Source organism: Hibiscus syriacus, unplaced genomic scaffold (assembly GCF_006381635.1).
Source record: "Hibiscus syriacus cultivar Baekdansim isolate YM2019G1 unplaced genomic scaffold, ASM638163v2 tig00011079_pilon, whole genome shotgun sequence".
NCBI lineage: Eukaryota > Viridiplantae > Streptophyta > Magnoliopsida > Malvales > Malvaceae > Hibiscus > Hibiscus syriacus.
The window spans coordinates 93,162-236,787 of record NW_024062242.1 but is presented as its reverse complement, the minus strand read 5'-3'; the positions used below and the strand labels follow the sequence as shown (position 1 = coordinate 236,787).

Here is a 143,626-nt window from a genome sequence, read left to right as displayed (position 1 = left end):
AGCCATTGAAGATATGAAGATTGTTAATGCCCCTCACAAGGAGTTAAAGCTAGAGAACTCAGTTGGTCCCTGATTTGGTCATCCCACGTGAATTTAGGGTGCCTAATTTTGAGAAATATGATGGCACTAGTTGTCCCATAATTCATCTGAAGATGTTTTGTAGAAAGATGGAAGGGTACCTAAATAATGACAATATGTTGATTCATTACTTCCATGATAGTCTTGTTGGGCCAGCTATAGTATGGTATAACCGTTTGAACAAAGAACAGATCAAGACATGGGTCAACCTAGCTGATGCTTTTCTAGGACAATATCAATATGTTAAAGGTTTAGCCCCAAAACATCATGACCTTCAAAGGATAAGAATGAAAGCTACTGAGAGCTTTAAAGAATATGCCCTAAGATGGAGAGGAGTGGCAGCACAAGTTCAACCTCCTTTGTTAGAAGAAGAAATATCATATATGTTTCACGATTCTCTTCCAGCTCCTTTTTTTGAGTTAATGCTGGGAAATTCGACGAATAACTTCAAGGATCTTATGAAAGCATGGGAGTTAATTGAGGATGCAATCAGCAAAGAAACTTGAAAGACACTTCTAAAAACCCAATCGATCAAAAGGAACAAACTGATGAGGTGAATGAATGTTACGTCCAGAGCTCTCAAAGCCGTAAAAGAAAAGGGGCAGCGGGTTACTCGAGACGTACAAAGAAAGTCCCAAGATCAAAAAATGCTTTGAAAGTGTTCCAAACTCCTATCTCAGATCTGTATCCCCATTTTATTGAAGGTCAATACCTCACACCGAGGCCAGTGAAAGTGCAACCAGACCCTTCTGCTCATAGCTATGATTAAGATAGTGTCTGTGATTTCCACTTGGGGGCATTGGGACATTCTACTGGAAACTGTAGGTCGCTGTTAAAGGAGATAGAGATGCTTGTGACAAATGGGACGTTAACAGAGAAATTGGTGGAACAGTGGATGACGATATCGAGTGGGGCATTAAAGAGCAATATGTAACATCCGTTTGAGTTAAGTGCCACGACATTAGATGGGTAATGGGGCATCCTAGGTAGGAAGAGATCATTTCATTCTATCATGAAGCTTTATTCCATTTGCAACATCATGTTTGAACTTGTTTTTCATCATTTCTCAATTTTTTGTAATGATGTTTAAATAAATTCATGTTACTTTAAGGATGGTGAGCATTGAATCAAATTTGCAACTTGATATTCTTTGAATATCAACTGAATTAAAAAACTCTGTAAATGGTCAGAGTTATTGTTCTTTGACAAAGTGACATGATTGAAACCTGATAAAACAAGGACCTTGACCTTATCCCCAGAAGATACAATCGAACACTATACCATTTTCTTGCAGGGACCGGTATAGCCTTATTCTATCATAAGGATATGAACAAGAGGCTTGGTATTCAGGTATGTATAGGAGTGGACAACATGGGGCATCTTTTGTGTATGATGTTACAAAACCAACTAGATTTCACTTTTGTTGATGATGTTCAAGGATGATTATGATCTTTACATATGAAATAGTCGAGTAGGTGAATCTAGTTTAGGTCAGTTGCTTGGAAATTGAACTCTAACGATGAGATTTTCTGACTTTCAACAACACCTAGACTATGACAGGTTCTTCTTGACAAGCTTAAGAAATTGGATCCGTATACCCAGATTATAATATTATATGTATACAATAAAGCTTGAGCTGTCCCTCTAGAGCAATTGGTTAAACGCCTCGACTTTATGGACAGAATTCAGCTAGCCTAATAAAGGTGATTATATTATATATATACAATAAAGCTGAGCTATTCCGCTAAAGTAATTGGTTATAGAGGAAACTCGAAAGACCTGGCTTTATGAATATATTATATTCAAACCATAACCTTGATCGGGTACTTGGCAATTTGGTGTATGCTCCACTGTGATTGTCAAGTCAAAGACTTTGTGATGAGATGAACCCTTCAGCTAGCCCGATAAAGGCAAATTACAATAAAGCTGATTTCAGCTAGCCAGATAATGGCAAATTAAATTAATTTTATGAATAAGGAGTTTCGGTAAAAATGGACTAAGGGAGTTAATGAACACCTGTTATAGTCAATTTCACACGAGCACTCAGGAATTTCATTTTTAGAACGATATTTCTGCACTACCTTTGTTAGACTCCTCTACGAGGCTTGAACAAATGGAAGATTTCAGAGAACTGAAATAGACATGTTCTAGAAAGTCTAGTTATTGATTATGCAAGTTGCGTCATTTTGTCCATATCCGATCAAAATACCAAGTCGAGAAAGAGGTGCATGTTAAAATATTCACGATGATCGAGAGGGAAATGGAATATTGGTGGCTGAAACCTTATAAAATAAGAAGCCAACTCCTCAACTTTTGACACTTGTCAGAGAGCTATAACTTTGAAAACATTAAAGAATCTATTGATTATTTTTATATTCTGTGAACTCATGTTTATGATTTGATTCGATTGTGAGCTTGAATTAAGGGGAAATGTTTTATAAAATTCTTTCATTAGTTGATACCTATAATAAGAGAAAAGGGAAAACATTTTTAAACATGACAGTTTCAAGTGTGAAAGGTCCTTGAAGCTTGCGAGACTTATTTTGCCTCTGTTGTAGAAAAAATAAATGATGCCAGAATAATGAAGCATTTCACAGTATTGAAAGCAAGTGTTCTGTGAGATTAGAAGGAATGAAGAATAAAACTTGTGACATTTCCTTATGACGTTGTCAATAACCCACCAAGAAGAAGATGATCTCATTATTCAGAAGGGGCACATACTACAACTTGTATAAAATGCAAGACATTCTGTTAGAAGAATTGATCACTTCTTAAGTATTTGTGACAACATGAAGAGAATCCCTCAAGATACTTGGTAATACTACTGTGAAGTGACGCCATAATGAGAACATCCAAGTTAGGATATTTTGGGCACGAAGAGACCCAAGGGTATCCACTTTGGGGTATGACCAGAAACCCAGATCATGTTGGGATGACAAGATTCAGACCAAGAAGATATTGAGAATTGGTCTCACAACTTGAAGTGTCAGGGGAAGACCGTGAATTTGAGCATAGCTTACTTTGTAAAACAAACCATCCGAGTATCAATCAATGGCAAAGTTTAGGAAGAATAACTCAGAAAGCGTAATTGAGCCAAGGACGGGAATGGGGTAACACAGTCATATTTCTGACCATAGCAAGAAGTTGAGAGAGAAAACAATTTCTCCAAAATGAAGACATAAAAAAAAGATGACAAGAAGATAGAAGAAGATCAGATGGTTCGTCAAAAATACAATTTGGAAATTATGAGATTTTGCACAGGTATCTAAAGCAGAACCTGGAAAGGAATGATCAAATGGAAGAAGACCGAGCTCATTACTTTTGAGTCAAATGAAGATTGATTCAACATTTATGCATTCATGAGAACATCATTTGCATAAAAGAAAATGCATTACACTGATACATTTAATTGCATTCGTGTTTCATGCATAAACACATGATTTTGACGGATCCTTCAATGAAAAGAGAAGATGCAAGATGTTAAAATCCCGAAAATTGAAAGGTAGAAGTTAAACATCAAATACATGGAATTATGTTTAGAGAGACAGAACCTGAGGAACGCAAGGGTCAATCCACAGAGGAAACATTGCTTTGAAGCGCGGCACGTGGATCGACAATTAAGTCGTTTTATGAAGTGAAATGAGAAATATTTCTCATTAAAATATGAAATTTGAGATTTTGAAAAATAAGAAAGGTTTCTTACCTAGTAAACAATCTAAGTCCTTTGGGCCATCAGTAAGGCTTTCGAGCATGATGATTAAGTCTTTCAGGTAATTTGTAAGCCTTCATAGAAGAATAGTGAAGCAAACCCATCAGTAACTGTCATTAGTAAGTCTTTCAAGCATGATGATTAAATCTTTCGGGTAATTTGTAAGCCTTCACGGAAGAGTAGTGAAGCAAACCTATCAGTAAGTGCCATCAGTAAGTCTTTCGAGCATGATGATGAAATCCTTCGGGCCATCAGTAAGTCTTTTGATCATGATGATTAAATCCTTCGAGTAATTTGTAAGCCTTCACCGAAGAGTAGTGAAACAAATCCATCAGTAAGTCTTTCGAGCATGATGATGAAATCCTTTGGGCCATCAGTAAGTCTTTCGAGCATGATGATTAAATCCTTCGGGTAATTTGTAAGCCTTCACCGAAGAGTAGTGAAACAAATTCATCAGTAAGTCTTTCGAGCATGATGATGAAATCCTTCGGGTTATTTGTAAGTCTTTCGAGCGAGATGATAAGTCCTCCAGGTCATTTTAAGCCTTCTTGGAAGAGTGTTGGAGCAAGCATCAGATCATCAGATGTGGGAGGAAATTGAAGGTTCTCGAGTATAAAGAAGCGGATCAATTGATTAAAAAGAAATGCGCACGAGGAGTCATTAACCAATTCAAGGTCCCAGAAAGAGATAGGTTCAGATGGCAGTTGAGTCCAAGAAGATTCTTATATCTAGTTGTTGCGAGACAAGCTCCCACAAGAGAAATGGATTCTAAAAGATTCTCTTAAATTCTAATTTTTTTCGAGTATAATGTTTTTCAAATCTTCAAGCATAGATTAATGAGTGGAAACATTTAATTTTCAGGTTTAACCTTCGAAGTTGAGCCTTCATGGAAGAATAGTGAAGCAGAATCACACCAGAAGATTGTTCGATTTCTACTCCCTGAAGCAAGAGGGAGCGAACCCGTAGGTAGAAGATTGTTCGAGTTTTACTCCCTGAAGCAAGAGGGAGCGAACCCGTAGACAGAAGATTGTTCGAGTTTTACTCCCTGAAGCAAGAGGGAGTGAACCCGTAGGCAGAAGATAGTTTGAGTTCTACCCCCTGAAGCAAGAGGGAGCGAACCCGTAATCAGAAGATTATTCGAGTTCTACTCTCTGAAGCAATAGGGAGCGAACCCATTTTTAGAAGATTGTTCGAGTTCTTTAATCCCTAAACAAGAGGGAGCGAACACGTCATTCGAATTTTTCAAGTCTTATTTATCCTGAAATAACAGTGGAGTGGTTTAATCTTTTAAAGTTCTCATGACCGGACAAATTCGATCATCTTTTGATCTTTGCTCTATTCTCGTTACATGACAATGAGAAAAGAGGGGCATCTGTAGATACTCGATTTGTCCGGGGCTAAGTCGGAGCAGACCCAAAGCAATGGTAGACTGAGAGAGGAACTTTGAGGCCCAATTCAAGCCCAATGATCCAGCAGAGAAGCCTCCAACCCACGTGAATACTCCCTGGAAAACAAGAACAGTTATGGGGGGTTAACAAGTTATCAGAAGTTACCTAAAAGTAGGGTTCCATGAGGAGCAGAATTTAAAAAAAAAATGACTGAAAAGAGGGAGTTTTTTGGTTTTTTAGAGAAGATCACACACAGAAGGGGTCTCTTATTTTTTTTTTCATTGGACAAAAGCAAATTGTAAGGGGTTCTTCCTCATTCCTAAAATAACGAAATACCAAGCAAGAAAAGATGCCTTGTGTATGCATGTAAAAGCAGTGCTATTCGAAACGAAAAAATGAAATAGAAATGAGCATTCTTTATTTGAAAACTTGCGAATCAGCTGCAAATTAAAAACCGAGGTCAACAAGGTTTCAAGCAGTGTAAACAATAATTCCATATTAAAAAGATCAAGCGGTGTAACGACCATTTTCTTCGAAAGCAGTACAAATTTATTAAGGTATTTTTTATTTCAATTTATGATTTCCAGTGTCTTTGTGTGTGTGTTTAGGGGTGAAATACGAGTAAAGAAGAAAGGGTTTTGGGGTTGAGTTACCTGGTTATGCGAAATCCGGTAGAGTTTAGTTGACTCCTCATCGCCATTAAGGTTCCATTGTCATGAAATTCCAGAGCATTAGAGACAACTCTTTCTTTCTTTCTTTTTCATTTGTTTTGAGTCTTAGTCGGCTGCCAAGTGAAAATAGGTTATAAGAATCCTTAAAGTGAGTTATATATGGCATGTTCTGGGTTAATTGTCTGCTAAGGGCTTAATGTCTTATTTACCTTTTCCTTGTAATTCACTAAGCTTTAGGATAAAACTCGGTTTTAGGCCCTTTCCATATTTTCTGAATTTTATATTTACCTCTTTATTTTTGAGCCTTCTATTTTCGTCCCTAAGTGTAGTCATTTTGAGTTTTCCATTGTTTGTACACTCGAGATGCTATTTTCAAAATTTTAAATTTAGCCCCATGTGTATTTATGGTCTTACTTCGTTGCTAGTACCTAAAATATCAATATTTACGCTTCATGATATGATCTTTGACTAAGTTGAGCTTTTAATTCTGACTTTGCCTATCATTTCATTTTGGTCCTCATGTTGTTTTCTTTTTTCATGCACATTTATGTGTTTATTTATATTGCATTTTTTTATATGTGATTGGAGGACCGTTTACGGGAGTTTAACCCTTTGTTCATTTGTTTAAAGTCATGTGTGCTTAATATATGTATATCTTATGAGTCTTTATTATGCCATATGTCGTTTCTCCATGGTAATATGTGTATAAGTGTATGTATATATATATTTGTTGTTTGGTGGACACGAGTTACACATGTATAATATATCATAACACATATGTAAGGTAGTAACGTTCTTGCTAAGCATATGTGTTTTATTTTTCTATGGGTTTTATTTATTCTACATGGTAATAATTTTCCTTCGTACATTTTAACATTTTTTTAGTCTGATGATATCTTGTTCGAATACCTTTGCATAATATGTATGATATCCTCACGTGCATAATTTATGATTTTTCATTAAAATATACGTATATAATTTTTTTTGTATGTCACATTGTATATATTTTTAATTTTGTTTAATTAATTTTGGCATGACATTTTTTTGCACAATTCACATGATACCCTCATATGCATAACTCCACACTATTACATAATTGGATTAAGGGTAATACCCTTTTAATTTAAATTTATTTTAAGTGGGTTGTCTTAACTGATTAGAGATCCGCTTTGACGATTTTAAATTAAAAGTGTATCCCATTAGTGACACCTAAAAATTGATTCATCACTTTAAAATTTGAGAACAAAAGAAAAGGAAATGTTCGGTTATTTAAATTTATCGAGAAAATGTTGTTATAGCTTTTAAGATCTAGTCTCGATATTTGTAAATAATCGAACATTCTTTATCTTTCTAAAATGACTTGGTAATTTTAATTTAATTTAATTTATTTGAGTGCTTTTGAATGTTTTTAAATTTACATCTTTGTTTTATGGGATCAAAAGTCAAATTAAAGTCGAATTTGTAAATTTCATTGCAAAGACGTTAATTAATCGACTACGTACCGATTTAGGGCGTTGTGGGGGTGCTAATCCTTCTCCACACCTAACCGACTCCCGAACTCGGATTTTGGTAACGCAGACTTTAATTTGTTGTTTTAATTAAAATTAATTTTTATTTAAAATAACAAACATTTTTTGGGTGCCCAATCACACCCTAATCAAAGATTGGTGGCGACTCTTTGAATCGTATTTTTTCGATCGTAATGGAAATACAAAATTTTTCGAAACGAGAGGTTTTTAAATCGCATTTATTTTTAAATTAAAAACAGGATAATTAATAATTAATGTGGTTTTCAAAATCTCATTTTTTTCACCTTTAAGAAAAAAATCGTTTCGACAATTAACATGGTAGGTCATGACTAAAATATAAATATGGCAACATAAACAGGATTGAACACAACATTAACCCATTTTCATTTCATTACGAAGATAGAGAAGTTACAAGCATGTAGTACCTAAGGTGTTATTAACCCCTAAAAATTGGAAAAAAACACGAGTGAGGGAGAGTGAAACGATGCCGTTTACACGGGGTATTTAAACCCAATATCAAGGCTTAATTTCCAAAGCCTATCCATTTCACATTTTTTCAAAGAGAAAAGAGAGAGAGAGATGTTGTGATATTCTCTCAACTTCTTCTCGTCGGAGAAGATGACCACTGTCCACCTGTGACGTTTCACCGCCGGTAACGGTGGCTGGAGGGATGAAAACATCCCAAAACACTTATTTTTTCTTCCTTAACCCGAATCCTAACTCCCTTTGACCAAAAACTCAACCCACAAGCCTAAATCTACCATATACCTTATGAAATCTTTCAAAAACTGATGGCCTTTTGGCTCCCTGTGAGCTTCGAATGCAGTGAGTTCTCTCTTTTTCTTTCTTTTTTTTCTTTCTTTCTCCTTCTTTTTTCCTAATCGAACTATGCCTTTTTTTCTTTTTTTCGAATGATCCCTCTTCTATGTTATATTTTTCTTCCTTCGTGTGTTTGGTGAGTCTAGAACCGTGGGGAATGGTTGCTTCAACCTGAGCCTTAATCATCCTGGATTTTTCAGGATTTAATCCTTTTTTAATGGGTTTGGTTGGATCTTGGCTTTTTTATTTGATTTGACTGATATTTTCTCATTGTTGATGCGAGATGGAGTGGTTGGGGATGACTTCAGCAACAGTGGCACTGACGGTGGAGGCTCTGTCACTGACGTGACGTCGATGGGACTCTCGCTAGTGGCGACGGTTGCGCTTAGAGGCTAAACAATTAGAGTTTTAAAAAACCCTAAAATATTTTGGGTTAATTGGGCCAGGGTTTGTTGTAATTGGGCTTTGGTTTTGCACTGACTGGTCCCTTGAATTGTAATTCGGCATTCGAGTCATTGGGCCTGTAAAAAAAAAAATAATAATAATAATAATAACAAAAGATCCAGACGAAAACGAGTGTCTACAGTCTTTTTCGTTAAAAAGTTGACGACATCTGAGTTGGACGTTTATATGCTGACTGAGATATGCTAAAATATGATATCAAAATCTCAAATGACTAGCATATCTCAGTTAGCATGTTAATGTCCAGCTCATATGACCGTCAATTTTTTAACGGAAAATGACGAGTTTGGAACATATGAATAGTCAGTGATCATTTTATAACCTTTAATAGTCGAGGGACTCAACAAAGTAATGTCATATAGCCAAAGGATCATTTTGTTAGTTTTAATAGTTAATGACTAGACATAGCAACGTCCTATAGTTGAAGACCATTTATGTACTTTATCCTAATGTTAAATACTTAATAAGAGAATTTTGATGCGATTTGTGATCTTATCTAATGTAATATAATTTTTAAAAGATATATTTAATAAGATGTACAACTTCAAAGGGTGTTATTCTCCTTTAATCCATCAATTGAGGTACTCGACGTGAAATTGCGTAGTCATTACCATCTTCTCAAAATACATGTATGATCGATAAAATATTCTCCTTTAATGCAATTGGCAACGCATGTAAGAAAAAGTTATAATTATTTATACAAAAATGTATGTTATATATTTATATGAAAAGTAGAGTTGTGTGTTTAATTTGCAAACTCAAGAGGAAATACTTTAATGTGTAAAACGCAATAATAGGGAACTAAGGTGAAGTAGTAGATGAAAATAATGAATGCATGTGGTGTGCAATTAACTCAACAAATGTAATTAATAATTGCTGGTTAGGTTAGATTAGGTTATACTTAAAAGTTTTAAGGCAATGTTGGTGATGATGGGATTGTGGGGTATCTCCTCCCTATTTTGAATAAAATTATACAACTTTTTAACCAAAAAAGAGGGAATATAATTATAAAACTTGGCTTATATGTAACCCATGGAGAGCTGTGGTGAGGACTAGGGTTTTGAAAATTCATCATTGCAGCTGACCCACCATTTCCCTGGTGAAGATGGAGGTGGAGTCAGATCAGTTCCACAACTTTTGCCTCCATTCCACCTTAGATTTGTATATCATTTTTCATATAAATTATAATATATTTTTAATAATATGGAGTGATTATCTGATCTATTTAGAGAACATATCTATTAAAAAAATCATTGATAATGTGTATACATCTTGTAGACATAATTATTTAAATTCAAAAATTTTAACGAGAATAATACTCTATTTTATCACTAAAATTACTTAATAAATTTATAAATTACTCATAACTCTTAAATTATAAATAATTATATTTAAACGTATTTAAATATATTGTTTCTTACTCATTGCATCAATAACAATATCAATTAGATTATTATTTCCTTGGGAAAAAATCCATTCACTGCGTGGTTGTGTCATCTTTATTAGGGGTGTGTTGATTAACATGTAATTGTTAATTGATATAGTAGTTACATTTTACAGATTAATTAAACAAACTGTTAAAATTAAATGATAGTTAATGATTATGATTATGGATTTTGATAAATAGTTAACCAATAGTTAACCGTTATTAAATTATATATATTTAAATAGAAAATAGAAATATAATGAATTTTTAATGTTTGTTAAAGATTTGTCTATAAAAGTTTGATGGTATTTGACTATTGCTATATGTTAAACTTTGTAGTATGATTAATGATAATGTAATTTGTGTTGGAACTTTAAATTAATACAAACAATATTTAATATGTAGTTATACTAATTACTATGTAGTATTAGTATGTATTTTTCTCTTTTTTTGAATTAAATATTGACTATGTATTTAGAATCTATCTATTTAAATATTTCTTCCTGAAAATTTTAAAATAATATTTATTGAAGTAGTAATTTCATTATGCTTAAAAGTAGTGAACATGTGACAAAATATATATAATAGATTACAGGTTAACATATAACTAATTCGTTAATACGATTAACTATTTCTTAACAAATATATTATAATTAATAAAATTCAATAACCACTATAATGATCAATGTTTTTAAAATCGGACCGGACATTGAACCGGTGAAGGTACTGGTTCACTGGTTCAATCAGGTTCAACCGCGGTTGAATCGGATTTTATATAAAATAATATATATTTTAAATTTTACATAATATTCAAAGCAATATTAATATATATGTAACATTTTTTTTAAGTTTACAATATTAAAAGGCATAAAAATATCACAAGTCATAACATATATAAATTAAAAACCATAAAATCAAATGAAACAAAATGATTCAAATCAACTACAACATAATATTTAAGGTAAAACATATTAAATAATAAATATAATTATATAACTATAATCAAAAAAAATAAAATTGGGGCTTAAAAAAATCATAACAAATGATGTCATTTAGTTTAATTTTTTAAAAAAACAATCCCACATGGCTAAGAAACATAGAAGAGCATCCCAACTTACTTCTATAAATAATAGAGGTAATTTGACATTCAAAATCATGGAGTCTTTTGGTGAGCACAGAGCGAACTATTTTTTTGCTTCAATTGAGCTCAAATTTTAGGCTTCAATCGAACTTCTAAATTTTTTTTAAGTTCGAGCCTTTTCGAGTTCAAGTTTTAATATTATATTTCGAGTTCGAGTTGAACTTGATAATTTTTAGCTCGTGAGTTTTTGAGTCGAGTTGAGCTTACTTTTAAAGTTTTCGAGTTCGAGCTCAGCAATACTCGAATTTGACTTGGCTCGTTGAACAAACGACGTCGTTTGATTTAATTTTTTTAAAAAAGAAAAAAGTGAACCGGCAGTTCAAATCGTTTTTGCCGGTTTTCAGACGGTTCACCCCGGTTTTACCGGTTTTCAACCGGTTCATTGCCATATCTGTTTTGTGAGGTAACCAGACCGGACAGGCCACCAGTTCACAGTTCAACCGGTTGAACCGGCCGGTCGGGTCCGGTTTTGATAACCATGATAATAATTAATCAAACTGTCGAAGCGGTTTACCGGAAGGGGAAAAAAGAGATCTCGTATCGAAATAATTTTTGATGATCGGTTAATGATAAAAAGTGGTTCGAGGAGACACCATCAATATTTGATTAGAGTGTCATTGGGCACCCAAAAACATATTTGCCATTTTAATAAAATATTAATTTTAGTTAAAACAATAAACTTGCAGTATGCGTTACCATAATTCGAGTTCGAGAGTCGTTACATGTGAGGAATGATTAGCACCCCATAACGCCCTAAATCGGTACCTAGTTGATTAATTAGTTTTCTTTGCAATGAAATTTACGAGTTTGAGTCTAATTTAATTTAAGATCCCATACAAATAATATTCTTTGAATTTTTGGACGAACATAATAGTATTCATTTATTTCATATCGAGAAGAATCGATCTCTCATACCTTGAAGAAATCGATTCTTACTTCAATCAAAATAAAGAAATATTAAAATTTCATTCTAAAGTTCACTATTAATTCAAAATAACAACACCCAAAATAATTTTAAGAGTGGAAATGATAATATCTAATTATTTCTAATCGAGAATAAATGACCTATCATACCTTAAAACATTCATTTATTACTCCAATCGAAATGAATAGATATCATATTCCGTCTTAAAATTCAATATCGAATCGAGTGAAAACGATAATATCTAATGATTTCCAATAGAAAATAAATGACCTCTCATGCCTCAAAGTAGTCATTTATTGCTCAAATCAAAATGAAGAGATATCGCTATTCCATCTTAAAAATCAATATTAATTCGAGAGAGAATGATAATATCAAATTATTTTCAATCGAGAATAAATGATCTCTCATGCCTTAGAGCAGTCATTTATTACTCCAACCAAAATGAAAAGATATTACTATTTTCAATATCGATTCGAGTGTTATTATTTCGAAAACCCATGCAAAATAAAGCAAATTAAAAGCATTTCAAGAAAGTATAATTAATTATTTATTTTACCAATGTTTAATGAGAATAATGATGTTCAATTATTTAAATATATCGAGACGAGACCTTAGATTCGATCTAACAATCTTTTCTCAATGAATTTAATTAAAAGAACATGATCTTTTTTCCAATCCCCAAATTTTAAAATGAATTCGATTTAATTCGTGTCACTAAACGGGATATACTTTCGTTTTGAAATTATAGAAAATAACTTTCTTATACGTTAAGATAATCACTTTACAACAATATTAAAAATGAACGAATATTACCCTTTGTCAATTTATTTCGATTCGAGTCAAGAGATGCTTATGAGGGTATCATGCAAAATTAATTAAGGACTAAAATGAACTAAAATGCAAAAATTAAAATAAAATAAAAATAGGACTAAAACATAAACAATCAAACCACCATGTCAAAATTAAAATAAAATAAATCATATAAGTGACTAAAATGAGCATGCCTAATATTGGTGCTAAAATTACAAAGAATAAAAATAAATAAAACATGGAGAATAAATTAAAATAAAATTGCATGGACAAATTAAATTAAATAAATAGACAGATTCTGGTTTGAAATATAAACATGCAAAAACTACAGGGGTTATTTCCTAAATATTCCTTTTTTCTAGCCTAAAATATATATTCGAATAAAAAAGGGAAAATACTAAATCAATCTATAAGCATTCAAAAAAATTAAACAGTCACTACACATGACCAAAATGCAAAACGTGTATAAATATACAGGGACTAAATAGAAAATAACCCTAAAATATATAACATGCATAAAAGTGGGTAAATTACAAAAACAATCCTGTATGTGACTAACATGCAAAAACACAATAAAGTTAGGGGGACTAAACAATAATTAAACTAAAAATATATAATATGCATAAGAAACGTATAAATTATAAAATTGATACCTATAGATGACCATTTTGCAAAAACACGCAAAACATAGGAGGACCTAAGTGCAATTTCCCCCTAAAGTTTTCTATAAATACAACCTTTTCTATTTTTTTATTTTTAGAGAGAGAAACTCTCTTTTCTCTCTAGAAAGCTGACCCCCTCGTCGACCGTTTGGTTGCCGCCGCAGTCGCCGGTGGCTGTTGGCCACCAAATTTTACCCGAAGATCGCCTCGACCCCCTTGTCTTAGATATGGGACCCGATTTTCGTGAAGGGGGTTTCATCATCGTGAAAATGGCTGAGATCCTTCGGCTTTCACGTGCTCCGATCTCTGTCGTCCACCGTTGGATCGAGCTGATTTTCAAATATGTTGTTCCCCTCCTCCATATGCTTCTCCTCACCGTCCGGATTGATCAACGCAACCCCAATCACCGGTGAGAGATCCGACCGAGAGGTACTTTCCTCATCTCCTCTTCTTTTTTTTACTCTATTATTGCAAAAAAAATGTATATCGAATGAAAATAAGAAGAATAAAGAATATGTAATTTTTGTTGTTTTTTTATTTCCGTTCCAAAAAACTGAGGGAACGTCTTCTTTATATTTGTTCGAGTTTATATAACCCAATTTTTATAGATTTTTCATCATTTAAGGTAAATGATTACATCCTTGCGTGTGGTGTTGCTTGATGCAGAGTTGGAGTGTTGTGGTGTGGTTGATTGGTGCATGGTTGATTGGTGCATGGTTGATTGTATGTTAAGCATGGCTGCACAGGGCATGGGACTATAGTGGAGCAGTATAGGCGGTAGATTTAATTAGCTCATGTGGCAACGGCGGCTAAGATGAAATCCCTAACGGGTTTGGGCTTTAATCTGGGTTAGGCTTGCTTGTAATTGGACTGGTTTAGGTCTTGTTGGTTTGTATTTCGGGTATGGATGTAACTGGGTCGATTGAGCTTGTAAAGCCTGAAAAACAAATAATAATAATAACAATGATAATAATAACAGGATAAAAACGAGTGTCGACACAAACCATTTAGATTATACAATACGATCAACCGATCATGAACATCCCTAATATTTCTTGTAAGTGTATATATATCCTCTATTAAAGATAAAAATTAATTCAGAATCAACTGTAATTAACAACAAAAGTACTTTTCTTTGTTATTCTCCCGATTCTCTAATACTTTGCGTTGGTTAATACATATTGACTCATGTCACACACTTGATTTTGGTGAGTGAGTGTCACAGCAGAGATTTTCTGTATACATAAGATCTCTAACTTAAAAGCTACTTAAACGATATTAAATTATTTACCTTTGAACTAACCCGTTGATAATGACATAATTACTTAATTACATGGAATGGAAGAAGATAATCATTTAAGTATAAATTTAAATGCAATTCCACCGATAGAGATATGAGTGGGAAGCACAAGTATAAGATAGGAAACCACAGTTCCTTCATCACTTCCCTAACTATATATTTTAATCAAATTATATTTCATATTTATTTACGTAGATTTTAAATATAATTTTTAGGTAAATTAAAATGATTTAATTATTTATTTTATAAAAACAATTTTAAATATTAAAATTATTATAAATAAAAATTATAATTCTATCAATAAATTTTATAATTAAATTATTAACAATATTAATAATATAAAAATTATAAAGACGTGCTCGTTTACTTTCACACCATCATAAATGAAGCATAATATATATAAAGTTGAAAGAGGGGTATACATATAGATTTTCCAATGTCTTCTTGGTTTATTTTATATGAAAAAAACAACAAAAAAGCTTGATTTATTCTACTAAAAAATCAATATCAATTTGGAATATACTTGACATCACTTCACCAAAGAAATTATATAATAATTATACCATGAAGTACAGAAAAGGGGGTATTATGTTAAATTAAAATCATATACCATATGGTGGGGTTAATGAGGTGTCGATCCTTGAAACAAGATGAAAAGGCAATTAATTTTTTTTTTATTTAAAAGGGGAGGGGGGGGGGCAGATGAATATGAAAGTAGGTAAAAGATTAAAGCTAATGGGGTAATGGTAATGGACATATGACTTGCAAGCACAGAATGTAGCAGTGGAGGCAAATCATAATGGTGATTAGCTAGCGTAATTACTCGTTAATTTGAGATAAAAAATTTACCGGGGTAAAAGAATAGTTTAATTATACCCACGTCCAAAATCGACGTTTTCCCCGAAAAATCACCGGTGACCAGTATATTTATCGATCTAACACCGGTCAGATTATATTTCCCGATCTAACACCCGTAGTAGTAAAGCGCGCTCCCTGCCCTGTGTTATATGCTGATTTGGCATCACGTGGGGTATAGCGCGTCCCCTGTACCGCGCTATATGTTGGCATGGCTTACACGTGGATATAACGTCTCATGTACCGCGATATATTTGAAAAAAATATTATACTAATTATTTTTCCATTAATTTTTGTGTTTGTAAAATTGAAAAGCATGAGTATACGTTAAAATAGTTTTGCGGTACAGGTAATAATATAAAATTATATTATTTAAATTATTTACGTTGATGTGTAAAAAATTTATTGTGTTATATTTTCGTTCATATATAATTTATTTAATCAGGTTTGTTTCAGTTATTTTTTTTTTACAGATATAACATTTTTAAACTCAAAAATGACACGACTTTCAGCTATTGTTTATTATGATGGTGAAATTCGAGAAGATGAAACCGAAGTTGTTTTCGTATGAAATGAGCGTGTTAACATATCATTCAAGAGAAACATAACTCTTGAGGAGCTGATAACGAAGATTTCGAGGAAGATTCATGTTGGAAGTAGTAGAAGAATGTCGTCGTTGCAGTACAGATTTCCAACATCATTATTGCCATTAGCTTATACAGCGTTCGAACTTTCAAACAATGATGATGTTCAAATGATGGTTGAAGCTCAAATTAATTATTCAGATGCCGCTATTGAGATGTATGCACATTTTGTTCAAGTGCGTGCTGTTTGGGGTCAATCATTAAGCTCCCACTATGGGCTGGCTGAACAAGTTGATCAAGTTGACAGCCCAGCTACAGTAATGTGTAATGATTTTAATTCCATAATGGGGAGACATTCATCCGCAACTCCTTACGATATGTACCGAGGTGGGTCTATGAACAATCCGTATGGCAACACCGCGTCCAGTTCAAGGGGAAGGTATTCATCTGCAAATTTCTTTGACCATATAGAGATGTCATCGACACAACCATCTGTGCAGTTTTCATTTGACACGATGGCTTCAAGCTCCAGGGTGAGGCATTCAACTACGAGCTTTTTCGATCTCAATGTCGATATGCCTTCCAGTTCAAGGGGAAGACGTGCAAGTAGTAGGTTCTTCGACCTAAATATGGAGAGCATGGAGGAACCATAATCTCCACCAGAAGAACCGTTTCGTGAGCCTGGTGCTGATGGTGCTGAGACTGGACTATTCATTACCCAGAATCACTGCAATTCAACTCCGATGATGATGAAGTTCCAGGAAATGTGGCACAAACTGACCCTCATACACACATGTATGAAGCTGATTATGGTGCAATGTACAGGCCAGAATTTGCGGATATGCCTAATCTCGGTGACTATGGATATTACTCATCAATAAATAATGGTGAGTTATAATTAGGCATGGAGTTTACAAGCAAAGAAGAAGCGGTGATGGCAATAAAAAATTACAATATACGTAATTCTGTTCAGTCCAGAGTCAATCGATCGACGACAGAAAAATATATATGTTATTGTGTTCGACACAAAAATGGATGCAATTTGATGGTTCGCGTATCAAAAATGAAGAGGAAAAACAACATATGGGAATTAACAGTATACAATGGTCCTCACACATGTTGTGCTGGAGGGGTCAACCAAGATCATCCCAACTTGGACTCTGAAATGATATGCCAAGCCATCATGCCCATGGTAAAAACAAGCTCTCATATAGCTGTTGCAGTGTTGATTTTAGCTATACAATCGCAGTATGGGTACACTATCTCATATAAAAAAGCTTGGTTGGCAAAATAAAATGCCATTGTCAAACTTCATGGTGAATGGGATACATCTTACAACGAACTTCCAGGTTGGTTTAGGCTGGTGCGAACTTTGAATCCTGGGACAATTGTGGATTTCGAAACCTCCTATGCATACCATAATGATCGAGTTCTTCACGATCGAAGTCAATTCTACCAGGTTTTTTGGAGTTACCCACAGTGCGTTAATATGCCAAATAATGCAAGCCTATGGTCCAGATCGATGGGACTTTCTTGTATGAAAAATACAAACAAGTTTTATTATTGGCAGTTGTCCAAGATGGCAATCGCAACATTCTTTCAGTTGCTTTTTCTCTTATCGAAAGAGAAGATACAGATTCTTGGGCTTTTTTCCTCTGAAATTTACGTGCACATGTTATCACGAGGGAAAACATCTGTGTCATTTCAGATCGCGGAGCTGGGATCAAAGCAGCTATGGAGTATTTGGGTCCAATGTGGCAACCACCCTTTGTCCAACATAGGTATTGTTTCTGACACATTGCTGCGAACTATCATGGAAGGTACAAGAAGAATGATGAGCGTCAATTAATTTTGCGCATGGATAAGTGAAACTGATGTAGTTTGTTTTCTTTTAATCGTTTTAATTTTGCAAAGAAAGCAAGTTAGTAAGTTATACATTTTTTGATCAGGTTACAAACTACTTCCTCGAACGTTTGAATCAATACTTCAAGATTTGCGGGCGAAGAACGAGGAAGGATACGATTACATCAGCCTCATCGATAAAGAAATATGGACGAAAGTATATGATGGTGGATATCAACATGGACACCTGACGACCAACTTGGCTGAGGCAATCAATTCAACCTTAAAGGGTGCACGTCACTTACCTGTAGCGGCTTTGGTAAAAACTACATATTTTCGTTTGGGGGCGCTTTTTGCGAAGCTCGGGGGACAAGCTCAAACCTGGATTCAAGGCGGTCATGTCTATCACCCTAGATTAGTTGCAGATCTACAGAAAAAAAATTGATGCATCAAATGGAATGTCTGTAACAAGCTTCTCTAGAAGGCATGAAATGTTTCGTGTCACAGAGTTGATGCGACCTCTTCAAGGGATTGAAGTTGTGTCGTTAAGAGTAAATCTAAGGGACAGAACGTGCGACTGCAGGTTTTTTCAAGCTCTGAAGTATCCATGCTCTCATGTGATAGCAGCTTGCTCGTATACACGTCAATACTATAACCATTTTGTGGATCTCGTATACCTATTATATGAAGTTTTTAAGGTATACGAATTTGAGTTTCCCCCAATAGGTAATGACAAAGACCCTGATGAGGTTCAAGATTGGCTTCCGATTGTACCAAATCCGAGTTTATTGAGGGAGCGTGGTTGGCCAAATTTCAATCGAATTTATTAAGATATATATATTCGAGAAAGATTTAGACAAGACAAAAGATGTGGGCATTGTAGAAACCCATTACACACTAGAAAAACATGTCCACTTCTGTTGTCATCAAGTAACAATTGATGAAGAAATGATGTATTTGTTTATCAAATAATAATTCTTGTACTTTAATTTGCATTTACTTCAAGTTAATGTCATTCGATAATCACTGATGAAGATTAAAAAAACGAACACAATCATTAAATTTTATCAAACTAATAACAATTTGGTATTTGAATATAATTTTAAATACAATAAACTTACAATAAGAATTAAATGGTAAATAATAACCAAATTACAATAACTAATATTAAATGGTAATAAAAACATTAACTGAAATACATTTAAAAAGTCCAACAAATTTAACAAAATAAAGTAAGTATTAAATGAGAAATAATAAAAAATTACAATTTAACAAAATAAAGTAAATACAAATATAATAAAAAAATCTATCGATGCCTGCGACGCGAATGTGTTTCGCAGGGCGGTGGTTGTCGGTCTCGAGGAGGATTTCTTCATATCACTGGTTCTTACTCCTCACTGTCATCACCATCGTCGTCGTCGTTTTCGTCCTGAGAAGGTATATTAGGTTGATGAGGAGCTGATGACGATGAAGCACCTCCATAGAATAAGGACCCTGGAGGTGTATGACTGACTATCCCACCGGCCTGCGAAAACTGGGAAAACTCATAAAACCCAGACATCGCTAAGTGTGAAAACTGTACAGGAGGTGTTTGTGTTGCGGCCATGGGTGATGAGGTTGAACCCGCCAGATATCCAGCATATGAATCCCAAGTCGGATCTGCAAACATAGACCCATAATAGCCTCCAGGAGGGGTCATCTATAACGGTGGCGGCAGCGGGGTCATAAAACCAGGTAAAGGCGGCGGCGGCATCTGGTAATGGAAAGGTGACGGCATCATATATGGTTGCGACATCATAAATGGTTGTGGTGGCTGCTGTGAAGGTCCTGCTGGTGCAGCTAAGGATGAACCAGAAACACCTACTCTCCGTCCACGAGTCGGGGGACGATGGTGCTGTATCGGTGAACGTCTCTATCGATGTCGTGGAAAGGTGTGCCCTCGTGCATCCTCGGAAAGCATAAACGTTTTCTTGTTACTGTTGAACCACTCATAATAACCGTCAGCAACCATCAAGAGGTCATCAAAAATGGGCTCCCTAAGGGGAAGGCACCGATGTCGATCCTCCCACAACACGACCCACTCATGATGCCTCGCCAGCCAATCTGCATCTGTCTTGTCGCGTCTATTTAAGTTATGCAACTCGTCCATATTGCGAGGTGCTTCCGGAATTGGTTGAAAACAACCAAATTGTCGGAGCACGCGATCAGTAGAGTGCCACTCGACGGTCGCATAACATATCAGAGGGACCATCGCCATCCAAACATCTAATGGGCCCCTCAACTCAGGTGGGATCACCGCTCTCACATCATCAGTACAATATGGTACCTATTCAAACTAAAACAAATATTATATAATTTTTTTATCAAAATAATAATCTAATTATATAACTATAATCTAAAATCGATTTTTAAACATTAAAATTCATACATGTGTGACAGCCTTCTGATCGATTAGCACCCTAATTTTTTCTAAATCATCAGGTAGCTCCTGATGATTTTTCCTATCAGTAGACCACCTATCCAAGGAAAAAAATTATTATACGCTCTATAAAATTATTAATATACAAAATCAGTTTTATAATTACCTCAGAAGTAGTGGAATACAAATGAGTTCTTCACAACGGCACATAAAAAGGGTAATCGATACCATGCCCAAGACTGTAGTAGCAGGAGACATCCGTCGATAGCATTACGCCTGTAGTCAGTGGCTCCACACATCTCCCTGTACAGCAAAGCCAAAACTGTCGAGCCCCAACTGAATGATCCGGCCATACGAAAGTCGATAAGATGTCGCAACCACATGCAGTGAACTAGGTTGCGCGATTTTTCCGGCATCAGCAACCCTCCTATCAACTGCAGTATGCATGCCCGTGCATACATCTTAACTTCATCCTCAGATGCGTCTGCGCTCAACTCCCGAAAATTGGCATCTAACCAATTTAACGTTATCCTACCTCCGATAAAACTTTCGGGACACGTCCTAGATTATCCGGGCACAAAGTAGTCTAGGAACCCTGCGAGATCCCTGATATCACATCTCCATCCACCTGAAGCCCTAGGTGCATAGCAACATCCTCAAGTGTAATCGTGCACTCTCCGCACGGAAGATGGAATGTGTGGGTCTCCGGCCTCCACCTCTCTACTAAGGTAGAAATAAGGTCTGGTTTTATCTTACAGTGACCCTGATATCTACCTATGTAACCAAATCCAGCCTCTACTAAATACGACAAGACACAGCTAGGTATCACTAACTTAAGATTCCTAATAAAAAGATTTAATACACTGTCCTTCTCCTAAAATTAAATAATTACACAAATTAATTCTTAATCTAATAATCATGCATTAAATAAATCAACAAATTATTACAAATAATTTAAATTAAAACGTTAAAATGTTACAGTATCAGCAAAGTGTCGAGATATATGATTTCCATCCAAGCGAAGTAAACCGCCTTCCATTATATATCTGCAAAAAAAATTATATTAGTAAAATATTAAATAAAGTAAAATGCTTAAATAAATTAAATACATAATATTAAAAATATTATAAAATATACCTTAAATAGAGATAGAGTATTTGAGAGAATTTGAGAGAATATGGTGTGATGAAAGTAATAGAGGATGGGGTATTTATAGGGAGGATTGGGGGGTAATTAAAGGTATAGCGCTCCCCCTGTACCGCGTTATACCCCACGTGTCAGATAAATAGCTATAGCGCAGATCAAGGGCCGCACTATACCCACGTGTAAGCCATGTAAGCGTATAGCGCGGTACAGGGGGCACATTATACCTCACGTAGCGCCAAATCAACATATAACGCGGGACAGGAAGCACGCTTTACTGCTACATGTGTTAGATCGAGAAATATAATATAACCGATGTTAGATCGATAAATATATCGATCACCGATGATTTTTCGAAAAAAAATGCCTCCAAAATCAACACCTACTTTCACAGCTATATAAAAGTTGAAATGGTAGGCAGATTAAGCTGATCTCGAGCTTGATTGTTTATATATAAAATTTTCATTAAAAAATTGTATTATTATTTTTGGTATAATTATCAAAATTTGATGATGAAATAATAAAATTATTTTTACTTTTACCAAATAGGTACGTAATGTGAATGGTGTTCGAGTACGTAGCAAGTGATGGAACGTGGCCACTAGCACCTTCTCTTGTCTGTACTCAGTCAACTCGTTTTCTAAAATCTGTCATTAATCACTCAATTAATTAATTAAGCAGTGTTTAAATATACAAATGCAAAGAGTTCAATATAATAATAGTTGGTTAAAATGGAGAATCAATTTAGGATTATCCGCTGTTGGTTTATGTGCATGCTCGCCAATAATTTAATTTTATTCATGGAACTCTTACTAATCGCCATTTAGCCAAATTATTATTATTAATTACTTCAACATGAATATATTATAGGCTAAACTACATATTTAGTCACTTACATATTCTCGTAGTTTCGTTTTAGTCACTCAACTATTTCTTTTTCAAAATCATATATAACATTATGTTTGATTTTATTTTGATCATTATAAGGTAATGTCACATCTCAATAAAAAAATAAAAGAAATATCGTGTCATCAGTTCTGTTTAATTTTTAATAGAGAGTGAGTAAAACATAATCAAAACGTAATGTTAAATATTTTCTTTTAAAAATAAATTAATAAATAAAACAATACCATAGAATTAAATGAATAACTAAATACATAATTTATCATCCTCTCATCACCATAGTGCAATGTGTAGGTCATGTCTTTTTCCTTCAATTTGAGTATTTTTTTCACCTGTAATCTATCCAATCCCCATGAGATTTTAAACATTAAGGATCAAAACAATTGAGTCATTGTCACTTTCAACAGCGAGGTTATTTATTTATTTACATTTTAAGAAATTCCACTCCCTAATAGTTTGGGTTGGAAGAATCAAAGCTAAATAATAATTAATTCTAAACCTTGGGTAACTTCAATCATGGGGAGCCCTATTCATTTTTCTTTTTGATTTAAATATAAAATATACATAGTAACAAAGAAATATCCCGGATGTTTGATTAAATAGTTATTTTAATTTTTTTTAAAATTTTATCTCTATCATTTCATTTTGAGACAAAAAAAAAGTCTCTCTGTAAATGGAAACGGTTGGTCAACAAAAGACCAATACTCAAAATATGAGTTTTTGCTCTAAATGAAATGTTGGAGGTCAAATGCTTCAAAAAAGAATAAAAACTAAAGTGATTATTTAGTCAAACGGTAAATGTATTTTTGCCATAAAATAAAATAATAGGGGTTAAAATGACTATTTAGTCAAACATCAAGAGTATTTTTTAACATTCGAGTTGACTTGAAACTTTTTCGAGTCTAGTCAAGTCGAGTCAAATTTTTTAGTTTCTATTTAAATTTAATTGTAAATATTTACAATATTATGACATCATTTAATTCTTATTTAAATGATATTTTATAATCATATACAATACATATATATTTGTTTTTTATATTTTTTTCATATGTGATTTACGTATACCATACAAAGTCGAGGGACTTAACTCAAACTTAAACTCAAACATGAAAATTAATCTACTAATTACTAAAAAATTTGAGTTATTCAAGTTGTATTTTATAATTCGATTTGAACTTGAAATTTTTTCGAGTCGAGTTTTGTTCACCCCTGCCACGAGGGTTGAACGAAGCTTCCTAGTCATCCTAAATCATTAAATAAAAGGTATGATTTTTATGTTACTCCGACGAATCGACAGATGATTTTGTTCATCGACTAAATCACCATTTCCTCCATACTTTATTATATGTCCATCTTATTCTGTTTTCGACACTCGTGTAATACCTTAAATTTTTCGGATATTAAATTCTGATAAGATTTAACGTTAAACTATTAATTTAATATTAGGAATTAAATTTTGCAATTCTTAAGTTGGCGATATTGGATTATCTGAAGTACAGTACTTTGATCTTAACAAGTAAAGGTTAAATGTTATAAAAATGATTAAATTGTAAATATATCAAATTATGAGATGTAAAATAGTAATTTTACAAATTTAAGGTTACTCACAAATTTTTATGATTTAGGTTCAGAGGTGATTATTAGAGATGATTCTTATAAGATTTGAAGTGTTATGGATTTTAAAGGATAAATTGCAAGAAAGAAAAAAAATTAAGGATGAAATTGTAAAATTCCAAAAAAAAACTAAGTTTTGGGTGATGGAAATTTTAGTTGATTTATAATTTCAAGTTAAGGAGTTCCATAAAAATTGAACTAGAAATGAGGCCTAAAATAAGTATATATTATTTTTTGTTTGTTATAAAAAAAAAGAGAAAGAACCAACGGTTGGTTCAAAGGGTAAATAATTTGGTATCGCTTAAATAGATATCAAGTTCAATGTTTTGTGTATGTAGAAAATCTCTACTGACAAACTCACATACTTAAACTAAGTGTACGATACGAATCAATCAAAATTAGTCATAATAAAACTCTGTAGAACCAAAAGTGTAAAAAAAACATGAAATGGAAATGGAAGTTAATCCAAGTGGCTTATTTTTATAAAACATGAAAGAGATTTAACTATTCCAAGTGGCTTATTTTCATAAAACATGGAAAGAGATTTAACTCTTCTTCCTCTAGTTTCTTCAAACGTATGAAACAATAACCAAAGAGTGAAAAATTGAGGTTAGTCAATGTATTGATCTTTTGGAGGAAAGAAAATATGATTTTGGATTAAGTTTTTCAAAGAATCTATTAGAGATAATGATGCTCTACTCAATTGGTAGATTAAACCCTTCAATTTTAATTGTCAAAAAATTGAAACATGAAAAGAATATAAGGTATGAGAACGAAGGAGTTGAAGATGACTTGATAAATCATGCATACTTGTAGTTACTCCACATTCACATATGTTTATAAATGAATTATGACAATAAATTCTTTTGATTATGTTTTTTCATAATTATTTTATTAATAATTGAGAAAAGCACTTCATATTGATGATAAAGTCTCAAATAAAAAAATTAATCCACACATAATAACAAAATTTTGATACAAATACCTATTGACCCTAAGTATAAACAAAAGAAATAACACTCAACGCCCACAAGTAACCATTCAACCCACAACTCCAACAAATAATCACATAACCAAACACAAACAACGTCGGAAGAATACATATTACTAGTTGAATAAATACTCAAAAAATGAAGCGCCTCCACCATGAAATTATGCATAATACAAGGTAATCCGATATCAAAACCAAAAGCAAAATTAAATATTACTCTAAATCAGTAACTATCAGCTACGACAAAAATACTTCACAACATCTAGAGTAACCAAGAAGCACCACTCATCAAGATATTATAAGCTCCAAGATTGTAGATTTTTTACCCCGAAAACACTTGAATAAGACTATCAAAAAACAAATGTTATATTTCCAATTGAGACAAACATTAAACCCCAAAACTTTGAACTCAACCTCTAAATAGAAAATAAAACATTAGTTTCAGCTTAAAAACACATAATTTGAACATCTCAAAACTCCTTATACAAAATGTGATTATCGATTATCAATTAATAGACTGGAAATTAAAAACATCGTCACCCCACACAAAAATTGATTAGAACCAACTCTATTTAAAAACCATCCAATTTTGTAAACTCGTCAATAATATCTTGTTTGTTACCTTCAATTAATGCTGTTAATGTGTAAAGCCTCCAAAGAGAGTGTTGAAAAAAGAACAAAGAAAGGAAAGGAAGGCTTAGAAAGAAATCATTTTGGTTGTTAAATAATTAGTATAAAGCTAGATACTTAACTAAGCTTTGAGTGTTGTTTTCTATTATTTGAATTACCAAGTAAGCGACATACATATGAAAATGGTGTCTTGAGCAAAATATGTTTTTGAATTATAATTTGTATACTACAATTTTTTACAATTTATGAATTATAAGTAACATGTAATGAACATATATTTGTGATCTATGATTACAATGATAAAATTTATGAAACATGATTTATGATACGAAGTAATAAAGATATATGAATGATCTTAGGTTATCACTCAAATAATACATGTTATAAATTCATGAGAAAATACTATGATGTGGAATTATGTACAATTCGCTAGTCGAGTTACTTGCACATCATGTTTCAAATTTAAATTCAAATTCAAGATAGTACCTTCTGTGCTTAAATCCAAGCTAACCACTTTATATGCTTCAAAATAACACTTTATGTGTTCAAGTTGAGCTTATGTCTTTCAACTTACTCTTGTAATTGTCTAGAGATCTATTAAGACTACAGTGGCCTAAATCAAGTTATGAATCATGAAAATGAACGAAAGATCGAGTAGTTGATTATCCAGATTAGACTATATGTATATATGTTTATATTTATGTTGAATTGATCTTAATGATATTTCGTATCATGTTATTGTTAGTGCTATTCATGTATCAATAGCTTAGTGTTTGGCTGTGTTTTTCAAATTATGTTATTGTTGGTGTTATTTTTCAGCCTGTCGTTAGTCATAAGATGCAATCACGTTTCATTGAAGATGATCCTACGCTAATAATTATTTTTATATTCTCTTCTTCTTATTCTTTCAAAAGACATGATTTTTATATTAAGAATTAAAAACACGTTCATAAATTGATTTCCACTATTGCGTCCATACTTTTTTTTCATGAAAAAGGACACTTTGTATATGTTGGAATTGAATTCAAAGTACTCCATCCAAAGGCCTCATTAAAAAAACCTCCCTAAATACACCTTGAAGTGGGATAGAATCGAACTTCATAAGGAAAAACAAATGAAAATAACTAATACACCGAGCAAGGAGCACACCAACCCCACCCCATGACCCCTACAACACTCCACCTGTAAACACCAAGCTATACCCTACATTTCGAAGCACAATGGAGATGCACAGCTGAAACAAGATCAGAACATCAGCAACGAAGGGGAATGAACAATCTCCTAACTCCAACTGAAAAACTTGAGCCAACAAAATCTACCCAGGCAACCACCAGAAACACTACATGGAAAATCTACTTGATCCAAGAACCACCTTCATCTAACACCAAAGATAACGAATTTAGGGCATCTAACAAAATCTTGAACAGATGGAATCAACATCGGCCATAAACTATTAGCCCAAACCCCTAATCTTAAACAAGGCTATATCAAACATTTTTTCCACCGACAATAAACACCCATTAAACGTGGCATTATTTCTGCAAATCCAAATATTCCAAATAAACACCGACAATCTTTGATGGACAGCCTTCCACACAAAGGCAACAACTTTAGGAGGAGCATATTTTGACATACCATTTTTCAGAGAGGGTCCTCCACCATTCCAGCAAAATCTACCTACAAAAAATAAATTTTGGGCTTGTAAACCCCATCAAAAGCGCCAATACATTTTAGTCTATCCATATCCGGACAAAACTAACAACTCTATTTAACACATGAAGAAAATCATTCCATAAAACCACATCCCAATAAAAAAGAGCTCTCCTTAACTCAATCTTCCATTCCCATACTCCGAAATTCCAATGACCGAATTCTCTAACCTTGCCATATTTTTAATAACAATCCCAAAAATTTTAGGAAATGAGTCTTTTAAAGAGATCATTTCAGTCCAATGATCAAACCAGAATTCTATTTTGTTACCGTTGCCCATCATGCATCTCAATTTTGAAGCAAACTCAACCACATTTGAAGACGACGGAGCAATGATATTACGCCATACCCAAGAGGAGTTTCGAGCGTTGACTACATTTTGGAGAATTGAATCCGGATCGTAATCATACTTTCCAACCACTACCTTTTTCCATAAGCTATCATCTTCCTCATTATATCGCCAAATCCATGTATTTAACATAGCTCGATTCCTGATTTTAACATCGAATATACCCAAACACCCATGCGACTTTGGCCCGCAAATATTATCCCACTTAATCCAACGAATGACTCTGTCCGACTTAGCTCCCCAGACAAAGTTCGCTATACACTTGTTTAGCTTATCGGCTACCGAAACTGAAATAGGAAATAATGAGATAAAGTAAACTAGTAAGTTGACCAATATCGATCTAATGGAAGAAATTATGCCCCCAAAGGATAGAAGTTTTCCTTTCCAACTGTCTAATCGAGTCCTAACTTTATCCAGAATTGGTTGCCTTAATGCCTTGGAATATTGTTTGTGACCTAACGGGAGACCCAAATATATCGTAGGGAGCATTGCCCAACCACAGTGAATGACATCAACCCACCTTTTAATTCTATTTTCTTTCACATTGACACCAAAAAGCTTGGTCTTCTTAACATTTAGCTTCAATTCGGCAGCAACTTCGAAGATTTTAAGAATTCGTTTCAGATTTTTAATCATTGTAAGATTTGCTTCCGAAAAAATAAGCAAGTAGTCTGTAAATTGGATATGAGCCTCTTTTGATGATCTGTTTTATAATAAAGCCCCTTTGTTAGATATGTTTTATAATTTAGTCATTAAAGTGATGATTTGATGAATATATGTTCGATTAATTGTTCTATATAGTTTTGTTTTGTTATAACTGAGTCTGATTGAGGGTGTTATAACTATTTTTGATTCGATGAATCACTTTGTAGTTCTCCTAAAGTCTTCAGAGAACTAAGAAGTTTTTTTTATAAAAAAAAATCGAAACTTTGATGCATGGTAAACAACAGTCAACGGTAGAGCCATCAATGTCGAGGATGAGAGAGAGAGTCGATGAGGAGGGTGGTGTAAATGGCATGGTCGACGATGAAGATGAATCTAGACATGAACTTCGAAACTTTCTTTCATCGAATCGATATCGTCCACCGTCAGATCAGCATGGTTCTATCGTTGAATGTTTATTATGTTTTGTTGTTGATAATAAGATTGAAGTTCACCCTAAATTCAATTGAAAACATTAAAAAAAACAATAGTATGAAACCAGAAGCAACAGGGACTAAAACACCAGCACCATACCAAGAGAACCACTCGGCAGCATCATGCTCAGCTGCTGCCAACGGGACCACATTACAACAGCGTTGAGACCCCCTTATCGCCAAACCCAGAAGAGTAATGCAATGGCATCAAACCAGAGCAAACTGAACCCCAATCATCAAAGACACCAAAGTATAGCAGATATCATCGATGGCATACTTAGAAATATTTTTTAGGGTGGACACATATATTAATAACATAAATTTTTCTTATGAGGTGGTCACAAATAACATTTCAAGGTGGGCATCGTCAATAAAATAAATAACTAACATAAAAAAAAATTGAATTTCACAGTGGACATCTGTCCACCCTGAACAACACTAACAATCATCCAGGTGTATGAACATCCATCAGAAAAAAAAAGGGAGCAAAACACATTAAGAAGGTCCCCTGATAAAGATATGTCGTGATCCTTGCCAGTTGATCAACATTGACATTACACGCTCTTGGTATATGGCGAACTAACCAGCACCCATTGCTAAACGATGATAGGGAAAAGACACCAAATTGGCAAAACTAGACCAATCAACCGCAATCTTACACTCAGATTCAACAATAAGTCGAAACTTAGAACACCACCTAGAAAGGAAAATGAGCACCACTTCTTTGATTGCAGTGGCCTCAACAAGAAAAAGGAACGGTCAGAGTATCGAAACGGTTCTTAAACTTAATTATGAGGATCGTTGATGGAAATAAGTTTGTTGCATATGTTGTTGACGATTTATTCATTCTTATTTGGATGGAGAATATTTGTCAGTGTACAATCGTCTGTGAGCCAGTAGATTTCCGTGAGAATTTAGAGGATGAAATCTATGTGAGAGAGAGAGGGTCAATGACCTAGGTTCAAGATGGGAGAGAGAGAGACCATCTTTTAATCTTTCCTCATGGTATAAATATCTCGGTAATAGGGCAATTGATGCCAGACCTATGATGATAATAGTCGTCTATAAACTGATCATTTAAATAAGATGATTATATTTATTGCAGGTTTTTCTCTAACTCTCTGGTAAATTATGTGAGACTGTCATAGGGTCATTGTAAGTTTGTCGCCATTATAGGACTCTTGATAGATCATGGGAAGAGGTGCTAATGTTTCTGGAGGTATAACAAGGACTAATATAGAATAAAGGTCATAGTTTGAAGATGAACTTGAAATGTTCAAAAGTTTGATGATCAATTTAAAATAAAATCATAATTTAGAGATGAAATTAAAATGTTAAAAAATTTAAGGATTAAGTTAAAACGAGAGGTATAATTTAAAGAGATATAATATAATTAAATCATATATATTATTTTTATAAAAAAATATTTTTTATTTAGAAGGAGAAAAAAATTACTCTTAATAAATATTGAATTCATATATAATCTTTTATTTGTGGATATCTATGTTAATGAGATTAGGTTAATGGATATGGTGATTCGCGAACATTAAGCTCAACGCATCCCACTCATCAACCCAAGCTTTGAAGCAAAGATTAAATTATTAACTGCATGATTTTTTATGTAAATAATCCACATTATTTACAATTACAAATGGAATTATCAAGGATGGGCCGAGGGGCGGGTAGTGACAATTGTCCTTGAAAAGTTTAAATTATTATATATTTTATTTTTCTATTGAAAATTATTTTTGATCTCCTAAAATTTTATAAATTCACCCTTCTAAAATTTTAGAAGTTTACTCTCCTGACATAAGATTTTGCGCTCGTCCTTGAGAATCATCGTCTTCTTCTCCATGTTCCTCTTTGGCTTTTGATACATGGTGATGCCTCCCCACCCATGCCTGTTCATCAGCAAATGTAAGGCGTGATACGTCATAGGGCTCAAAATTTAAAGGTCTGCATTTAAAAAATATCTTGATTTTGCTTTTAAGTGCGTTCGAATAATGACACATTTTAAATAAAATATCACGATTATATAATTGTTTTGTAACATTTTCTTAGTTTCATAAGTTTGTATTTTTATTTTATTTTGTAAGAAACAATCGTAATATGATAAATTTTGATATTTTATAATTTTATCTTATTATAAAATATTTAGGACTTATTTTAAAATGTAGCACAAGACTTCCAAATCTATTGGACGGGCATGTCCCACCTACACAAATCAATCTACTTCTAATCAAGCTTTTCAAATAAAACTAACCCTCGATATCATATTAAGGTTAAGTAAAAAGATCACCTAAATTAACCACTCCAAATCGCGTTTGTTGGCCTATTTCCACCCATGAATTTACTTAATTCCCACACTATTCACCAAAGGACTATACCTTTTCATTTTGCTGAAAAATACACACAACACTTATTTTGAGGATATTGCTCTTTATTTCCTAAATTTAAATTGTTTTTGAGAGCTAGTTAAAGTATTATCATGGTTGAACTGAGTAATTTTTCTTGAAACTCCGAAGTAAATTATAAATTTTAAAGAATCAAAATAGAAATTTATTATTATTATAATTTATCAATTTTAGAAAATTAAATTTAGATTTTATCATTTATGAGAGATTAAAAATATATTTTATTATTATCTTAATTTAAAACTTTATATTATAAAGAGACTTTTTTTTTAAATGATGTTATGTGTAGCTTTGGTTCAAACATATACAAAACACGACAAACATTATGGACCTCGTTAAAAAAAACATTTCTAAACTTAAATAGAGGAAAAATAGTGCACCATAATGATGTCCGTACAAAGATCGCAATAACATGGACCGGACTCAAATCAATTACCTGAGAAAACAATCAAAACTCGAAACTTTTATATTAATAGCTGCTTTCAACCACCTCAGATATAATCACGCTTGAGTTGCGATAAAATTATTTGTCACATTAATAATGTTAATAGTGTTTATCTTTCACTATCGACATTGTTATTTGTTTATATCTTTTATTTTTTTTCATATTGTTTAGTTGATATTTTAAACTCTTTCATTATATACTATGTTTTATTCTACCTTAACTTCTGTAAAAGAATTGCGGATAATGTGAAATTTTGTTTATATTATTTTTATTTAATTAATAAATTTTATTATTATTATTATTTAAAAATATTTATAGTATAGAATTTAATAACTTTAACTTTTTTCTTATTTGGTTATATTAATATTATTATTTCTATCATATGATGTATCTTAAAAGCAAAGTTTCTATCTACAATATAATGTTCGGCGTATATTTTAAGACAAATAGGAAACCGTTGATGGAGTGGGGAAACCCTAAACCGAAAGTATTTTAGAAAGGGGATGAGCACTCAACAATTACACCATCATTTATGAATCAAACCCAATTGATTTATTTTAAAAAAATTATAGTCGACACGAACCAAACAATATCATTGGTTAATGTATCGTTATTATTCTTAAAAGTTTCGAGTTTAGTAAATTGTCTGTAGGGATATTTGAGCGTTTATTATAAAATTATTGAGTCTTTTGAATATATATTACATTATAATTACCTTAGATTAATAAAAAAACGTAATTAGCATTAATCAAGCAACTTCATTGGTTAAGGGATGATTATTATCTTTAAAGGTTTTAACTTCAAGTACATCGTCTGCAGGGATATTTAAACTTTTATTATCAAAATTTGAAAAGTATTTCGAACATATTCTACTTTATAATCACTCTAAATTTAAAAAACAAACATGTAATTGCTTGTTTATAATTACTATTAGCAACAAACTTTTAACATATTTGTTGGAGTGGCAGTTAGTTGCGAGCATCCGACAAAATAGAGTTGAATTAAATTTAATTTTGAGCTAAAAATATTTGAATTAATCAAAGTGTTAAATTTTGTTTTGTTACTTAAATTTAATTTAAACTTTTATAGAAATTTAATTTAATTCAATTTTATTAATTCAATTTTGAGTTAAGTGTCTAATTACATCATTAAAAAATTAAATATCTAATTTCACAATTACAAAATAATTAAATATCTAATTGTATACAAAAAATTAAATATCATATTGCATATAAATACTAAAGTTAGGTACCAAAATTATATTTACCTATATGAAAGTATGCATTTAATCATGGTTTAATATATGAACAAGCCACCTCGATATTTAAGGGACTTGTTATCCCTTCAAGTTTTGAATTTGAGCACCTCGCATGCATATGTATATTATCAAATGGTTGAGTCTTTAAAAAGATAATATCTTGTATTTATATGATATTTTCAAAAAAAACCGAAATTGTTTAATCCTATTTTGATTTAGTCCCTAGAGTATCTTATTCAAAAAAAAATTATTAATATAAAATAATTATAAGATAATATTGTTTGAAAGAATTTCAATCATTCGATAATAAACGTTCAACACCCCAACATATGACATATTTGAACCCGTCATATCTAGAGATAATAAATATCTATTAATCACTAAGGTCGCTTGGTTCATACCAAATTCTTAAATAATTTTAAAAACTAATAGGCTGTCCCCAACACCAGATTAAAAACAACTTTTGTAGAAGACCTCCGAATTATGAAATACCTTCGTAAGACTCGATCCCACGACCTCAAAGTTAAGAACATTGTGCTCTACCAACTGAGCTGGATAACCATCTCTTAATTCAAAGCTGAAATTAAAGATTTCAACTGAGTCAACTTGCCTTTCACACTACTAAACACTTAAAACCTCTGTTCGGAGTCCAAGCACGCGTCTTTCTTGACAACTTAAGAATAGTAGATACACAAGTGAAAAAATTGGAGTAGTTTTTCAAAAATTAAAAAAGAATATTCCTTTACAACATTATATATTACCTGGTATAGTACCCTCTGCAATATTTCAAAAATGTTTTTAAATATTCTTTAACAAAATTTTATCAATTACTTTATGAATAAAAAATATAAGATCCGCAAAATCGTGCGGGAATGCATACTATGATTCATTCCATCAAATGATTCATTTTCCTTTATAAATACTGAAATTAGGGAGAGAGCGAGAGAGAGCCAGCAAAAATGATGAAACTATGATGAACTCAATGCAGTTTCAAACATTGAAATAGATTTTGATTATTTTTCTTCCAGTTCTCTCTCTCTCTCTCTCTTTTATAACAGGAGAAGTGGTTCAGGATTTGTTTGTTCATTTCTTTTGGCGAAGAAATGCCGTTGACGAGGTACCAGATTAAGAACGAGTTCAGCTTGGCCGATCCGGAGCTCTATAGAGCTGCCGACAAGGATGATCCCGAGGCTTTACTTGAAGGCGTTGCCATGTCTGGCCTTGTTGGCGTTTTGCGCCAGCTCGGTGACCTCGCGGAGTCAGTTTCATTCTCTCCCTCTCTCGCTTACACTAATCAGATTGGTTGAATTTATTTGTTTGTTTAATTTGCTTAATTCTCTGTTTTGCGCCAGCTCGGTGACCTTGCCGAGTCAGTCTCTCGCTTACACTTATCAGATTGTTTGGATTTTGTTTGTTTGTTAGTTTGCTTAATTCTCTGTTTTGCGCCAGCTCTGTGACGTCGCCGAGTTACTCTCTCTCTCTCTCTTACACTTATCGGATTGGTTGAATTTAATTTGTTTGTTAGTTTGCTTAATTCTCTGTTTCCTTGCTTTAAGCTCGAGGTTATAGAAACGAACCAGAATCTTTAACTGATTTACTCAAGTGTACACAATTTTAATTTTAGATCCTGCCATTTGAATCTGAGACACTTAGAATTACCTTACCTATCGTGTTATCAATTTCGCTATTCAATCGGTGAGTTTCTTTTGGAACTATCCGTTTATTCAAATTATTCTGTATCAATTTTGATTTTTTCCTTAATTGCATTAATTGAAACTACATAGCGGAAAATTTCTCTATGGACTTGGAATCATGGTATATGACTGCCACGTTTACTATGGATTTCTATTGGAGTTGTAGCACTCTGGTGGCAATTTTGATGTGTTATTTTTGCTTTCTACCTTCTCCCTGGTTTTTAAATTGCTTTTACTTGGTGATTTACAAAAGGTTTGCTGCTGATATATTCCACCATTTGCATGAAGAGGTAATGGCTACTTCTGCGAGAGGCCATGTTCTGATGGTCCGAGTTAAACAACTTGAGGCAGAGTTCCCGTCCGATGAGAAGGCATTTGTATCACAAACCAGTCATTCATTACTCTTTAGCAATGCAGGTTAGGTCCAAATTTTTACCAACACATTTTTGCGGAAACTATTCATGATTTTTATGTTTACTTTTTGACTCCTACTCTTGGTTCTGGATCATTTCTCATAATGGTGCACTTTCACGTATGTGCTGGTTTCAGATGTTGTATATTTTTGTACTTGATTGTAATATCAGAAACTAGATGTATTCCTTTTGAAACAACTATCGTAGATTCCAGGGGTTGAGTGCCTGGTCCCTGGTGTCTGCAATATGGGTATTACATTTCCCCATGTACTATCAGCACCTACAGGGAAAAAAAAGTTTGTTTACCTAACCAAAAGATGCATCTTTTAATCACTTTTTCCCGGTGGAAATTGTCATGGGATCAGTATGCACATATTCATTTACAGTGGCATGCAATAATGGAATGAATAGGAAATGTGATAATGGCATACAATGAGTCAACTTTAAGTGATGGAGCTAATTGATTCTATTTATTTATGGTTTTGAAACAGAATATTGGAGTTTACATGCACAAAGACATTATCTGCTAAACTGGTCAAAAAATGTATTATCCTTTCTCAGGTGTTGACTGGCGTCCTAATCTGCACACTGAACATAATCTAATCACTCGTGGTGACTTACCTCGCTGTGTGCTGGATTCTTATGAGGAATGCAGGGATCCCCCACGGTTGTTCCTTTTGGACAAGTGAGATGATTTTACTGGTCTTAAGTTCAATAATTTTGTTGCAAGTTCTTTTCTTACCGATAACGAATATTTTAATAACTTTCAACTTGCACCAGATTTGATGTTGCAGGTGCTGGGGCATGTTTAAAGCGTTACACTGATCCATCGTTTTTTAAAGCAGAATCCGCTTTCCCTGGAATTGCACCATTGGAAGTTCCGAGAGAAAATAAAGCACATAAAGTGAAGGTACTAACATCAAGTAGATAAAAGAAAACGGAAAATATCTGCTTAGATTTTTTTTTGCATGTTATTTTAGCAATTTGCAGTTTTGTCTCATTTATAAGAGAGATTGGGAGATAGGTCTCCAGAATGACCCTGATTTTCTACCACTTAACAAATAAACTTGAACTCGATCTTTAGAATGGCCCTAAAACCTATCAATAGTCTTATTGGACTGATTTATTTAATTTCACTGGGGAAAAGTGTTTCATCATCATTTCATGACGGGCATCCATGAGTTTCTGTGAGCAGATCATAGCAAGCTTGGTGACTAGCTCCACTATCATACTTAAAAATATATGGTTGAGGTGTGCTTTCATGTGAACAGCAAGCTTTATATATTAGGCCCTGCTCTTTTGTGGTGCCATTTTTGCGTTTGGGGTGATTTAAACCAGTTATATCAAAGTACTAATTAAGATGCTTCTCACCTGCCTGAAGGATTCTATTTCCTTTTATATACCACAAAATAAAATTATTAGTTAAGGGCTGGCACCGAATGGTAACTTTTTGGCACATCATGGTTTTAGTAATTAGCAGTTTTTTCTTTTTTTGTTTGTGTGGCTAGTTGTGGTATATGGTATTTCTGCCAGTATGGCTGTATCCCTATTGTCTAATCTTTTATTTCTGGCAGAAGAAAGGATCACGCTGGAAGAATGGGGAGACTACAGAATTTCCACCAACATCACATGCCAAGTAAGTCCTTCAATTCTTCATCTGTGCCTTTCATCTTTCTTCTAGTTGTTTAACTGCACGTATTAAAGTTTTAATATGGTATCTTGGTAATTGAATGGGTTTCTAATGGTGCAGATTGAATCAACAGTTTTTGGAGGAGCATATTGAGAATGCTTACAATGACCCTGCCCGTCTTGTAAAACTGAAAAGAAGGCAATTAAATGAATCTCCACTTGACTCAAAATCTGGGAGAAGTTACATGGAGAAATTCGTGGAGACCCCTGCACAAAATAAAGCTGTTTACGATAACTCTGGTACTCCGCCTCTGTGGTTGACATTGGATAATTCTAGTGGGCCGGGGACTGAAACACTTGATATTAGTACTGTGAATCCTGTAAATGTATCTTCACAAGGAAAGGAAACCTTAAGTTCACCTACTGTACATGAAATTGTCTTGAAACCATCCATTGAAGAGTTGAATGAAGAAGTCATTGATAGAGACCTTATGAAGGTGCCTGAACCAACAGTTGATTTCAAGGATCGAAATCGAAACCCCCTTTTCCTTCACAAAGTAACAACCGAAGAGGAGATAATAGTAGATGGAGAAGGCATAGAAGAATACAATATACATGGGGACCATTCCGATGACATGACCAGTGAGGCTGACCACATTGATGCAATTACTACCATGGAGTCTGAAATGGATACGGACAATGGGTATAAATTGAAGGACGGTATTGACTTCAAGAATATCGGGAAGTATCAAACAGGTTCTCATGCAAACGAGGAAAAGCTTGGGGCCCAAGCCCATTCATCAGATTCTCAATCGGATAGGATCTCCTCTGCGTCTGATGATAAAAACTGCTCTATCAAGAAAGGAAGATCTGATTTTACCAACTCTGATACTGCACACAATCTGTCTAAAGATATGGCGTCAGATGGTGAAACAGCAGCAGAAGTGTTCTCTTCAAATAGAAACTGTGTTACTGAGATTGTTGAGACATGTCCCATCCAGCTTCCTATGGAGATGCATTGTCCCAGTTCTGATCAGGTTTTGTTACAAAAAGATATTTCTTTTGGTGAACATTGCCTTCCTGATCTTGGAGAGGCATCCTATAGTTCATGTCTGAAAGATTTGAACTCCACGCATATATTGTTGGATGATGTAAGTCCAGTGGCAATTCCTTTGATGGAACCACAACATGAAGAAGTAGCCTCTGATGGTAAACCTAACTCTAATTTGTCAGACAGTGATGGTGGAAAATGTTTAAATGATTCTTCAGAAGTCATTTTCTCTTATTCTTCTGAGAAACAGATTAACATGATCACTTTTTCCGCTGGAAGTCATCCAGTAGATGAGTTGGGCTGTGGAGACTCAAATGTCTCTTCTGATGCTTTGCCACATTTGTTGAATGTTTTACAGGTTGCTCCGTTAAAAGGAATCGACAATGATCATTTAGATGAAGTTCTCAAAACAGATTTTTCTGGGGAAATATTTGCTGAAAATTCAGTCAACCAAACAATTGGTTCACCAAACTGCATTATGTCATCAACAGAGGAGCAGTGCCTTTGTTCAACCTTCGCTGAAGGAGAGGAGCGTATAACTTCTGTGGTGGATGCTTCACAGATTTGTGGCTTTAATGAAAAGCAATTTTCGGACATATTACATGATGATCCAAAAGTTGAGGCTGACCTAACAGAGAGAGAAGCTTTATATTCTGAACAGAAACAAAATGTTGTTGAACTTTTTGATGCTACAGGGGGAGAAGAAACTACGGAATTTACTTGCGGTGCGAATGTGGTGGAAGAAGATGCTATTCGTTGTGATCTTCCATATGATTGTGCTGATAATTTGAACCTCAAGATTCACTTGGATTTAGATGATCTGGCAACCGAAAATGTTCATGCTGAAAGTATTGCAGTATCTTCTGCTGCTTGTGATTCTGCCAACTTCGGTGATGATGTTGATAATACTACATTTCACTCTTCAAACTTGATTTGCTCTCCATCCGGAAAACTAATGAATTTGGAAGAGTTTCTTGCTGGTGATAGAGATATATGTCATGAAGCATTGGAATCCAATGAGGTCGTTTCTCAAGAATGTCTTGCAGAGTCAGAGACGGAAGAAGCAACAAGTCAAGTGGTAGGTACTCCAGCAGATATAGATTCCACTTCATGCAAGTCGGTCTCTTATAACAATTCCAATTTAGAAGATAAAGTCCACTATTCGACTCCGGCTGAACCAACCAAAGATGGCTTGAATTTTGTTGATATAGCCACTGCACTAGCTTCTTCAGAATTCAGTGATAAAGAGAGAGAATTGGAATATTCGAGTCATCCAAAGGAAAGTAAGGAAGACGCGGTGCCTTCAACTACCCATTACCAATCAGAAAAAGAAAATGCTTTAGTGCTGCCATTAGACATCCATGCTAATCAACATGATGTGGAAAAGCTGCACATAGATGAAGATGGTTCAAGACAGATACAATCCCCGGATCCCATGGATCAGGAAAAAAGCTTGCAAACTTCTTTTGAACATTCCAAAGAAGGCTCTTCAACGCAAGCTTCATCTGATTTTTCAGAACAATCAGGTAGGCAGGATAAACAAGATAGTTATCCATCTGATCTCATTCATCGTGCCTTTGGCCTGCACCCTGAAGCAATTAAAGCTATCAGGGAGGAAATGCCACCATTGCCACCTCTTCCTCCAATGCAGTGGAGGATGGGGAGAGTTCAACATGGTGAGAAAGCTCAATTTGGTTTACCAGCATCGGAGCAGAGCTTCAAACAGCCCAGAAACCCATTTCTACCCCTTGTGGATGGTGAAGAGAGGTCTGGTAATTCTGATCAATTGGCGGCCGATTTCATGCAGCCTAGTCCTTTCTCTATTAATCCAGCAACTATGGCTAGCAACAGTAATAGCCAATACAGTGGTTTATGTTTGGATAGAACACACTCAAACCCATTCTTAACATTACCCACAACATCTAATGAAAACCTTGAATATGGTTCCCTTGCTATGAAGGTTGATATGGTAGAATCAAGTTACTCATTGCCGATGCCACTTACTGATGCAACTTGTAGACACATTCCTATATCTTTGCATGAGGAAACAGCAAACTGTCCAAACCAGTTTGTACTGGATGCAAGTTTAGAAGGTGGGACATTTCAGGACCCTAAACAAAGTCTTGATAGAGAACATGGGAATCCTCTTGATGTATCTGTGCACCTACCAACAAAGAGAGAGGAGCAAATTCCAGCCGAGGTAGCAGAGGATCTTCCAACCAAGGTAGACGAGCAGCCTCGGCCTGGTTTTGCAGCTTCCAAGGCAGAAAAGGTGCAGACGCCAAATGTCATTGTTCAACATGGCTTGGCAGCTCCAGAGGGAGAAACTGCACGAGTAATAAAAACAACTCTAGAGCATGATTTGTCGACTTCAGAGGGAGAGGAGGCAGCATGGCCCTCAAATATGCATGCTTTATTACAAGTTGCTGAAGAAGGAAACTCAAATGGGAATTCACCGGTTAAACTTCCTCGACCTCGCAGTCCTCTCATCGATGCTGTTGCTGCTCATGACAAAAGCAAGGTGAATATGGCCTTGCTTCTCAATATAATTTTTTTCCTCTTCCTGTCTGCCTGTTTGTTGTGAAGTGACAGTTTAAATTTTCTGCAGATGAGAAAGGTAACCGAGCAGAATCGACCTCCAATCATTCCCAAGGTAGATGAAAGAGATTCATTGCTGGAACAGATACGAACAAAGGTAAGATCCATTTGTTCCCTTCTTTTAGAATAGAGAAATTATTTTATTGGTGGGGAATGCATGGATTTGTTTTGTTTTCTACAGTCCTTCAACTTGAAGCCTGCAGCGGTGGTGACCAGACCCCGCGTTCAGGGTCCTAAAACGAGCATAAGAGTTGCAGCAATCTTGGAGAAAGCAAACGCAATTCGCCTGGTTCGTATTCGCAGCCTGTTATGTCACAGCCATGTTAGCAGTGTTCAATTCTTGTTTTTTTATAAATCATCTCTCTTAAAATAGGCATTGGCCCGAAGCGATGAAGACGAAGATGAAGATGGTTGGAGTGATTCTTGAAGGGACTTAATGATGACGCACTCTACTTGGTTAAAAATGTTTGGATCAAATAGTGGATGGTATACTCTGTGCCTCAAAATTGTCATTCTGTTGGGGTATGATAATTCTTTCTCCTCATTCCCCTGTATATTTCACTTACACAGTGCGTATATACAAATATAAAATGCTTATACAAGGAAGAGATTGACATCCATGGCTGAGCCTGTGGCCAAAGTATTTCTGTTTCTTTTACACACACACACACATATATATATTACATGCCCAAAACTTGTCGAGAAATATTAAAATGAAGGTCTTATTCTTTTGTTAGATTTGGAGAGATTTACATTCATATGTTCATTTTTTTTCTTCCTTCATAGTACATTAATGATTAGTTTCCCAACCAAACATGTTGAGAAAATATTGTCCAAGGAGACGCTACCAAAACCTTGAAAAATATCAACAACAAAAAAATTCATAAAAATTATAATAATCGTAAAAGTACCTTAGAATTCTTTAAATTCTAAAATATTACAAATTCTGAAATTTTCAACTTATATTTTCCTTTAAAAAATTAATCTAATTCATGAAATGTAACATTAGTTTTAGAATGAGATTATCACAATTTAAGATTATTTAATATATTATTAAAAATATTATATTATCTTATTTGGTTTAGATGATCATAATATAAAATTATTGTGTTTGATTGATAAAATGTATTCTAAAAACATTTTATATTAACTTATCCTCGAAATATTTTTTTAATAAGGTTAACATTTATTATTAAAATTTAAAATACCAATATTATGTCTATATTTTATATTTTATTAATTTAATTAACATATTAGATAATATTTTAAAACTAATTTACAAATTATTTAATAAAATTTTACACATTTTCGAGTTAACATTGTTTTATCAGTATATAAATTAATTTAATTATGTTATTAATAATATATATTTATATTAAATTACGATTTAATCAAATTAATTCAATATTCGATCCGATACTTAAAAGACACTAGACTAAGATTAGAGTTTACATAATATTAATTTTGTTTTAATTGAAGTCCATTAATTAGAATTTTGTTTAGAAAAAAATAGGAAAAAGCATGAAAACGTACATCCTTGTATTCCCTCCATTTTCTCTACGCCAAACCTCAAATCTATCATTTGTTCTCTAATATCCCCACACCCTCGTAAACTTCACCAAAAAAAATATCATTTCCCTCCATTATCCAAATCAATCCATCCAATTCCCCCGCCATGTCCTCCTCCGCTCCTCCCGTCCTCCCTGTCTCCACCGTCCAATCCGCCGATTCCCAACCCCCAGTCGTCGCCGTCTCCTCATTCCGTGCATTCTTCACCCACATTAACGATTACCTCCGCAATGGCCTCTCCCAGCGTCGTCCCTGGGCTGAACTCGCCGACCGTTCCGCCTTCACCAAGCCCGAGTCTTTCTCCGAAGCCACCCTCCGTCTCCGCAAGAATTACTCCTACTTCCGAATCAATTATCTCTTCGTCGTCGGTCTCATTCTCGCCTTCTCGCTTCTTTCCCATCCCTTTTCGCTCCTCCTCCTCCTCGCCCTCCTCTTCTCGTGGATCTTCCTCTACCTCTTCCGCCCCGTCGATCAGCCTCTCGTGATTTTCGGCCGCACGTACTCCGATCGCGAGACACTCGGAGGCCTCATCGTCTTTAGCGTCTTCGTCATCTTCCTCACCTCCGTTGGATCTCTTATCATTTCCGCTATCATGGTTGGTTGCGGTCTCGTCTGCGCTCACGGTGCCTTCAGGACCCCTGAGGATCTCTTCTTGGACGAGCAAGAACCAGCCGCCCCTGGTTTCTTGTCATTCCTCGGTGGTGCTGCCTCCAATGCTGCCGCTGCCGCTGCCCCTGGCATTGCCACTCGCCTCTGAACCTTATCCATGGATCTTTCTTTCTGAATCTCGTTCGCGAGGGTGATAAAATATCGCTTCATTTATGATTGATTCAGTATTGAATTTTTTTTTCTTGTAGACAATAAATTTACCCAATTTTGTTCCTTTTCACCTCCATTTACTTGCTACTAACTATTGTATTAAAATCAGTGAAATGCATATGGATCTGGTTTATTAGATCACTTTATACTGGTGAATCCATTTACTTGATGTAAATTCCAGTACAAGATGTTATAACATCTTAATGGACCAATGTTTAATCTTTAATCATTGAATGTAAATTGGTATAGGGCCTGAGATGTTCAATACTACAAACTGAGTTTCTTTTTCATGCTCCTCGTATGGTGCCTCGTTCTTATTTTCTTATGGGAACTGGATGTAACTAGGTCCAAAGTTTAGTGCTGAGTTTCTTGTTTTAGCACACATCGTTTGCTGATTTTTCTTAATCTTCACTGTATCCTTGATGCAAAATGTTAATTTTTGTTGAAAGTAACTTCCAACTAAAAAACAGAGGCATGATATTATGTTTGATGATGAACTTATAATATTTTAAAAGATGAAAATAAATTATATACATATAATATATGAAAACTTAATTTTTTTTTAAAGAAAACACTCTCGCCAGCCCATATTGTCCAATCTGATTTCAATACTAAACTAGTAAATTTATGGTTTGGATCGTAAGAGGAGCTAGAATAATGGGCTTGCGTTCAATCATGGATTCCATTAGATTGTAGGGTTAATATAAAAAAAATCTAAATTATACTCTCTTTTTTATTTAAGTGTCTAAATTTTTTTCAGTCAATATAAAAGTTTAATGTATTTTTAATGACGAGATAGAAACTTAAAATAGTAACTCGAAAACGTTAAGCACTTGCATTGATTAGAAAAAAAGTTCATGTACCTAAATGATAAAAGAGAGAGAATTTAAACACATACTCTTAAACATTGACACTGGCCGAATTATCTGTGGGTGGACTGGATGGAGTAAAGCAAACGAGGGTTTTAATAGCGACGAGTCCCTGTTAAATGGGTTGGCAGTTGGATCAGTTTCAATTCTGTCACATTATGTTGATCCTTCAAGTTTATCAGTCTTGGTAAGATTCTAAACTGCTTTCGATATTTGGGAGAAGCTTCAGCAAATGTTCTCAATCTCATCAATAACAAGGTTATGCACTTACACTGTTCGTTAAAAAGCCTGAAAAAGAGGGAGAAACCATGCGAGAGCATGTTGTGATAATCTCGTCATCTGTGGTCACCCCTTATCAAAAACTATGCACATATGGACAATTTTATCTGAATTACCGTCGGAATACGAACTTATGGTGGTAGTTTGTAGCCTCTAGTCAACAACCCTAAACCCTAACATGCAATCACTAATTGAATTGATTCCCTTTCTCTTGATTTAAGCAATCAATTTTGTAACTTAAGTTAGGGGTAAAGCAGAAGTAAAATTTTAGAGACGAGCGGCACAGACTGCGGAAGAATTGGAGAGATAAAATTATTCCTATTTGATTACATAGCTGTTGACCTGGGTATGAGCCTGTAGAGTTCATTTATTTATTTTAACAAGAGTCAGAGAAATATTGGTGGGATTAAATTTTGAGGGTTAAATTGGAAAATATTATTGTTAAAGTATATAAAATTTGTGTTCTTCAGATTTTATTTAGAGGGTTGAGATAGTTTTTATAATGATCGATTAAGTTATCGCGAACTGATGATGATTTTAGCAGTTATTGATAATTTTATTGTATTTTTTATAATTTAAAAATTAACTTTTAGATTAAACCGTGAGTTTAAAAAAATTAATTATTTTATTGTTTGGACCTTTAAGCGGAACTATGATAGTTCAAAAGGTTTTGATATTTTTCACTAAAAGGATTAATTTCTAAAAAAAAATCAGTGAAAATGAGAATTTTTGGAAATTAAACTATTATAAATTATTGGGTCGAGTTTATTTAATTTTATAACAATTGAGATCAGATACATATGATATTTAGAATATGTAAGTGTTCATCATTAAAATTAAATTTCTTTTGGTTAATTAGTCATTTTATCGGTTGTATCCACCTCACATACAAAAATTTTGTATTATTAATATATGTGTGTACGATCTCAAAAATATTTTTAGATCCGTTATAATAAGAATATAAATATCTGATATTTTGTAATTTGTAAATAGAAAATATTATTTTTTACAAATGTACATAAAATGTAATAAATATTTGTGGAAATTTTGTTCAGTCAAAAGGATTGATAATAATCTCTGCATTGATGGGGGTGGTCCCAACTCCAAGCCATGAAATATAGCCGTTTAGCCACTACATCAGGAACGTTGTCTTTTTTACTTTCAGTTGAAAACAAAGACATGTTTACTTCCCAATCCCCAACGGTTTTATATCTAAGACTAGCCGTTATTTCATTTTTTTTAATCGGAAGAAGACCCCATCCCTACTTTGTTTGTCCTCCCTCCAATACCACAACTATTAAAGCCATTTCCCCTTTTTCTTTCTCTCTTATTTCTCGACCTTCTTCCTCCCTCTGCTTCTTCTTCTACTCTCTCTCTCTCTGTTCTGCAACGGAAAAGGGAACATTTTTCATGGAAATAACTTCTTCTTCTTCTCATCTCTTCCATGCAAATACTTCCTTTCTCTTGGCCTACTTGTTTCTCTTTCTGCTACCCTTTTCATCCCTTTCAGCCTCAGATGGTGTCACTGTTACCCCAGCTGACTATCGAGCTCTTCGAGCTTTCCAGCACGAACTCGTCGACTCCAAAGGCTTCCTACGCACCTGGAATGACACCGGACATGGAGCTTGCTCCGGTGCTTGGGCAGGAATCAAGTGCGTTAATGGACAAGTCATCTCTATCCAGCTTCCATGGCGTGGCCTAGGCGGTCGCATTTCAGAAAAAATCGGTCAGCTTAAAGCTCTTAAAAAGCTTAGCCTCCATGATAATGTTCTCGGAGGTCCACTCCCTCGGTCCATCGGGTTTCTGCCTTATCTCCGAGGGGTCTATCTCTTCAACAACCGTTTTTCCGGTTCGATCCCTCCGACGATCGGTAACTGTCACTCTCTTCAAACTCTTGATCTTAGCAACAACTCACTCACTGGTAATATTCCTCCGAGCCTTGTGAACTCAAGTAGGTTGTTTAGGCTTAATTTGAGCTATAATTCTTTGTTGGGTTCCATCCCAGTTGGTTTGACTCGTTTGCCTTCACTCACCATTCTTGCTTTGCAACACAACAATCTTTCTGGTTCTGTCCCTGATACTTGGGTTGGAACAGGAACCAAACCTTACCAACTTCAGGTCTTGTCACTTGATTATAATTTCCTTACTGGAACAATCCCAGTTTCTTTGAGTAAGTTGAGTTTATTACAACAGGTTTCTTTGAGCCATAACCAGATTTCAGGGACCATTCCTGATCAAATAGGGACACTGTCAAAGCTCCAGTTACTAGATTTATCAAACAATTCCATCAATGGGAGCTTTCCTTTTAGCTTTTCCAATCTATCCTCTCTTGTTTCTTTGAACCTCGGAGATAATAGATTAAGCGGCAAGATCCCGTCAAGTATTGGCAACATGTCTGGCATTAACCAATTGGATTTATCCCGGAATAAGTTTTCCGGTGAAATACCGGATTCGCTTGCCGGATTAACCAATCTTAGTGATTTCAGTGTTTCTGACAACAATCTATCTGGTGCTGTCCCTTCTCTCCTAGCTAAAAAATTCAATTCAAGCTCTTTTGTGGGTAATCTTGAGCTATGTGGCTATAGCACATCGACCATGTGTCCTTCTCCGGCCCCATCAACGCTTTCGCCGGCACCGGCAGAGGTACCTAAGCATCATCGTCATCACAGGAAACTTAGTATCAAGGACTTCATCCTCATAGCAGTCGGTGGTCTTCTAGCAATTCTATTGATATTATGCTTAATCTTACTCTGCTGCTTATTGAAGAAAAAGGCTAGTTTGAAGCAAAAGAGTGGTAATATGGGGGCCGTCATGGGGAAAACTGAGAAGGGGGTTCCGGCGGCCGGCACAGAGGTCGAAGCAGGTGGTGAAATGGGTGGGAAAATAGTCCACTTTGATGGTCCGTTTGTGTTTACAGCTGATGATCTATTGTGTGCCACGGCTGAGATTATGGGGAAGAGCACTTACGGTACGGCGTATAAGGCAACTTTAGAAGATGGAAATGAAGTTTCTGTGAAGAGATTGAGGGAGAAGACTACAAAGGGACTGCGGGAGTTCGAGACGGAGGCAGCGGCGCTCGGAAAGATCCGACATCCGAATCTCCTTGCTCTTAGGGCTTATTACTTGGGACCCAAGGGAGAGAAGCTTCTTGTATTTGATTACATGCCTAAAGGGAGTCTTGCATCTTTTCTCCATGGTAAGTAGATTCAACTACCTTGAAAATTATTATGTTCACTACACACGTCTTTTGCCATGACTAACAATGTCGAATTTCTTCGGCAGCTCGAGGGCCTGAAATCGTCATCGATTGGCCGACGAGGATGAAAATAGCAATTGGGGTTACAAGAGGATTGAACCACCTACATACACAAGAGAATATGATCCATGGAAACCTCACATCAAGCAACATACTACTCGACGAGCAAAACAACGCCCACATTGCAGATTTCGGACTTTCAAGGCTAATGACAGCTGCTGCCAGCACAAACGTGATCGCCACAGCAGGAACACTCGGCTACAGAGCACCGGAGCTCTCGAAGCTAAAGAATGCCAGCACAAAGACCGACGTGTACAGTCTCGGGGTGATCATACTGGAGCTTCTCACGGGGAAATCCCCGGGTGAGCCGATGAATGGAATGGACTTGCCGCAGTGGGTGGCATCAATAGTAAAAGAGGAATGGACTAATGAAGTCTTTGATTTGGAGCTGATGAGAGATACACCAACCATAAATGATGAGTTGCTTAACACATTGAAACTGGCTCTTCATTGTGTTGATCCCTCGCCTGCAGCACGTCCCGAAGCTCAACAGGTTCTGCAGCAATTGGAGGAGATTAAGCCCGAGGTGGCCGCTGCTGGTGGTGGTCAAGGCGATGATGGTGCTAAAGTTGCAGAAACAAATTAATAGAGTTTCCTTGTTCATTTTACAGTATTTTGGGGTGCAGATACATAATTTAAACATGGAATTGTATTACTTAGTGAAACATATTCTTTTATTAAACATATTCTTTTATTCTTAATTACAATTTGTCGTCTGTTATGTGTGGCTTTTGTAAATGTTAAAAGGAAAATAGTTATTATTAAAATGATGTTTATTTCCATATTCAGAACAAGTGGCCAGGTTTACTTGTACATGATGATGTTAGACTTAATTATACATTACAGATGATTGTATATCAAAAGCCTAAACACACCAAGGCCCTGTCCTCTGTTCCTACGACTCGGCCGAGTTGACACGTCCCGCCTCACTCTCACTAACCTTAACCAGAAACCCTCATCGGCTAGTTCTTCTTCCACCGGAAAACCCCTCTCCGCCTCTCCATGCGAGAACCCTGCGTATCCAATCTGTGTCTCCGGTCCAAAACGCCAGAATCAATTCCCTTTTTGCTCCTTCAATTTTCCTCCTCCATAAGACCAATTAATCGAAACCAAACAATACCGTGCGTTCCAATTGCAATCATCGAAGCAATGTAGAAATGAGGAAAATTTAATTCGAATGTAACGAACAACAAAGGATCAATTGGAGATGATGGTTTTATGTGAGAAAATGCTTTCGAAAATCGAAAGCTTGGCCAGGGACGCCAGCACTGCTAAGGTTCTTGAACAGGTGAGCTTATTATTGCCCATTGCTCTTCCCTTGTGCTTTTCATGATATATTGTTCTAAATCGAGCAGCATCTTTATTACTTGTTGATGACTTATACATACTTATTAACGCCTTCCTCTCATGTTCGTCTCGGGAATTACTATGGAAGAAAGGTACTATAAGAAGGGCATATGATGAAGATTCTCAATATGTAGGTGTAAAACACCAGAACTTGCTGAAGATGATAAGAGGTGTGGTTTTGAGAATAATGTAGAGCTGCATGACATGAGGCTTGTGTATTCACATCCATTCTAGATTCTCTATCTCTGTCACAGTAATGAGATCCTCATTTCCCCTCAATGGATAAGCAAAATTGTGAGGGTCAAAAGAAAGACCTTACTGTACATCCAATCTGGATGGACTGAAAAGATGTCATAATTTGACTCTTGGAAATTTTAAATCTTCTCATAATTTAAATATTTTCTGATCTAATTTCTAATCTTTTGAAAGTTTATATACTTAATTTTCTAATTAATCCGCACTCCCTCAATCCGGTATAAAGAGGATAAAGATGAAGGATATCAATAGTGAGGATTTCATGGACAATGACGTTATGTGATGATATATCTTTGACATGACAAGCCAAGACACAACAGCCCACCTTTCAGGAAAGGAAAAGTTTGCACTGCACCAACGCCAACAAGATCAAAGCGAAACTACAGACGTAATATTGTGTGTAATATTATAAAAAACAAGGATAAGTCAAATGATATTTATGTGTTATTTTATTGATTACCATAATTATTAAAATTTATAAAATAATCTTTTGATTATAAGATATTAATTTATTAAGTCTTCTGAATATTAAAAATTATAAAATAGTCACTTGATTATTCATGTTTTTAAATTTTTTTTATTAAAAATTTGATGATTGTCTCAACTGAATATTAATCTATTGACTAAAATCTGATCTAAAAATCGTTTTATTTGTATTTTTTGAATTTACTCTTCATTACATTATATCATCAAACTAGTGTTTAAAAGTAATGACGATACCAACATCATTAAAATATAATTTTATTATATCTCATTTAAGTGATTAGCATCCAATTCACATCGAAGATAATTTTTAACAGAAAAAGACGAATTGAGAACATATGAATAATCAAATAATAATTTTGTAATTTTTAATAATCAAGAGATTCAATAAAATAATATTTTATATTCAAAATATTATTTTATAATTTTTAATAATTAAAGAATACAATAAAATAATATAATGTAATAAAACATTATTTATATATATTACGCGTAAATAAATACAACATAACATAGAAAAGCAGCCGCCGCAATGTCCACGCTGAAAAATGATAATCAAAGACAAGTCTTCCACGGCAAAGATAATGATGGGGTGGGAACTCAACTACGTTGTATAGGTTTCAGCCACGACTTATATTCCCTACATTTAATCCCGTATAGAACATGCCACGTCTCCCTCTTTATCCATTTTGGGAATACCAAAAAGACAAAAAAATGTTTCCGATGCTGCTTACTGATGCTTTTTTCCTTCCTTCCCAAGAAACCCCAACTAACCCCTTACCAAAAATAGATTACAACGTCAACATCTCCATTTCTCATGCTCTTTCCAAACCCAAAGTTATATATATACACACACACACACACACATACTTGTGATTTCCTCTGTTTGTTCACTTTGTTATTGAGGTTCTCAATGAAAGTAAAGCGCACTTCTTCTGATATGGAGGATAGTTCTAGAGGTAGGAATAAGAAGCCAAGAGCAAGAAGGAATGGACGTGAATCAGTAGAGGACACCATTGAGAAGTGGAGAAGGTACAACAACAACAGCCAAGTTCGGTTCAGTGAAGAAGATAATGGCCTCCAAAGGGTTTCTGAGGTTCCTGCCAAAGGTTCCAAAAAAGGGTGTATGAGAGGGAAAGGAGGGCCTGAGAATTCTGGATGCAAGTATAGAGGTGTAAGGCAAAGGATATGGGGGAAGTGGGTGGCTGAAATCCGACAACCCATCAACGGTGGTCATCATCTTGTGAGTAAAGGTAACAACAGGCTCTGGCTAGGAACTTTCTCTAATGCCATTGATGCAGCTCTTGCTTATGATGAGGCAGCAAAGGCTATGTATGGTCCTTACGCTCGCCTCAATTTTCCCCATCACCATTCCAAGGGATCGGTTGATAACTCCAGCAACAAAGCGTCTGCTTTATCCACCATCGAGATATGTTCAATCGAGTCTAGTTCGACATCCGATTTCAATGATGACAGAGCCAAAAAGGAATCAAGTACTACTTATGAGTCCCCTGCAGTACAACCTGTTGAAGAATCAAAGATATTCCTAGAAGGTAATTCGACACCAAATGGCTCCAATTCTAGATGTAATTACCTATATAATGAAGACCAAGATTCGGGCATTTCGATTTCTGAGTTGGAGCCTTGGAAGGATGTTAAAGCATATATGCCGGTAAGCATCGAGTCCGATGCCGGTTATAATTGTTTCTTCGGTGAAGATGATAACTTGAAAACTGAGCATACAGATTCAGATATCTATTGTAAGCCTTCAAGTGAAATGAAAGCAGAAGTGGAGGTTGATGATTTTTATAACTACAACAGTTTGGGTAACTTTTATGATGAGCCCCCAGATTTGAGCTGCCAGCAACAACTTAATACTCCATCTGTTGGTGATAGCTTTAACGACTTCAAGAACAAATCAGAGTGTATGGATGGTTTGTTAGCCGATGCGAAGCCTTTTGCCTTAATTAAGGAAGAAAAATATTATAATTCTGATCGAGTTGATTCTTCTTCTTCGAGCTACATTCAAAGACATGGGAATGACTTGCCCTTCAACCATGATGATGAGATAGGCTTTGGTTTAGATTACACTATGGACTTTTTGACACCCGAGGCTAATTTGGGCTTCCTAGAAGCCATGAAATTCACTGGTTTATAGTTTTGACTACTCCATTTCCCCCCCTAAAAACATCGCTTTATCATTATATTGATTTTCGAAACCTCGAGTATATCCGTCTATTTTCGACACTAGCAGTGTAACTTTTTCCCTTTATTTTCTTACTCATAAGTCATTCTTGAATCCAGTTTTGGATCCGATTGTTGTAAGAATTGTAAATTTATACTTTTTCTGTTCCTTAGGATCTCCGAAAGTCTCAGAAACATCTCCAAAACTCCAGTTTCTTTTGCATCTCATAACCTATGGAAAACTTAAAATGATCATCTTCGAACATAGATCTCTGGAGCTTTACACCTTGGGAAATTACGATCTTTATCATGTCTACGTGACATATAAGAATTAAATATAATATCAACTAATCATATTCACTTGGTCCTGTTAATTTACCTCCTCATGGAGACAGAAAATGTAAATTCGTTAAGTGAATGTTCAATCATGAATTGCAATTCTTCTTCCAAATCAAAAAAAGATAAACTATTAACAACCGACCGACATAACCCACTTATTTCTATCAACTTTCTATCCAAATCTTGTCATTTAGTTTTTGCCAAACGTATAGTATTTACTAATGTGGAGAAGCAATTAGCCAAAAATAACTAGCAAGGTACCACTGCCACTGCTAAGTTATAGGTTCAGCCTTTACAAGAAATCCGAGACAAACTTAGGCCCTATACCCTTTGATACTTTGCTCAATTCCAGATACAAACAACAAACACGGACCATCGTAACAGAGGCATAACCATATATGATTGCTTACAACTATTGATGCACATGCTGCAAAATGGAAACAAAAAGAAGAATGATAACAATAATAATATATCTTCTGGACTTGGAAACATTTTACTTGACCTGGGCGCCCTATGCTGCTGCTGACGTCTTCACTTTTGCTTGAATGATCTGATCACCTGGAAATCAAATGAGATTGAAAAGAGAAATCAGTTTTATGGATGTTGCATACATGTTTAAGCATGGAAAGCAACAAAAACTTGGTATTTTTTCCTCCTAAAGATTGGTAGAGCCTTTTAGAACAGAGGAAAATGCAGCACCACGTACTTGCATGAGATTTTTGTTGTTCGATTCGACGGAGCAAGCAACGTGAGAGCAAGAAGAACCCATGGAACTCAGGATGGATAGCACTAGCGAGGATCAGATTTACATATTAGAAAAACTTGAAGATCATGTGCGGCGCTATCCCTCCTGAGCTTAACAGATTCTTCTATACTTAAATTTCTGAAACAAAACGAACACCACTAAGCAGGTTTGCTAAATAAACCAACTGAAAAAGAGAAGGAAAATCCTCTGAGAATGTTGGTGTGGGAGTTGAAAGAAGAGAAGCTCGTATGTATTTATGGAGGCTGAGGAGAGCACTTGCGAGAACAGCTCTTCCTGGAGCTTGACCGACTTAAATCTTCATGGATTTGATAATGTAAATATGTATTCTTGTTTTTGTTCCTATCTATTCTTTTTATGCTACCTAGTGGAAATTGTAAACCATGATTCTTTGCCTCTCACGAATAAATGGACCCTATTTTTGCAATAATTTCCTTTATATATATATATATATATATTGATATTGTTTTTGTTTTTCAGTCCATAATTATAAATACTATTTATGATAATAGAGAAAAATATTTGTGATTGTAATGCAATATTATGGTGTGGGCATCTGTGTACTCCACTTGCCAATTTTATCACTAAAGAGACTATTACCTAAAAGCTTGATGTTTGCAGGACACAATATCAAATTTCGGTAAGTTGTGTTGGTAATGCTCAATCCCACATAGTGTTGGAAACACTATTGGGAATGGTATTTAAGGCTTGACATTCCACTTCCTTGTTGAGTGATAGAGAACAAGGGGGGCTCTCGCGCACCGCCGCCGCCGTCCGTCTCGTCTCGTCTCGTCTCGTCTCGTCTCGTCTCGTCTCGTCTCGTCTCGGCTCGGCTCGGCTCGGCTCGGCTCGGCTCGGCTCGGCTCGGCTCGGCTCGGCTCGGCTCGGCTCGGCTCGGCTCGTGGTCGTGGTCGTGGTCGTGGTCGTGGTCGTGATAATACGTGTCTTCGACACGTCCGCGCGGATACTATCTTTTTAGAGAAAATTCTTGAGGAATTTCTCTTTGAAAGAAACAAATGGAAAATGTGAAAGATATCAACTGATATTTATAGGCTGCTGAGGACTGTTTGAATTTCAAATAATAACAGCTGAATTATTTGTTATCAGAAATTAAACAGTTTATCCCTAAATTAAATCAGAAACGTTAAGATGTACCTGGACTGATTTACATCTTTGTACAGAGGAAACAAGCTGTTAATATCAGGAGTTATTTGATTTAATTCCAGGGGTTACATGATATAATTTCGGGAGTTAAAACAGCTGAATAATGATACAATGAACCTGGACTATTTCTGAGTCAGGTTCATCTAGACGTTTCAGCTGTTACAAATAAGAGATTTAATCCTGAAATTTTATAGACGATTTCTGAGTGCTTTCCGATCAGAAGTACAATACCACCAACAGTCCACTCTGGTTTCGGGTGTACGGAATTCGGAGCGACCGTGTTAACCTCGGGGGACAGTCCACCTACTGCAGCGATTACACACATCGGGGCGAATTCGTTTCTAAGGCAGTGGTTCTTACCACGACACGATTTAAGAATTTGTTCTTCTTAATTACTGTTTATATTTCCAGTCAGTGCTAACGGTGTAGTTTTGCAGTTCATACATCCAATAATTTAGAAACGAATTCCATAAACTGCAATCATGTCGACACTTTTGAGCAAACTCATTCCCGATCTTTCCAAGCTCGATGCACTTGATGGAAAGAACTATAGAAGGTGGTCCCAAAGAATTCTGATATTCTTCGAGCAACTTGATCTTGACTACGTGTTGCTCAAGCCACCACCTACCATGCCGTCAACCCCAGCTGCCGGTAATGATGCGGATGCGGTCCTCAATGATGATGCCTTAGCAACTGCCGCCGCCGCTCTCGCTACCTACGAGAAATACGAGAAGGACAACAAGACGGTGCGAGGACATCTGCTCAGCCACATGTCAAATAAACTATTTGATATGTTCCTTACAGAAAGGAGTGCCAAGTCAATATGGGACACTCTCGACAAGAAGTATGGTGCGGATGATGCGGGGATCAAGAAGTACGTTTTCGGCGAATGGCTCGAATTCCAGATGACAGACGACAAGCCAATAATGGATCAAGTCCATGACCATGAGAACTTAGTCGCTGACATCATCGCTGAAGGGATGCAAATGTGTGAGGTGCTGCAAGCCAATGTACTCATTGAGAAGCTGCCCAAGTCCTGGTCTGACTACCGCAACTCTCTTAAGCATAAGAAGAGAGACATGAACTTGTGGGCCATATGAAGATTGAAGAAGCCAACCGTTTAAAAGATAAGCTTACTAATTCTATGAGTAATTTATCTTTTAGAGCTAACTTGGTTGAGTCTAAATTTAAGATCATGAAACGTCGGAATCAAGACAAGAAGACAACCACAGAAGGCTACCAACTTCAAGAAGTCAGGAAAGGCCAAACCGGAAGGAAAGACGTTCAAGTGTTATGTTTGCGGTTTACCCGGCCGCAAAGCTTACCAATGCCAACACCGCTCAGACCGCCAGAATGACAACAAGCCACAGATGCATGTTGTAGAAGAAACTAAGGCCAGATGGTTCGATTCAGCGATACAAGGCAAGGTTAGTCGTCAAAGGGTTCACTCAAAGGTTTGGTTTAGACTACTTTGATACATACTCTCCCGTTACAAAAATCTCAACGATTCATGCATTATTTGCACTAGCCTCTATTCATAAGTTGCAGGTACATCAAATGGATGTTAAGACTGCTTTCTTGAATGGGGATCTAGATGAGGAGATTTACATGGAGCAGCCACTAGGTTTTGAGGCACCTGGTATGGAAGGCAAAGTCTGTAGACTCAAAAAGTCACTCTATGGACTTAAGCAGGCTCCTAAACAGTGGTATGAGAAATTTCATAAAACTATTCTTAGTTTTGGTTTTGTTGTGAATGGTTCGGATGCTTGTGTGTATTCGAAGATGTTTGAAACTGAATGTGTTATCATAAGCCTTTATGTTGATGACATGTTGATTTTCAGTTCTAACATTGAGTCCATTAACAAAGTTAAAAATTTCTTGTCTACTAAGTTTGAGATGACAGATTTGGGAGAAGTAGATGTAATCTTAGGAGTCAAAGTTACCAAAACTGAGAAGGGATTTTCTTTATGTCAAGCACATTATATAGAGAAAGTGCTAAAGAAATTTGACAGTTTTGATGTCGTCCCTGTTCGAACTCCTTATGACCCTAGCATACATCTAGTTAAGAATAAAGGAAGTAGTGTTTCCCAAACTGAATATGCTAAATTAATCGGAAGCTTAATGTTCTTAATGAACTATACTCGGCCTGATATTGCTTATGCTGTGAGTAGACTAAGTAGATATACTCATAATCCGAGTGGTGAGCACTGGATTGCACTTAAACGCTTACTGAAGTATCTTAAGGGTACTGTGGATTGGAAACTTGAGTTTGTTGGCTTTCCTGCGGTACTGGAAGGATATTGTGATGCCAACTGGGTTTCTGATAATGATGAGGTAAGATCTACGAGCGAGTATGTTTTTACTTTGGGTGGAGCAGCAATCTCGTGGAAATCATCAAAGCAGACTTGTATTGCTCGTTCTACCATGGAGTCAGTTTATAGCTCTTGACCTAGCTGGGCAAGAAGCCGAGTGGCTCAGAAACTTGTTAGCAGATATTCCGTTGTGGGGAAGACCGACTCCTCCAGTTTCATTGTTGTGTGATTCACAAGCTGCGATATGTGTGGCTAAGAACCAAGCTTACAATGGTAAGAAAAGACATATTCGCATAAGACATGAATCAGTTAGACACTTGATAAAGAATGGAGTGCTCTCTTTAGAGTATGTGAAGTCGGAAAGGAACCTAGCAGATCCACTTACCAAAGGGTTAAGTCGGAAGCTGGTCCTAGATTCGTCGAGAAGGATGGGTCTAAAGCCCATTGGTTGAGGAATTCATGGTGGATACCCAACTTAGTTATCTAAGTTCTATGTGGTCAAACGAAACCATAGAAAGACTCATAGTGCACATTCCTACTGCCTATCCCTATGATGAATAATGTGCATGCCCAGGATGAGCTTAATTGCTCTTAATAAATTCATAGCCCAGGCTTTGGGTGGTCTTAGTGAGAAAGACTTGATGAATTTACCGATTTTGGCTGAATATCTATTCTTAATAAGTTCATAACCCAGAGTGAGTGGGTAGGAAATGATGAACTTACCGATAAAAAGGTTGAGTTTGTTAAACTCTTAATAAATTCAAATCCAAGTATTTAGATGGTTCTAGTGAGAAGGACTTATTGAATTTACCGATAAATGAGGTTGAATATTTATTCTTAATGACTTCTTAGCCCAGAGTTTAGGTGGTTCATTTATAATGAACTTGAAAAAAGTCACCATACCCTTTGTGAGGTTGAGCTATTATAAAAGCTCTTAGTTATTTCATATCCCTTTTTAAAGGGTGGTTTATGTGGAGATAAACTTGATGAAATAACCTATGTAAGTGAGAAGGGTTAGCCGCCTTCTATGAAAAATGTTAGGCCATTTTTCTAGCACACTTACTAGAATCCTGAGGTAAGATGGCCAATATATACTTTTGTATATATATCTTACACATCGAGGACTCAGGTGGATGAAGAGGTTAGTTGTGTGTTATGAGTTTACCCTGATCTTAGAAAGTTCCAGACTAGTTTCACTTATCTAAGAGAAGGATTGCTCATCATCACTATGTACTAGTTCCAGATATGTTCACTAGTGCTTAAGCAACTAATCTCGCTATTGCTCTTCTGGAAAGCTTGTTTTCGAGTTTCAGAAGATTTCTTTCGCATTAGTGGGGGAATGTTGGTAATGCTCAATCCCACATAGTGTTGGAAACACTATTGGGAATGGTATTTAAGGCTTGACATTCCACTTCCTTGTTGAGTGATAGAGAACAAGGGGGCTCTCGCGCACCGTCGCCGCCGTCCGTCCGTCTCGGCTCGGCTCGGCTCGGCTCGGCTCGTGGTCGTGGTCGTGGTCGAGGTTGTGGTCGTGGTATCCCGCGCGGATACTATCTTTTTAGAGAAAATTCTTGAGGAATTTCTCTTTGAAAGAAACAAATGGAAATTGTGAAAGATATCAACTGATATTTATAGGCTGCTGAGGACTGTTTGAATTTCAAATAATAACAGCTGAATTATTTGTTATCAGAAATTAAACAGTTTATTCCTAAATTAAATCAGAAACGTTAAGATGTACCTGGACTGATTTACAGCTTTGTACAGAGGAAACAAGCTGTTAATATCAGGAGTTATTTGATTTAATTCCAGGGGTTACATGATATAATTTCGGGAGTTATAACAACTGAATAATGATACAATGAACCTGGACTATTTCTGAGTCAGGTTCATCTAGACGTTTCAGCTGTTACAAATAAGAGATTTAATCCTGAAATTTTATAGACGATTTTAACCCTATTTCTAGCCTATAAATAGAGAGTTATATTCAGCTTCTCAACTCATTCAAAAACATTCACAATTCACTTACAAAGTGTTTTCTAAAGTTCTCTCTGTGAGTTCTCTCTGAGTGCTTTCCGATCAGAAGTACAATACCACCAGCAGTCCACTCCGGTTTCGGGTGTACGAAATTCGGAGCGACCGTGTTAACCTCGGGGGACAGTCCGCCTACTGCAGCGATTACACACATCGGGGCGAATTCGTTTCTAAGGCATTGGTTCTTACCACGACACGGTTTAAGAATTTGTTCTTCTTAATTACTGTTTATATTTCCAGTCAGTGCTAACGGTGTAGTTTTGCAGTTCATATATCCTATAAGTTGTTGATATATGAAATGAAGCAGATCCAACATGCTTTTGCCAAATCTTTTTGGCTGTTAGTTCTGGGTTTGTTGATGGGAATAATTTAGTTGTGTCGTTTATGAGCGGTTCACCTCTTCTAATTTGGACATAGTCGTAGCCGATGATAAAGCGGTTGTTGGCTAGTGTTATGGTTTTTTGTATAAAGATAGTTGAAGAAAAGGGGTTACATCCTTTCTCTCAGTGTAGATCAAGAGGACTTATAGTGACCCTTAAAGCTGGTGATACGAGAAGGGTCATTATGACTACGCCTGGATGAATAAATGGGGATATGATCAACTGACAGTAGATTTAGCTTCAGTAGATCATGTCGAGATTATAGCTTCCCGAGGAGTGTCAGATCTTGATGTCTTCCTCCGGAGATGTTCCTTCGAGGTGGCTCTCCGAAGGCCATGGGTTGCGAAGATCTACCTTGTAGAGATGGTTAGGAAGGGGTACAACATGATTTCTCTTTCTTTTAGGGCTGATCATTATTACTAGTTTCCTCTATAGTCTATGGTCCTCAAATTTTACACACACAAGGAAGACGTTAATTCTTATAAGCAATCATTTCACTCAACTATCCAAGTCTTAAAGAGTTGTCATTCGCATTCCATTTCCAAAATGGCAAAGAATTCACAATTAAACCCTTTCCTCCCCTCCGTTGCTATATACAAAGACACTAAAAGAATCTCAATTGTTCACTCACTTTTACAGAAAATTGAATATCAATATGTTCCACACATCAGGCACACCAGGTAAGCACCAATGTATGCAATCCGAGTAGCTTGCAGGGTTAGCCAATTGCGGGGGGTCAGTGTCTCCCAAACTTTTCTATAAATAGAAGGGTGAGGTCTTTTCGATATTCCGAGAGCTGAGTAATATTGATAACAGATACCTTTGAACCCAAACTGGAAAGCACTTTATCCACCATGCCATGGTCAGCAAGTCGGAACCATTTCCTTAGTAGCCCTATGCAGTGATAGGCCTCATTTGGTTATAGCAATTTACTCTGCTTCCGGGTTCTAACTCTTGACTCTTGGTTAATGGAAAAATGTTAGCAAATATAAGTAGTTCTTACCTCTTCCCTCTCAACTTCTCCCACATTTCATAAACATTCCACCTACACATCGGAAAAAATAGAGGACAGTTGACAGAAAGTTCCATTATCTAAGGCCAAAACATTAACACAGTTTCACTACTCATAATAATCACATTCCATGCTTCACATGGTATTAGTTGCGATCGTAATACATCGGATTCATATCACATCAATAAGTGTTCTTGAATTACTACACCTCCTCATATTTGAATCTATATACTATGCTACCATCATAAAACCTTGAAGCCTATATAATAAGCAAATATGAGAAATAGATTGACAGAAAGTTCCATTATCTAAGGTCAAAACATTAACCCACAGTTTCACTACTCAGAAGAATCACATTCCATTATTCACATGGTATTAGTTGCAATGCCAGTACATCTAATTCATACCATACCAATAAAGTACTCTTAAATTAGCTACATCTTGTATTCAAATCTATCTCTAGATACTCTACTTATAAGCAAATCCAAAACATGGCTCTTATGAGTAAACGATTAAATGAAATGGGAAATTTACCTCTTCAAATTGCAGTTGTGAAGCTGTCATGTCCAGGGTTTTAAATTACGGTCGCGGTCGCGTTTTCGGTCATGTCGAAAGTTGGAGCAAAGGTCATTAAATACTTAATGAGCAGATTCAGCCAGCTGATTATGGCTGTGTTTATGAGTTTGATTGGTGATTGAAGAGTGGGAAGGGGAGTATTCTACCTGTGCTTCTCACACCTTTCCATTTTCGCGAACAAAGCCAACCAATGATTTTGAAATAACCGAATTAAATCACAGAAAATTGGGGGGGGGGATTGTACACTTTTTTCTGTCACATAAACCAGACCAACAAAAAAACATAGAAAATGGTTGTGACAGATCTTAAAAATAACCATGAACTAGCAGGAAATGATTAGAATATAAGAGGGGTCTATATTGCTCATCAGAATAGCATAAAACATAAGGAAAATAAGGTGTTCAAGTGAACGCACATTTCATTGTTGCACTTAAAATATAGCAAGACTAACATGGAAGATTCGATTGTTCTTTCGAAAACTTCAACACCTATGATTAATGGTTGACAGACATCTTAAGCAACAGCTTCGCCAAACAGTAAAGACAATCTGGAGTCCGTAATTATTCCTTCCAACAAACCAACTAATCTAAACTCCGAGTTCAATCAACCTCTCTTGTCAATAAACAACCATGTTACCTATGACAGAAAAGAATATCGATAAAGAAAATAGTTCTAACATATCTTGTATGATTTGGCTGTCTTAAGCTTTCCCCCTGCAGCAAGGTTCAGTTTTTCATTATAGAGTTTTAGCAGCTCAGAAGCCTTCTCTTCTTCATAACAATACACAAATCTCTCAAGGAAAAACTCCTCCGAAATCAGAAACATCTTCAACCCCAATTTCTTCTCTAGTAAACCCTTCGACATAAGATCTTTAAGGAAAAAACCCCTTGGAACAATTCTCTTCTCCATGCTCATTCCTAGCAAATTGGGACGTTTAGCAATAAGTAAAGCCTGGAACCCCATGGCATTCACAAGGAAATCCATCACTGATTTAATTTTATCCTCAGAAAATGCCATTAACAAGGGATAACCCTTAAAAGCTTCTAAAATCTCTTTCTCAGACCAACCACACTTCCTATAAACATCAAACTTTCTCTCCCAGGTGGATTTGCTTATTGAACCCAATACATCGAGAGCAACAACAAAAGTAAACTTCGCAGGATTGAACCCCAATTTCTTTACTTTCTCAACATTGTCTTTCAACACAACTGGAGCAACAAAGAATGTCTTAGGGACCCGACGAAGTCCCTTAACTATGTTAAGTTCAGGCACTCCATTTTGCCTCAGAATATTGTGATTAGGCAAAATGTAAGAATCAAAATCATATAAATAAATACGGGGCTGTAGATTTAGAACACCAAAGGCAGCATTATCCGATTGAAATAGATTGCTAAGGAAGTTAAAAGAAGGGATAATTTTCTTCTCTAAGCTAACTCTAAGAATATGTGGATTTTTAGCAAAGAGTTTGGTAAGATCAGAGCTTGAAATGCCTTTAGAGTTAAAAAACGTAATTTTGGGCAAAAGGGTTTTCTCAACATTAGATGAAAGTATACATGGCATCTTCCCGATGATGGTTGCGATTTGGGTTTCCGAGAATCCATGGTTCTTTAAGAAGGCGACGACAGAGTCGGGTTGATTTCGGGTTTCAAAGTTGACACGTTTGGAGACTGATAAAGCAGATTCTGGGGACAACCCACAAGTTTTCATGAGGTAAGAGACTGTAAATGATTGTTGATTTAAAGATGTTGAGAATGAAAGTGATGGGCTGTTTTGAAGGATGTATAAATGATTTTTGCATTTGAAAGCTTCGATCTTGATGAGTCTCCTGCCATGGAGAATTGTTTTAGAGAGAAAACTCAACATGGGGAAATGGAAATTATGGTGACAATAGTGAATTAGAGGATGGAGTCACCTGCTGTGGAGAGAAACTGTGTTCTATACCGAAGAGAAACACTTGAATTCCAACAGAAGAAATCAACCTAGCTTCTTGGTGTGCCGCCGATTAGAACACTAGAAAAAAAACACGGAGAAGAAGAAGAATATCGGAAATAAGGAGGAAAAGAAACTTCAATTCATTACTTTCCCAATTCTGAAACAAGGATTTTATCGCTAGCAAGAAACGACATCGTTTGAAATCTTTTCAACATAAAACCAAGGATAAACTACTTATTTGGTCATTCACCTATAATTAGTTTATGTTTTGGTCACTCAACTATTATTTTTTTAAAATCATAATTAATATTACGTTTTTGTTTTATTTTGTCACTCACCTTTAAAAATTAATAGTAAAGTTGACGTGTCACCATAAGATAATATCACGTCAGTATTGAGAGATAATTTTAAAAAATCACGTGAGTATCGCCATTAATATTTAACAATTAGTGACTAAAATAAAATAAAAACATAATGTTAGTTATGATTTTTAAAAAATACTAATATTTATATAATTATAACATAAACTAAGTAATAGATGGATGATCAAATAGGTATTTTACCCTACAAACAAAATTGCATTAAAATAGTTATAGGATAAACTATATAAATAGAATGGTAAGTGATGTTTGAGTAAGTTTTTACTTTTTCGAATGAAGTTTCAAAAGTAACATGTTGATCATTGATTTGATCGATTTATAAATATCGGTCACACATTATTAACACATGTTATTGGAATAATAAAATATTGATGTGACATATTAAATCGATTGATGTGATGTCATTTGGTCACGTGAGACAACCACATTGATCGACTGTTTGACTCCCATCTTTTTTACGAACATTTGAAGTGTTTGTTTATGGAAAATCATACAGAAGTAATTCGATCCACCAAATTACTTGAAAAAAAACATACACTTTAGTCTAACCAATCATAGTAGTGTGTGGATGAGTTGTCGGATGGGTTGAAAACCATTACCAAAGATCGGTTCGGGTTCAATACACCCATCGTTGATCCTATATCTATCATGGGATCCTTTAGTGCCTTAACTCGGATCGTAGGGAGAAGGAAACAATTTGCAAGAAAAAACAGTACCTAGTTGCGTGAAACACCATTATCACTTGTGTTCTTTCCTATTTTCTTTTCAGTCCTCTCATGTTTGTCGTCTGAGTTTGTTGGACTTATCGATGAGTTTCAAATTTATGTCTTTAACAAACACTGATGGATAAATACGATTTTGTGACTTTTTTCACGATCTTTTAAATTGTGTGGATCGCCTAAAAAGAATCTTAAAATCTTTTAAAGATTAGGAGACAAAACCTTAAATTAAAATTATATATATTCTATAAATATAATATTAATTATTGAAAATTCTAAATAACTATTCCATGCTTCTAGAAAAAAATAATCTCTGGACAACGGCATAAAGTTACGAGTCTGTCATTTATTATCATATGGTACTTTAAAATAAATTAATTAATTTCATAAACGTCAGCTCACACATAGAACCCGAATCCGACGAGTTTCGACTCGACGGATCGAATCGGTCGGATTTTTTAAAAAATCGGGTTCGGGTCGGATTTTTAAATGTGATGTTCGTGTCAGGTCGGGTTTGGGTTTAGTGTGAAAATATCCGACCTGACCCGACCCAAAAAATATATAATTTTACCTTATGTATTTAGGAATAATTATAATAATACTCCTCTATATATATATTTTTTCAATTAAGTCATTATTTTTTATTGAATAAAAATAATATTTTATTATTATTTCGGATCGAGTCGAATTTTTAAGTTATATATCGGGTCGGATGAAATATTATTTTGGTCGGGTCACGTTGGATCTCGGGTGGAAGATTCCTTGCTCTTAGATCAACTCGGATGGACAATTCGACTCAATTCGACCCATGTTTAAATAATAATTTTCAACAATAATACTAACTGCAAATGGATCCCCCCCAACACTATTCTGAATAGGTCATATCGGGAATATGACTTTCATTGTATACATGCATGTATGTGGTGAGTGGTGATTAATTTTCTCTTTCTCGATATTGTGTTTTATAATGCAAATGAGTGGCTTCGGAGGATTGATTTAAAATCAGAAAAGCATTGGTTTTCTAACTTCTTATATAATTATAATTTATTAACAAATAATATATTTTTAAATTTAAGTTTAACTATTAATATTTGATATATTAATCAATTATTTTTCATTTTATTAAATTAACTGATTGTTGATAGTAATTATATAAATTTTAAATTTTTATTAGAGAATGAAATTTTAGAAAGTCTAGATTCGAGCATATACGTCTACAAAATGATGTGCACTGACAGCATTGTCAATTGGCTATGTAGAATGTGTTTTATCGATTTCAATGATCAAAAAAAATTCTAAACGGATATTATTTTATAATTATCTTAAACTATTAAAAAATTTAATCAATCAATGAATTGGATATTTTATACTAAAAATATATGAATGCATGGCACATAAATAGTTTGGTTTTGATGCGTAAAAGTTTTAGGGCTATTCTCCTTTTTTTTCGCACTCATCAAATTAAGTTGTTCATGTTATTGATTAATTTTTGTCTTGCATTTTTTATATATTTTATATTTTTTTTACAATTTACAAATTATTTAATGTTGCCCTTGGACTAATGTCTTGTATAAAATTCAAATATATATCAATTAACCTTTTTATAACTAGTACAATGAAAATAATAAAAAGAAGAGTGGGCATGGAAATTATGGAAGCTAAGCGGTGATGGGAGTGAGCGAAGTTGCAGAGAAATCGAAACTCTTGTATGTCATGTGTGATGCAGAGAGAGAGATGAGTGGCGTGAACTTGTTCAAAAGCAGACAATAGTACACGCCATCTAACACCAAGATAATGCAAAAATAATACTAGTAATTCCCACTTGCATCCCCCAACTTGCAAACAGCCCCGTCTCATTCAAAACTCTCAACTTGCACTCCTTTTTTCGCAACTTGCTCCCAATCTTTTCTTCCCAACAGCTTTTCTATGTGAAGTTGTGGCAGAAAAAGGATTCCTTTTCACGTGTTTACCGACTACTATTTCAATTCAACATGCATTTCCCCATCCGGCAGCTTCTAGGTTACTCCCCACCCAACCCTTTTTCCCCCACCAACTTCTTCATTGCAATCAAGATTATGGAATTCATATTCAGCAATTTAAATTACGATTGTTATGTATGTTCATGAGTACCTCAGTCACATGGAAACTTAAGAAACACTCGAAACTCGGCTGCTTTTATTAATACTACTTTGCCCAAGTTGCTCCATGACTCAATTCATCGCTTTCAATAATAAATCTCTATCTTCTTTTTGATTCTGTCTAATTTTATAAAGTTATATAGAAACTGGAGAAAACAATTGGCAGCAATGAAGACGACAGAAAATAGTGGAGGCTAAAAGATATGTACTTTAACAATGGGGTGTGCGTATTTATTTTTACTATTTCACAGATTAAACAAAAGAGAGTAAAAAGACAAGAGAAGTTGTACACATACACAGGTGAAACGATAAACATGAACTTTGGTAGTGATGAGATGTTCCATCGGCAACCCAATTATCGGATACTCACAAAAGCGACGGCGTATCACTAAAGACTTTCCCTTTTTTAAAGAAAAAAATAAGAACATGCATTAGAGAGCGAGCGAGATAGGAATTTAATCTATTTTGATAGATGATTTTGAATCTACTCACGAAAATTACTTGTTCTACTTTGATTTGCTATTTGCGCCTGGTTAGATTCTCAGCGACCTGAGCCAGTGACTGCAGGTTGCACCGAACAATAGTGTCGACGAACCCACAGGTGTCGTCTTTGGTGTTCCCCGGCGGCACGTCAACCACGTACGATTCCACCACCACCGTCCCGTTCCCCGTAGCCGAAGCGTGGAGGGTCGTCACTGACCTGTAGTTAGCCAGCCTATGGTCTCCACCGACGACGCTGAAGCTGAGAACGTGACGCTCGTCGTCGAGGATCTCGAGGCGCTCAGTACTTCTCGCCGCGGGGAGTCCCGAGATGACGTTGACTTCACGAAGGGTACCGGCTTCACCGTCCCCCACGATGACGTGACAGCTCTTGACGAAGTGCTTGTAAGCCTGGGGATTACCGAAGCGGCGAACGACGGACCATACGGTGGAGACTGGGGCGGGGATCTGCTGAACGACAGCAGAGCAGCACTGGTTGGGACCGATGAGGTGGGTGTGATGGCGAGCGACGGTTTCGGGGACGGGCACAGTGAAGGCTAAAGGATACCGTTTCTGGCAAAGCATGAAGGAATCATCATCGGCAGAAGGTATTGCCGGGGCGGTGGAGTTATGTGTTGCCGCTGCGGTGTTGCTGTTGATTCTGTGAAGCAAGAGAGATGATTTTGGAGTATCCGCAGTCATTTTTTATTCTGCTGTTTCGTTAGCGCAAAGATAACAAATAGAGAGAGAGAGTCTGTGTGTGTGTGTGTGTATAAATATATATAGATATATATATATATATATATATATATATATATATATATATATATATATATATGAATGGAGAAATGAGGAAGGTGATGGGTTAGTCCCTTTCCAACTGGGAAGAGATGGTTTTTGCAGAGGATGACGATGTTAAATATGAGAGAGAGAGGTTGGTGGTGGATTATTAGGTTTTATTTTTGTATAACCGATGATAGTACAATGGGCGATTTTTCGATATATCACCGGCTTCCGATATTATTATCGATTTAATATCGGTCATATTATATTTCATAATATAATATCTATAGTAGTAAAGCGCGTTCCCTACATCGCGTTATACGCTGATGTGGTAACACGTGGGGTATAGCGCGCCCCTGCACTGCGTTATACGGTGAGTTGACATTACGTGGGTATAGCGCGGCCCATGTAGCGCGCTATACGCCACGTAAGGGTATAGCGCAGATTAGGTACCACACTATACATCCTACATAATTTTATATAACGCGAGTCAGGTACCGCGACATACCTTTACTGACATAATTTTATATAGTATGGGGCATGTACCGCGTTTTATATAACTTTTCTCGCTATAAATATCATTCTCCGTCTGTTAATTTCTCACATCTCTCCTCTTAACTTATAAATTAATACAACAATTCCGTCAACGAGTCAATAATTCTGACAATCTTCTCATATTTTATTTAGAAGTTCGTGCGATTTTTCGTTATAAGGTAATTTTGTTATAATTTTTTTATATTTATTGTTCATTATGATTATTTGGAAAAAAAATATTATACTAATTATTTTTAATTAATTTTTGTATTTGTAAAATTAAGCGGGAGCATACGTCGAAATATTTTTATAAATTAATATTATTACCTGCACCGCAAAACTATTTCGACGTATGCTCCCGCTTTCTAATTTTACAAACACAAAAATTAATTGAAAATAATTAGTATAATATTTTTTTCAAATAATCATAATAAACAATAAATATAAAAAAAATTATAACAAAATTATCTTATAACGAAAAATCGCACGAACTTCTAAATAAAATATGAGAAGATTGTCAGAATTATTGACTCGTTGACGGAATTGTTGTATTAATTTATAAGTTGAGAGGAGAGATGTGAGAAATTAACCGGCGGAGAATGATATTTATTAATTTTAGTTGTTTTATTAATTTGGATCCAAATTTAATTAAAATTTTACTATGGTCCCTGAATTTAATTAAAATATCAATTTAATCTTTGTAATTTTACTATTGCTAGAGTTATGGTTCAAGTTAATTAGGCAAATAATGAGAACAAAGATGAAAGTAATCCATTTCCCATAACCCATAGACAATGACGGTCCAAGGTTGGCTAAAAGATGGCATTATGCAAATATGAGTGGTCCTAAGCCATTCATGCACCTTTATATTTGTATTATTGTATATACATTTAAAATAAATCTATGTATTAATCACTAAATCATATCAAATTAATTAATATAAATTCTATTTCCATATTATCATAACATTAAACTATAATAAATGGATCGGACTAAAAACTAGATTAATTGAATCGAGAATCGACAGCTGAACCAATTGATTCTGAAAACCTTGATTTGTATCACAAAATATTTTGAGGAGTGAACTACAAGAAAAAAAAAACAGCTGATTGTTCATCGGCCGAAGGGCATGAATGTCAATTCAGAGGGTGTCAAAATTTCGTAAATATGTAGGGGAGAGAGGGTCAAAAGCTAAAGTCATTTTAGAAAAATAGAGAGGGTGGTCAAATAGACGATCAAGTTGCTGGAATAGTAAGCTGAAGGACAGGATGGTCATTTAATTAACCCGACTCCAAATAAAAGTAATAATAGTAATCCATTTATCTGAGAAATATAAGGCTAAATTGTAACTCATAGGTCCTGACTAAACCTAGACGGTTAAATATTATATTTATAAATTATTTTTATATTTAAAACAATAGTAAAATTTATATAATAATATAATACGAAATTAACTACAAGAAAGATTTATATGATATATATATATATACATATATTAAAAAATTGTATAAAAACATATATATAACAAAATATCAGTAATATAAATATACCAAGAAGTAGCAAAAATATATGTCACAAAAGTATAACTAAAGTTATATAAAGATATACAATGATACAAAAACAAGAGTAGATGATCTTCCTTATGATAAGTCCGTTAGTCTATGGTCTGCTATTATCTGAAAATGTTAAAATTTACATAATGAGCAAAAAAAACCCAGTATGATCCTTACAGTGTATAAAAACATACAAATAAAATACTTTAGTAAAAAAATAGTTCATCAAACATATTTTTAAAATATGAACAATATCCCCAACCGATCACCATAGTGTGTAGATTCCCCAGAACCATACACCCACTTGTACACTCGGTAAGAGCCTCATACATATAGCATAAGGAGTTGCTGTAAGGACTTATTTTGTGCACAAAGCAGAGGAGTCTGAGGTAAGGTCTTACAAGTTATAGACTATGCCTTATATACTTCCTCCAATAATACCCCAAGTAGTAATAAACATGTATGTATTCAAGTGAAAATATTCAAAAAATAGTAATGTAACACTATCAAGAAACACACTTGTATCAGTCTTAGTAGTCTGATAGGGAAACCTACTACTGAGTATGTCGATCACGATTAACGACAACACTAGATCTTAAGAATCGAAAAATCTATATCGGAATCTTAATATGAATAATAATATCTATTTAAACAATTTACAAAAATATACGAGTAACTCTCGAAGAACTCAGATTGAGCGGATCTGACGGACGGGAAGCATCGGATCTAGTCGACCTTTGGTTGGGGGAAACATGATTACCAAGCTCGGTTCATAGCGGTGAACGGTGGAGAGCTCGATTTCGTAACATCAAAAGCTTGATCTTTCTCACCCCCTCACACGCCGACGACAACAGAGACAAGATGAATACCAGTAAACTCAGGACGACGTAAGAAACACGATGGTATGAGAGATGTCGAAAACGAAACAACGATCGACGACGAAACATCGATTAAATATTTCCTACTAAAAGAGGAAATGTTGAAGAGAGAGAGGAGAAGGGTTTAAACTTTTTGAAATGGAAAATTTCTTATTTTTGGGCTTTTAAACCAATATTTGAAGAAAATGGTATAATTACACTATTAGGTACTCCAATTTTAGTTGTTTTATTAATTTGGATCCAAATTTAATTAAAATTTTACTATGGTCCCTGAATTTAATTAAAATATCAATTTAATCTTTGTAATTTTACTATTGCTAGAGTTATGGTTCAAGTTAATTAGGCAAATAATGAGAACAAAGATGAAAGTAATCCATTTCCCATAACCCATAGACAATGACGGTCCAAGGTTGGCTAAAAGATGGCATTATGCAAATATGAGTGGTCCTAAGCCATTCATGCACCTTTATATTTGTATTATTGTATATACATTTAAAATAAATCTATGTATTAATCACTAAATCATATCAAATTAATTAATATAAATTCTATTTCCATATTATCATAACATTAAACTATAATAAATGGATCGGACTAAAAACTAGATTAATTGAATCGAGAATCGACAGCTGAACCAATTGATTCTGAAAACCTTGATTTGTATCACAAAATATTTTGAGGAGTGAACTACAAGAAAAAAAAAACAGCTGATTGTTCATCGGCCGAAGGGCATGAATGTCAATTCAGAGGGTGTCAAAATTTCGTAAATATGTAGGGGAGAGAGGGTCAAAAGCTAAAGTCATTTTAGAAAAATAGAGAGGGTGGTCAAATAGACGATCAAGTTGCTGAATAGTAAGCTGAAGGACAGGATGGTCATTTAATTAACCCGACTCCAAATAAAAGTAATAATAGTAATCCATTTATCTGAGAAATATAAGGCTAAATTGTAACTCATAGGTCCTGACTAAACCTAGACGGTTAAATATTATATTTATAAATTATTTTTATATTTAAAACAATAGTAAAATTTATATAATAATATAATACGAAATTAACTACAAGAAAGATTTATATGATATATATATATATACATATATTAAAAAATTGTATAAAAACATATATATAACAAAATATCAGTAATATAAATACCAAGAAGTAGCAAAAATATATGTCACAAAAGTATAACTAAAGTTATAAAGATATACAATGATACAAAAACAGAGTAGATGATCTTCCTTATGATAAGTCCGTTAGTCTATGGTCTGCTATTATCTGAAAATGTTAAAATTTACATAATGAGCAAAAAAAACCCAGTATGATCCTTACAGTGTATAAAAACATACAAATAAAATACTTTAGTAAAAAAATAGTTCATCAAACATATTTTTAAAATATGAACAATATCCCCAACCGATCACCATAGTGTGTAGATTCCCCAGAACCATACACCCACTTGTACACTCGGTAAGAGCCTCATACATATAGCATAAGGAGTGCTGTAAGGACTTATTTTGTGCACAAAGCAGAGGAGTCTGAGGTAAGGTCTTACAAGTTATAGACTATGCCTTATATACTTCCTCCAATAATACCCCAAGTAGTAATAAACATGTATGTATTCAAGTGAAAATATTCAAAAAATAGTAATGTAACACTATCAAGAAACACACTTGTATCAGTCTTAGTAGTCTGATAGGGAAACCTACTACTGAGTATGTCGATCACGATTAACGACAACACTAGATCTTAAGAATCGAAAAATCTATATCGGAATCTTAATATGAATAATAATATCTATTTAAACAATTTACAAAATATACGAGTAACTCTCGAAGAACTCAGATTGAGCGGATCTGACGGACGGGAAGCATCGGATCTAGTCGACCTTTGGTTGGGGGAAACATGATTACCAAGCTCGGTTCATAGCGGTGAACGGTGGAGAGCTCGATTTCGTAACATCAAAAGCTTGATCTTTCTCACCCCCTCACACGCCGACGACAACAGAGACAAGATGAATACCAGTAAACTCAGGACGACGTAAGAAACACGATGGTATGAGAGATGTCGAAAACGAAACAACGATCGACGACGAAACATCGATTAAATATTTCCTACTAAAAGAGGAAATGTTGAAGAGAGAGAGGAGAAGGGTTTAAACTTTTTGAAATGGAAAATTTCTTATTTTTGGGCTTTTAAACCAATATTTGAAGAAAATGGTATAATTACACTATTAGGTACTCCAATTTTAGTTGTTTTATTAATTTGGATCCAAATTTAATTAAAATTTTACTATGGTCCCTGAATTTAATTAAAATATCAATTTAATCTTTGTAATTTTACTATTGCTAGAGTTATGGTTCAAGTTAATTAGGCAAATAATGAGAACAAAGATGAAAGTAATCCATTTCCCATAACCCATAGACAATGACGGTCCAAGGTTGGCTAAAAGATGGCATTATGCAAATATGAGTGGTCCTAAGCCATTCATGCACCTTTATATTTGTATTATTGTATATACATTTAAAATAAATCTATGTATTAATCACTAAATCATATCAAATTAATTAATATAAATTCTATTTCCATATTATCATAACATTAAACTATAATAAATGGATCGGACTAAAAACTAGATTAATTGAATCGAGAATCGACAGCTGAACCAATTGATTCTGAAAACCTTGATTTGTATCACAAAATATTTTGAGGAGTGAACTACAAGAAAAAAAAAACAGCTGATTGATCATCGGCCGAAGGGCATGAATGTCAATTCAGTGGGTGCCAAAATTTCGTAAATATTTAGGGGAGAGAGGGTCAAAAGCTAAAGTCATTTTAGAAAAACAGAATAGAGGGTGGTCAAATAGACGATCAAGTTGCTGGAATAGTAAGCCGAAGGACAGGATAATCATTTAATTAACCTGACTTGACTGCAAATAATAATAATCCATTTATCTGAAAAATATAAGGGTAAATTGTTCAGACAATCCCTCAATTATAATATATTTATAATTAAACACCCGATTATAACAAATATAAAAAAACCATTGACTAATCCAAGGTCATAAAATGATTCATTATTAAAAATTAATAGAAGTATGCCTTGAATGTTAACATATTGACTTCAAAATTTTATAATAATTACTAAATTGCACACAATATTCATGTGATATTAAGAAATAAATAATTTTAAAATTATTAGAAAGTTAAAACTATGACATTAGATCCCTAAAAAATAAACCTTAAAAATAAAAAGGAAAAAGAATTTCGTTTAAGTAAAATTTCGTAGATTAAACTCCGACAATTTTCTAACCAATTTTAATGGCGGAGACATTGATTGGAAAGGGAAGCAGTACATTACCAGAATCACATCGGTCTGATGGCGAATGTCGTAGATCTAACCAATTTTAATGGTGGAAACATTGATTGAAAAAGCGGAGCAGATGTTCTCAAGATTATTGACTGTCGAAGCTGACAGTTAGCGTGGTGGTCGTCACAATGATCCACTAATTTAATCTGTCGGTTTTTCATATTTGTATGAAGAATACACAAAGAAAGATATGCTAGATATAGAAAGAAAACCATACAAATAAATGAAATGAAGCTTAAGTCTTTTATATCCGTCCAAAACGACGTCGTTTTGATGTAAGATGTAGAATATGTATTGATTTAATTTGTAGACTGGACGTTCAACTTTTAACGGAAATAAAACATTATGTAACTTTTAATTAATCAAATGATTATTTTATAAATTTTTTAAAAATTGAAAGATGCAACTAAAAAGTACACTATAATTGATGGGCTATATAAATGTAGAATGCATGGTGTTTCTAAGTTGATATATCTTTTTAGCGTTTAGTTAAAGGAAATATGGTGGAGTTTCACTTCAAATATATATACGAAATTCAACCCGCTTTAAAAAAATAAAAAAATATAAACACAAGTAGAATATAGTAGCAGAGAAAAACAGAGGAGGGGGATAGATTCATAAAACTAAAAATAGGGATAATCGAGATTTGAGATTCCACAGCCAAAATTTTTCAGAAATGGATCAGATTTTGAACAAGGTGGGCTCCTATTGGCTGGGCCAGAAGGCCAACAAGGAGATCGATTCCGTCGGCGATGACCTCAACGTATGCTTTTCCTTCACTTCCTCTTCAATTTCTCAGTTCAATTTTCTTTACTAATAGAATCAATTTTGATCTATGCGGATTACTTGATTATTACACAGTTTCTTCTGCTTTGTTACCTGAAATTTTAACATACGAGTGATTGAAAATCTTTTTTTTTGGTCTGTTTGGCTTCCAATTCTGTGCTAAATTTCATATTTTTATATAGTATTTAACGCGATTTATTAGAAAATTGGGAGAAACGCAGTCTTTTGTAATGTTAAAAACAATATAGTTCATCTAAGAATTCTTTGGTCATTATGAAGAAGAATGTTATAGTATCGTTTTATGTTTTCTCCAAATGCTGCAAATCTGGTATGTGGATGAATACCCTTGAGTTCTACATGTCTATCTTTTCTTATTCACATTCTTCAATCTAACATCATCTTCCCTCTGTTCTAATCAGTCATTATCCACCAGTATTGAAGGAGGAGCCAAATGGTTGGTTAATAAAATCAAAGGTTTGACATTCTATTGCAGAGCCCTTTTCTTCTATTTTCTTTTGTTAGTGTTTAACGTGGTATAAATAACTATTCTATGCTATTCAGAAGGATAAAATGTGTATTCAGTTCATTGCTTGTGCTTTATACAACTGACATATAATATTAGCTGCTGAATGTAAACCTGTAAGGAACATATGCTAACCATTAGTCTCTAATCTGTTTTGGGATACTTAGTGGCCGCTGCAAAAAAAAAAATCTTTAACGTTTCATTAAATAGTTATTGTGGCCTCTATCCTTTTTTCGAGCATCTTGGCTCCGAACGTTTCAATTTGGGACAAAAAGACTCCTTTGCTGATAGAACTCGTTAGTCAACAAATGGTTAATGCCCTAATCAAACGTTAGGGGCATTTTTACCCTAAAATGAAGCGTTAGGCGTAAAATGCTCCAAAAGAAAAAAAAATAGAGGTCAAAGTGACTATTTAGTCGAACGTTAGGAGTGTTTTTTGACATTATGCCATTTGATAATACCTGAGCCCTGCTTGGGACGAAGGGTGGAAATTAGTGAGGATAGAAATTTTTTTAATCCAATGGTTAAACTACAAAGTAAGAAAGGGGTTATGAATCCTAACCAATTGATTAACAAATTTTCCGTCCATACCAAGCAAAGCCAATAGAAAGCTTATAGCATTTTCCCATGGTTAACCCTAATTTCAATAGATATTGATTGTAAAAAATGAACACATTGGTCCTTATAATAACTTTAACATCACTACCTAACGTTCAATTTCAAACATTCCCATGAAGACTTCTGTATGTGGGTTGGGGTATTAATGGTGTTAACTTGGAGTATGTGGACTTATTATCGACACTTTATTTGATACAAGAGTATGCTGTAGTTCCTAGTGACTTCCCTCCCCCCCCCCAAAAAAAAAAAAATCATCATCGGTACTAATATTTGGTTTTTACAGGAAAAATGCAAAAGCCGTTGCCTGAGCTGTTAAAAGAGTATAACCTGCCGATAGGAATCTTCCCTCGTGATGCGACAAACTATGAATTCAATGAAGAGACTGGGAAGCTCACTGTTTTTATTCCAGCTATATGTGAAGTGGGATATAAGGACTCATCTGTTCTGCGCTTCTTCACCACCGTGACCGGGTATCTGGAGAAAGGAAAACTGGCTGATATAGAGGGAATGAAGACGAAGGTGATTGTATGGGTAAAAGTAACCAGCGTCATATGTGAAGGATCAAAGCTCCGTGTCACAGCTGGAATGAAGAAAAGCCGGAGTAGAGAGGCGTACGAGGTTTCGAGGGATGGAGTAAGTGTAGATAAGTTTTGAAGTGATTAGAATCTTCATACATTTGTATCCATAATAATAAGTTTTAGTATTCAAAATCAAGTGCAAAGACTGGTTGTCTAGGTCTTTATGGTTTTGATATTGTGGTAAGACTTTATTATGTTGCCAATGCAGCGAACCTGGTGTATAAAGATCTTTTATATGGTTAGTATATATGAATTCACAACTTGAGAAACTGAAGGATTTATTGAGGGAAAGTGTTCAAATTGTGCATATTCTTAGAGACAAGTCCACTGAATTTTCCATGTGTGAAATGTTATTGGTTTGATTTGAGGCGATGAAGCTGAGAAATCTCTACACTTGGTTTCTTTAGCCAACTTAGTATTATAGCCGGTGTTTAGCCGTTGGAAAAAGGACTTTGATGCTTCGTAAGTAGACCAACAGATTGCAGCAGCCGGCGCATGGAAGAGCGTCCTCGGAATCCATCCCTCATTAGCCCCCTGTATCCATCCTTCTTCATTATCGTTTCAATAACATTCCCGATTGAACTGCTTGAAAATTTATCGCAGCCGCAAACTCCCTGGTTGTTCAACATCAACCCATTGACAGAACCAGTATATCAATATTTCCAAGTTGGGTAAAAGGGTGGAAAAAGGAGTAATTATCATTAAACAAGTGTTTACCTGACACTGCAACTGGGTTTTAACAACATCAAGCGGGGTTGTAACGGCAGCAGCTAGGGCTCCTGCACCGGCACCGGCGGTGGCATGAACTATCAACCTCTCATTATTGACTGTATCGGGCGACATGTCCATCAACTCCCTCTTTGCTGCCTCGTATGTGGCGAAGTGAACCGCAGTGAACGGTGCGTTCATAATGACGGTAGTTCTATACGAAGCGTAGAAGGCTCCGATCCCCTCTTCCGTCACGACCCTCCGCATACAATCCGCCACACCTTTGTATGGACTACTCTTCAGCTGGAGTCTCTGCTTCACCATATCCATAGGAGTGAACACCGCGTCACTCGTTACGGTGGCTACCACGCCGGAAGCGGCATGAGCCATCGAGTTATTAGGGTTGCCACGGGACAAAACTTGCTTAGATAGCTCGTAAACGGAGAAGTATACTGCATGTGCGGGTCCTGCGCCGAGCCCCATTGCTGCTATGCCACGGTAAAGTATGGAAGGACCTTCGAGCTTTAAGATGGAACCGAGGGTTTGACAAACACCGAAGGGTTGGATCGAGCATGGAGCACCGAGAGCTTGCATGCGTGTCTTGAGTGTGTCGAGAGGAAACATGGCCATGTGCTCGACGGTGCCGGCTATGGAGCCAGCGATCATGAACTGCCAAAAGTGGAGGCCATCATGGGTTGGCGATTGGGAAAGTGAGACTTCGGGGTGGAAGTCTGGAGGAGGTGCTGCCCGGTACGGAGGAGAAGCCTCGGTGGCCATTGTTGAAGACAATGGTGACAAACAAGAGCTGCTTGGGTACGAATATATAATCAAAGTGCGGGCAGGGAATTTGAGATCGCTTTCGGGTTGAATGAAGTAGTTGTGCTGGGAATTATTTACTTTCTAATATCTTTGTTTGAAAATTAAAAAGAAAAAAAAGGAAGGAATATATAAATGAAAATTTAGAAGATTTTTATTTATTGGAGGTAGCTATCCAAGGGGAGAGAATCGAATTGGAGATATAGAGAAATTTGGAGCTTTCATGCACGTTTTACCATCATTATTCTATACTAGTATAAATAACTTCATTGATATAGTTATTATCATCAGATATAATAAGCTGTGAATTCAAATATATTTATTAGTAAAAATTTAATTATAATTAAAATTTTGGTATAAACTAATATTCCCTGTAATTCTATTGAATTTTTAATTAATTATTTATGAAGTTGGACGATGGTATGATAGGGAGGGAAGATAATCAACTTCATCCACTAGAGAGTATGGACAGAGAGTATATATGCTCAACTTTTTTGGGTCATTTAGTTGAAAATAATAACTTTGTTCTGCCACCACTTTCTTCATGACAAGACTTGAAGAACCCTTTTATGTTAATCCCATGTACCATCATTTATGTACATGGGTGTCATACTCATTGTATGTAGGGAGGTTCTGGTGTGAAGCTGATTAATATACGATTAAAAAATAATATAACTGGTATTAATGATACTAACTGAACCAGTACTCAATTGAATAGCACTATATATTTTGGAAGTATAATAAATATACTATTAACAAACAGGTACATATTTTACAAGCGAAAATTTTAATCATCGGTTCACAGCTTATAGTGACGGACGTATGTGTTGTTCAGAGTGGAAACGTGTTCATCTTAAAATGTGAATTTTCTTTATATTAATTGTATGTTTTTATTGATAGTGACCACTCAAAAATTTTATTTTTGTTGATCTCATATGAATTTTTTTTGCTATTAATATAAATGATAAATTACATAAATGATCCCCCTACCACAAGACATTACTTTATTTAGTCTTTGACTATTAAAAGTTATAAAATGGTCCCCCGACTATTCATATATTCTAAACTCATCATTTTCTGTTAAAAAATTGGCAACCGTTTGAGATGGACTTTAAGCTGTTGACTGATAAATGATAAAATATGATCCCAAAATCATTTTAGCTATATTTTGTGGATTGAATCTCTATTTACATTATGTCATCAAGTCAGTGTTTAAAAATTATGCTGGTGAGCCAGTGCTTGAAAGCAACGATGATACCAATAAACATCATTAAAATACGATTTTATCGTATCTCAGTCAACAAGTTAACACCTAACTCAGACGAACATCAATTTTTTAACGGAAAAGGATGATTTTGGAACATATGAATAGTAAAATGACCATTTTATAATTTTTAATAATCGATAGACTAAACAAAATAACTTCTTATAGTGACCATTTTGTAATTTTTAATAGTTAAGGGACTTAATAAAAAAACACCTTATAATTGAGAAAGAATTTGTATATTTTATCATACTTTAAATGTGTTTACTGTTAAAAATAATTTTGGATCTGTCACTTAAAAATATTATTAGTTTATTGTGCTGATGATAGTAGAGAAGCCATGCGCTATCCACAAGCCTGCCCTGCCCTGCACTCTAATTCTAATTCTAATTCTATTCTACAGGAAATGAAATTATAAAAATTTAAAAAATAAGAATTTTTAAAAGAAACAACCGTATCTCGAGTTATAGTCGCGTGGTGTCCATAAGCCGGTCCCTAAAAGTTAGCCAAAAGCTTAAATGGAGATGCTCTGCATTTGTCTTCGTCTGCCTCTTGAGCTCCAAGTGTAATATGCAATGTTCTCTGCTTTGTGTGACTGCTTGATTCTTTGCGTGACTGATCACTGGACATTTTTGGTCATTCAATGTTGATCAATTCAATTCAAGTAGTCAATGCATATCACCTCAACGTTTATCCATGAATAATATATCTCATCAATACTTAAGCACACAATATATTTATATCTCATCAATACTTAAGCACACAATATATTAACTATAATTTTTTTTATAAATATTTTTATAAAAGAACTTTAAATATTATTATATTTATAAAAAAAATCCCTAATTTCTTTAAAATTGTATTAAAAAAACTCAAATCCCTAAAAATCCCTAAAAGCAACCCTAAACCCTAATCTTAACATTACCGACGCAATTGTCGGCCACGACTGTCGTTGCCTCCGTCACTCTTGTCATCTCCTTTGTTAGTCGTTGTCTCCCTTTCCGTTGCAAGCATCGTTGGGTCGCTTGGGTATCGTGATTTCGTCGTTTGGAGTTCGGCTCGTCATTCTCTTCATTGGTTGTTCTTCGTGGTTTATGGGTTTTCGTGTTTAGTTGTTCATTAGGTGGAGGTCTGGTCTAAGATGACGGCGGCGATAGGCGTGGATATAGGGATTGGAATTAGGTTTTTAAAATTTTGGAGATCTTTTAAAATTTTTGAAATTTTAGGTTTTTTTAAAATATAATTTTAAAATTTTCAAAATTACCTAAATACGACACATGCCACTTAACACAATATTTTAACGACCATCTAAAGTGGTAACATTTGTAACGTTAGACACCTGTATTGATTAAAAAAAAAGTTTAAGTACCACTTTGAGAAAAACAATATAGTTTGAGCACTTTTTACGTTAAACCTTTAATATAAACATATCACGTCAGAAATAAACATCGTTAATTAAATAAATAATAATTTTAATTTAAAATAATTGTCTTGATGTCTATTATCTTTTAAATATACAATTTGTTCGGCCCAATACATCAGGCCCCCCAAAAACTCAACTTAGCCCTCATTGGATTAGCCTATACCCAAAGTAAAACAAACTGGATAGGCTCAAGTATACCCATTCGATCAATAACAAAAATCACTTTTTAAAATCTCTTAATCAATCTTATCTCCAATGATGACGGATAAAGTTTGGATCATTTCAACTCTGGTTGATAATTTGATTGCAGATTTGATAAGATCAAAGAGGATTATGAAACAAAATATTCCAAATAATTTTATTAAAAAAGACATGAATTTAAACTAAAGTAACAAAATAATAAAAAGAAGTAAAATTAAAATAATAAGAAAAATAAGACAGATATGACAATTCCCCTTCTAAGATCTCATCTTAAAGAGGACGTGTGCTTGGATTTAAAACACCTAATCCTCTAAGTATCTCGTCCTTGTATCAACACAACATCTATACCAATATCCACAATTTATTATAAATTATTAAGATGAAAATTTAATATATATATTAAGAATAATAAATATATAATTTGATGACATGCTAAAGATGGGAGAGAATCTTCTGGGCTAAAATTTCCACAAAAAGACTATTCAATCGGATAGACCATGAGTTTGCCACACGCCTGCTTACGTGTGTCGACAATAAAACCCTAAATTTTAAATCCATAAATTCATAGACTTTTAGAAAACCCTCGATTCATAAACTTTGACGAGTTGGTGAGAATTCGATAAATTCATAGACTTCTAGAAAAATCCACTTGGCTTTAATAATACATATCATATTTTGAATGTTTGATTTTTTTTTAAATGTTTGTTACAAAAATGATCTTAAAAAAATAATTTTTAAAGTATGAAATATATACTTTGATAAAAAAAAATTAAACACCTAAAGTTAATGTAAAAATATTATTGAAACATTTATTTTTAATTAAATCAACAATAAATAAATATTTTTTTGTTGACCTTTCGACTCTAAGGTTTCGCCTTGACTAATCCGGACCGACCCGCGCACACACATGGTTTTGGTGAGTGACTCTCCCAACTGGAATTTTCTGCATACATAAGAACCCGAACTCAAAATCTTACTTAAACGATATCAAATTAGGGTCTGTTTGTTTGCCTGTAATTAGTTTTCCGGAAAATGAATTACTGGAATTTGAATTACTGGAAAATGAATTACTGGAATTTGAATTCTGGAAAATGAATTACATTTCTAGAAAACATCTGGAAAACGTTTTATGATGTTTGGAAGATGTTATTTAAACATTTTTTTCCACTAGTTGAAGAGTTTTTTAAAAATTATTTATTACAAATATTAAATATAATAAATAATATTATTTCTCATAAAACTTAATATTATTATTTTAAAATATTAAAATAATTTATTTATTATTAAATATTTTTTATAATTTTATTAATAAAAATATTAATATTGGTATATTTTAGTGAAATAAAATATTATAAATTATATTAATTATTTATTAAAGTAATAGTGTTATATTATAATTTAAAAATATTAATTAGAATATTTTAAATATCTTTACTAGTATATGTTTTAAATATATAAATAATATTATTCATTATTAAATATATAAAAAAATTTATTATATATTATTAAAATAAAAAATATAATATCTTATATTATTATAATATAATTGATTATATTATTAAACTAAAAATATAATATTATATTATTATAAATATTAATAAATATATTTTAAATATTTTAATAATTAATATTTTGATGAAAATGATATTAAAATATTTTATTAATATTAAATTCATAAAATAAAATTATTTTGAGTATTTTTGTTTTGAAGTGAAAAGTTCGGAAAATGAATCCGTAAGTCATCTTACAGAAAACACAAAGGAAATTCTGTTACTAGAAAAATGAATTACGTTCCGGAAAACGAATTACGTGAAATAAAAACGAAAAAACATTTTCCGAAAAATGAATTACATTAAACAAATACGAAATTTCGAGGAAAACCAATTCTGTAATTAATTTTACGGCAAACAAAGACACCCTTACTTACTATTAGAAATAAACCCTTGTTAATAACAATAAATAAATATTTAATATACTCATAGCTAGGGATGGCAATGGGTCGGGTCGGGTCGGGTTTTTGGGCCACCCGACCCGACCCGAGAAGAAAGGGTTCTCCACCCGTGACCGACCCGACCCGACCCGACCCGAATATATGACTTAGAAACCCGACCCGACCCGACCCGACCCGAAATAAAAAAAAAAATTAATTCAATGAAAACAGTGACTTAATTGAAAAAAATTATATATGGAGGGATATTATTGTAATTATCCCTAAATATATAAGATAAAATTATATATATTTTTCGGGTCGGGTCGGGTCGAATTTTTTTTACCCTAAACCCGACCCGACCCGACCCAAACAGTGCATTTTAAAAAAAACCCGATCAGACCCGACCCGAACCCGATTTTTTTTAAAAAAAATCCGACCCGATCGAGTTGGATCGGATCGGAACCCGTCGAATTCGGGTTGAGTTGCCATCCCTACTCATAGCATATAATTTTTAAAAAAGATAACAAGGATGGCAATGTGGAAAGAATCTACGGGAGATAAAAATTCCGCAAAAGCATATTCCATTGGATAGACCACGGGTTCTCCACACGCCTGCTTACGTGTGTCAACCTCGATCGTCCACCTGATTTCCAATCCCACGGTCCACAACGAACCCCGTTCATTCCAGACTCTTGTAACAGTGACAGCTCCCCTCCCGATCTTTCTTCTATATATCCCATCCCTTTCCCTGCAATCGCAACTCACCCGCCATCTTTCTTCATTTCTTAGATTGCTCCTCAAAGTATTTCACTTCTTTCAATTCAATCCTTGAAAAGCAATGCTTCTGAGATCAGTTTCATCCCTGTATGCCCAACCCAAGAATGGGGATAATCTAATTTGTTCCCTTCGGGGTTCCTCTGTTTTTCCTTCTTCATCCACCCTGAGTTTTCCTTTTGAAAAACGTGCAAGGGCTTTGGGTGTTTATGCATCCATAGGAAGCGATAATTCTGCACTTACAGGGGTACTATTCCAGCCCTTTGAAGAGGTGAAGAAGGAGGAACTCGATATTCCCATCGCCCCTGATCGTTCACTTGCTCGACAGAAATACGCCGACGACTGTGAATCCGCCATCAACGAGCAAATCAAGTGAGTTTTTGTTCTTTGTTTTACCTTTTTAATCCATCTTGTTGTAGTGTTTCATTTTGTTAACGGGTTTTTGTTTATCTTGTTTTACAGTGTGGAATACAATGTTTCCTACGTGTACCACTCGATGTACGCTTACTTCGACAGAGACAACGTTGCTCTCAAAGGCTTAGCCAAGTAAGAACGAACATCCCTAAATTTTCATTTTTTGTAGAACTGTAGGCGATGATGGATCTTTGATATGGTTGCAATCAGATTTTTCAAGGAATCCAGTGAAGAAGAAAGAGAGCATGCGGAGAAGCTGATGGAATATCAGGTTTTCTTTTGATTTCTAGTTAGTTTAGGTTAGTATCACCTTCATTTGAGAGCAGCTGATACAAATTTTCAACTGTTTGATTAGAACATACGAGGAGGAAGAGTAAAACTACACTCTATTCTGACACCGCCATCAGAGTTTGAACATTATGAGAAGGGAGATGCACTATATGGTCAGTCACTGTTCCCTTTTCTGCCATTTCTTAATCGATTCATGGTTGAAAATATCTCATACTTCCTGCTATTTCTTAATGAGTTCAGCTATGGAACTAGCATTGTCGTTGGAGAAGCTGACAAACGAGAAGCTTTTGAACCTGCACAATGTAATACTACTTGTTCCCAAACTTACAGCCATACCATAGCCGTAGATGAAGTGTTTGAATCCACAACTAATCTGTTGGTCTTACTTCATTGATGAATAACAGGTGGCCCAGCAAAACAATGACGCTCAGATGGCAGATTTCGTCGAAAGCGAGTTTTTAACCGAGCAGGTCAGCTCAACCCTTAGCTTTCATTCATATCTGAAACGAAAAAGATCTTTCGAACGACCCCGGTTTCTAAGTTTATGAAGTTTATAGGTTGAAGCCATTAAGAAGATATCGGAATATGTTTCTCAACTGAGGCGGGTCGGAAAAGGACATGGTAAGCTGTGAAAGCTATATGTTTCATCTTGTTATGTCATCAGCATTCCGTCCATAATATCTTTGGGTCAATGGTTGAACTATTAGTTATAACCGAGTGCAATTGGTTTTCAGGTGTCTGGCACTTCGATCAAATGCTCCTCAATGAGGGGGCGTGATGCTGTATGATCGACATCTAAATGCTGGGTCTTTTCGTTGCTCAAGTGCTTCAGAGATGTTCTACCATATATATGAGGAAATAAAGTGTTGTTGAAGGATATCTATATCTACATCATTGTAATACTTCTTAGATTTGGAATGTAAGAGGAAATAAAAAGCTTTATTTTTGGTTAACTTCATTTTACTGTGTAACTTATTAAGTGGAGGAAAAATGTTTAGTGATGCATGTAAGGCTCATTTGAAACTTGGCGTTTTAGAAACCATTTGCATTCCCCACAGAGATTGTACGTTGACATACATATATTAATCATATAAAATTTATATATATATAAATAAAATTTCAGGATGAGTTCATACCTGCCCTAAATGTAACGTACATCGGCCGCGGGGTATTGTCTAGAGGGAGATTTTCCTTCGTTGGGAGCGAGAAATCTCATCGTGGAAGCTGATGCAAAGTGGGTGATCGAAACTCTAAAGAAGAGGGTGGACGACATCCAAAAGGAGATGAATTTCAAGGACTGTAAAGAGTTAAGAAAAGAGGGATAGATAATTGAAATCAAACATATCTGGAGAAAAGAGAGTCGATATGTTGGTCGTCTCTCTAACATGGCGTTCGAGAAAGAGGAGGGGGGTGGGGGGGTTATACATTCTGACCAACCCACCGAAGGAATTATGGCTCTGCTACAGAAGATATTGAAGGCGAAGGAGTTGTAAGATGGTAGGCTGCAAAACGTAGCCGTTTCTATTGTACCGAAAGAAAGAAAGGAACAACTTGTAGACTGGAAAAAACGAGCTATTTGTTTCTTGCTAATGACGAGTAACGGTGTCCAAAATGTCAAATCTTGCAGGCTTACTTCATGATAATTAGTAGCTTTTGGCCTAATAAATCACATATTATGAGAACGTGAGTAAATATAAATATAATATGGTTTAAGAGATAACTAGTAGGAAGCAAGACAACAAAGTCTAAGATGATGTGTGGAAGAGTGGAGCAAAGAAAATTTAGTCTGGCATTCACACGTGACAACTATTTTGATTACATTTCAATGAAGTGGCCAAAGATAAGATACCACAAAAAGCTTGTTGAATTGGATAAGCCACGAGCTCGCCACACTCCTGCTCAACCATGTTCGACCACCTAATTTCATATCCCACGGTCCAAAACGATCCCCACCATCTCCCCAACTCTATAAATCACTTTTCAACGATAAGTGATAGAATTATGAAGGGATTACATAAAGTTTACAGGTTGAAGCCATTAAGAAGATATCAAAACATGTTTCTTAACTGAGGCGAGTCGGAAAAGGACATGGTATGAAGCTCCTCGTATCACCTTCATCTTTCGGTTTCCTATGTCATCTGGTATTCCATTCATAAAATCATTGTAATTACTTATAATAACCGAGTGTTATTTTGCTTCAAATATGAGTGAATACTCGGTTGAGTCAAGTCAGAAACTTTCTAATTAAGTAAATTAGTCTTATTTCACAACTCAAATTTTATTCGAATCGATTTAGGTTATTCAAATTTCTATTTAAATTTAATTGTAAATATTTATAATATTATAGTACAAATTAATTTCAATTTAAACGGTTTTCTATAATCATATATATTATACATACATACATATATATATATATCATTCAAAATTGAAAAACTCAACTCGAACTTGAAAATCTATATACTAATTACTAAAAATTCAAAATTACTCACATCATCTGAATTCTATTTTATAACTCAAATTTTATTTAAATTTTTTTCTGAATCAAATCTAGTTTATAAAATTATGAATCAAATCAAGAGGACTCAATTTGACCAAATGCTCATCCACGAGGGGGAGTGATGCTGTATGATCCACATCTAAAAGTTGTAACTTTTTGTTGTTTTAGTGCTTCAGAGATGTACTACATATATACGCTCAACAAATATGTAACGATAAATTACTGTTATAGGAATCTATCTACCTATATGTCATTGTAGCATCCTTTTAGCTTTGCCAATAAATACATGTTTTTAGTTACCCAAAAACTAAGGGGAGCGTCATTTCATTATGCGGCTCAACATCCGGAGGAAAAATGAACAACATAAACTGCAAGAAAAAAGTCCTGAAAATTTTACTCATAACAGAAAACAAGCAATCTATCAACTCCAGAATAAACTACAGCAGCAAAACATATCTGGATATCTTAATGCTAATGCTTAAGCAGCATTTTGGCCTGAAAGCCTCTTCCTAGCTTCCTCAATGATGGATAGCTTGATACCCTTGCCCTTGGGAAGGGTTACCCATGGCTTTGTTCCTTTTCCAATGGTGAAGACGTTGCCCAAACGAGTTGCAAACTCGTGCCCAGCAGCATCTTGAACATGGATAGTCTCAAAGCTACCCTTGTGCTTCTCCCTGTTCTTAATCACTCCAACACGGCCTCTGTTCCTTCCTCCAGTCACCATGACAACATTTCCAACATCAAACTTGATGAAATCAACAATTTTGTTGCTCTCAAGGTCCAGCTTGATGGTGTCATTAGCCTTGATAAGAGGATCTGGGTAGCGGATAGTACGCCCATCATATGTATTGAGGTATGGAATACCTTTCTGGCCAAATTGGACAGATCGAACCTTGCACAGCTTAAACTGCAGAACAGAAAAAATGAACAATATTGTTATACGTACAGGGTGAAGAAGGTAGGAATGCTTGACCGTTATATATTCCAAATGCTTGACTGCTATAGATCAAACCTTGGTTTCATCACCCGTGATGGCATGAAGACGGAAACGTCCTTTGGTGTCATAAAGGAGACGGAAGTCCTCATTAGTTTTAGGAATGGACACAACATCTGGAAGTAGGTGATCAACTATGTTACACAAGACTTCAACAGAATAATCTCAGAAAGGCAGAGAGAAAGGAGGCATATCCTAAAATGTGGAGCACTTAAAGCTAATCCAGGAACAATCCAAGAGCTCAAGATCACATGCCAATGAATATTGCCCAACGCATCATGTACTTTCATAAATTATAATAAAAGAGTTAAGTCAACGAGACTAGTGAAGACGAAGAATGGATTTTAGGATCCTAAAGCCATAGAAATCGGAGTAACCAAACCAAATACATACCGTTCAATTAAAGACTGTGTATCAACAGAACCAACTCAATCTAAGAATATCGAGAGAGGGCACATACCCATGAAACCAGCAGGATAGGTCTTATCTGTCCGAACCTTCCCATCCACCATAACATGCCTCTGCATGAGAATAGCAATAACTTCTCTGTATGTGAGAGCATACTTCAATCTGTTTCGCAGAATGAGAATTAGTGGCAAGCATTCCCTGGATTTGTGTGGTCCAGATGATGGCTTTGGAGCCTGCATAATAGGATTATAAGAAAAGAAAATTTAAAGTGGAATAGATGTATCGAGGAGGAGATAAGAAAAGATGAAACTGCAGTAAAATGGTATGGAAGAAAAAGTATCAAGGCAAAAACATACAAAGGCACCACCCAGCTTGTCAAGCATCCAATGCCTAGGGGCATTGAGCCTCTTCAAATGTTTCTTCAACCCTCTAGCCTGTACCACCAAGGAAAATAAAACGCGTTAACGAAGCTCAAATGTTCTACTCTTTCAACGCAGAATTTTTTTAAAGCAATTCCAAATCAACAACGGCAAGACCGCAAATTAACAGATTAGAAAGTTAAACTAATATAATAAGATTTAAACAATCTAGCAATTTAGAAAATGCTACACAGTGAAACAAGACGATAGAATTTATCTAAGATTCCATTACAAAAGCTGATAATTATATATCAATTATCACTTAAGAGAGGCGTAGATACCAGATCTGATTATGGACAATGCAAATCACAGAAGAACAATGAACCAAATTTTTCATAGACATGGCAGGACTACTTCATTTGTTCAGAACTTAAAAAAAAGCCGAAGAATAATCAAATGGAAGAAGATAAAAAGAGTGAATGTGCATCATAACTCGTCAAAATACCAAAGATAAAGGGAAAGAAGAAGCTAACCATCCTGATGAAATGCTGTTGATTTAGCTCTTGAAAGAAGATGGTGCGAGGGGCTAGCAGAAAACCCTAGAGACTTAATGCTTCACATTCTTTATACTGACGAGGATTGGGCTCTTTATAAAATTATGTTTTTGGCCCATACAATTGGGCTCCTCCCAAAATGCTCGATTACTTTTGTGCGTGTTTATAATTTAATAATAGGATAATTATTTGGTACATTTATGTGGATGATTTTTTAGATATAAAAACACGTAATTAATATATTCAAATATTCTTTATACGAGAGTTATTTTTGTTTTTTATGGTTAAATTGGATATCGTTATGACCAACTAAGGTGGTATTTATTTGTTATTATATTGATCTTTCCTGTTTTAAACCTTTCGATTGGATTTTTAATTGTGATTAGCATTAGTAGATAATTTTTCACGTCGCTTGCTTTTGATTTTCGGTTTGTCGATGGTTTTTCAACAACTTGATCTCTTATTGTACTTCGTTTGCTAATGCGGTCAGATCTCTTCGTATATATCTTTTGTTCGGATTTATTTATTTAAGTTCCTTGTATGATCCTTGTTTGATATTAAGTGATTAATTTTCTTGTATTAATGATTATAGGAAAATATCCTTATTATGTATTTAGTTTACGGTTCTGATTGTAATCTTATATTGTAATTTGAGCATTTTTTATTTTTTAATAAAATTAACCACTTCTGTAAAAAAAAATATTCTTATATATATTCAATTTACCAAAAAATATGTCTATATATTTTTTGGGTGAACATTCAATTGAATCAAGTCGAGTGAAAAATTTTAAGATAATCGGATTTACGAGTGCTATTTTATCAGTCAAGTTCTATTAATTGAGGTTAATTCAAGTCGAATATATTTGTTTGAATTCATGTCCAAATTTAAATATAATTATTTGTAATATTATGATATTGATTGATATTTTTTCACGTTATTTTTCACGCTTGTAAGTAGGATTTGTAATGTTATTTAAATAAATCAAATATCATCTAAAATTATATGATATATTTATAATGTTATTTTTTAAAGAATAGATTTTGAGAATAAAGTATTGATGGGAGTATAGAGTAATTAGGAATTGATGGAAAAATGAATTTATAAAGAATTACAATTGAAGGATCAAATTAAATAAAATATAATATTAGTAGTCTAAATTGAAAAGGAAGAATTTTATTATCAAAAATAAGAATTGAAGTTACGTATGTATTATATAGAGGATCACGTGGTTCAAATTTGACCAAATGGACTTAAAATGAAGAAAGAATTAAAGAAACAAAGAAATCATATAAATTTGAGGGACAAAATTGAAAAAGATGTTAAAATTAGAAATTGAAGTAAAATAGGTATTCTATAATGATCGAGGAACATGAGGTTCAAAATTGGTAAGAAATTTGACTTAAAACGAAGGAGGAACAAGAAAAAAAATCAAGGACAAAATCACAAAACATTCAAATTTTATTAGTCAAAGACCAAAATAATATTATTTTAATTTTTTATTTTCCAAACTTTACAAATTTGAACTCAAAACTTAAGCTTATATTTGGAACTGATTCAAATAACATAAAATAAAAAATAATATTTTTTAATATTAAATCGAAATTTGCTTCATCTATACACAAATGTAAAAAATTGTAGACTTTATTGCTTAAAAAATGAAAAGCCAGACCTAATTTTTGGTTACATGGATAACTTGGATGTGAGTACTAAATAAGAATATTCATGATAAAAGCCATGTGCTGCACAACTCTGCAGCAACCAAATATTCCAATTACATAATGACTACTTATTAGCATATAATCATATCTTTACTCAAATATTTTCATGAAAATACTAAACCCCAGACATTTAAATATACAATGCTTAATTAACTATGGATTATATTTCACAAATTCTATCATTTATCTCTACATCAAAAGCAGTAAAACAGAAAAGAAAGGAAGGTATCTGCAAAAGGAATGCAGAGAGAAGAAGCTGAAACAGGAAAAAAAAAATTGTACATGAACACAAAATCTAATCTAAAACTAGCATTCGGCTCTGGTGTCGAAACCAGCTCTTTGAATCCCGGTTTTCGTTCATGCTCGAGAGTTCGTACTTGCTACAATGTACAGACATTCTGGTTTTTATAGAATTTCAACACAAAAAATCCTATAGTTCTGTGTACATGAAGTTTAGCATTAATTTCTCCAAGAGGAGACTCTGACTAGTGTAATGCCTCTCCACTCTAAGGCTAACTCGTTATCAGAATCCCCTCCAATGGTCACCTCGTATAAATTATCCCCGTCTCTCACTATTTCTTGAGCTTCGAGTAACCTCTCCGAGCCTACCCTGAAGCCCTTGATTGCGTTGCCTGCATCGAAATGCTGAGTTTCGTTCATCTCCTTCCACTGTTGCAGCCACGCTTGACCACATATATTAGGTCCTACAAACAGACACTCCATTGCCATTCTTGCTTGCAGCAGGTGCTTTGCGAAGCCGGATTCCATTGATTCTAAAACAGCTTGGTAGTGCGTCAATTGGTCATCGAAGAATGTGGCGAATTCCGAGCAGTCTTTCGGTTTTTCATAAGCGTATCCATCACCAAATGTTATAATCCCCTTGTGTCTTGAAACGTAGTCTTTAGCTATGTTTAGAAACTCGTTTACGATCGTCCTGCTCCGGCGTTTTCCGATCCCTACTGTGCAATTAAAGGCCAACCATTCTCGATTGCCGCCTCGTTTCTTAATCTTCAGCTCATTCACCAAATCATGGATTCCCATTTCTTCCACTTTCAAGTTTACACCAAAAGACCTGGCATGGTCGCAAAGTTGCCTCATTCTGTCCTCAAATCTGCACGGAAACCGATCGATGTCTTCGTCTCCGCAACATATCGATGTCAGTCTCATCGACTTGTGTTTCGATGCCATTGCCTCGATGACCGGAGGCCACTGAATTCCCTCACTGATGTCGAAATCGACAATGTGAAGCATGTCTGCATCATTCGGCATGGCTTCAAGGATTGCCGAATTGGAAGCAAAATGTGCAAATCTCCAATATGGAAACATCTGATAGAACACCCTGAGAGCCGCCTCAAAGTTCTTGCTAGACTCTTGAATAAGGTAATCACTTCCATATTGTTGAACGTCTCGACATAAACCGAATGCAACCCTTTCCCAAGTTTCACCGACCGGACTCGCTCTCTCGCAGACGGACCTTAGGATCACCTCGGCCAGCTCCGACTGGTTTTTCTCTATAGCTTCTGCATACGCCTTGAGAAGATGAAACACGCTCAATTGAGTATCGATCTGCATGGCATCACCGGGCAGAGTAAGCGTCGATCCTTCACTCGATCTCATCGATGCACTGGGGCTGTCAAATTCTCGACTTGGAGACGACAATGCTTCACTCTCATCCAAACAATTGTATATATCGTCGATCCCATCGATCAGCATGGACTCAAGCCCCTCCAACGGGTCCTGGAACTGATCATTACATGGGAAAATTGAAGAGAAATGGGAAATTTCAGAGGACTGATCAAAATGGAAACCCATATTAAGGCCAGCGTAGGACTGATCAATGGTTGAATTCAAGAAGCTCTCGAATGTCCATGAAAGTGGAAAATTATCTGATTGCATCATCTTTGGATGATGGAAGATGCTGTTTCAGGTTGAGATTTGACTGCCAGTTCATAGTTTTTGAGTATATATAAAGTGAAGAAACAGCATGAAAAAGAAGATAAGAAAAGGACATTTTAATAAAATAATGAACTTCCAATCATTATAGAGTTTTATTCTTCCAAGGTTCCATGTTGGATCGTCTTCCTTGCTTGGCATCTTCCATTGCATTATTATTATTGAATTAATATCTGATATATTGACGTTATATATTCCTATCTTATTATTATTTTAATATAATCCATCATATTTATAATTTTTTATTTGATGAGGAGTAATCGGAGAGGAAAGTAACCTTCATTAAAAAATAAAGCGATGACAATGGCTTATGGGTAGATATAATAAAATCCTTGAAGATATCAACATATTTTATTCGAATTTAAGGAAGAAGAAGCAATTAAATTACCAGGTTGCAGGAAGTGTTGAAAAATTCTTGAGAATGTCTCTTTCACTTAAATTACTTATTATGAAGGTTACATTACTTGGGTTCTTTCCGTGTCTCATTTATTTATATATATACTATGGTAATGTAGCTTTAGCATCCAATCTCATGTGAATATATTTAGTTAATAAGAAATTTTGATAGTTAGTTATTTAGTTATTTTTATTTAAAAAAATATTATTTTGATTTAAAATAAAACACTAATGATTAAAGTATTTAAAAAATTAAATAAAAATGACTATTTGATCAAATGATTTTAAAAATACATTAGTTAAATTTAAGGACAAAGTTACATAAAAAAATAAAAGGTTTTTAGTCTCTTTAAAATTTTTGATCTAATAACATTTTAGATTTATATTAGTTTAAAGTTAATTAAATTAAATTTTATCTCTCTGTTTTTTAAGACTAAATATATAATAAATTCATTTTTTATCAATAGGAGGTAATTATAAGATAATATTTATTTAAAAGGTTCTCAATCATTTGAGAATAAACACTCATATGTCCCTATGGATATATTTTATACTCGAACTTAAAATCTCCATTATGATATTTGATTTTTTTTTTAATTAAATTCTGATAATTTCATCTTGAGTTAACTTCTAATTAATTGCCTTAATTTAAGGAACCACCTGGAAAAAAAACTTTCAACCCATTCCAAGACTTTGATGAATATTTATTTAATTTTATTCCTTTTCTCAGATTCTTTAAGGAAATAGGGCCGGTGGCATGGTGACAAAATGTGGATGATTTATCTTTTAAGTTCGTGATGGTTAAAGTTTTGAATTTTAGTCGGTGTTTCAATCATGCAATGTTTATTTTATTTTAATATTTTAACTATAATATTAAAAATATGGTAATTGCCGGCTTAGCTTCAAGTTTTGTTTTTGTTTTCTTTAGGCATGTAAATGAATTGAACGTTCAGCGAACCGTTCATGAACCGTGCGACGGGAAGTTCGTTTATGTTCGTTTATTTATTAAATGAACGAACATGAACAAGATTTTGCGTTTATTTAATTAAATGAACGAACACGAGCAAATGGTTAGTTCGTTCATTTACGTTCGTGAACGTTCGATTATAAGTTCGTTTATGTTCGTTCATTTATGTTCGAACAGATGTCAAGTTGAATATGTTACCAATATTATTGAAGTTGTTTGGATTTCAAGAAGATTGTTTTGTTGAACAAATTAACTTTAAGACTTTATTACGTTCATATAACTTATTTATGATTTACGTATGTTTTTGTCGTATTCGAATAAATTAACTCTAAAGTTGCAGGTTATATTAAAGAATTTTAAGTTTTTTATTCTTGTTGTTTACTTTTTTTTTACATTCATTTGTTGTGTTCGAATAAGTTTGTTTTGTGTGTTTGTGTTGTTCGTTTACGTTTATTTATTATGTTCGTTCGTTTTTGTTCGTTTACGTTCGTTTATCATTTAAATGAATGAACATGAACAAGTTATATACCTTAATGAACGAACATGAACAAAAAAAAAATTGTTCATTTATGTTCGTGTTCGTTTATGTTTGTTTATTTATTAAATGAACGAACATTAACATTCCTCCGATCATGTGCGTTTGGTTCGTTTACAAGACTAGTTTTCTTACGTATTTCCTTCACTTCTTTTTAGCGAAGAATGAAGGTTAAAACACACTCTAATAATACCTTATACTACTCTTTACCCTTTCGGATACTAATCCTCTTACTTTTTGTTTTTTAAAATGTAGTGCCTCAATCTTTTAGAAATTTGAAGTCTAATTGTTATCTTTACTAAAATTATTATGTTGAATCAGTTGATTTTTTAAATAATAATAATAATAATTTGATAGTTCTATAATAGAAAAACTATATTGTACTAAATTTAACAAAAGCTAACATTTAACAATTTGGATTTGAATTTTTAATCCAAAAAATAAAAGACTCGTTTAAAAAAATAAAAAAGAAAGGATTAAATTCCAAATGTTCAAAAAATGTACAAGATGATGCATAATAGGTAAAAGAAAAATTCAAACCTTTGGAACTTGTAACATGTAGTATCAAATTTGTTATTAAACTTTTACGGGTGTAGTGTAAGTAAATAGAACGTTCGGTGAATTGTTCGTAAATCGTTCGTATAACGTAAGTTTATGTTCGTTTGTTAAGTTAAATAAAAGAGTATAAACAAATTTTTTATGTTCATTTAATAAACGAACGAATACATACAAATGTGTGTTCGGTTCGTTTATGTTCACGAACAAGTTCATTTATGAGCTCATTTATCTACTCGTTCGTTTATGTTCATGAGCAAACTCGTTTAATGGCTCTTCTAGAAACTCGTTTACTTTTTATTTTTTACATTTTAAATATTAGTGAATGTATGGACTAAATTGAACACATTATGAAACTTGGAGTTTAAACTATGAAGCTTAAAGATTTTAAACATTAGTGATGTAATGTTACCATATTTTAGCTCTGAACATGTTCACAAATGCTAAATAAACATGTTTGTGAAGATATAAACGAATATTAAACGAACGTATAAACTAATACCAAATGAACATGTTTGTGAACGTTAAACAAACGAACACGAAAATTTTCAAAAGTATATAAATGAACACAATAGTAAAATATTAAGGCCTAATATAAAAATAAGTGCCCAAGCTATACCATTTTTCTCATTTAGGTGTCTAAAATATTTTTCAGTCAATCTAAATGGTGAACATTACAAAATTATCATTTTAAGTGTCTCGATCGTAACGGCCTTTAAATTTTTTTTCATTAAGCGACACATGTCACATTTATATAATTTTAAAAATTTCATTTAAAATAAAAAGCTTAAAATTACAATTTAAAAAACCCTCAAATTTTTCTCAAATTTCAAAAAATACCCTAAAACATTAAAACTTTATTCCCAAACCCCAAACACCACCGCCACCAACCATCACCACCGTCGTTACCCTGATTGCAGCCACCCCAATGACCTGCCGTTGTCGTTGTCCCTTGCATTCCTAAACTTAAATCCTTAAAATACTAAATATTTAAATCCCTAAAAATCCCATAAATCTTTTTCGCCAGTCGTTTGTAACAATGAGAATAGTGACAGTCGACTGTTTGGCCACCTGCAATCTGCTGTCGGCAATGGCTGCATCTGCTATGGTTTGGTAAAAGTGTTGGGGGAGGGAGGGAGGGAGTGTGATGTGTGGTTTACTAATTTGGGAAAATTTATTTTGTGGTGTCAAATTTAGAAGTTGTATGAAGATTTCTTTTTAAGTGAATGAAAATGAATAATAACTTTCAATTTATGTTTAGGGTGTGAATATTCTTTTAAAAATATATTAATTTTATTAATTTTTAAATATTTTTATATAAAATTTAGATTAAAAGAATTTTTCTAAAAATTTTGGGGGGTGTCATAGTATAGTCTGGCTCCGCCGGTGGGAGGGGGCGATAAATACCGACCAAGCTGTTGCAGAACATTTTAACTTCTCTAGAGACCCCTCAAGGAGCCCTATGCCGACATTCGCGAAGTGGCTATCGCCTATCGGTCGATCAAGAAGGCGGTAGCTCTACAAGTTCAGGCATCTCAGATGGATCTAATTCCGGTTCGAGTTCAAACATCCAGGACCATTTTCATGAATGCATATTTGGGATCATCCGGCAATGATCTTCGCGATGGACTAAGCAATGCATCAATGAATGAAATGTTTATGTTACAGTTCGAGTTCGGAATAGGAAACAAATTCGTTGGACTAATATCAGGGAATGACATAAACAGTTATTTCCATATGAACGGTGTAAATTGTTAAATTTAATCATATACAAATATATAGATATATTTAAACAAAATTTTGTACTCAAATTTTAAACTAAATTGAATTTAAACATATACAAAAATATTAAGGGTAATTGAAGATACTATTTTTTATCCATATTATTATTATTATTATTATTAATAATATTATTATTATCATTATTAATATTATTATTATTATTTTTATTATTAAATATATTAAATACATATAAATTACAAACCAATTACAATTCAACCGGCCCAGTTACAAACCAACTGAAACCGGTCCAAAACTAACTAGAAACCCTAAATGTTTGGGTTTCCAGTTAGGGTTTCCTAACCCTAATCATCCTCAGCCGCCTCATCACAGCCGTTGGATCTGGCACGATCCAACGGTCCACATGGCTCCAGAGAGGAACCCTAGGGTTTGATACCCTAGGGCCACGCGGCGCCGCCCCAGCTTCCACGCGGCTGCCGACAGTCTTCTCGCCGCCTCCGCCGCTGCCACGTCCCGAATGAAGGCTCCAAAAGACAGAATACCAGCCGTCCACGCCATGGCTACTCGGTGAGTCACCACTGGTAGTCCGGTGACTCACCGAAGCCCCTCTTCGGACCGGTCCGAGACGAACACCGGTGGTGGCTATAAAAGCCACCACCCCACCTGCGAAAAGGAAAAAAAAGGGGAGACAGAGACAGAAACAGAACCGGAGAGAAAAAAAAAAACAGAGAAAAGAAAAAAAAAAACAACAAACTATACCAACGATCTCAGCAGCAAAGAACCAGAAGAAAAAAGAAAGAAAAAGGAAGAAGAGACTTACCGAGGAAGCGTCGACCACCGGATCTCGTCAGAACCTTCGAAACATCGAAGGTATTATTTTAGATTTGCTCCGATTGGGAGCAGTTTAACGGGAAAAAACGTCGGAACCGTCATTAGGACGGTCCGATCTACGTTTAGATAAAAGAAAAAAAATTTCCGGCCACCGAAGACGGTGGCCGGCGGCGGTGGTTGACGGCGGATGAACGCCGGTTAACGACGGCCGGCCGGCTGGGCTTCTCTCTGTGTTAGAGAGAAGCGAGAGAAATTTCTCTCTCAGAGAAGAGAGAGAGAAGGAAGAAATGAAATGAAATGGCTGGCCCTTCGGGCCAGCCGATTTGGACTTTTATAGTCCTTCCCGAACGACGCCGTTTTGGGAAGGACTATACGCGTAATTTTGAAATAATTAAACCCTGTCCGCAGTCCCTTGTATTTGTAAATTTTACATTTTGGTCACTAAACTGAATTTATAATATTTTTAATTTAGTCTTTGAATTTTAATTTTATTCATTTTAGTCCTTTTTATTAAAATAATATATTTAGGATAAATGACAGATTCAATCCCTTAATTTTAATAAATAATTTTTTAATCCCTAGTTCATATTTTTAATTTATTCTATTATAAAATTTGAATTTTAAATAATTTCATTTTGGTCACTAAATTATTAAATTAGAAAATAAAATATTTAAACCCTATAATTTCAATTAATTAGTAATTAGTAATTAGTTTTATTTTTATAATTTAGTTATTCATTTTATATGTCTTCATTTATTTTATTGTTTTAAATATATTGTTTTAGTAATATTTATTTTATTATATTGTTAAACATTTTTTATATATTCATAAATATACATATAATAAATAGTATTTTTTAAATATTTATTTTTAATATCGAAGAAAAGGACAGTCTTAATACAACTGGATGTCCTATTCTGATATTTTAAAATTAAAAAGTAAACAATATTATTTAAATTAATATTTATCAATATCAAAGAAAAGAGCTGTCTTAAGGCACCTAGAAGTTCTTTTCGGATATTTTTAAATAAATAAATATTTTTTATAATTTTGAAATAATAGGATTATAAATTAAATATATTTTTGAATTTTTAAATTTTAATAATAGAGACAATTTATAATTAAAAAGTACCAATTTTGGGCGTTGTAAGGGTGCTAATCCTTTCCTAAACGTAACCGACCACGAATCCCTTTTTATTATTAAAAAGAACGGATTTTTGGTTATAAAACGCAGATCAGTTCAATTTTTTTATTGATGTTTTCTTAAAACTCTTTTAAAAAAAAATAATTTTTAGGTATTCGACCTACCTGATCCAAAAGGCCGATGGCGACTCACAAATTATTTTCAAAATTATTTATTAATATTAATTTCCCCGCCAAATTTTAATATTTCGTGCCCGGACGAAAACCGGTTACGACAGCTTGGCGACTCCGCTGGGGATCCTGGTCAAACTTTTAAAAATCAATTATAAATTGTCTCTATTAATTAAAAATTAAAATTTATATATTTAATTTTTAATTTTTTCTTTTCAAATTATTTATTATTTTTATAATATTTATATGTTTTATTTGCAAGTATTTTATTTCAGTATTTATTTTTTTTCTGTCTAAGGTTTGAACATTTCTCCTCACACACAACACTTGCATTGCATTACATAAAACTCTATAATTGAGTTGTCTCTTTTAAGTGGGGGTGAAAGCGACGTCTTCGTGAGAATTTATTCTCCGTGTCAGACCTAGCAAGTAACTTCCGGGGTTCATATGCTCTATGTCTTCGTGAGAATTTATTCTCCGTGTCAGATATAGAGAAATGTATCCCCTCGAATTGAACTCGATCCACTTTAGTCTGTAATGGACTAGGATTGAGGGTTAGCAACCCAAGGGGGCACTAACAAGGACAATTCGGGTACCTTTTACTTCTAGATCTGAAACCCTGCATATAAAAAAACCTTAGAAACTCTTCCAATCCGAAGTCATGCCAAAATTTTTGTCCAAAATAGGTGTACACACAGGAGAAATGAATTCTGTCTTTCCTGCTAATTTATTTATTGTTTAAATTACATGTTTAAATTTAGAAAAGCATGTTTAAATTAAATAAATGTTAGTATTGAATTTTTTATGTAAACTAATTTATTTTCTTTTTTGTGTGTTCTTTATTTTTCTGTTTGCATTGCATCATACAGGATAAAAGACATTGATCCTTGTGTTAATTGTCTCATTGGAAAGCCTTCATCTATGGATAAAAAGTGTTCAAGTCAAATAATTCTAAACTCAGAAGTAAGACAGTGGGCTGAGGATTTACAAAGACAAGAAGGAGACAGTCTGCAGGATGATTATGTATCTGACTTGGCCAGTTATGCTCCAGTTTCACTAAAAAGAAATGATATGCAAGATTTGCGAAGCATTTGGGAAAGTTGGGATTCAAACAAAAAATTGCAGTTTTATCAGACTTACGGAGACATCCCATATCTGCTCTATGTAGAAGTTGATGATGAATTACTCCGAGCCTTAGTTCAATTCTGGAATCCAGGGTACAATTGCTTCACTTTCAATAAGGAGGACTTGGTCCCTACTATTGAAGAATACACAACTTTGTTACATATCGAAGGGGCTTTGGAGAATCGAATCTATTCAAAGTCAATTAAAACTCAACCCTTCCGAGTTAAATTAGCAAAAATTGCCGGAGTACGAGAAGAATGGGTAGCATCCCGTACAAAACAAAAAGGAGAAAGCGAAGGCATTGCTTGGACCAACATCAGAGAACTTATTCAGAGCCATCCAGACATTAAAGTACGATTCGATCTATTTGCTCTGGGTATATATGGTATGGTCATCTTCCCAAAAGTATTGGGATATATTGAAGCTGCAGTGGTAGACTTGTTTGAACAGCTACCGAAGAAGATTAATCCTGTTTCTGCAATCCTAACAGAAACCTTCAGATCGTTAAATGCTTGCAGAAGGCTAGGAGGTGGACGATTCTCAGGGTGTACTCAGTTGTTATATGTGTGGATCCGTAGTCATTTCTGGAAGACAGAAAAGGTTTCATACCGACGCTTTAATACGGATTACTCACCATTAAAAGAATTTCTGGAGCAGGAATGGCCGAAGGAAATTAAGAAAGATATGTGGATTAATGCCTTTCGAAATCTGCAAAGCAATGACATTGTTTGGCGAGCCCCGTGGCAAATACAAAAGGAATTCATTTACAAATGTGGTGATTATAACTGGATAATGTTGCTCGGATTATGGGGAGGAATTGGATATGCACCACTTCTGGTTATAAGACAATATGAAGGTCGTCAATTTGTACCTGTCACTGCTGGAATACAGTCATCTGAGTTTGCATTTCACAGCAAAAATTATAAAAGAAACATCATGGAAGCCGTTACAGCTTGGAAAACAACTTTTTGCATCCGAGCTAAAGTAGCAAAAGAAATGTTAACTCCTGATTATGAAGAATGGAGATATGTCAGGAAAAATGAAAATATTCCTCTACCAGATCAAAATGAGGATATTTCTATGGAAGATCGCATCAAGGTGGTTCCATCAGAGATTGAAATCCTGAGAGCTGAGTTTGAAGCAGAAAGAGATGGTTGGTCGAAAGAATTAGAGCAAATGAGACAAGATAAAGCTATGTTGGGGGTTGACATTGACTTTCATTCATCACAATGTGCAATGTTGAGAAAAGATAAAGAAAAAGGTGAGGATGAGTACAGAGCCTTACAGAAAGATTATCAGGAGTTATATAAATCCCGAAAAGCATCAGGACCTAGCCAATCGACGGTACAGATGACTAAAGAGTTGAACATCGAGAAAAGACGAGTTGAAGATCTGAAAGGAAAGAATAGCCGTCTAATCAAAAGCCTGGAAAAAGGAAAGCAAAAAATGGAAGATTTTGAGGTCGACAGACGAGAGCGAATTATAAAGCACAAGGCTGAGCATCGCGAGATCACGAATGAAATGCAAAGAGAAAAAGATCGAGCCAAAGATTTAGAAGAAATGAAGAATGAGGTTGTTGATAAATTTGAAGGTGAGAAAAATAGCATGTTCAAGGGATTTGAATCTGAAATGAACCAGTTGATTGCTGAACTTGAAGTCAGAGGCCAAAAGATGGAAGAATCCAATATTGAAAAGGAAAAATGGGAGCTGGAAAGGAAAAATTTTAATACCAGACTGGAGGTAGAGCATGAAGTGGCTAGCAATTGGATGCAAAGATGCAGAAACAAAGATGTTCAAATCCAGAAGCTTAATCAAAGAACGCAAGAAGCACAAACAAAACTGGAAGAAGATCTGGATCAGTCTAGAAACAAAAACTCAGAGTTTAATGCTTACATTTTGCAACTTGAAGAATCATTGTTTCAAGAAAAGGTTCGTCTAGGACCTAATGATCTCAAGGAAAGTAATGAGGAAAATGCTTCACTACGAAGACGCATTAGAGATCTTGAAAAAATTCTGCACAATTGCCAAGTCAGAATCACTGAGTTAGAGCAAACTCTTGAAGGAACGAATGAGCAATGGCAAAAGTCAATTGAGTTTTATGTTGAAAGAAGTGAAGAAAGAAGTAATATGGTGTTCGAGGCCATGGTACAAATGAGCGAAGTTGCCAGATATGTTGGGGAACTAGCTGTTGAAGCCAAAATAATTGAGCATCATGTTGATCCAGTTTCTAAGTGCGGAAAGAAGGTTTCATGGTTAATGAAAGAAATTATAGAGCTTAATAGGAAAGCTATGCCTTATCTGTAGTTTTGAAATATTATAAAGAAACTTTTGTATGCCGATGGAAGTTGTTCTATGACAGTTAACTTTTTGGGATCAATGTGTTTTCATACATGCATTTTGCATATATTCATCATTCATTTCATAATTTTCGCTATAAATTATTATTTTATTTATTAAGTTAAAATTCATTAATTAAAATTTGAAAAAATAATATTAAAAGATGTTTCAATCGAAGTTACTCTGGCCAAAAGAGAAATACTACATCACTACGGTACTAGACAAGCCACTAAGAGAATTATGGAGGATAAAATACAGCGTATTGAGGAACAGCATCATAAAGAACAAGAAGAAATGAGAATGAAGCTGGAAAAAATTGAAGCCAGTATTGCAAATTCACAAGACAATATGATGAAGAAAATAGAGGATATGTTTAAAAGGCAGGCTATTATTGGAAAAATGCCTGAAAATCCTGTATCTTTTGACCAAGAACCCATATATCCTCTAGGTTTTCCACCAGAACCAATTTATCACTCTGGTACTACACCCATACAAATCAATGCTCGTACATCTGCATTACAAGAAGTCAAATCACATGAAGATCAACAAGTGGATCCCGCATCTTCAAGCAAAAATCCGCTTATATCAGATGTGAAAGTAGGGGATCTTAATACTGATCAGTTGATCCCAGATTTGAATGAGCTAAATGAGAAACAAAAAATAAATGAAGAACTGACCAGACAGATCAAGAGCTTAGAAGAACGAATGAAATCTGTGGAAATAACGGAATCGTTCTATGGATTTGATGCTAGTGAGTTGAGTCTGGTTCCAGACTTAATCCTCCCTATCAAGTTTAAAGCTCCCGAATTTGATAAATATAACGGTACTACATGCCCTTCATCCCACATTACTATGTTTTGTCGCAGAATGGCAGGATATGTGAAGGACGAGAAATTGTTAATTCACTGCTTTCAGGATAGTTTAACAGGACCGGCTTTAAAATGGTATACTCAATTGACCAAAGCCAACATTAGATCCTGGAAAGATTTGGCTAAAGCATTTTTAGAGCAGTACCGCCATGTGACAGACATGGTCCCTGATAGATGGACTCTCCAAAACTTGGAGAAAAAGAATAATGAAACATTCAGACAGTATGCCCAGAGATGGCGTGACACTGCGGCTCAAGTTCAACCACCTTTGTCAGAAAAAGAGGCCACAGTAATGTTTGTCCATACATTGAAGGCTCCTTATTTAAACCATCTAATGGGGAATGCAACCAGAAATTTTGCAGATCTGGTCATTTCTGGAGAATTAATTGAAAATGTCTTGAAAAGTGGCAAGATTGAATCAAATGATGGGTCTGGTTCCAAAAGACCTACGTACCGGAAAAAGGAGAATGAGGTCAACAATGCCAATTCTTACAACAAAGATTCATCGAAAAGTGTTACAATAACCCAGCCAAGGGTTAAGAAAGAGGAAACAAACACTAATCGAGCAGATACCAGAGGATCTCGAAAAGAAAATGAAAGGTTGTCTTTTACACCTTTACCAGTACCATATGCTGAGATTTATGATTCACTGTTGAAAGCAGATGTCATACGGCCTTATCCATTGGTTCCCATGCAACCACCATTCCCTCCTTGGTATGATACAAAGGCACACTGTGTTTACCATGAAGGAATTACAGGTCATTCTATTGAAAACTGTCTAGCATTCAAAAGGGTGGTTCAAAATTTGATCAACACTGGGAAGTTGGAATTCAATACACCATCCGCATCAAGTCATCCATTGCCAAATCATGGAGATAAAAACGTGAATGCAATTCAGGAAGAGAATAGAAAGAAAGCAAAGACTGACATTTCTGAAATTAAATCTCCTTTTGTTTGGGTATTCCAACAACTCTCTGTAGCCGGTATAATTCCACAACGATTCAGGCCAAAGCAGAATGAAGGCAAGAAATATTGTGAATATCATCAGGAGCAAGGGCATAAAATTCAATTATGTTCTGAGTTTAGAGATTTGGTGCAAAAATTGATGAACAACAGGGAAATAGAATTCTTTGAAGAAGAGCCAGGAAGAAAAGAAGATAATGTTTGCTCATCAGAGGATTCTAAACCAAGTCAAAGAATAAATGATCCTGTGATCATCAATGTAAAAGCATCTACGGTGATTCCTGCACCAATGAAGCCAAAAGTAGTTATTACCACTCCTCTACAATTTCCATACAAAGATAACCGCAGGGTACCTTGGAATTATACTACCAATGTTTCAATGGTAGGAGGATCTGTTTCTCTAGATAAAACAAAAGAGAAAATACAGAGTTTGGGTACCACATCGACGTCTGAAGCAGTGAGCGAGGTCGGTTTCTTTACAAGGAGTGGAAGATGTTATTCTCCCGAAACATCCAATGCTTCAGAACAAGTGAAAGCAAAAGGAAAAGCTGTGGCAATACCTCAGAAGGTATTTGAAGATGAATCCCTTCCAGCATTCAATGAACCTGTGACAGAAAAGCAAGCTCAAGAATTTTTGAAATTCTTGAAACATAGTGAGTATAGTGTGGTTGAACAACTACACAAACAACAGGCGAGAATTTCTATTCTTGATCTTTTGATGAGTTCAGAAGCACATAGAAATGCTTTGATGAAAATCCTCAATCAAACATTTATCCCCGAAGATATATCCCTCAATAAACTTGACAGAATTGTGGGACATATAGCCGCTGACAATTACATAACGTTCACAGATGATGAAATACCGGAAGGCGGAATGGGGTCAGTAAAAGCTTTGAACATCACTACACATTGTCATGGTCATGTGTTACCAGGAGTATTGATTGACAATGGATCCGCTCTCAACTTAATGCCCCTAGTTACACTTCAAAGAATGCCTTTGGATCAATCACACATGAAGAGTTATCAGAATGTGGTACGAGCATTTGACGGTACTAAAAAAGAAGTGCTTGGGAAAATGGAAATACCATTGTTAATCGGCCCAGTCGTGTACAATATTGACTTTGTGGTGATGGACATCCACCCCACATATAATTGTCTATTAGGGAGGCCATGGATTCATTCAGCAGGAGCCGTTCCTTCTTCATTACATCAGAAATTGAAATTTGTTGTTGATGGACAACTAATATGCGTCAGTGCTGAAGAAGAAATCATTGCGTCTGTAACAAGCGATGTTCCATATATCGACACCAATGATGAGGCTCTTGAATGCTCTTTCCGAGCTCTTGAATTTGTAAATGCAACCTTTATTGCAGAAGGAAGCAAAATTCCATATCCCAGACTGTCTGATTGCACCAAGATGACGGTACAGCAAACTTTAGGCATCGGAGCTAAAGCTGGGAGAGGTTTAGGAAAGAATCTTCAAGGGATTTCATTTCCTATCAGTATAAAGATGAAAAAAGACCGTTTTGGGCTAGGGTTTAAGCCCAATCTTCAGCAAAAGAACAAAGAGATGAAAAGAAGATGTGAAGACAGAAAGGCAAAATTGAAAGGAGGAGAAATCCTTTGGAAACACATGTCTTTCCCACAGTTAAAGACAACATTCAGATCAGGGGGAACTATTAATGTAGAACAGCAGCTTGTTGAAGCCTTTAAAGAAGAAAAGTTGACGAAAGATCAAAACATAGTTGAAGAAGCTATGAATGGATTATTTATCAACATGATCATGAATGACAACAAGACTGGCAAGTACTTGGATAGGATTCGACCATGTCTTCCTGGAGAAACACTCACCAACTGGACCGCTGAAGATCTTCCTATAGTTTTTAATATTAACGCAGAGTAATATTCAGAACTAATCTTTATGTTTAGCTCAAAAATATGGAAAACTTTTTGTTATTTTGTAAAGGAAATTATGTTAAATATAAGGAACTTTCTTTAAAATTTTCAGATGGCAATCATTCTTTACATTTTCTTTACATTTTTACATTTATTTATTTTCATAAATTTACTATATTCTTTCGGAAATGTTCCGACTTAAATTTGCAGGTGTCACAGTGTTAATAGCATGTTTATTCCTAGATTTAATCCAATGATAAATTTAGAGCAGCCTATATGTCTGGAAGAAATCAATGGTTGTGAAGATGAACTGGAATGTGATGTTCCTACTGAACTATTAAGATTGGTAGAAAAAGAAGACAAACAAATTCTACCCCACAAGGAAAGGGTTGAGACTGTGAATTTGGGAACAGATGAAGACAGAAAAGAGGTGAAAATTGGTACCACTCTGACAGTCCAGATAAAACAAGAATTGATAAATCTCCTTCAAGAGTTCAAAGATATCTTTGCATGGTCTTATCAAGATATGCCTGGTTTGAGCACAGATATAGTGATACATAAGCTTCCAATCAATCCAGAATATAAACCAGTCCAACAAAAGCTCAGACGAATGAGGCCAGAAATGTTGTTGCAAATCAAAGAAGAAGTGATGAAACAAATCAATGCAGGTTTCCTACAGGCATCTAAATATCCAGAATGGGTAGCCAACATTGTTCCCGTACCAAAGAAAAATGGGAAAGTTCGAATGTGTGTGGATTACAGAGATCTCAACAAAGCTAGTCCAAAAGATAGCTTTCCATTACCCCACATAGACACACTGGTGGACAATACTGCAGGGCACGCATGGTTTTCATTTATGGATGGCTTTTCAGGATATAATCAGATAAAAATGAATCCTGAAGACATGGAAAAGACGATATTTATAACCATGTGGGGCACATTCTGTTATAAAGTAATGCCATTTGGATTGAAAAATGCAGGGGCAACATATCAAAGAGCCATGGTAACTTTGTTTCATGACATGATGCACAAAGAGATTGAAGTATATGTAGAGGACATGATTGCCAAATCCAGAACGGAAGAAGAACATATTCAAAATCTGAGAAAGCTTTTCCAGAGATTGAGGAAATATCAATTAAAGCTCAACCCCGCAAAATGCACTTTTGGGGTAACTTCCGGGAAGCTTTTGGGATTTGTAGTCAGCAAAAAAGGAATTGAGATTGATCCAGATAAAGTAAAAGCAATTCAAGATCTTCCACCACCCAACACAAAAAAAGAAGTTCGAGGCTTTTTGGGAAGGTTAAATTATATATCTCGGTTCATTTCTCAATTAACTGACAAATGTGATCCAGTGTTCAAATTACTTCAAAAGAACAATCCTGAAGTCTGGAATGAAGAATGTCAAGAAACTTTGGATATTATTAAGAAATACTTATCCAATGCCCCAATTTTAGTATCACCAATGCCTGATAGACCATTAATTCTCTATTTGACGGTCTTCGAAAATTCGATGGGATGTGTACTAGGACAGCATGATGAATCAGGAAGGAAAGAAAAAGCTATTTATTATCTGAGCAAAAAATTTACTGATTGTGAAGTTCGGTATCCACCAATACAAAAATTATGTTGTGCCTTAGTGTGGACTACTCGAAGACTCAGACAATATATGCTATACCATACTACTTGGTTGATATCCAAACTTGATCCTTTAAAATTCTTAATGGAATCACCAGCTTTGACAGGCAGAATGGCTAGATGGCAGATGTTATTATCTGAGTTTGATATTATCTATGTCAACCAAAAAGCGATAAAAGGAAGTGTCATAGCTGATTTTCTGGCCAGTCGTGTATCAAATGATTATCAGCCTTTGAACTTCAATTTTCCCGATGAAGATTTGTTGTGCATATCCATGAATGAAGAAGTCAGAACAAATGATGAAATTGCAACTTGGAAGCTTTATTTTGATGGAGCATCTAATGCTTTGGGACGAGGAATTGGGGCAGTGTTAATTTCTCCAGAAAATATTTATTATCCCTTTACAAGCAGACTAGAGTTCTTTTGCACCAATAACATGGCGGAATATGAAGCTTGTGTCATGGGATTGAAAGCAGCTATAGAAAGAAAAATCAAATTTCTCAAGATATATGGAGATTCATCTTTGGTGGTGTATCAATTGCGAGGAGAATGGGAAACAAAAGATCCCAAATTATTGGAATACCGAAATTTTACACTTGAATTAGTGAAAGAATTTGAGAAAGTTACATTCAATTATCTCCCTCGAGAAGAAAATCAAATGGCAGATGCTTTGGCTACATTAGCTGCTATGTTTCAGGCAACTAAGAAGGTTGATATGATGCCAATCAAAATGCAAGTATATGAAATTCCTACACATTGTTATAGTGTGGAAGAAGAGGTAGATGGTAAACCATGGTATCATGATATCCTGCAATATATCAAAAATCGAAGTTATCCACCAAATGCATCAGAAATTGATAAAAGAACCTTGAGAAGAATGGCTGCTGGATATTTTCTTGATGGAGAGATTATGTATAGAAGAAGCAGTGATCAAATGCTATTGAGATGTTTAAATACCAGCGAAGCTCGGAACGTCATTGAAGAAGTACACAGTGGAATATGTGGAACGCATGCAAATGGTCTTTCCATGGCCAGAAAAATAATGAGATATGGATACTATTGGGCTACCATGTACACAGACTGCATTGATTATGCAAAGAAATGTCATAAATGCCAGATATATGCAGACAAGATTCATGTACCCCCATCTCCTCTACATGTAATGACAGCACCCTGGCCATTTTCTATGTGGGGAATAGATGTCATTGGGGCAATCACACCAAAAGCATCGAATGGACATTGTTTCATCCTTGTGGCAATTGATTATTTTACCAAATGGGTTGAAGCTGCTTCATACACCAATATTAAGAGGTCCACAGTCTGCAAATTCATAAAGAAAGAGATAGTTTGCCGTTATGGCCTACCAGAAAGGATCATTACAGATAATGCTCTGAACCTGAACAACAAAATGATGACCGAACTTTGTGCACAGTTCAAGATCAAACATGCAAATTCAGTGGCATATCGTCCAAAGATGAATGGGGCAGTTGAAGCAGCAAATAAGAACATCAAGAGAATCATTACAAAGACTACTGAAACTTACAAAGATTGGCACGAGAAGTTACCTTTCGCTCTATACGCATACCGAACTACTGTTCGAACATCTACTGGGGCAACACCGTTTTCTTTAGTCTACGGGATGGAAGCAGTCTTACCAATTGAAGTTGAGATTCCATCGCTCCGAATATTGAGAGAAACAAAATTGGATGAATCTGAATGGATCCAAGCTAGAGTTGATCAATTGAACCTTATTGAGGAGAAAAGATTGAAAGCTATTTGCCATGGACGGATGTATCAGAAACGGATGATGAAGTCTCATGACAAAAAAGTACATCCAAGAGAATTCCAAGAGGATGATCTAGTACTAAAAAAGATCTTGCCTATACATAAAGATTTCCGTGGGAAATGGATGCCTAATTGGGAAGGGCCATACATTGTGAAAAAGGCCTTTTCCGGAGGAGCATTGATCTTGGCAGAAATGGATGGAAAAAATTCTGAGAAATCCAATAAACTCAGATTCTGTCAAGAAATATTATGCTTGAAGAAAAGAAAGAAAAAGAAAAAGAGAAAAAGAGAAAAACGAAAAAAAAGAAGAAAAAGAAAGGGGGTCAAGGTGAAAACCCGCAAAGGGCATCTTGTAACCAAAGGGAGGATTTGAGTTGAAAACCTGAAAAGGCGGCTCAAATGCAGGTTGATATTAGGCATCTAGCAATTGAACCCTCTTAAGATTTTGACAGTTTGGAAGGAACTTCACATCTACAAGCATTTTGACAACGTTTGAGATCTTCCAGACAAAAGCTTACATCAGCTCTAAATTGTGTCAACTTGATTAATTTAGAAATACTTATGCTCATAATTTGTTGAGACATTTGAATTTTTATTATTATTCTTATGCTTGCCAGAATTTTGGATACAATTCTATCTATTTCAAGTTCAATTTATTTGGGATTCAATTTATTTTTGGAAATTCAATTTATTCTCTTCTATTGAATTAACATAATTTTGAAATAAATTAAAGATTTCTGAATATCACTTTATGTTAATACTTTTAAGTACATGGAATACAAAGTAGGCAAATCATCACTAGCTTAAAGCCATGAACATCAAGATGGTTACAAGTGGTGCTACCGACAACAAGGTCGAATCCGCCAAATCTACTCATCAATTGCTCCAACCGATCACCATTCAGTTCTTGCACATCTGTTTTTAAAACAGTAGAAGATGATCTTTGCAGTACTGATTCCAGCAAAAAGAAACAAGACATTGATATCACTAGGAAACATGTTTCTATACAGATCCTTGTATATGATTTTTAAGGAAACCTAGAAGCATTTCCACCTCATCAGGTTCAAGTGGAGTAAATTTATTCCTTCCAACCCATACTAGATTCCATTTTCAGCACTCATCAAGAACATACTTCTGGACACTCGAAGGTGGCTCATTGTCATAAGCTTCAAAAGCCTTACAGATCCTTTCTGTCAATTTGGCACTTCCTGTACATGTTTATAAACAGTTCAACTTTGTTCTTGGATCCCATGAAAGCTATCATTCTTTGTCAATGAAAAAGCATCAGCACATGAATGAAGCATGATAAGAGAAACTCTGTTGGCAGATTATGAATATAACCTTTTTTAGTGTAGCAGCATGGAAATGCTTCGAATCTACAAATTCTGGCTTTATATCGAATAAATACTGCGATATCCCAGTCCAAACATTAAATGAAAGATGAATTTACCAATAGCATCTTCTGGAAGTGTTCTTTGAGTTATCTGATCTGATTAGACAGAATAGCATCTTCTGGAAGTGTTCTTTGAGTTATCTGATCTGGTTTAACAGAACCAATCAGTGAATTTAGAAGATGGATTAGACAAAAGCATCTTCTGGAAGTGTTCTTTGAGTTATCTGATCTGGTTTAACAAAACCAATCAGTGAATTAAATGAAAGATGAATTTACCAATAGCATCTTCTGGAAGTGTTCTTTGAGTTATCTGATCTGATTAGACAGAATAGCATCTTCTGGAAGTGTTCTTTGAGTTATCTGATCTGGTTTAACAAAACCAATCAGTGAATTAAATGAAAGATGAATTTACCAATAGCATCTTCTGGAAGTGTTCTTTGAGTTATCTGATCTGATTAGACAGAATAGCATCTTCTGGAAGTGTTCTTTGAGTTATCTGATCTGGTTTAACAAAACCAATCAGTGAATTTGGAATATGAATTTACCAATAGCATATTCTGGAAGTGTTCTTTGAGTTATCTGATCTGATTAGACAGAATAACATCTTCTGGAAGTGTTCTTTGAGTTATTTGATCTGAAGAAGTGTATCAGCAACCTTAGTCATTTGAGCAGCATATAAAATTTGCCAATTCTGCAATTAATGAATTTGGACCACACATCTCTACCTGACTATTGAAGTTTCAGCCTTTGAGAATCCCATTTTTGTCAAGTATAACAGTTTATTCTCCTCATCAGAATCAGAATTCAAGATTTCTCGGTATTAGAAGAACTATCGATATCTGTGAAATCATCCTGAAAGATTACTTCATAATCAGATGAGTTGCTATCAGGATTAACATGTTGCCTGAATACAAGCTTTTCAAGAGCCTATACTATTGAGTTTTATTCTCGAGAGGTTCTGTGACATTATATCTACATCTACATTTGTCAAAGATGATAGATTCTTTGATTCGAAGAAGACAGATATATTGAGTTTTTATAATTGAAGAAATACTCAATTCACCAATCTGAAATCAAATAACTTAACATTCATGCATCATATTTTAGGTGTTTACAAAAATAGATGCATTTTCATTCATTTTTATTCTTGTTGAATTTTTAACAGGAATTTCAAAGATTTTAGCAAAGATTTCAAATCCACTTGATGGATCATTCTTTTCCAGAGGAAGAGTTCATAATGAGAAGAACTCGTCATCTGAAGAAGGAAGAAGAAGTTCATAATGAGAAGAACTTGTTCAACCTTTTGCTTGAATTCATCACTTGATGGATCATTCTTTTCCAGAGGAAGAGTTCATAATGAGAAGAACTCGTCATCTGAAGAAGGAAGAAGAAGTTCATAATGAGAAGAACTTGTTCAACCTTTTGCTTGAATTCATCACTTGATGGATCATTCTTTTCCAGAGGAAGAGTTCATAATGAGAAGAACTCGTCATCTGAAGAAGGAAGAAGAAGTTCATAATGAGAAGAACTTGTTCAACCTTTTGCTTGAATTCATCACTTGATGGATCATTCTTTTCCAGAGGAAGAGTTCATAATGAGAAGAACTCGTCATCTGAAGAAGGAAGAAGAAGTTCATAATGAGAAGAACTCATCAAGAGCTTATTCAACCTTTTGAATGACTCTATAACAGAAAGGAGGTCATCATCATCCCTAGCAGAAAGTTCATAATAAGAAGAACTTATTTGGAGAGAGAGAAGAATTTACTCAATATCTCCATTATGATCAAAGTAAAGTCAAATGGATAAAAAATTTTATTATCTTTTCATCTTTGCCCTATTCTTGTTAACACAAGAATGAGCAAAGAGGGGCAGCTGAAGATACTATTTTTTATCCATATTATTATTATTATTATTATTATTATTATTAATATTATTATTATCATTATTAATATTATTATTATTATTTTTATTATTAAATATATTAAATACATATAAATTACAAACCAATTACAATTCAACCGGCCCAGTTACAAACCAACTGAAACCGGTCCAAAACTAACTAGAAACCCTAAATGTTTGGGTTTCCAGTTAGGGTTTCCTAACCCTAATCATCCTCAGCCGCCTCATCACAGCCGTTGGATCTGGCACGATCCAACGGTCCACATGGCTCCAGAGAGGAACCCTAGGGTTTGATACCCTAGGGCCACGCGGCGCCGCCCCAGCTTCCACGCGGCTGCCGACAGTCTTCTCGCCGCCTCCGCCGCTGCCACGTCCCGAATGAAGGCTCCAGAAGACAGAATACCAGCCGTCCACGCCATGGCTACTCGGTGAGTCACCACTGGTAGTCCGGTGACTCACCGAAGCCCCCTCTTCGGACCGGTCCGAGACGAACACCGGTGGTGGCTATAAAAGCCACCACCCCACCTGCGAAAAGGAAAAAAAAGGGGAGACAGAGACAGAAACAGAACCGGAGAGAAAAAAAAAACAGAGAAAAGAAAAAAAAAACAACAAACTATACCAACGATCTCAGCAGCAAAGAACCAGAAGAAAAAAGAAAGAAAAAGGAAGAAGAGACTTACCGAGGAAGCGTCGACCACCGGATCTCGTCAAAACCTTCGAAACATCGAAGGTATTATTTTAGATTTGCTCCGATTGGGAGCAGTTTAACGGGAAAAAACGTCGGAACCGTCATTAGGACGGTCCGATCTACGTTTAGATAAAAGAAAAAAAATTTCCGGCCACCGAAGACGGTGGCCGGCGGCGGTGGTTGACGGCGGATGAACGCCGGTTAACGACGGCCGGCCGGCTGGGCTTCTCTCTGTGTTAGAGAGAAGCAAGAGAAATTTCTCTCTCTCAGAGAAGAGAGAGAGAAGGAAGAAATGAAATGAAATGGCTGGCCCTTCGGGCCAGCCGATTTGGACTTTTATAGTCCTTCCCGAACGACGCCGTTTTGGGAAGGACTATACGCGTAATTTTGAAATAATTAAACCCTGTCCGCAGTCCCTTGTATTTGTAAATTTTACATTTTGGTCACTAAACTGAATTTATAATATTTTTAATTTAGTCTTTGAATTTCAATTTTATTCATTTTAGTCCTTTTTATTAAAATAATATATTTAGGATAAATGACAGATTCAATCCCTTAATTTTAATAAATAATTTTTTAATCCCTAGTTCATATTTTTAATTTATTCTATTATAAAATTTGAATTTTAAATAATTTCATTTTGGTCACTAAATTATTAAATTAGAAAATAAAATATTTAAACCCTATAATTTCAATTAATTAGTAATTAGTAATTAGTTTTATTTTTATAATTTAGTTATTCATTTTATATGTCTTCATTTATTTTATTGTTTTTAAATATATTGTTTTAGTAATATTTTTATTTTATTATATTGTTAAACATTTTTTATATATTCATAAATATACATATAATAAATAGTATTTTTTAAATATTTATTTTTAATATCGAAGAAAAGGACAATCTTAATACAACTGGATGTCCTATTCTGATATTTTAAAATTAAAAAGTAAACAATATTATTTAAATTAATATTTATCAATATCAAAGAAAAGAGCTGTCTTAAGGCACCTAGAAGTTCTTTTCGGATATTTTTAAATAAATAAATATTTTTTATAATTTTGAAATAATAGGATTATAAATTAAATATATTTTTGAATTTTTAAATTTTAATAATAGAGACAATTTATAATTAAAAAGTACCAATTTTGGGCGTTGTAGGGGTGCTAATCCTTCCCTAAACGTAACCGACCACGAATCCCTTTTTATTATTAAAAAGAACGAATTTTTGGTTATAAAACGCAGATCAGTTCAATTTTTTTATTGATGTTTTCTTAAAACTCTTTTAAAAAAAAATAATTTTTAGGTATTCGACCTACCTGATCCAAAAGGCCGATGGCGACTCACAAATTATTTTCAAAATTATTTATTAATATTAATTTCCCCGCCAAATTTTAATATTTCGTGCCCGGACGAAAACCGGTTACGACAGTAATTATACAGTTAATATCTAAACTATGTATTTTATTTTGTTTTGGTACTCAAACTTTATATTTTTTTAAAATCATACATAACATTTATTTTAAGTTTCATTTTTTACTATGTCGTTAAAAAATTAACAGAACTGTTGATGTGACATTTTTTATTTCCAATGATGAGGTGGTATTACCTTCTGGCGGCATGTCAACATCACTGTTAAGTTTGTAACGTCAGAAACCAAAATGAAACCTAAGCTAAACGTTAAGTATGATTTAAAACAAAATAAAATTTGAGAACTAAAACAGAATAAAAGTAATAATCTAGATACTAAACGTGTAATATACCAAATATTACCCCTACATAAATTTGTTCGACTCAAAAAATCCCTCAAATTCAAGCCATCAATTGCTAAGTTATTGAATTTTATTAGAAATTTGTTAGATATTCTAATCCTTTTCATAAGATCTATTTTCAACCTCAAACGATATCAAATTTCATGATAAATTACTAATAGGACAGTATTTCTAGATGGTCCAAGAAATTAAAATTCCACCTCCTTACGGCAATTGCCCGATATCACCCACCCACAAATGTTCATCTCATCAACTTTGAGCCAATAAAGTGTGCCCTAATATCTCACTAGACTTTGACTTTGAAACCTTCAAGTCTTCCCGTTTAGGACAATTCGTTTCTATTCACAGAATTGTGCTCTATATTAACTAAGCTGCAACAAAGAAAACTTTGTAAAATAACATGGCTTTCCTTCACTTCATTTGGTTCATTTTCTTCCCAGTTTTTGCTCAAACTCAGCCCACAACTTTCATCTTCAATGGTTTTAATGGAAGTGAATCCAATTTTACGTTTGATCATGGAGCTTCTATTAGTAAGCCTAGTGGTGCCCTAAAGCTGACAGACAATTCACGTAATACTATCGGCCATGCATTCTATTCAGAACCGATACAAATGTTTGGCGACAAGTCTTCATCTCCTTCGTCTTTCAGTAGTACTTTCGTGTTAGCCATCGTTCCTTCGAGCTCCGGTCGAGGACTAGGAGGTCATGGCCTTGCTTTCACGTTATCTCCGTCCAAACAGTTCCCCGGAGCCGAAGCGGGGCATTACATGGGAATATTTAACTCGGAGAATGATGAATCACCCTCCAACCATATTTTTGCGGTGGAATTCGACACCGTCAATGGACACAACGACAGAGCGGACAGTGATGGAAACCACGTCGGGGTTAACCTCAATAGCATGTATTCTAACGTGTCGAGATCGGCCTACCGTTTCATCGGTAACACGGACCAGACGGAGGATATGGTGCTGGAGAGCGGCGATCCGATCCAGGCCTGGATTGAATATGATGGGAAATTTGTCAATGTTACAATCAGTCCTTTGAACATTAGCAAACCCTCTAAGCCTCTCATTTCTAATCCCATTGACTTGACACATATTGTTCAAACCACCATGTACGCGGGCTTTTCTGCATCCACGGGGCAAAAGACAAGCTCCCATTACATATTAGGGTGGAGCTTCTCGACGAACGGAACAGCGCCCATGCTCGATATTTCCAAGCTTCCCACGGCACCAGCAAGAGAAAAGGACGGATCTTCTTATGATCGTCGAGTCATCGCTCTTATTGCTGCTTTATCGACCGTTACTGTTTTATTGTTGGGAATATTGATCTATTTCACGTTGTACAAAAGGAATGTCGGGTCGGAGAGTCTTGAAGATTGGGAATTAGATTGTCCTCACCGGTTCCGGTACAAGGATCTTCATGCAGCAACTAAGGGTTTCAAGCAGAGTGAGATAATCGGAGTTGGAGGATTTGCTGTGGTATACAAAGGTGTTTTGCCGACTACCGGAACTGAAGTTGCTGTTAAAAAGATAACCCAAACTCAAAGTTCAATCCATGGTCTCAAAGAATTCGTAGCAGAGATCGAAAGCTTAGGAAGATTAAGGCACAAGAACTTGGTTTATCTTCAAGGATGGTGTAAGCGAAAGAATGATCTTCTTCTCATCTATGATTACATTCCCAACGGAAGCCTTTATTCCCTCCTCTTCGATCAGAGACAAGCCTTTGTGTTAAGCTGGGAACAAAGATTCAATATCATTAAAGGCATTGCCGACGGGCTTTTATATCTGCATGAAGAATGGGAGTTGGTCGTAGTTCATAGAGACGTGAAGTCGAGCAATGTTCTAATAGACGCCGACATGAATGCACGGCTGGGGGACTTCGGTCTCGCGAGGTTGTACGATCACGGCACGGATTGGCACACCACAAACGTTGTCGGAACTATCGGATATATTGCACCCGAACTGGCTCGCAACGGCAAGGCTTCTACTAGCTCCGATGTTTTCGCATACGGGTACTGCTCCTCGAAATCGTTTCGGGGCGAAAGCCGATCGATTCGAGGAACTTCTTCTTGGTGGATTGGGTGATTGAGTGCCATCAAATGGGTAATATTCTTGATGCAGTGGACACCAAGTTGAATTTGAGTTATGTAATGGAAGAGGTGAAGATGGTGTTGCTGTTGGGGCTTCTTTGTTGTCAACCAAAGCCTGAAATTAGGCCTAGCATGAGGAAAATTGTGAGGTACCTCAACGGGGATGAACATCTTCCTTCCATTGATAACTGGGATTCCTTTGATTCTAGAGATGGAATGTACTCAATGTTCCTGGAAACCACTTCTTCTCATAGCATCACTAAATCTTGTCGGTCATCTTCCACCGGTGCCATCTCTTCCAGTTCCATTAACAGAGGCAGATAGATATACGATTCAGACCCTTTTTTTTTAATTTTTTAATTGTTAATTTGTAAAAGGCAGAAACTTGAATTTAATGATCTTAAATTTTATTGACAATGTTTATGCATGGGCTAAATCTTAAAAGTTGGTATCACCTCAAGTAACTGAGATTATAGAATGATGAGGAACTATCATGCATCTAGGAAGATTTTTTTCTTTCTTTCTGCTCTGCAAGATTTAACACATGGCAAAAGGCATGGCCGACAATTTCACACTTGGAAAGAAGCCGAGTTCATGTATTTGACAATGAACGACTTTCCATGTTGCAAATAGTAAACGAAACTCCGTTGCTTTCGATTTGTCAATGTTTGGGGACCAAGGGTTAGGTTTGAGATGAAAAATTAACGGACATAATATCACCTTATCACGTGATATGAAAGATCATTTCCCGGAGCTCTTCTATAATCTACATTTTTGCAGTCATTTTATCATTTATTGAGGGTTGAGGTCAAAGTTTTATATCTCATGGAGTTTATCGAAATCTTCAAAATATATGATAGACTTACATTATTTATAATTTAGTATTTCATAGTTAGGTCCATTTTGCGTGTTAACCTATGAATAATCATATCATACTAAGTCTAACACCAACGTTAAGAGTTATTATTTAAGTCATAATACAAGATCGATGAAAGTGAACGAATTCTCTTGAGATCCCTTTTTATATCTCTCATGATGATTGTTTATTGCCACCTTCAGTCCAATTATTCTCTCCTTCTCCTCTACGTAACAACCAGATGCGGTTCTCGGTCGATCGAAATCAGTAAATCGGAAAAGAAGCTTCTCAATTTAACTTTGTTGTTTGGATTTAAATGGACCAAAAGCAACCAAGACTTCCTTTTAGAATGCCAAAACCCTGCCTAAAGGCAAACGCCTTTTGTCTTCAAAGAGTGGGTGCCTAGAATTTGACCTCAAACGCAAATTGCATGATGGAACAGTCAAATTGGAACAGCCTAGCCTAGAAGCTGTCATGCATTCCACACGGTGACGGAAATTATCAACACTGCTTTGTTTCCCATTTTCAAGGACCAGCTCCACCTAATTTAGTCTCAAAATTTTAATATAATTACAATATTTGGTTCAATGATCAATTAAATTGAACAACGATTTTACAAATACTTTTCTATTTTCAAATCAACTGGTGCGCTTAGGTTGAGGTGACCAACAATTCACGTCATGTCCTAGACAATATATATATAGGGAGGACAGGTAGGATCATCATCTCTTAAAGAGTTCAAATTAATATATAGTTCAAATTTTCTTTATAGTTTTAATTGTTAATTTATTTCCACTTTTAAAATTTTAAAATTTTATTCCTTAAAAATTTAAAAATTCACAATCTAACATAAAATCATGTATCTATCCTTTAATGTACAGTCTGATTCGTGAACCACTTCAAATTAATGCTTGATGTAAATCCTTGTTCCTCTCAAGAGGTCAAATGGGTTTATGATTATTATGGGCTACAGCCCACAAAATCTAGTTTGAAACCCTCGAGGCCTTGAAGCTTTCGGGCGCCTAGGCATTTGCAAATCATTTATCTAAATTACTTACATTGTTAAAGATCAGTTTAGTATTATTTTTGAAAAATGATTTTAAGAGTATTGTAAGAAATATATTTGAAAAGTGTAATTTAAAATTTAATTGCTTGAAATTATTGTTAAAAAGTTATTTTTAAAAAAAAAATATTCATTTTAGACATTATAATATAAATTGAAAATATAGTATTTTTCTTCTAGCCAGTCAACTTTTATTAAAGGGAGGAATATAGTGGATAATACACTCCTTGCTCATGAGCTAGTTAGGGGTTATTCTAGGAAGTCTTTGTCTCCTAGGTGCGCTCTTAAAATACATCTTATGAAGGCGTTTGATTCGGTTGGCTAGGATTTTTTTGTTAAATGTCTTGGAAGATATGGGTTTGCCTTTTGTTTATCGATGGTGGATTGGTGCTTGTGTAACTCCTCGGTTTTTAGTGTCATTTATTGGTAGTTTGGTGGGTTACTTCGAGGGGAAGCGAGGAGTAAGGTAAGGTGACCCGTTGTTACCGTATCTTTTTGTGCTGGTGATGAATGCTCTCTCTCGGTTGTTGGACCTTGCTGCTCGGAATGGGGTATTTCAATTTTAACCCAAGTGTAGGAAGGTTAATCTTACTCACTTCTGCTTTGCTGACGACTAGTTTATTTTCTGTCATGGTGTATTGATTTTTTTGTGGAGGTTGTGAGTGTGTTGGATCAATTTTATGTGATGTCAGGTCTAAGGCTTAATGTGGCTAAAACATAATTTTATGCTTGTGGTATGCATGACAGTCTGTGTAATGCAATTCAAGGGGTTACTGGATTTCGACAGGGTAATCTTCTTGTCAGGTACCTTGGTGTGTCTTTGGTTACAAGGAAGCTCACTGAGAGGGAATGCAGACCCTTGTTGGACAAGATTAGGATGAAGATTGGGTAGTGGTCACGCAGGAATCTCAATTATGGGGATAGGTTGTAACTTGTGAAAGCTGTTCTTTTTAGCATCTCCAACTTTTGGTGTAGGAAACTAATTTTGTCAAATGTCGTGGTTTAAAAGATTGAGCAATTATGTGTTTTTCCTGGAAGGATGATGATTCTCATGCGAAGGGTTCTCAGGTAAACTGGCAGCAGGTATGTCTTCTTAAGTCTGAGGGGGGTCGGGTTGATTTTTTTTTGTTTGTTTGAAATAAGGTGTGTAGCTTGCTTCTGATTAGGAATATTTTGGCTAATGATGGTTCACTTTGGGTTACTTGGATAAGAGAATATGTTTTTTTAAAGGGGTGATTATTGGCATGTTGATTGTAAAAGTCATTTTAGTTGGATTATTAGGAAATTGTTAAAGTTAAGGGTTGCTGCAAGGAGTTTGTTTGGTTCTGATATGAATTGGAGTTCAATCAATTGAAGTTGGATTTAGCACAAGTTGAGGGAGCGAAGGGCTGGGGTGCAGTGAGAGAGACTGGTTTGGTTTCCCTTAAACGTTCCAAACACTCCATTATTACTTGGATGGTTTTATTGAACAGGTTGCCAATGAAGGATAGATTGGCTGCACGGGGTTGGTAAATGATGGTATGTGTTTGTTATGTGGTGAGGAAATTGAGACTAGAGATCACCTGTTTGCTGCTTGTTCGTTTTCTTCTTGTGTTTGGGGTGGCATCTTGCAAGCGTGTAGACTGCAACACAGGCGATTGCTGTGATGGAATGATTTTGTGCAGTGGGTTGTGGAGAGTTTAAAAGGGAAGTCGTTGATTGTTTGTGTTCTTAAGATAGCTTGGGTTGGTTTTTTGTATAGTATTTGGGAAGAGCGAAATTATAAGCAGTTAGGGAGAGAATCCGCGAGGTGGATGATATTGTGGCTGGTATAAAAGAAATTGTTAGTATAAAGTTGAGAAAACGCTGCATTGATCTTTAGGGGTATGAATTTTAACTTTAAAATTATTTTTTACATATTAATTCATATTTCAACAATATAAATCTTATGTGGCATCATAGTGGCTGATTTTTAATATTAAAAAAGGCCATGTCATAACACTATTATGAAATTAATGGTTGAGTGATAAAAAATCTAATGTATGAAATTTAGTTAGTAAATTGAATATATTAAAAATATAGTGAGTGAAATAAGAGAAAAAGTAAAGTTTAGTGAGTAAATTTATAATTAACTCTTTTTAAAATAATGTTACTTGAATTTATAAGCTGATAAAGTTATTAGTAAAGTTAATGGAGCCATGGGCTTTAATCGGAGAGAATTCTAATAAATGGATTCGAAAGTTACATGAAGAAGCCCGACAGAGCCTTAATGACTAAAACCAAGCAGAAGAAGGTCGATCAAGAAACAGAGGAACGTTTTTTTATTTTGGCGGGGAATGGTGTAGAAAAGAAGGGAAGGGAAAGGAAAGAGGACGCTGTCTTTTAGTTGCATAGACTGATTCAAGGCATAGATAATATACTCAGGTACTGGTGTCGCGACCGTCTTTCGGGTAATTAGGCTTCGACTTAAGAAAATGGATTTGGAGTCGCCACCGATTATTTAAAACGAATTTAGGTGGGTTGGACACCGTCTTACCTGATTTGCGTTTTGCAAAAACGTGTCAGGTTCGGGAGTCGGTTACGGTCAAGGAAGGATTAGCACCCTTGTACCGCCCTTTCGGTACCAATTAATTTTTCGGTTGTCTTTAATTACGAAGATTGAAAATTTAAATTGAAATTTAAATATTCGGTTCGAATTGCTTACCTTTGATTGATTGATTTTTTTTTTAAAAAAGGCAAAAATGTTAGAGGAAAAAAACTAGTAAATAAATATTGAGTAATTCCAAGAACAGAACAAAAGAGAAATAATAATAAGTAAATAAATATAATACCAGAATGATAAATCAAAGAAAAAATGAATAAATAAATGGAAAAAACAAAAGGGAAAAAATGATTAAAATAAATGGCTCTGTTTCGTTCTCGTTCGGTGTAGACGTCCCCCCCTTGTTGGCCTCACCGGGGTTTTTATAGCCCCGGTGTTGGTCGCTTGACTCCCGAAATGAGTGCTGTGGTGGTTCCACTATTCCCGTGCGTGCCGTTCGTGATACCGACCATCCCGAGATGGGTCAGTCCCGGGATAATCGGCCGGCCGTTTCGGCGTTTGACTGACGCTTGACTTGTTAACTTGATGTCACTTTAGGGTTTCTGAAACCCTAAACCTGTACGGGCTGGGTCAGGCCCAAACCAGACTGGACCTTTGCTGGACCAAAACGATGGACCCTGGACAGAAAAGAAAAAAAGAAAAAAATAAATAAATAGGAAATAAAATAATAATAATAATATATATAAAAAGTTTTCAAAAACATATAATATATAACTTTTCAAAATGTTTTTTTTTTAAAAAATTATATATTATACGTATTTTGAGAAACATTTTTTTAAAAATATACAATATATATAACTTCAAAAATATTTAAAAAAATATATATATTATATATATTTTCAAAATGTCTTATATAATATATAAATGTTTTCAAAAATATTTTCAAAACTATATATTATAATTTTCAAAATGTTTTCAAATTATATACTATATATAATTTTTAAAATATTTTAAAAACTATATATTATATATATTTTTCAAAATGACTTTTAAAAATTATATAATATATAAATATTTTCGAAACTATATATTATATAGTTTTTAAAAATATTTTCAAAATTATAGAATATATATTTTCGAAAAACCGTTTTCTAAAAATTATATATTATACTTTGTCAAAAATGTTTTGAGAAAAAAGACTATATATATATATATATATATAAAATAAAAAGAAATCAAAATAACTTCAAGCGAAAATGAGTGTCTACAATTGATTTTTGAAATTTCCGTCTTATTGTTCTTAAGTTTCATGGATAATTTGTATCATTTATGAGTAATGACGTGTTCGACGAAATTCCTGAACGAAAATTATTGTACATGTCATATGGTGTAGTTGTTTGTGAGGGAAGTCAAGCAACATGCACATAGAGAAAGTGAGTTTTTGATTGAGTTATTGAGAGTAAATCGTTCGTTTCATTATATTGTTTACTGAGTTTCGGAAATTACATGTTCATTTCTCATCTATATACAAATAAAAGAAAAGGAGGCTAAGGAGAAAGGGAGAAGAGATTAAAGTTGAGGAATCATGACAGGTACAACTTAGTTCATGAATTGCCTTCTTCCTGGTTATGTCAAGTTTGGAACAAAAGACACAATATCTCCCGCGAAATTCTTCGATCTTCTCCTCGCTCTCTTTATCTTCTTCGTCATTTTCTGAGTTTTCTTCAAGATTTTCATCCGTATCGACCTTCCTGTCATCTGGACACGTGTAAGTCCAACCCACCTTTGGAAGCATTACTCCAAGGAACTTGTCGATATTATCATCCACACATTTACTTGCTGGCTTCCAAAATATCAAGGGTGCAACAAATAGAGCTGCTCCAACACCAAACCCCACTCCAATGAATATGAATTGCCAATCGAATTCATCTGCTTCTTGTGCTGTATGGGGTGCTGGTGAAGGTTCATTCGAACAGTCTGTAGTTAGAGGAGGCCCACACAATCCTGGATTCTTCTCAAATGAAGCTTCTGAAAACGATTGAATCTGGGTGCCTGTTGGGATCCGTCCCACTAACTTATTGTTGGAGACGTTAAGAAATGAAAGAAAGTTGAGCTTTGCTAGCTGGACAGGGATCTCACCATTTAAATAGTACCTGAGAGGTCTAAAGACTCCAGCTGAGATAGGTTTCCAAAAAGTGGGATCGACCCTGTGAAAGCATTATGTGAAAGTTAAGGACATAAAGTGCGTTGAATGTTCCAATCACTTCTGGTATCGGGCCTTCGAAGTTGTTGCATGAAATGTCAATGGAGGTAAACACAGTTAGGATCTTCTGCAGTTCCAACTCTAAACCTTTCATGGTAATTGTTATTGCATCCTGATAATAAAGATTTAGCTGTAGAAAATCAACACGGAGATGGTCTGATAGAGTTTCATCTTCAGTAGCAGTCATAGCCTTCCACGTCGACAAGCATGTTCATGCAGTCTACCTCTGAAACTGTTTGAAGATAAATCAACAATCTGAAGCATAGGCCAGCGGCTCTTATCTGCACAGTGCATGTTCCCATTAAACTTGTTGGCTCGTAAAACAAGGACACGCATGCCGGTTATATTCTTCAAATGGCACGGGAATGTGCATTGATCTGATTGTGGCCAAGGTTTAGAACCTCCAGCATTTTTGCAGTTGACCAAGGATTTTGGAACCTTTCCTTGCAGTAAGTTCCCATTGAGATCTAGAGTTTGTAATCTGCAGTTTGCTGGAAATGTGTCAGAGATATTGCCACTAAGATTGTTTTGCCTTAGATTCAATACTCCAACAGGCACATTCATCTGAATCAGGCATTCAGGAATTTGACCGCTCAGGGAATTATTAGACAGATCAAGTACTTTAAGATATGAACCGTTGCATATCGACCTTGGGATACCTCCCGTTAAGTTATTACCTGAGAGGGAGAGAAATAGGCAAACTGGAGGAAGTCACCAATATCAGGTGGTAAAATAGAGCTGAAATTGTTCTTGAGTAATCCAGATAGGTGGCATATGGTGGAAGATGGTCTATTTTCCCTTGGAGCTGATTGCCATGAAGGTCGATAACAATTAGTGAAGATGTAATTTTCTGCAATGGTCCTTCAAATTTTGTAAGGGAATTCCGAGAAAGATTAAGTAAGCAAGGCTTTTAAATTCCCAACCCAATTGGGTATTTCCCCTGAAATCTGGTTTTCCGACAGGTCTAAATGGATTAACCGGAGTTGAGTTTTCAAGAAACCAGGGAATTGTTTTCATGTTGCAGGAAGCCAACTTCAATGTGTTATGTTGGGAAAGGAAGACAAGGCAGAATCAGTAGAAGTTGCATCAATGAACAAATTGTTATACGACAGATCAAGATTGGAAAGATTCCTCAACTTTTGAATGTCAGTCCATTGTATGAACCCACTGAAATTGTTCGAAGACAATGTTAGGATCTTAAGACCTTGAAGCTCAAAAACAAACATTGGAAATCGTCCTTGTAACTTGTTACTACTTAGATCAAGGGTATCGAGCAGAAAAGTAGTCTTACCATGGACGTCACCTAGGCTGCCATTGAATTGGTTTGGGAAAGAAACATTTTCTGCAGTGATGGAATCCCAAACAAACTAGGTGGAATGGTTCCACTTAAAGTGTTTTTCGTAAGTCAATACTTACTAGATTAGAAAGGACTGACCAGTCTGTGGAATGAATTGAGCCGTTTAATGATTAGAAGCAAGGTTTAGCTGTGTAAGATTTTTTGACGATGTGAAAGATGGCATTGGACCAGAAAATTTGTTGATAGAAAATCCAAATAGACAAGTTGGGTAAGGTTCCTCACTGATTTCGGTATTGTTCCACTGAAATTGCAACTTGCAAGCTCTATTCTTCTCAATTGCCCAAGGTTACCAATAGATTCTGGTAGTTGCCCCCCAAACTTTGTGCCACTAAGTATCAATGTCTGAATAGAAACATTCAGAGGAAAATCATGAAACGAGCCTTCGAGTAACCCGTTATTCGATAAGTCAAGTATCTGCAGTGTAGGCATCCGAAGAACTTCTTCTGGGAATCTTCCACTCAAACCAGCGGTACTAAGACGAAGGGATGTCAAATTTGGGAATGCTGCAAAGAATTGCGGAACCGAAGCAGACAAATTGTTGTTGTCGAGTCGAATTACCGAGAGGGATCGAAGGTTGGATAGTGAAGAATCTATAGGACCTGACAGATGACAGTTGGACATGCTCAACACTTGCAGATCGGTCAGCGATGATACGGCCTGGCACCACTCATTTCCCCTTGCTGTAATATTCAACCCCATCAAGATGAAGGAATTTTAGTTTTGTGAGATTTCGAACAAGCACCTGTAGGTTCGGGTTCCCAAGTTTCAATGTTCCTCCAAGAAGTGAACTTACAGATAAATCGAGACTAACCAACTTTGTCATGCGTGAAATCTCAGCGGGAATTTGCCCCGTGAAGCCATTTGACAAATTAAGGTAACTCAGATTCTCCAACTTGTCAAACGCAGTAGGAAAAGCAAGCATGAGCCTGTTGTAAGCCAAATTCAGTCTCTGAAGATGCTCTAAACGGAAGATAGAACTCGAAGCGTTCATTACCCCGGCAATTGATTGATTTCTCAAATCAAGACCGATGACCAAACCACCAGCATCACATTTTACACCATCCCAGGAACAGCAATCCGTAGTTTGATCCCACTTCGCCAACTTTCCCGATGAAGTAGAATTAGAATTGAAGCTGGTTTTCCACTCGAGCAAAACCGTCCCTGATCGCTTCGACACTCGCCGGAAACCAAACTATATTGATGCTAAAGAAAGCCGCTACTAGAAATGAATTAAAGAAAGTCCATGAAAATGGTGAAATCCTCATTTGTAACAGTTAGGAGGGATATCCATACAACTAATATGAAGAAGACACCTTTTTAGTGGAAAGCAACAAAAATGAAGAACGGAAGAATTGAAGCGGAGGGCAGAGGCCAAAGCAAGACAGGTCAAAGGTAAACCGTGTGTTTTTGTGTGTAGTTGATAGAACGCGTTGTTTGCTAGTGTTGTCGGCTATTGTTTAGTATTTATTTGTCAAGAGTCGGACTTTTCTGGTGGAGAGATTGACGACGGTAGCATCTTGTTTTTGAAGTTTTAGGTCACATTTGGAAATATCGAAGGGAAGACCTGATTGATTGTGGGTCGATGGTCCCTCATGTTAATGAAATCGAACCAACCAACCATTTATGATAAATAGAGATGAACCGAGGAGATTGACGAATAGTTACCCTTTTAAAACCTTTAAATTACAGTATAATGTTGATATTATTTTATTTATATTAATAATTTATTTTTATTCTTTAAAATTTTATAAATTCATTTTTAAATATCACATTTCATATTCCTCTCTGAATATGAATTGTGTAGGCGAGATTTGTTGGTGTGGAAGGATGTTATTGGAGGGCTCCTTTGTCATAAAAAAACAGATCAAAAGTCAAATGAAAAGGAAAATTTCCATGTGATTGATGTGTGGACTTACTCCTGTCATTAGGAATGGAATTCAAGATTCTAGTTTATTAGCATAAAAAAATGGATTTTTAAATTTTTTTAATATGTTTTGTTTGGTTGGTTTGGTTTCTATCCATTCTCTCTGGTACTGTAGTGAGGGTAGAAAATAATGTTAGCGTAATTATTAATTAATGTTGTTATAGTTTCTTTTTCCATTCACATTATCTGCTTTGTGCCACCCTTTTCTTTTCCCGTGAGAAATGTTGAAGACTTGCTTTCTGTTGATGATCTGCTCTGCCCATGGTATTGCTGATGGTAATATTTAGATTATGGTGACTGTTATTTCTTTTTTGATTTTAGTGATGTGTTGAAGACGGTTGTGGCTCATATGAAAAAAGAGTATGGAGAAGAATTCTCTCTCAATTATGGGTTTTATATCTATTTTAATGTTGATGTCAGGTATAGGGTTATAGATACTCGTAAGCTAGCAAGCTGAATTAATACATCGTCTAACAATGGATTTGATTTTGATATTAGAAATCATATCAAAGATTATTTTTGAAAAGGACATGAACCTTCAGAATCATTGATCATAGGAGTTATTCTGAAGGTTTCGATAGAAGCAACAAGTAATGAACATGTTGATGAGTAAAATATGCATGGAAAAGAAGCGCGTAAGCGGCTAGAATTCATGCTTTATTTTGATGCGCAGGGAGTATATTGCCAAATCAGTTTACGAAACATATGTTCCAACTTCTTTGAATGAAAGTGAAATCATGAAAGATTTATCAATTTAGGGATTGAAGAATCTGATTCGATTAAAGGAATTTTAACAAAACGAGTTTTGATTTTGGGGGTTTTTTCCCCAAATAAAATTGTTTGGGGATGAATCTTTCAAATGAAAAACAAATCGATTAGGTTTTGCTCAAGAAATGGGAGCAATGCTCTAGACGATTAAACTTTTTGGGTTTGTGTTTGATTCAAATAATCGATTAAGTTCAGTTCAAGATATTGGAGGGAGAAAGCTTTGGACAATTCAAGTTTATAGAATTTTAGTGTTGGATTCAAGGAATCTCTGTGCGAATTAAAAGCTTTATTTTTCTTTCTCATCTTAATAATTTTCTGGTTCCCTAAGAAATGGAGGGCTTGGGTTGGGGTGGCCGAGAAACAAAGTCCACTTCCCAGTGACCCAATGGACTTTCAAAGTCACGTTCTATATGGCAACATTTTCTTTTTAACCTTTGTAGTATTGCATTTTGGTTAGGTTCCAAGGTGCACAATGTCCTTGTAGCCCAAATTGCCTTGATGATGACTATAGAGGTTGCAACATGCTCACCTTCAGATCGATCGAAAGGGTTAGTGAGATAATTTAATTTAATTTTTTTTATTAATAATTTAATTTTATCATTCTAAAATTATATAAATTTATTTAACATAAAATCGTACATTTAATTTTACTCTCACTAACACTTTTGATCATCTTCACTCAAAGAAATGGAAAATGGGTGAATGTGGCAAAATCCAACTAGTTTGAACATATTCAAAAAGATAAATTACACGTTAGTATCTAACCTATTACTTTTATTCTATTTTGATACTTAAATTTTATTTTTTTCAAAATCATTCCTAACATTTAATTTAAGTTTTATTTTGATATCCCGTCGTTAAAACTTAACATTGATGTTGACATGTCACTATATAATAATGCTTCGTAATCATTGAAAAAAATAGGAATAGGAATAAAAAAAAGAAAATTTACATACCTACAATTTTTTTAAATAAAATATTAAAATTTTGAACCCCATGCATTGGAAAATTATTACCAAAAGACGAATACATTCATTACCAGGAAGGATATTGAAAGTGAATGTACACAAATATCAGCAAGCACTCCTCAAATTATGCAAAATGTTGCAAAAAAAAAAAAAAAAACAGATTTGAATTCATAATCCATACGAGAAATTCATACGAGAAATTCTCATGAATTTACTGAGGATTTGGGGGACGGCTATTGGCAGCAGAGACCCTAGAGCCCCACTCCAGCAGTTCTTTGCTTGTATCATCCTTGTGAACTATAACCTCAATGAAGCATAAGCAGTCCTTCTTGGCTCCTGTTGCTGTCTCGATTGCTCCGATCAGCTCTTCCTCGCAGAATACCTGAAACAACAACAGATTTTTAGTATTATATCAGGGAGCTTTTCTGATTTGATTTGATTCATTGGAGCAATGTACGAGAAGTTCGGATTTTGATCTCACCTTGGCTGTCCAGCACTTGCCTTCACCATTATGAATAGCATCAACCAAGGCAGTGTAGTTCCAGTTCTTGATCACATTGTATGGTCCATCATGAATCTCAACTTCAATGGTGTAGCCACCATTGTTGATGAGGAAGATGATGGTCTTCTGTCCACAACGCAGCATTGTGGACACATCTTGTGCGGTCACCTAAAAATATGGGTGAATCAATTCATGGTTACTTTGGTTGTTTTCTATCTTAAACTACTGGCAAAAAAATGACTGTACGTACCTGGAAACTACCATCACCGATGCAAGCGATGACGCGTTTCTCCGGAACAGCTTGTGCATATCCAAGAGTGGCACCAACGGACCACCCGATCGATCCATACTGCATTTGGAATTCATACCTGCAAAAAAAAAAAAATTGAATTCAACATCGAATCCAGAAACCAAATTTTGGGTTTTCATTCATATTATGACTGATACTCACCCACAACCAGTAGGCAACTTCAGCTTCTGGCAATTAAACCAGGAATCCCCAGTTTCAGCAATGACTGCAGTTTCACTAGAAATCATCTTCTGTATATGTTGGAACAGAACATTGACCCTCAAAGGCTCTTTAGGTGCTGATTTCAAAGGATGCCCGTCTGGGACAAAGATCCTATGGTAATTCTCATAGGCAGTATTATTGTGGTTAAGCCTCTTAGCAAGTGCTCTAAGGAAATCTTTCATCAAAACACACCCGAATGCTGGTCCGTTACCGATCACTACCCTCTCAGGTTGCACAATGATTGCCTTCTCTTTCTTAAGAAGCAAAGAGTACCCGACGGAGCTGTAATCGTTGTAAATAGGTCCGGCAAACAAGTAAGCATCTGCGGATTCGACGATCTCGGCACAAAATGCAGTACTAACAGCACCCCAATATGTCCCGATGAAATGAGGATGTTGCTCGGGAACAAGCCCTTTAGCCGATGGCATCACCGCCATGGCGTAACCACTAGCATCAGCCAATTCAGCAAAAGCCTTACATGCCTTTGCAACACGTAGCTTAGGTCCACCTACTATGACCGGTTTCACCGCCTTGTTCAAGAACTCCGCAGCCGCCTCCACCGCCGCCTCTAATCCCATCTTATTACTTAATCTACACCCATTACGAAAAATAAAATTAATCTACGTGAAAACTAATCACTAAACAATCTTGAACTTGAAAAGGGAAGGGATAAAAATGAAGTTTCACCTTGGAGAGAGTGAAAACGGAACAGGATCGCGGCTAAAAGTGGGGTGAGGAATTGCAGGCAAATTACAGCCAATGCTGATATAAACAGGCTTGCTTTCTTTCAAAGCGGTTGAATAGCTGTGTCGATCATTTCATGAGCATCCTCCAAGTTATTCACCACGGCCTAGTAAAAAACAAACAACAAAGACTCCATGTTTATGATCAAACTAAAACAAAAATGTTATAAAAACAGGGGAATGGAAGAAGAAAGAAGAGTACCTGATAGCAAGTAACAGTCTGGAAACATCTAAGCTCTTGGCTAAAATCAGGCAAGCCAATAGTATGGTGAAGAATCCGGTTAGTTCCATAGTCATTGGAATTGGGTCCACCGACGATGCAAATAAGAGGTAGATTCTCACTGTAAGCACCGGCGATGGCGTTCAAGACGCTGAGTCCGCCAACGGTGAACGTCACAACGCAAGCGCCGACGCCACGCGATCTAGAGTAACCGTCAGCGGCGTACCCAGCGTTGAGTTCGTTACAGCAGCCGATTAAGTTAAGCCCGGGCTCGGCTATCAAGTGGTCAAGCAAAGTCAAGTTGAAGTCCCCGGGAACGGAGAAAACATCGCTGACTCCGACCTGAACGAGACGCCTAGCTAAGTGACGGCCCAGAGTGGCTTCAGCGCCGTGGACGACGGTAGTGGAACGGAGCTTTGGATGGTCGAAACGGTGCCGTTGGTTGGTCTGCAAATGTCGTTGGAACAAGGCTTGCAAATGTCGAGTGATCCGATCTTGGTATCCATTTCCAAAGATGAGGAAAAACAACGTTTGATGATTCGGCTTTCAAAGTAATTGGGAAATTGTTTGTTTGTGGAATGGAAAATAATGGTGGTTGAAATGGAATTTATACGAGGATTTGAGAGAGTGGAAAATAATACCGGGGGCGGTTTTTTCACGAGACCGGCCGAGGAATTGGTTTCGAGTTTCTATGGATCGGATTCCATTTACTTATTATTTTAATTTAATTTTTTATGTAATAACTTAACTTTTTATGGTAACATTACCACTCATGTATGCGAGTGAGTGGGTGAAAATTAATTGTACTGTTTCTACAGATATCTTAATTCACAAGATTTACTGGGATTCTAATATAATCTCATCCGTTAATTATGACTTATTAATCAAGTTTATTAATGAATTGAGTTTTCAATAATTATTGATTAATAAAATTTCTTGGTTATCAAGCTATAAAAATTACCAAAACTATATTTAACATTTAGAATGGACAAGGGCAGAAGATAAATGTAATTCCTAGAGATTTTTTTAGCAAAGAATTTTTTAACATTTAGATCTTTTTAGAACTATTTATTTAAAAATAGCAAGTATTCACAAGAGACAAGGTACTATAATTATTAAAAAGTAGAGTTAGTATGTAGAGTGAATATGAATAATGTTTACTGTTAGAAAAGTTTTCGGGTGAATATATATATTATTTATTTAAAGATTTTAATTATTTAATATTAAATATTCAAATAATTATATATATAATGTTCGACTACGAAACTTTAAAAAAATAATTCTTTAACTATTAAAATCGAATAATTTGTGCGATGTTAGAAAAGTTGGTAAACAAAAGGGGGCGTCTATGTGTTGAGGTGTACGGTTTTTTTGGCCTTTACCACTTGTTTGCAATTTCTGCCCACGAGCCGCGTGGTTCGTGGTCACTGGCACACGCACACCCCCAAAACAAAACAATGAGCAAGACCCGTTTTTCTGTTTTAATTTGACGATCCCACTGGTTTTACAAACCAAAGGAGTTGCTGGGATTCCTCGTTCTGTTTCAAAGCAGAATATTCAGTCTCCAGGTCATGACAGAATTAGACCACCATGTGGACTCATGGTCATAAGGGACTACTTTTTAAAGTTGTATGAAAAAGGAGAATCGTATTTATTTATTTATTTATAATGACTTCAGAGTCCACAGAAAAAGAGAGTTGGCGGTGGATGCAATACACGCGGCCGCTTCCAGGCGGCGAAATCTGTCTCAAAGAGAAGCAGGAGCACATGCGTTGATTGATTGGGGAACGCGGAGCATCCAATACCAAAGGGACTGGCCTTGAATCACAAACCATGCCGATTGGTTTTCTTTTAGAGTTTTTTTTTTTTTTTTTTGTAAATTCATTTTTATTATCCAAGAGCAGAGATCTACTGCAAAAGAACAGTGGGTACTTACAAGAGTATCCAAAACTTACAATCAAAATTACAGCAAAACAACTTCAATAAGCAATACCCCATTTATTACAAAGTGTGATATTGACACTATCAATCCTATTGATGTTTCTACCCCGTAATTTGATTGAAATGGTATCTTTAATGGCGTTGAACATAGCTTCAAAAGATCTTCAGCAACTTGTAAATAATCTTTTGTTCCTCTCTTCCCATATAGTATAAGATGTCCAAACAAGCTTCAAGATAGTATCTAGTAGGGATTTACCTTTCCATGTAGCACATGTCCAAGATATGTGTTCTTCCCAAGAGCATGGTCTTCTTCGAATGCCATTTAGGTGCAAAATCGCATCCCATAGTGAGCTAGACAAAGGACAATGAAGAAATAAGTGATCCCTAGATTCCAAAGAGACATTGCAAAGCACATGTATTATCAATTTCAAATCCCATTCCAAGCAATCTATCTTTAGTTGGAAGTCTATTTAACAAAGCCATCCAAGTAATAATGCTAAATTTTGGGATATAGAGTGGCAACCATATTAACTTGTGTCATTTTATTTTCTCCTCCCTGTTTCTGATTTGAAGCCAAATATCCTTTATAGTAGTAGCTCCCATGGACAGAATAGTCGAAGCTTGATGCCTCATTTTAAGCAAGCTTCAGAAGCTCCAGCTCATATTAAGACCAATTTCCATGTCCCAGAAATCAGAATTTTTAATAATATAACTATTAATCCAGGCTATCCATAAAGAACCTTCACCCACTAGCACCTTCCGAATTAAATGCATCATACAAGCCTTGTTCCATGATTTTGTCTTTAAGTCCTAAATCCCCTTTTGATTTAAGAAGACATAGTTTTCTCCAGCTCACTCTAGCACCCAGAGCTGCCTTGTCCGAACCTTTCCAAAAGAAACGTGAACATAGCTGCTCAATTCTGTTTAGAATAGATTGGGGTAGGATTAACTGCCTACACCAAAAATTTGTGATGCTTAACAGAACAGTTTTTATAAGCTCTAATCTACCAGCGTAGCTCAAGTGTTTTCATGACCATTGATGAAGACGATCCCTGATATTATCAATAAGATCAATATAGTCCTTGTCCGAGAGTTTCCTAATAACTAGAGGAACTCCCAGGTATCTAACAGGTAGATAACCTTGATTGAACCCTGTAATTCGCTTGATTTCATCAATTTGCCTAGATGATATTCCAGCAGTGTAGAATTCACATTTCTGCGCATTGATTTTAAGGCCATAAATGACATAAAAGTGTTCCAAAACACTAATAATTCCCACAACATATTCAACATTCGCTTTACAAAAAATAAGCAGATCATCGACAAAAGTGAGGTGAGTTAAACCAAATTTTTTGCATCTAGGATGAAAGCCAAAAATACCTCGAAGAGCAGCCTTGTTGAGGATTTGTGATAAGACGTTCATTGATAGGACGAACAGTAAAGGTGAGATTGAATCACCTTGTCATAAGCCTTTGGCTCATTTGAAATATCCTATGAGACTTCCATTGAACGAGATAGAATAATGAGCTCCAGTGAAACAAGCTTCTACCCACTTGATGAAAGTAGTAGGAAGACCAATAGCTTTAAGAACAACCAATACAAATCCCCAATGCAAAGAGTCGAAAGCCTTGTGGATGTCAATTTTCAATTAGCACCTAGGAGAGATAGATTTCCTACCATATCCTTTAACAAGCTCCTGAGCCAGAAGAGTGTTATTAACAATGTTCCTTCATTTTACAAAAGCAAATTGATTGAGAGAGATGATATCAGGGAGTAAAGGAGTAAGTCTTTTAACCAAGATTTTAGTAACAGCTTTGTAAACTACTGAACAACAGGAGATAGGCCTGAAATCTTTAACTTTACAAGGATTATGGACTTTAGGAACCAAAGTGATAGAGGTCGAATTGAAAGCGGGCAACATATAAGAATCCTTGAAAAATTGAGTAATCGCAGCAACCACATCTTCTTCAATAATAGGCCATGTACTCTTAAAGAAATAAGAAGTGTAGCCATCTGGTCCTGGAGCTTTTTCATTACCTTGACCAAAAAAACGCTTCCTTAATCTCATCTTTAGTTACATCTTTCGTAAGAGCATTGGAAGAATCAGAAGGAATAGAGTACTGAAGAAGTTCCTGAAGTAAATTCTGGTCACAAACTTTAATTTCTGGATTTTCAGTTCCAATCAAGTTTGTGAAATACTCAATCAATTAGGAAGCCATTGTATCATAGGTTTCGAGTCTGTTTCCTTTGTCATCGATAAGAACTCTGATTGTTTCCCTCTTGGATTTAGTAGAAACTGTCGAATGAAAGAACTTTGTACACTTGTCACCATCTTTAAGCCATTAAACTTTAGCCTTTTGCCTTAAGAAAATATTTTCAGCCTCTTCTAATTTTTTCAATTCATTTTGCAAAAGAAGCTCTTTATGGAAGGAATCTTCGGCTCTTAGTGATAAAAGTTGTTGAGTTTCCAACTCCAATTTCTTATGTTTTACATGAGCTGAAATGTCACTATAGTAGAGCTGATTAAGATATTTCAATCTAGTTTTAAGGAGCTTTAACTTGAAAAATAGATTCTGCATGGGGTTGCCTTGAGAAGAAGATTTTCATGATTCTCTAACCACATTCATGAACTCTGGATGTTGAGCCCAGAAGTTAAAGAATTTAAAAGGCTTTGGGCGATTAACATGAGTATCTTTAGTTAACCAAGTAATAACCAAACAGTGGTCAGAAATTCCCGGAGCTTGAAATTCGACATGGGATTTAGAAAAGGAGATAAACCACTTATGGTTGACAATGAATCTGTCGAGCTTCCTAGCAAGGTAAGAGTCTTGCTATTTGTTGCTCCACGTGAATGTGGGGCCAAAGAAAGGGTGGTCACAAAGATCTAAGTCAAAGAGAGCATCTTGGAATCCCTTCATGTCGGAAGAGAGAAACAACCCTAAAAAAGAAGAGTTAGAGCTTTCATTGGAGTTAAGGATGACATTAAAATCTCCACCCAAAACCCAAGGGAGGTTACCATACAATCTGCCCAAATCAGAAAGAGACTGCCAGAGATTTCTTCTGAGAATTCCATCATTACTACCATAGATCGCTGTAATAATGAGAGGGGTACTGAGGTATTGACCTTTGATGGAGATACATTGACTAGAAACATGAGTAACAGAAAAGTTCAAACTTTTTTTTCCAAAGGATCCAAATCCTTCCGTTGTCAGCAAAATCATAGTTAGTAATAGAATGTCAATGCTCAAATTTAGTGTCAAGAATAGCAAGAGCATTACTAGCTTTCACTCTAGTTTCTAAGAGGCACAAAACATCAATCTTATTAAGGGTAGCTCTATTCAGAACACTTACTTATTTTAGAGGACTATTAAGACCTTTAATGTTCTAAAATCCAATAATCATTGGGATGAATTAGAAGTGGCAGCCACATTACTACTCACTTCAATATGCTTAACCTTGTTCATTCTGTCCTTTTTTCTTTGATTTCAGTTCATTTACTAGAGCAGCCACTCCAGACGATGCGGCTCTTTTCTTCAAAGGAGCCTCTGTAGGTGAAGAAACATTTGCTTCAGCTGCAGATAAAACTGCAAACCTGTTCGTGGAACCAACAATAACTGTTTTCGGCTTATCTTTTGGGGGCCTACCTCTATTCTTCTTAACAATAGAAGGTTCAGGGTCAGTATTAACGTTGTCCAGATGAGGGTCAGAAGTAGTAGATTCATTTGTGACAGTAGCATCAATGTTATCATTAGAGACAGAATTAACGACAGCAGTAGTATCCGTAACATCAACGTGGTTAGTACCAGAACCAGAACAACCATCTTTAATTATTTTTTTCCTTTGCTCCATTATCTACTGTTTGCAAACTCTCCTGAAGAAGTTCCATTCCTCCTTCTACTGGAGTTACTACAGGATTATTTAGAGTAACAACTTTCTTTTTCCATATTTGAGTCGTTAAATGAGCTGCATGTTTTTGTTTGGTACAATTTTTATCACTATGCCCGAACACTCTACAATTTTTACAGTGTGGTGGAAGCCAAGGTACCTCAACAAGAATTGAGGTAACAATTCCATCATTCAGAAGCACATCCACATACTCAGGAATATTATCATCAATACCAATCTCAATGCATAACATAGCATACTCTAACCTTTTCCTAGAAGCAGTAACAGAGTCCATAGATAGTGGGACTCTGATGCCACTTGCAATATAGCTTAGCCCTGCTCTAGAGTAAAGTTCTAATGGCACATTGTAAAGATGAATCCACACTGGGATTTTAGTAAGATCAAAGTCTAATTTTTTCAGATTTGGCTCCCATTTCCTACTGATCAAAGGCTTATTAAAGATATGTCAGGGGCCATTTTCTAACACTCAATTCCTTTCAGCTTCAGAATTAAACGAGAAAATGTAGATGTTGTTACCTGCCAAGCTAATTTGAGCACTGTTGCCTTTGAGAGCTTTCTTCCCCATGAAATCTACAATTTTTTGCAAAGTGGTAAAGTTAGGAGGAGGCCCAAGAAACTGTCCAACTACGAAAGCTTCCAATTTGCAATCCCCTCTTCAAAGACCTCAAGTGGCGGTTGTACCAACGGAGAACCATCGCGCGATTTAGGGGGAAAAATTCTAAGTCTTGCCCTAACGAGTGCACGAACAATTTCCTCCAATCCATGAAGAAAAGTCAGACAGGAACGATGGAGAGAGACTGAGAAAGATCGAGAAGACCAGATGAACCCACCGGAGCAACGACGGAGATCCCAGAAAACGTTAGTCCTGCTAACGTGCACCCAGAGAAAACCGACTATCGTTCTCTTTTAGAGTTGATTACCCTTCTGTATATGTTTATTATAAATTTATAATGGTTCCTCGATTAACTTGTTTGTTTTCTAACCAATTTAAGATTTCCATACGTGGTATATATACAAGTACAAAGCGAGGCAGCACAATAACCGTAAGGTGGATGAAACAAGAAAGCTTAAGTTGTAAAGTTTCTTGCTTTAGCTTATACGTAGAAGTGTTCTGAGACATATTCAGGAGGCAATTCAAAAGATTTGATTTAACAGTGCATATAACAACTACAATCACTTGTTGTCCTTCCCCATGTCAAGTGTTACGAGTAAAGTAAAATATTGATTTTCTTTTTCCATATTGTAAATTGTTATTGCCCAAGTACAATAGCATGTTAAATGATATATTACTCTACAAGAAATGCGACAAAAATGTCCCGTGTGTGTCATCACCCCTTGCATTATGCAAGTTTGTCAGAGATTGTGTATAATGAAAGAACACCCCACACTCAAGGTGGGCATGTTGGAGCCAAGGTGTGTTCACATAGTGTAGGTGTGAAATCTTTACACACTGTACATGGTGTTCGGGAACCAGAACTGAATTCTTAATGATCGACTGGTTCACTTGAGAACTGGCTTCTGCCTTGTCTTGGTGAATTGTACATCTCCATTAAGAACGGCGCTAACGAACCTCTCTACCTCTTCGATGCTCATTTCACCTGTAAATGCAGCAAACTTCCCCTTCCGAGGTTTATACGCCACCAGGAAATTATCCATTGATTTAAATCCAGGTTTGTCGAGTGCACCTAAAAATGATTGTTGCTTCGTAGCATCTAAGAGGACATAGGACACAGAATCCCTAGAACCCGATACCGCATTCTGTCTCCTTGATAGGGATTTCTGAGAAACCTGAAAGTACATATCATTCAACAGTGAGAAAACTAAATTAATCATAACATTTCTCTGGCACCTTTATATGTATATTCTTTGAAAGGAGGAATTAATCTCACCTTGGATAAAAGGGACTCTAGCTTATCCCTAGCTCTGGTCGATCGGAATGCACCAATAATACAGACAGGAGTTTTATCCCCACAAAGAGCATCAAAGTTTGATGCTGTCAACAAAGGTAACTGTCCCTCCTTGGAACCCGTCTGTTTTTCACTAGCTACCTTCTTAGTCTTCTTCTCGAAACTATCAAGCATCGAACTGAGATCTTTGATGGCAGACTTCAAATCCTTTACAGAAATACCAGATTTCAGAATGTGCTTCTCTCCATTGGACAGCCACCCAATTATAGCAGGAAGTTCATTGACACCTAACTTCTTCACAACTGGATCAGAAACATCGTGAACCTACATAAATAATGAACGAGTCTGGACTTAGCAAGAAATCAATTAAATAGTAAATCACTTCTCTAAATTTCTGAAGTATCTAGCTCTGTGCAACACCTTATCTTTTCCCAAGCACAAAATTGAATAGGCTAGATTTGCTTCTAGTTCAAATAAGGTTTAAAAGATCAGTACTTCCATGTAAGAATTCCGAACAATAAGATCTTGGAATCATACCTCTGCATCATAGAAAGTGAATCTTTTGTAATACAATCCACTGAGAACACGCCAGATTACCGGTGTATCCTTTTTGGTAGAAAGAAGCATCACCCTAGGGTGTTTATCTACATTACTATTAGACAAGTCAAAATGCTTTAAGCTTATTCTTTTTGAAAACCTAGGTAAATGATCTTGGCAAAATGACTTGACATTCTTAGCCATTAAATCACCCTTGTATTCTTCAAGAGAGCCCTTCTCACTTCCTTTGTACGAGTAAACAAACAACCTTGGAGCTCTCCCTGGACGTGCGGCCAGTTCTTTACATAAAGACAACTCAGTTTCACAATTTATGTTCCCAACCTAACAAGAGACAAAAAGAAAGGTGAGTTAATGGAAGCACTGGCTATCAAATACAAATTACGTGAAAAAAATAAAAATGCCACAGTACCTTTATTGCTCCTGGTAATAAACTGGCCACCTCATCTATGATAGATTCAAAATATTGTTTCCCCTGCAATGAAGGTGTATAAAATAACAAAAGCCAAGTCATCCCTTGGTCAGCTATCTCTTTCCTGAAGATCTCAGAATTTATTGCTCTAATGCTCTTAGGTGAACTCCTAGGTTGAGAGTGAGATGAACTCCCAGACTGATATTGAGACCTGCTTGAACTTCCGAAACCGCCAAATTGATCTTTCATACCACCCCCAAAGAAGCCTGAGAAAATGTCGTCAACATCAAAACCAAAGGAACCTGGTCCACCACCATGGCCGCTAAAAGAGCGTGATCCACCAGGGTCACTGAAGGAAAATGAGAAACTCTGGGAACTTCCCTGCCCATCCATGTGCTGCCATCCACCTGGTCCTGATGTAAACCCACTTTGTCCAGGTCCGCCGCTAGTGAAGAAAGTATGTCCACCATGATCCCCAGGGTGCCCAGCATCAAATCCTGGGTCACCTTTTTCATCACCATACATATCATAATTTTTTCTCTTCTGCTCATCCGATAAAATGTCATATGCTGATCAAACAAGAAGGAAGAATCAAATATCCTGATAGCAGACAAAAGGAGTGGCAAAAATTCAAAGGTCCAATGACAAAATCCACTTTTATTCATAAATTTAAAAAAATTTCATCTACGCTATATCATTCAGAAAACATGTAGGCCAAGATTGATTAATAGTAAGAAGTTCATTTTACCGTTGTTGATCTCAGCAAACTTCTCTTGTGCGCTTTTACTTTTGTTCTTGTCGGGGTGGTACTGAAGGGAAAGCCTGATAAATTACAATTAATAAAAAAATGAAAACAAATAAATGCATGTTCAAAAGAATCAGCACAATTCCTGGTATCAAATGACAAAAGCAATCTACATTGAAAAAGAGCAAAGACGAAATGAAAGAATACAGCGAAAGGGTAATGCCACAAATGGAACATTAATCACTGAAATGATGTACAGTATCCTGGAGACATAGGTAAAAAAAAAAATAAAGGAATAATTCAGAACCTAGAAGACAATTAATAATAGATAACAAATTTAAAGTAAAACGTACTTGTGGAAAGCCTTTTGAATCTCTCTTTGACTGGCGTTTTTCTCCACGCCAAGAACCTGCGGATCAAGTAGATTCATTAGAAACTATTTTACTTTTCCTGTAAATGTAATCAATGAGCTGAAGCTCTTTCTAACATAAAATAAGTTCTTTCTAAATCTCTACAAAGATATCCTCGTTGAATTTCAAGAAAGCATATTAGGTTTCAGAATTTCCATTAAAGCACTCAAAAGAAAGATCAAGAGCAAATAAAAAAAATAGCAAGAAGACGATTCTTCCGATTCACAAATCTACAACCTCCCAGAAAATCTAAGCAAAAAACTATAGCAAGAACGGAATACAAAACAAATAGAAAGCAGAAATCCCTTTTTCCCTACCTTGTAAGGATCAGTAGTTTTGGCTTCACCGTGTAAAATTAACAGCGTTGAAAAGAAGGCAATAGACAATGGCCATCGAATTTTCATCTTCGAAAAAAACCTGAAACGCTGCTGGGGAATTTTTGAATCGGGATGTGGATTATATGAAGAAACAGAGAGGGAGAGTTACAAGTTAAAAGATGACAGTTGCAAAATTAAATAGTTTCTGTTTCGCGGAGATTTGGAAATCTTCCAGATGGTTCGAGGTCCTGACCCTTAAAGCCGCTGGGTACACGTGGCGTCTGCTTGAGCTTCCACGCTCTCTGACCAATGGAATTTTAGAACGCAGAGGTGGAACGAACATGTATGCACTCCATTTCACTATGTCACGTAAATTAATGTTGGTTTAATTCACTATTAATCCTTTAAATTTTATTTTTGTTTGAATATCTAAGTTATAATTATTTTGAATGTAATATTAACCTTTTTTGTTAAGATGATATGTCATAATCATAAAATATAATTATAGTGTAAATTATGAATTCACTCATTCAAATATTTTTTGTAATTTTATTTTAGTTATTTAATTAACTTTTAAAAAAATTAACAATTAAACTTATATTTTTAATTCTGTTTTGGTTACCCGTTAAAAATAAATAGAATAATTGATGTAATAATCTTTTTATTTTTTAATGATGACATGAAATTGAATTATGATAACATATTAACATCACTGTTAAATTTTTAATGGCAAGTAACCAAACAAAACAAAAAATAAGTTTAGTTATAATTTTGAAAAGAAAAATAGTTATATGACCAAAATGAAACCACAAGAATAGTTTATTAGTTGAATACGTGGTTTACCTTTTATCATAAAAAACCGGAGAGATTTATTAAATTTAAAAAAATTATAAATAGAGGGAAATTTAAAAATTATAAAGGTAATAAAAACATAATATATAAATAGAAAAAATAAAATAAATTATAAATTACGATTTTCAGAAAATAAACATATTTCTATTGTTTTCAATAGTCTAAAATAATTATAAGATAATACTTGTTCATAACTTTTTTAATTAATTAACATTGCATATATACTGAAGACACCGAATTTCGACCATTAACATTAATATTATATAATATATTTATAAACTATATTATATAATAAATATATATGTTTATTTTTCATTTATTTTGGGTTTTATTACACTTTGTACAGACCCAACATCATGTGCAACCCAAACTAGTATGGATTAGGGTTGTATGAACCCTAATCTCTCAATCTCTCATCCAGCCGCCAAGCACCTTGACCATTGGATCAAGGTGTGATCCAACGGTCTACAGCAGACCCTTATAGGGTTTCCAGAACCTAGCAACCTTTGCTCCACGGTGTCGTTCTCTTGAGGGATCCTTACGCAGCAAGCCCCAACGCCGCACGTCTCGCCTCCAACAATCGAGATTCTCGGCCACGGACAACAAACCCATTAGCAGACAATGTTTTAGTAGGAATCAAACGCTAAAATAAGAGTAGTTTAGTCCAAATCGGACTCTAAAAATAGCCGAATCTAAGGTTATAAATACATGTAATCCATTTGTTTGTAATACTACGATTGGAAATACGAAATACAAACAGAAATTTTCGAGCAACTTCAAGAAGCAATCCAAGCATTTTTGCAAAGTTTCGAAGGTAACAAAGGGGAAATACCTTACCTTTGTGTTGTTGTTTGGCTTGCATGTTGGTGTGGCGTTTGTTTTCTCACTATTTTTGTTCAAATAAACCCCAAAGGGAAACGTTTTGAGCCAATGACCAAAAGGGAGTTTTCGGAACTTTAACTTCAGATATACGCTCCTTAAAAATCGCATTTTTGGAATAAGGGTGTGAAAATCTTTTGAAAAAAACGAAAACTTTTTTATTTTTGCCACAGATGATCGACGGCCGGCGCCGATCAACGTTGGTCGACGAGGCGGCATGTGGCCGTGTTTTGGAAAGCATGGCGGCTTATTCATCCGCCTGATGAACACGCAAGAACATGCGAGAGGTTTTGGGTTTTCTGATTTTGATCCAAGGGAGGGGTGGTTTTAAGAATGGAAATTGTTTGTGTTTATTGAGTTATATATTCAACCCACGGATGCCCACCGACCCGACTCAATGCCTGGTGACCCGCGTGTTTTGAGAAACAAAAGGGGTGAATTTATGTTCAGTCGCCCTTGTTTTTTAAACAATTCAATTTTGCCCCTTCCAATCAATTTTAGCCGAATTTCCTTTTAAATTAGCCCCTGAGTTTTACTTTTGATTCAAATTGACCCCATTATTATTGTATATATATATATATATATATTATATCTATTTTATTATTTTGTTTCCTTATTTTTCTTCTTTCTAATACTTAATTATATATGCATCTATACATTTATTATTATATATATATATATATATTTATTTATTTATTTTATTTAAATATCATATTGTATTATTTAACATATATAATTTCTTTTCCTTTTATTTATTTTATTAATATTAATATTAGTATGTATGTATGTATGTATTATTATTATGGTTTTGTTTTCTTCATATCTATTTTTCATTTTTTTCTCTTGCTCTTATTTATTTATCTATTATGTATATATCATTTTTACCATTATTTTCCTATATTTTATTCACGTCATCTTCTTATTTTTTTATTCATTTATTTTTGTTTATTTTACTCATTTATGTTCTCTTTCTTTTCCTTTATGATATGTCTCCTATCATTATGTTTTTTCATCTTTATTTTATCATTATTTTTCTTTATCTCTTTACTTTTTTTATCTTCTTTATTTCATTTGATTCTTATTTTATTCTTTTTATTACCTTTTTTTTCAAACACAATTTTTGATTTTTTAAGGGCATAATTTAAATCAATCTAAGGTAAGTAATTTGGATCAACTTTTAGCTTTTAATTAAAGGTTACAATTTTCTTAATTAAAGACAACTGGAAATTATGTAGTACCGAAAGGGCAGTTCAAGGGTGCTAACCCTTCCTTGACTGTAACCGACTCCCAAATCCGACACATCACTGGTAAGACGCAGATCAGGTAAGAAATAAGGTATCCGATCAA

The 143,626-nt window shown here is 35.1% G+C and overlaps 13 protein-coding genes, 2 long non-coding RNA genes and 2 pseudogenes across 25 annotated transcripts; 7 read left to right on the top strand and 10 right to left on the bottom strand.

Moving 5' to 3' along the window:
• The first annotated feature begins 34,178 nt into the window (after window positions 1-34,178).
• LOC120204554 (protein SCAR2-like) lies at window positions 34,179-41,078 on the top strand. 3 transcript variants are annotated; one of them, XM_039204615.1, is made up of 10 exons: window positions 34,179-34,231; window positions 34,304-34,471; window positions 35,161-35,324; window positions 35,882-36,005; window positions 36,101-36,230; window positions 36,898-36,956; window positions 37,071-40,521; window positions 40,609-40,695; window positions 40,780-40,887; window positions 40,972-41,078. In XM_039204615.1, exons 2-10 carry the CDS (start codon window positions 34,317-34,319, stop codon window positions 41,023-41,025), a joined length of 4,332 nt encoding a protein of 1,443 aa, XP_039060546.1. In that variant the 5' UTR covers window positions 34,179-34,231; window positions 34,304-34,316; the 3' UTR covers window positions 41,026-41,078. The 3 variants fall into 3 exon arrangements, with proteins under 3 accessions (XP_039060546.1, XP_039060545.1, XP_039060547.1); XM_039204614.1 differs by having other exon boundaries at window positions 36,895-36,956; XM_039204616.1 differs by lacking the exons at window positions 40,609-40,695; window positions 40,780-40,887; window positions 40,972-41,078 and having other exon boundaries at window positions 36,895-36,956; window positions 37,071-40,093; window positions 40,183-40,499.
• Window positions 41,079-42,220: 1,142 nt separating this feature from the next.
• On the top strand, window positions 42,221-43,107 carry LOC120204521 (PRA1 family protein B4-like). Its single transcript, XM_039204579.1, has one exon. It carries the CDS (start codon window positions 42,274-42,276, stop codon window positions 42,922-42,924), a length of 651 nt encoding a protein of 216 aa, XP_039060510.1. The 5' UTR covers window positions 42,221-42,273; the 3' UTR covers window positions 42,925-43,107.
• A 2,389-nt stretch (window positions 43,108-45,496) lies between these two features.
• Window positions 45,497-48,105, top strand: LOC120204553 (probably inactive leucine-rich repeat receptor-like protein kinase IMK2). 3 transcript variants are annotated; one of them, XM_039204612.1, is made up of 3 exons: window positions 45,498-45,856; window positions 45,914-47,330; window positions 47,417-48,105. In XM_039204612.1, exons 1-3 carry the CDS (start codon window positions 45,545-45,547, stop codon window positions 48,034-48,036), a joined length of 2,349 nt encoding a protein of 782 aa, XP_039060543.1. In that variant the 5' UTR covers window positions 45,498-45,544; the 3' UTR covers window positions 48,037-48,105. The 3 variants fall into 3 exon arrangements, with proteins under 3 accessions (XP_039060544.1, XP_039060543.1, XP_039060542.1); XM_039204613.1 differs by having other exon boundaries at window positions 45,497-47,330; window positions 47,655-47,808; XM_039204611.1 differs by having other exon boundaries at window positions 45,499-47,330.
• A 2,315-nt stretch (window positions 48,106-50,420) lies between these two features.
• LOC120204545 (dehydration-responsive element-binding protein 2E-like) lies at window positions 50,421-51,683 on the top strand. Of its 2 annotated transcripts, XM_039204601.1 has the most exons (3): window positions 50,421-50,943; window positions 50,977-51,207; window positions 51,281-51,679. In XM_039204601.1, exons 1-3 carry the CDS (start codon window positions 50,449-50,451, stop codon window positions 51,314-51,316), a joined length of 762 nt encoding a protein of 253 aa, XP_039060532.1. In that variant the 5' UTR covers window positions 50,421-50,448; the 3' UTR covers window positions 51,317-51,679. The 2 variants fall into 2 exon arrangements, with proteins under 2 accessions (XP_039060532.1, XP_039060531.1); XM_039204600.1 differs by having other exon boundaries at window positions 50,421-51,207; window positions 51,281-51,683.
• A 677-nt stretch (window positions 51,684-52,360) lies between these two features.
• Window positions 52,361-53,206, bottom strand: LOC120204552. The gene is made up of 2 exons (XR_005523951.1): window positions 52,765-53,206; window positions 52,361-52,616 (listed from the first exon to the last, which is right to left on the bottom strand). It is a non-coding gene; the product is annotated as an uncharacterized LOC120204552 (long non-coding RNA).
• A 7,474-nt stretch (window positions 53,207-60,680) lies between these two features.
• LOC120204543 (transcription termination factor MTERF6, chloroplastic/mitochondrial-like) lies at window positions 60,681-62,333 on the bottom strand. Its single transcript, XM_039204598.1, has 2 exons — window positions 62,209-62,333; window positions 60,681-62,121 (listed from the first exon to the last, which is right to left on the bottom strand). The coding sequence occupies exon 2, from the start codon at window positions 62,001-62,003 to the stop codon at window positions 60,969-60,971; it is 1,035 nt and encodes a 344-aa protein (XP_039060529.1). The 5' UTR covers window positions 62,004-62,121; window positions 62,209-62,333; the 3' UTR covers window positions 60,681-60,968.
• A 3,336-nt stretch (window positions 62,334-65,669) lies between these two features.
• LOC120204549 (abscisic acid receptor PYL4-like) lies at window positions 65,670-66,708 on the bottom strand. Of its 2 annotated transcripts, none has more exons than XM_039204608.1 (2): window positions 65,958-66,708; window positions 65,670-65,866 (listed from the first exon to the last, which is right to left on the bottom strand). In XM_039204608.1, the coding sequence occupies exon 1, from the start codon at window positions 66,645-66,647 to the stop codon at window positions 65,985-65,987; it is 663 nt and encodes a 220-aa protein (XP_039060539.1). In that variant the 5' UTR covers window positions 66,648-66,708; the 3' UTR covers window positions 65,670-65,866; window positions 65,958-65,984. The 2 variants fall into 2 exon arrangements, with proteins under 2 accessions (XP_039060539.1, XP_039060540.1); XM_039204609.1 differs by having other exon boundaries at window positions 65,967-66,708.
• Window positions 66,709-73,647: 6,939 nt separating this feature from the next.
• Window positions 73,648-75,640, top strand: LOC120204550 (uncharacterized protein At5g01610-like). Its single transcript, XM_039204610.1, has 3 exons — window positions 73,648-73,820; window positions 74,263-74,317; window positions 75,268-75,640. The coding sequence occupies exons 1-3, from the start codon at window positions 73,734-73,736 to the stop codon at window positions 75,636-75,638; spliced, it is 513 nt and encodes a 170-aa protein (XP_039060541.1). The 5' UTR covers window positions 73,648-73,733; the 3' UTR covers window positions 75,639-75,640.
• A 219-nt stretch (window positions 75,641-75,859) lies between these two features.
• Window positions 75,860-77,104, bottom strand: LOC120204544 (annotated as a pseudogene).
• A 5,566-nt stretch (window positions 77,105-82,670) lies between these two features.
• Window positions 82,671-86,070, top strand: LOC120204548 (ferritin-4, chloroplastic-like). 4 transcript variants are annotated; one of them, XM_039204605.1, is made up of 9 exons: window positions 82,672-83,050; window positions 83,141-83,224; window positions 83,303-83,363; window positions 83,448-83,535; window positions 83,624-83,685; window positions 83,788-83,853; window positions 83,941-84,004; window positions 84,118-84,128; window positions 85,973-86,068. In XM_039204605.1, the coding sequence occupies exons 1-9, from the start codon at window positions 82,743-82,745 to the stop codon at window positions 86,003-86,005; spliced, it is 777 nt and encodes a 258-aa protein (XP_039060536.1). In that variant the 5' UTR covers window positions 82,672-82,742; the 3' UTR covers window positions 86,006-86,068. The 4 variants fall into 4 exon arrangements, with proteins under 4 accessions (XP_039060537.1, XP_039060536.1, XP_039060535.1 ...); XM_039204604.1 differs by having other exon boundaries at window positions 82,673-83,050; window positions 84,118-84,173; window positions 86,016-86,070; XM_039204603.1 differs by lacking the exon at window positions 85,973-86,068 and having other exon boundaries at window positions 82,674-83,050; window positions 84,118-84,255.
• On the bottom strand, window positions 83,739-86,081 carry LOC120204551. Its single transcript, XR_005523950.1, has 2 exons — window positions 85,969-86,081; window positions 83,739-84,009 (listed from the first exon to the last, which is right to left on the bottom strand). It is a non-coding gene; the product is annotated as an uncharacterized LOC120204551 (long non-coding RNA).
• Window positions 86,082-86,252: 171 nt separating this feature from the next.
• LOC120204546 (40S ribosomal protein S4-like) lies at window positions 86,253-88,257 on the bottom strand. The gene is made up of 5 exons (XM_039204602.1): window positions 88,178-88,257; window positions 87,642-87,719; window positions 87,338-87,518; window positions 86,896-86,993; window positions 86,253-86,790 (listed from the first exon to the last, which is right to left on the bottom strand). Exons 1-5 carry the CDS (start codon window positions 88,178-88,180, stop codon window positions 86,362-86,364), a joined length of 789 nt encoding a protein of 262 aa, XP_039060533.1. The 5' UTR covers window positions 88,181-88,257; the 3' UTR covers window positions 86,253-86,361.
• A 2,044-nt stretch (window positions 88,258-90,301) lies between these two features.
• Window positions 90,302-91,782, bottom strand: LOC120204542 (protein NODULATION SIGNALING PATHWAY 2-like). Its single transcript, XM_039204597.1, has 2 exons — window positions 91,749-91,782; window positions 90,302-91,718 (listed from the first exon to the last, which is right to left on the bottom strand). The coding sequence occupies exon 2, from the start codon at window positions 91,628-91,630 to the stop codon at window positions 90,377-90,379; it is 1,254 nt and encodes a 417-aa protein (XP_039060528.1). The 5' UTR covers window positions 91,631-91,718; window positions 91,749-91,782; the 3' UTR covers window positions 90,302-90,376.
• Window positions 91,783-114,933: 23,151 nt separating this feature from the next.
• LOC120204539 (lectin-domain containing receptor kinase VI.3-like) lies at window positions 114,934-143,047 on the top strand. Its single transcript, XM_039204592.1, is given in 4 exon segments — window positions 114,934-116,580; window positions 116,583-116,999; window positions 136,607-136,617; window positions 143,025-143,047. Coding segments are annotated over 2 exon segments (2,013 nt in total). The 5' UTR covers window positions 114,934-114,968; the 3' UTR covers window positions 116,984-116,999; window positions 136,607-136,617; window positions 143,025-143,047.
• Window positions 123,546-126,080, bottom strand: LOC120204641 (annotated as a pseudogene).
• Window positions 128,458-130,907, bottom strand: LOC120204540 (pyruvate decarboxylase 2-like). Its single transcript, XM_039204593.1, is given in 8 exon segments — window positions 128,458-128,761; window positions 128,861-129,049; window positions 129,132-129,249; window positions 129,333-129,983; window positions 130,080-130,194; window positions 130,197-130,242; window positions 130,338-130,759; window positions 130,762-130,907. Coding segments are annotated over 8 exon segments (1,812 nt in total). The 5' UTR covers window positions 130,862-130,907; the 3' UTR covers window positions 128,458-128,590.
• LOC120204541 (dnaJ protein ERDJ3A-like) lies at window positions 137,414-140,750 on the bottom strand. 2 transcript variants are annotated; one of them, XM_039204594.1, is made up of 7 exons: window positions 140,549-140,750; window positions 140,175-140,230; window positions 139,825-139,898; window positions 139,077-139,645; window positions 138,647-138,988; window positions 138,092-138,433; window positions 137,414-137,990 (listed from the first exon to the last, which is right to left on the bottom strand). In XM_039204594.1, exons 1-7 carry the CDS (start codon window positions 140,633-140,635, stop codon window positions 137,703-137,705), a joined length of 1,758 nt encoding a protein of 585 aa, XP_039060525.1. In that variant the 5' UTR covers window positions 140,636-140,750; the 3' UTR covers window positions 137,414-137,702. The 2 variants fall into 2 exon arrangements, with proteins under 2 accessions (XP_039060525.1, XP_039060527.1); XM_039204596.1 differs by lacking the exon at window positions 140,549-140,750 and having other exon boundaries at window positions 139,077-139,676; window positions 140,175-140,218.
• Window positions 143,048-143,626: the final 579 nt, after the last annotated feature.

Bases quoted from the DNA above. Each gene is read 5' to 3' on its own strand.
- LOC120204554 (XM_039204614.1), top strand. From the start codon at position 34,317: ATGCCGTTGACGAGGTACCAGATTAAGAACGAGTTCAGCTTGGCCGAT. The intron at 36,231-36,894 runs GTACTAACATCA...TATTTCTGGCAG, and splicing joins ATAAAGCACATAAAGTGAAG to AAGAAAGGATCACGCTGGAA. The intron at 40,696-40,779 runs GTAAGATCCATT...TGTTTTCTACAG, and splicing joins TGGAACAGATACGAACAAAG to TCCTTCAACTTGAAGCCTGC.
- LOC120204521 (XM_039204579.1), top strand. From the start codon at position 42,274: ATGTCCTCCTCCGCTCCTCCCGTCCTCCCTGTCTCCACCGTCCAATCC.
- LOC120204553 (XM_039204611.1), top strand. From the start codon at position 45,545: ATGGAAATAACTTCTTCTTCTTCTCATCTCTTCCATGCAAATACTTCC. The intron at 47,331-47,416 runs GTAAGTAGATTC...TTTCTTCGGCAG, and splicing joins TCTTGCATCTTTTCTCCATG to CTCGAGGGCCTGAAATCGTC.
- LOC120204545 (XM_039204600.1), top strand. From the start codon at position 50,449: ATGAAAGTAAAGCGCACTTCTTCTGATATGGAGGATAGTTCTAGAGGT. The intron at 51,208-51,280 runs GTAAGCATCGAG...CTGAGCATACAG, and splicing joins ATGTTAAAGCATATATGCCG to ATTCAGATATCTATTGTAAG.
- LOC120204543 (XM_039204598.1), bottom strand. From the start codon at position 62,003: ATGAAAACTTGTGGGTTGTCCCCAGAATCTGCTTTATCAGTCTCCAAA.
- LOC120204549 (XM_039204608.1), bottom strand. From the start codon at position 66,647: ATGACTGCGGATACTCCAAAATCATCTCTCTTGCTTCACAGAATCAAC.
- LOC120204550 (XM_039204610.1), top strand. From the start codon at position 73,734: ATGGATCAGATTTTGAACAAGGTGGGCTCCTATTGGCTGGGCCAGAAG. The intron at 73,821-74,262 runs GTATGCTTTTCC...TGTTCTAATCAG, and splicing joins CCGTCGGCGATGACCTCAAC to TCATTATCCACCAGTATTGA. The intron at 74,318-75,267 runs GTTTGACATTCT...TGGTTTTTACAG, and splicing joins GTTGGTTAATAAAATCAAAG to GAAAAATGCAAAAGCCGTTG.
- LOC120204548 (XM_039204604.1), top strand. From the start codon at position 82,743: ATGCTTCTGAGATCAGTTTCATCCCTGTATGCCCAACCCAAGAATGGG. The intron at 83,536-83,623 runs GTCAGTCACTGT...TAATGAGTTCAG, and splicing joins GAAGGGAGATGCACTATATG to CTATGGAACTAGCATTGTCG. The intron at 83,686-83,787 runs GTAATACTACTT...GATGAATAACAG, and splicing joins AGCTTTTGAACCTGCACAAT to GTGGCCCAGCAAAACAATGA.
- LOC120204546 (XM_039204602.1), bottom strand. The intron at 86,994-87,337 runs GTATGTGCCCTC...ACCTACTTCCAG, and splicing joins CTATCCTGCTGGTTTCATGG to ATGTTGTGTCCATTCCTAAA. The intron at 86,791-86,895 runs GTTTGATCTATA...TCTGTTCTGCAG, and splicing joins TCACGGGTGATGAAACCAAG to TTTAAGCTGTGCAAGGTTCG.
- LOC120204542 (XM_039204597.1), bottom strand. From the start codon at position 91,630: ATGCTGATCGATGGGATCGACGATATATACAATTGTTTGGATGAGAGT.
- LOC120204541 (XM_039204594.1), bottom strand. From the start codon at position 140,635: ATGAAAATTCGATGGCCATTGTCTATTGCCTTCTTTTCAACGCTGTTA. The intron at 140,231-140,548 runs GTAGGGAAAAAG...CTTGATCCGCAG, and splicing joins AAACTACTGATCCTTACAAG to GTTCTTGGCGTGGAGAAAAA. The intron at 138,434-138,646 runs GTATGATTCCAA...TTATTTATGTAG, and splicing joins TCACTTTCTATGATGCAGAG to GTTCACGATGTTTCTGATCC.